General features: G+C 36.0%; 9 protein-coding genes across 11 annotated transcripts; 4 read left to right on the top strand and 5 right to left on the bottom strand.

The window, feature by feature from the left end:
• Positions 1-3,015: 3,015 nt before the first annotated feature.
• On the bottom strand, positions 3,016-5,171 carry LOC149661484 (coiled-coil domain-containing protein 174). The gene is made up of 9 exons (XM_089843003.1): positions 4,933-5,171; positions 4,767-4,871; positions 4,530-4,704; positions 4,311-4,461; positions 4,014-4,237; positions 3,839-3,933; positions 3,637-3,775; positions 3,427-3,582; positions 3,016-3,344 (listed from the first exon to the last, which is right to left on the bottom strand). Exons 1-9 carry the CDS (start codon positions 4,978-4,980, stop codon positions 3,037-3,039), a joined length of 1,401 nt encoding a protein of 466 aa, XP_089699129.1. The 5' UTR covers positions 4,981-5,171; the 3' UTR covers positions 3,016-3,036.
• A 356-nt stretch (positions 5,172-5,527) lies between these two features.
• Positions 5,528-7,325, top strand: Taf12 (TATA-box binding protein associated factor 12). The gene is made up of 5 exons (XM_089843029.1): positions 5,528-5,660; positions 6,164-6,241; positions 6,315-6,429; positions 6,508-6,596; positions 7,182-7,325. Exons 1-5 carry the CDS (start codon positions 5,583-5,585, stop codon positions 7,218-7,220), a joined length of 399 nt encoding a protein of 132 aa, XP_089699155.1. The 5' UTR covers positions 5,528-5,582; the 3' UTR covers positions 7,221-7,325.
• On the bottom strand, positions 7,316-9,646 carry Non3 (Ribosome production factor 2-like protein Non3). Its single transcript, XM_089843016.1, has 8 exons — positions 9,525-9,646; positions 9,406-9,457; positions 9,145-9,277; positions 9,022-9,059; positions 8,902-8,941; positions 8,553-8,811; positions 8,220-8,467; positions 7,316-7,690 (listed from the first exon to the last, which is right to left on the bottom strand). The coding sequence occupies exons 2-8, from the start codon at positions 9,426-9,428 to the stop codon at positions 7,367-7,369; spliced, it is 1,065 nt and encodes a 354-aa protein (XP_089699142.1). The 5' UTR covers positions 9,429-9,457; positions 9,525-9,646; the 3' UTR covers positions 7,316-7,366.
• A 1,182-nt stretch (positions 9,647-10,828) lies between these two features.
• Positions 10,829-15,577, top strand: LOC149661487 (DDB1- and CUL4-associated factor 6-like). Of its 2 annotated transcripts, none has more exons than XM_089842984.1 (15): positions 10,829-11,207; positions 11,273-11,334; positions 11,404-11,496; positions 11,696-11,773; positions 11,836-12,190; positions 12,253-12,413; positions 12,485-12,550; positions 12,619-12,838; positions 12,902-13,235; positions 13,311-13,784; positions 13,856-14,093; positions 14,181-14,337; positions 14,628-14,716; positions 14,799-14,907; positions 15,121-15,577. In XM_089842984.1, the coding sequence occupies exons 1-15, from the start codon at positions 11,111-11,113 to the stop codon at positions 15,144-15,146; spliced, it is 2,559 nt and encodes an 852-aa protein (XP_089699110.1). In that variant the 5' UTR covers positions 10,829-11,110; the 3' UTR covers positions 15,147-15,577. The 2 variants fall into 2 exon arrangements, with proteins under 2 accessions (XP_089699110.1, XP_089699109.1); XM_089842983.1 differs by having other exon boundaries at positions 15,137-15,577.
• LOC149661488 (dynein light chain Tctex-type 1-like) lies at positions 15,556-17,279 on the bottom strand. Its single transcript, XM_089843030.1, has 5 exons — positions 17,140-17,279; positions 16,946-17,045; positions 16,702-16,867; positions 16,551-16,628; positions 15,556-15,977 (listed from the first exon to the last, which is right to left on the bottom strand). The coding sequence occupies exons 2-5, from the start codon at positions 16,970-16,972 to the stop codon at positions 15,907-15,909; spliced, it is 342 nt and encodes a 113-aa protein (XP_089699156.1). The 5' UTR covers positions 16,973-17,045; positions 17,140-17,279; the 3' UTR covers positions 15,556-15,906.
• A 101-nt stretch (positions 17,280-17,380) lies between these two features.
• On the top strand, positions 17,381-20,784 carry LOC149661489 (proteasomal ATPase-associated factor 1-like). Its single transcript, XM_089843012.1, has 10 exons — positions 17,381-17,522; positions 17,581-17,734; positions 17,801-17,890; positions 18,095-18,190; positions 18,264-18,414; positions 18,493-18,705; positions 18,773-18,864; positions 18,935-19,053; positions 19,752-19,846; positions 20,578-20,784. Exons 1-10 carry the CDS (start codon positions 17,440-17,442, stop codon positions 20,742-20,744), a joined length of 1,260 nt encoding a protein of 419 aa, XP_089699138.1. The 5' UTR covers positions 17,381-17,439; the 3' UTR covers positions 20,745-20,784.
• adp (WD and tetratricopeptide repeats 1) lies at positions 20,779-28,601 on the bottom strand. The gene is made up of 13 exons (XM_089842993.1): positions 28,507-28,601; positions 28,345-28,428; positions 28,227-28,273; positions 27,342-27,662; positions 27,069-27,270; positions 26,888-26,996; positions 25,994-26,309; positions 25,204-25,371; positions 24,999-25,137; positions 24,841-24,937; positions 24,008-24,263; positions 23,722-23,914; positions 20,779-23,657 (listed from the first exon to the last, which is right to left on the bottom strand). The coding sequence occupies exons 1-13, from the start codon at positions 28,552-28,554 to the stop codon at positions 23,469-23,471; spliced, it is 2,169 nt and encodes a 722-aa protein (XP_089699119.1). The 5' UTR covers positions 28,555-28,601; the 3' UTR covers positions 20,779-23,468.
• Positions 28,602-34,787: 6,186 nt separating this feature from the next.
• LOC149661491 (5-hydroxytryptamine receptor-like) lies at positions 34,788-118,599 on the top strand. 2 transcript variants are annotated; one of them, XM_089843010.1, is made up of 5 exons: positions 34,788-35,177; positions 114,123-114,484; positions 114,969-115,809; positions 115,877-116,174; positions 116,252-118,599. In XM_089843010.1, exons 3-5 carry the CDS (start codon positions 115,054-115,056, stop codon positions 116,464-116,466), a joined length of 1,269 nt encoding a protein of 422 aa, XP_089699136.1. In that variant the 5' UTR covers positions 34,788-35,177; positions 114,123-114,484; positions 114,969-115,053; the 3' UTR covers positions 116,467-118,599. The 2 variants fall into 2 exon arrangements, with proteins under 2 accessions (XP_089699136.1, XP_089699137.1); XM_089843011.1 differs by lacking the exon at positions 34,788-35,177 and having other exon boundaries at positions 114,044-114,484.
• Positions 37,047-97,455, bottom strand: LOC149661492 (uncharacterized). Its single transcript, XM_089843785.1, has 5 exons — positions 96,859-97,455; positions 94,805-94,941; positions 64,320-64,378; positions 38,527-38,661; positions 37,047-37,129 (listed from the first exon to the last, which is right to left on the bottom strand). Exons 2-5 carry the CDS (start codon positions 94,852-94,854, stop codon positions 37,047-37,049), a joined length of 327 nt encoding a protein of 108 aa, XP_089699911.1. The 5' UTR covers positions 94,855-94,941; positions 96,859-97,455.
• Positions 118,600-144,179: the final 25,580 nt, after the last annotated feature.

Genomic DNA, 144,179 nt, shown 5'->3' on the forward strand with positions numbered 1-144,179 from the left:
TGAGAGTTTTGATTCATTTTATTATTAGGGATACTCCAGATTGGGTGAGGAGTCCAATCTGAGAGTTTTGATTCATTTTATTATTAGGGATACTCCAGATTGGGTGAGGAGTCCAATCTGAGAGTTTTGATTCATGTTATTAATAGGGATACTCCAGATTGAATGACAAGTCCAATCTGAGAGTTTAATTAATTTTATTAATAGGGATACTCCAGATTGGGTGAGGAGTCCAATCTGAGAGTTTTGATTCATGTTATTAATAGGGATACTCCAGATTGGGTGAGGAGTCCAATCTGAGAGTTTTGATTCATGTTATTAATAGGGATACTCCAGATTGGGTGATGAGTCCAATCTGAGAGTTTTGATCGGTTTTGATTCATGTTATTAATAGGGATACTCCAGATTGGGTGAGGAGTCCAATCTGAGAGTTTTGATTCATGTTATTAATAGGGATACTCCAGATTGGGTGAGGAGTCCAATCTGAGAGTTTTGATTCATGTTATTAATAGGGATACTCCAGATTGGGTGAGGAGTCCAATCTGAGAGTTTTGATTCATGTTATTAATAGGGATACTCCAGATTGGGTGAGGAGTCCAATCTGAGAGTTTAATTAATTTTGTAATCAGGGATACTCCAGATTGGGTGAGGAGTCCAATCTGAGAGTTTTGATTAATTTGGATACTCCAGATTGGGTGAAGAGTCCAATCTGAGAGTTTAATTAATTTTATAATTAGGGATACTCCAGATTGGGTGAAGAGTCCAATCTGAGAGTTTAATTAATTTTATAATTAGGGATACTCCAGATTGGGTGAGGAGTCCAATCTGAGAGTTTTGATTCATGTTATTAATAGGGATACTCCAGATTGGGTGAGGAGTCCAATCTGAGTTTTGATTCATTTTATTAATAGGGATACTCCAGATTGAATGACAAGTCCAATCTGAGAGTTTAATTAATTTTATTAATAGGGATACTCCAGATTGGGTGAGGAGTCCAATCTGAGAGTTTTGATTCATGTTATTAATAGGGATACTCCAGATTGGGTGAGGAGTCCAATCTGAGAGTTTTGATTCATTTTATTATTAGGGATACCCCATTACTCCAGATTGGGTGAGGAGTCCAATCTGAGAGTTTTGATTCATTTTATTATTAGGGATACCCCATTACTCCAGATTGGGTGAGGAATCCAATCTGAGAGTTTTGATTCATTTTATTATTAGGGATACTCCAGATTGGGTGAGGAGTCCAATTTGAGAGTTTAATTAATATTATAATCAGGGATACTCTAGGTTGGGTGAAGAGACCACTCCGAGACTTTTTGATTCATTTCATTATCAGGGATGCTCCAGATTGGGTGAGGAGGCCAATCCGAGAGTTTTTCATTTGTTTCATAATTATGGCCACTCCAGATTGGGTTGAGGATGCCAATCTGAGAGTTTTTTGTTTTTTTTTTTTTGATAAATTGCATTGTGATGAGTAAATTTTAAAGGAGAAATATTACAAGGTCTATTACTTGTTTTGGATACAAGTAACACACTAAATGACCATCAACAATAACTGAATTAATTAACAATGAAGCTTTCAATCCTTTTAAATTTCACTATTTTCAAAACTAATTATCAAGTAAATTTTTCGTTACGCAAAGAGAGCTTCCAAAATTAAATATATAATAGTTCAAATAACCTCTATTTTACTTGCTATACCTAATAGTATCTCAAGTTACTTGAATGGTATGCCTAACATTATTAACAGCTGAAGAAAGTTGTGAAAGGTCAACACACAATGGATAATAAATGTCAGTTCATTTTTGGCAAACTTGTTCTACCCAATCCGCTTTAAATTAATCTTCCCGAAAACATAAAAAGGTTGGTAAAAACTTACCCAATTCGGATAATGAAGGGCTGAATCTTACCTTACAATGGTAAGGTGAGGATGCATCATTTTTCATCCATGGATGCATGCAGCAATGCAACAACCACTTTTTCGCGAGATATTATTTGACAAAGTCTATCTTCCGCCGCCGGTGACGGGTGACCCGATCATACAAGCTCCACCACGTGATCATCGGGTTAAACTTGCGTCCATGACGTAACAAAAAAAACTCAACTAAATTTTTTTTTCACCTAAGCCTTGGCTGAATAAAAAAAGATTAATTTCAGGTTTTTGATATAAATTCACGAAATAACTCGAATTTTTTGTCTGAAAAACGTGGAACCTAATTAAAAATATCTAAAACGCCATTAGTAACATGATTTCCATTAAATATTATCGAAAATCAAAATTAAATTCAGCAAGCCTAAAATTTCACCGGCTTCACTTGAAAAGTTTGAGGAAACTTGTTCGAAGTTTCACCACGTGATCATTTGGTCCATGACGTAAAAAAAAAAGTTCAACTTCCGATTTTTTAGCTAAGCCTTGGCTGCATAAAAAAGATTAATTTCAGGTTTTTGATGAAATTTCACGAAATAACTCGAATTTTATGTCTGAAAAACGTGGAACCTAATGAAAAATATATAAATCGTCATTAGTAACATGATTACTATTAAATATTATCGAAAATCAAAATTAAATTTACTGAGCCTGAAACCGGCTTAGGCTGAAAAGTTTGAGCCTAAGGTGACTTTTTCAAAAACTGCTTTGTCATAATTCTAAATCAAAGCACTGTGGAAGGCAGGGGTGATGTGCCAGGGCTGAAAATAACCATTTAAATATGCAAATAATAAAAAAATGTCAATTTTAATATTTTATAATCTTATTATTTGTATTATTATTTCAAAATAATTAAAATTATTATAATTTTTATGTTCGTTTCAAATTGTGTTTGAAAATAATTTACATTTTAAACAGATGTTTTTGCTTTATCATTTAAAAATAAGCGCAGGAACATCGTTTTCTTACCTTAATATTTCAAATGTCCCATAAATTTTATTTTAGTGTTCAGAACAAGATTATAGCGACCTCTAGCGATAAAAATCAGAAGAAGAAACAAGCGCGAAATTCAAAAAATGAAGCATGTGTGGTTTCAATATACATTTTATTTATTCATGAAACAAACTCTCCCTAATCTTTCGCAACTGTTTAGCAACCATGTCTTCTATATTGTCACTATTGTCCTCCCCCAAATTGGAAGAACTGGCTGACTCTTCACTATTAGATTGTTTATTACGATCACAGTCAGAAAAGTTCTCTGTATTTGAGGCTGAAGTGGCACTAGAATTAGGTAGCCACTGTCCACTAGATTTAAAATTGCCATAGTTTTGTTTATTCCTTTTAGAGTAAATATCAGGAGGCGCAAATTCATTTAGCCTTTCCTCTCTCCTCCTCTCTGCATAAATTTGAGAAGATGCTGGGCAAAACAAATAGCACAAAATTATAATTTTGAAGCATATTTTTTTTTCATAGGCCTAAAATAAATAAATAAGATTTACCAGTTTTGAACTTTGGTGGTGCGATCTTTGGTATTTTAACCTGAGAAAAATCCTTTCCTTTATCCCAAGGACGTGGATGAAAGGGCCTGGGTTCAATCTCTTCCTCTTTGTTTATCATTTCATCCGGTAAAGGAATATCAGCCAATGATTGCTCCTCTGTTTTGGGGGTTAAGTTTATTAAAGCTTAATAATAACTAAGTTAAAACTTACTATCAGAATCCATTTCATCTTCTTCTTCTTCTTCCGGTTTCTCAATATTTTTCCTTTGCCTAACTTTATCAAGTCTTGCTTTTAAGAGAGCTGAACGTTTTTGTTTGGCCTTCTCTTTCAAATCTCTTTGTTTAATGGTCTAAAAAGATGATTGTTTATTAGAAACTGTTACAAATAAGACCTTTTTCCCTTCAAAATTTACTTGTTGTCTCATATTTTTCAACATTTCCATTTGTTTCTTTCTCTCATCTTCATTTTCGGAGAAGGCAAAGTATCCGACACCATGAGCACGAACCTCTAAAATAAGAATTAAACAATTAAAGGATTGAACAACTTAATAACAACTATATTGAGAATGTTATGTTATTCTGACCTACCTTTATTACGAACATTTTGGTAATGAACTGGGCCAACTGGTTGTTCAGGTTCCTTTGTTGCTTCTTCATCTTCATCTTCATTTTTATCAAATTGTTTGTTCGATGTATTTGAACTTGAAGGATTTGCTAATTTAAAAGCAGGGATTTTGTTAGAATCTTGATAGTAAGGAAGGTCTTCTCTCAAACATGTTCTCTTTTTTCCATATTTATCAATAAAATCAACCCTAATTAATAAATAAATAAATTAAAAGGTTATTGACATTCGACCTCTAATGAAAAGGTAAAATTTGCCTGTACCAATCAGCATTAGGAATTGGAGACTTGTCATTATTATAGTCCTCAATTTTCTCCACTTCTTTATCAGTTGATCCTATTTTTTGATGGATTAAACCATCAAAGACAGTTTTCTTACTGAAATCCACCATATAAAGTTCACTTTCTTCTTCATCTACAATTTCAAGTATAATTAAGTATAACTTTATTATCAACCCAGACTAATTTCCTTTTATTATATACTTAGTTGCGTTTCTCCCGTCGACATTTGTTCATATAGTTTAGCCTTTTGTTCCAACATTTCTCGGGATCGTTTCAGTTGTTTCTCCTCTTCTTCTTGTAGTTCCAAAAGTTTCTCATTTTCCAGAACTTTCTTTGAACTACCCCTAAGTGGTACCTTAAGCTTACTCGTGTCATTCTAAGGAAATAAAAAGCTGTCATTGTCTAAAAATCTAATATCTACGTAGAACAGATCATTACTTTCAATTTCAATGATTTAGTTTCGATATCATAACCATCTCTTTGAAGACTTTGCTTTTTCAATATATCTTGTTTACGAATTAGCTCAGCTTTCAAGTCAACTAACTGTGTATAATTGTAGCGTTATAATATTGTTTAGTTTGAAATATTTAGCTTCATTTCTTACAGCTGCGGTATTTAGTGTAGCTTTTCGGCTATTTTTTACATCATCCATGCTTTACTTTACTTTTTTTCAATATTTTGACCAAGGCTTAGCAATCTAAACCAACTAAAACGTACTCCCTGCTAATCAAGTGAATGCTTATAGGCCTAACAACCTAATTTAATGTCATAAATGTTAAATTATATTTAAAGAGTACCAATAATGAATTTGTTTAGTAGAAAGGTCAGACAAAGTAGACAAAGAACACCACTTTACTTTACCACCAGTGGTAAACAAACGATGTAGCATCGTCTGCTATATCAATACCACGTGATGATTCTTGACCATTAAGAAGGCCCTATTTAAGGACACAATTTGGCCTATTTGTCAGTTGTCATCATCCTCATTCCATTTGAACTTTCCGATCATTTTGCTGCTGTGTTTTATTTGTAAGTTCTTTAGGAAGTTATCCAGAGATTGCGCATTAATATTAGTCATTTAATGTGCTTTTATCTGCCTTGATTGTTGCTTGAGATATTTGGTTTCTCATCGTCGTAATTGTGGCTTCTAATTCAATTGAAATTAGCCACTCTGGTGGCATACCCAACAATGCTAGTTCAGTTGGTGGTATAACATCGAGTGGGAACTTTTCCACCACCACAACTACTGACAGCATGGCCAGTCACAACTCTAAAAATGCAGGGGCTTCTTCTCAATCAAATTCCGCATCTCCTACTGTAGAACCAATGCAGGTAAAACAGGAAGTACTATAGACTAATGGCACCCCATGTTATTTCCCCATAGAGCTTAATACAGTCAAAGCCAGAGGGCTGCCATTACCCTATAGATCAAGATTAGACTAATGGCACCCCATGTTATTTCCCCATAGAGCTTAATACAGTCGAAGGCAGAGGGCTGCCATTACCCTATAGATCAAGAATAGACTAATGGCACCCCATGTTATTTCCCCATAGAGCTTAATACAGTCGAAGGCAGAGGGCTGCCATTACCCTATAGATCAAGAATAGACTAATGGCACCCCATGTTATTTCCCCATAGAGCTTAATACAGTCGAAGGCAGAGGGCTGCCATTACCCTATAGATCAAGAATAGACTAATGGCACCCCATGTTATTTCCCCATAGAGCTTAATACAGTCGAAGGCATTGGGCTGCCATTACCCTATGCCTACCTTAGTATAAGTACCAGATGAGATGAGATCAAATAATTAGTAATATTATTATAATTTATTTTAGGTCTTGAATAAGCAGAGACTACAAGATTTGGTGAGAGAAGTGGATCAGAATGAACAACTTGACGATGATGTGGAAGAAGTGGGTCAATGACATGTGTGTTTGGGGGTTAAAGATTTACGAAGTTTAAGAACAATTCTTAAAACATCCATAGCTTCTACTTCAAATGGCAGATGATTTCATTGAAAATGTCGTCAATAGCTCTTGTCTTTTGGCCAAACATCGGAAATCAAATACATTGGAAGTGAAAGATGTTCAGCTATCACTTGGTAACTTGTTTCTTGCAAGTTTTACCCTGTTTCCTTTAAAATTAAAAAGGAATTTTTGGGTTTCTGCATTCCTTTTAGAGAGGAATTGGAATATGTGGATTCCTGGTTTTGGTTCGGATGAATTGAGACCCTATAAGAGGTCAACAGCCACAGAAGCTCACAAACAAGTGTGTATTCTATTCTTAAAGGGAGGGTGAAGTAGAAAATCAAGTGATTTTTTATCGATTCTTCTACTAATTATAAGACCAGTCTGCATAGTGAAACATTCAGGAAATACCAACTCCGAATGATTTTAAAATTCAAATTAGGCTCAGATTTTAAGGATAATTTTAAACAAGGTCCTCCGACCAATCGCGTAACGCCCTGCCTTCCATTTAACAAAATTCTCGTAGCACGTTCCGTGTCGAATAAAATTTATCACGAGATTTGATAAAATTCACGCGCGACGTGATAATCGTGGCGCGAGACATGGAACGTGCCACGAGAATTTTGTTAACAAAAAGGCAGGGCGTTACGTTATTGGTCGGAGGACCTTTTTTAAAATTATCCTTAAAATCTGAGCCTAATTTGAATTTTAAAATCATTCGCAGTTGGTATTTCCTGAATGTTTCACTATGCAGACTGGTCTTGTAATTAGTAGAAGAATCGAAAAAAAATCACTTGATTTTCTACTTCACCCTCCCTTTAAGAGGTCAATGACCTTTGCCCTCTGCAATTGCAATCTAATTCACATATTATTTTTTCCTTTATAGCGTATGGCACTTATTCGCAAAACTTTGAAGAAATATTAACAGTTATACTGCAAAATCTTTTAACTCTGCTTTGCTTTTGTTACTGTACAATTTTCTCATTTTAAATGAAATGAAATGAAATAAAATAAACAAAGCCAAAATTGACATGATTTTTATTTTTTTCTTCATCTTTGAAATTTAATAATTTATTCATTAAATCTGACCCGTTTTTTATTGGGTGTCGATTTATTAATTCCATCCATATTCTGCCTTTTCCTTGTCTTTCCAAGTTGATCTTTTAAACCCTTTTTAGCGGCAATTTTCACCTTTGATTTACCCAATGGAACATTATTACTGTTCAACCGTTTAGTAACTTTACTCCTTTGACGTTGCTCTTTCTTTTCAGCCAATGTTTTCTTTAATCCTTTCATCTTACGAGTTTGTAGGCGATTATAATCTTGCCTAACCATGTGAATTCTACCCATAGTTGATCCCAATGGGTTTCTTTTGATATTTTTGACCTTCTTAGGCTATAAAAATGGTTCCAATTAGTTTGAACTTTTATTCAGGGGCATGCGAGTACTCGTTAAGTTCGAGTATCGAGCCGAGTACTCGACTCGATAACAACACATTGAGATACTCGAGACAGATTCGAGTAGCTTTTTAACATCTTAAATACTTGGACAAATACTCGAATCCGAGGCTTACAACTATAGCAGACGATGAGTTCATGATCATTTATTTTGAAAATCACCCGTTCAATGTTTAATTGATCACTAAGAATCTTTTTGAACTAGTTAGATGTTAGATAATTGAACATCTTCGTTATTTTCAAGAAATTTACAAAATTGCTACTCGACAAGTCAATATTTGAGACTCGATAATTACTCGAAAGAACAAACAAAATTTGACCTATCTAAATACTCGATACTCGAAAGTATTTTTGAGACTCGGCTCGATACTCGATAAGAAATTAGTTTCGATACTCGGACTCGGCTCGAAACCGAAAAAACAGGACTCGCACACCACTGGTCTTATTAAACTGTAGAGGTTATTAACCTTAAGCTGTTTAGGTTGCTTTTTGGCCAGTTTAAATAAGCTATCCGAAGCCAACTTATGTCTTCTCAAAGTTAAATCCATTCTAGGTCCAATTTCCTCTAATTCAATACGCGGTAATTTACTACCAGATTTTTTCAAAGCAACTTTGTAGCTTCTGAAATGTATTTTTCCCTCAACAACGGTAAATTGTATCACGTGTTCTAAGCCTTGAAGTCTAATTGCATCGGCTTTGGCGCCTCTAAAGAAATCTAAATGAGTTAATTTATAAGTAAATTAAGTCTTATGTCTTATCATGAGTGTCTTTTTAAGTCAAATGAGAAATGAGAGTTTTACCAAGGAAAAAGTTCTTAATTCTTTGATAAATATTATCATTATCAAACTGTTCTCCGGTGAAAACAAGCATGGGTTTGGTACCACTCGCAATTTTAGGGACTTTGAAGTTAGAAATTGGTATGAAATTTTCTAATCCAAATTCCATCATGTCCAATATATGGTTGTCATATGTTCGACCCAATGTCAAATTATGTGGTCTTTTTTTGTTGTGGGATGTAAAGGCAAAGAGAGAAGATTCATTTTTTTGTGCAAAAAATTCCTATTGAATTAAAAAAATTAATTAATTAATTTTGAATCAGGTCATAATTAATTAGAGGTCAGGGGTTTTTCCCGAGTATTTATTATTTACCAGTGATGTGGCATCTTCAAATGGTAAAATATCATTCTTCCTAATGAGTAATTAATTATTAAAGTAAAAATACACATATTATATATTTAAAATGTAAGTTATTATAAATATTATCATTACTTGTTCATAAAAATGGAATTAGGTTGCTTGAGTTTATTCTATAAGAATGTAAGTTTATGTTAAATCTTTTGCACATTTTTGATGTAAAAGGTAATAGTGGAAAATCAGTAAATAACAACGTACAAGATCATTTGCAGCCTGTAAAACTTGTTGGCTGGCAGTTGAACCCCTAACAAATACAGTTTTTTTAACATCCTCTTCTAGTTTTGGTTCTTTATTTTCTAATATTCTCTTTCCTCGTCTCGTCTTAGGTTTCCTAATTAATTAAACATTAAATACATTGAATTTAAAGCCCCGTGGATGAGACCTTTGACCTTAACACGTGGATTTTAGGCCTTGGACTTTTGGGTGGTGCATGCATGACAAGGCTTAAACGGTACTTACACAACACGTTGTAACAGAGGCATTTCGATCTTTATAATAAGTTTCTTTCAATCTAAAAAGTCAACAGAATGTTACCTTATTAAAAATACATTAGAATAATAAATATATTCGTGTATTACCAGATAAATAAATTTCAAAAAAGGGCTACTCTCTCAAGCCCAGCAGCAAACTCACGTGACGTCACTCTAAAGGAACAAGTTGGTCAAGACGTAGTAACGGTAGTACATGAGTAAATTTGTCAAAACGTGAAATTCTAACTTGGACGAAGGAATTTTAATAGAAAGTGACATAATTAACAGAATTGGGCAACAAAACTTACACTTATTAGTTCCATTAATAAACTATCATTAAAATAACACGAGAATAATTACCTTAAAATTCAATAAACATTCAAAATAATAAATAGAAAGGAAGCTACATATTTCGCGCCAAAGTTTGTCTCCTTCCCTGGGATTGGTTCTACCAGAAGGTGATAATAGAAGAAGGATGACACTCTGTATCCTCTTAATACTTTAGTTATGCAACGTCATTCTTTCCAGGCTCACCCTTTTTGTTTGCTTTCCCGCTCATCAAACTATAGATGGGCATCGCACCGTGGGGTCAATTCTATAACTGTTTGGTACTAAATCCTCAGCAATCAACCCACAAACCTCATCTTGATATGGGACAAAAATTCACAAGCCATGGCAAATAATTAAAGGGAGCCATCGGAGGGTTTGCATTTCCCTCCCGCGGATTTCCGAGCCCTCTTCTAGCTACGAGGGGAGTAGTATTCCCCCATGGCCACCTAGAACCAGGCTTCTCCCACAGAAAACTGAAACAAAGTTGGACGTGCAGATTCAGCGCCACAAAAGTGCAGCGTCGAAATTTGAAACGAATAGGCAGACTGGCTAGCATACCCTCCGGTGGCTCCCTTTAAGCGTAATAGGGTGTTTCCGCGAGAGTAAAAAGGGAGAAGAAATAGGGGGCGATAACCGGTTTTCAGGGGATGTCAACATGGCGTCCTAACGTGGCCAGAGTGGGCAGCCGGCAAGGGGAGAGGAAAGGGGGTAGGTAACTTGACGTCACGCGCAAAGACCCTATAGACTAATGATGAGGGAACTATTTATCGCGTATGTGATTTGGTTTAGTAACCTTGCTCCAAAGAGAATATAAGGGAGGAGTGGAAGTTCCCCCGCTCCACAAGCGTAAATAGTTATGTCTCGCCTAAATTATACTAGCGGGAAGGCTAGCGGTACGAGGGAGTTTCCGGCTCAGTAGCGCCACCTACGATACCATTTAATGTCTCAAACGGAAATGCCTCGGTACTGCGCATTGAATATGCGCGGTAGAAAAGCGTGACAAGTTTTGCCCCTCTTTCCACTCCTCCCCTATACTCTCTTTGCTTGCTCCAAATGCTCTGATGTTGGAAAGAACGACGTCGTTACACTTACCCCGCTTTGTGCAGTACACTTCTCTCGAAGAGAAGTATTATATACTTCTGGTTCTACTTACTGCAGATTGCTGGGCTGCAGACTTTCCAGTAGTTCACAGCTGAGATCGGAGAGCGGAATGTTTACAAAATAAAATTAAATAAAATGTAAATATAGATTTTTGAGTCAAGTCCAAAAAAAATGAAAATGGTGGTGATGTAACTGACTCTAAAAGAACAAGTAGTCTGGTCTTGAGTAGTATCCATTGAAAATTAATTATTTTGAGGCGCAAGATGCGTAATTATAATAGAAGATCTATTCATGACAGTCTTATTAGAGATATACCTTATGGATTTACCACACCTTTTAAACTCTTTGACACCGCGAAAGGTAAAAGAAATATATTTAAAAACCAAGTAGTTCGACACTTACACAAAATTAATGTTGAAAATCAGATAGTCTATCATTGGTTCAGAGGCTTTGTTTGCAAAGGAAACTACCCGTTCATTCGGGTTGTGTAAGTTAATGCGTGAGACTCCTTATGTTCCCACCATCCCTGTCTTTACACGGGAATCTATATTGGCAGGTAAATTCCATTTGTTGGAATGAAAGAGGGGACTATATTCTCTCAGGATCAGATGATCAGCATTTATGTATAACTCATGGATATAATTATGAGGTTTAGATATAATTCATAAACGTCGGACGCAACGCAATTTAGTACAGGCAAAGGCAGGGCGTCGTGTGCAAACTTCCGCCTTTTGCGCACGACGCCCTGCCTTCGCCTGTACAAAATTGCGTTGCGTCCGACGTTTATGAATTCCCCCTTAAATCTATCTGAATTCTGTAGTCTAAATAAATTTTTTAATACTACAAAGATATCCACATCCCTTCAAACTGGTCACAGAGCCAACATATTCAGTGCCCGATTTTTACCAAATACTTCAGACAATCATGTAAATGAAAGATAAATGGAAAAAGCTTATTGTGAAATCTGATGGTGGACTTGTATTTTTAGGTTATTTCTTGCTCAGGGGATGGGATTATCATATTTTCAGACATTCAAAGACCAGAAACAAGTTTCTCAAACACCTTCAATTGTCATTTTGGTACAGCGTACGAGATTATGACTGTCCCAAATGACTCTCATACATTTTTATCCTGTGGGGAAGATAAAACTGTTCGTTGGTTTGATCTAAGAATAAAGAATAGTTGCTCAAAGGAGGATTGTAAGGAGGACATACTGATTAACTGCCGATGCGCGGTAACAACCCTGGCAGTAAATCCTTTAACACCTTATCAACTTGGAGTTGGTTGCGCAGACTCTTCAGTCAGAATCTTTGATAGAAGAATGTTAGGCACCAGAGCCACTGGTACTGACTTAATTCTAAGAGTTCTTTTAAAGAACCCACGAGTTATTAAAGTTGTTACGTAGGAAGTTATACTGGTAGTGGTATTCCAGCTATGGTATCCCGTTTTACTGTGCCTGAATTTGAAGGTAACGCTCACCGCATAACTTCATTGGCATACTCCCCTGATGGAGGTGAAATTCTAGTCAGCTATTCCTCAGATTACATTTACTTATTTGACGTGAAAGTATGAGGTTTACACTTCTCAATCCCTTCCTTACGTGTTCTTAACTGAAATTATGTTTTGTACGCTATAAGGATGACAGAAATTCAGTTCCCAAAGTTATTAAGGGTAACAAAGTCGCCCTAGGACAAAATTCTAGTGTAGGTCTCAATTCCTATTCATTTTAAGGTCGAGTTTTGACGTAATTTAGCTTTAAATATTTAAATAGGGTGGTTGTAAACCTTCAGAAAAGCCTTCCATGAAGCGCCTTCGCGTCAGGGGAGATTGGTCAGACACTGGTCCTAAAGCCAGACCAGAGAGTGAGTCAGCTGGCGGGAGAGAACAAAGTTCTCGTTCCTTACATACTAGTTTACTTTCTCGTATGTCCGACGTATTAACTAGAATGTTTGCTTCAAATGTAAACGCCGGAGCGTCATCTAGTCCCCAGGGTAATAGAGTTTTTTGCAGCAAGGTTCATTCCCCCACAAATTGAATGTTACACTTCCCTTCAGAGGTACAATCAGTTCAAAATGACTCTGAAAGCCCATCAAACCAAGAAGGGGAACAAGTTCCTTCGTCCAGTGCAGAAGGTGGAGTCGAGTCTAGTCTTCAACCACAAAACCCAACAATGCCTTCTGAATCTGTTACTGATGAGGCCCCCACAACTTCTGACGGATCTCCAACAGCCCCTAATAATCATAAACCTCCTGAAAATGAAACTGCGGAAGAAGAATCTCAAGAAACATCAGCGCCTCAAGAGGAATTAAGCCAAGCCAATCAGGCAGCTTCTGTTGACAGGTCATTGCAAAAAATGAAGAAAGAGTTATCAACTTGTACTAAAGAAAAGTAAACATTAATAAGTAGCTTTAGATAAGTACTACTACTTTAAATAAAATCATTTTCACCCATTTACACTTACAGGGGTGCTAGTGAGCCACTCTTCAGTTTGACCTTCAGTGGTCATGGAGTTCAAAGTGGCGTCATTTCAATTGATACTGCTGGAAGTTCAGGAACTACATTACCAAGCATACCAGCAGCTGATGACTCATCTTCTAGCTCTGACGATTCTATTTCTGACAAAAAAGTCCCAAATGAACCATCCAGTTCTTCCTCACTTCCCAAAGAAAGTTCCTCAAAGGAATCCGAATCCCAGAAAGTTGATGAAGCTCTGGTTGAAGCCTCATTTTCGGAAGCCTCCCAATCTTCAGGCGACTTTCTTGACAGAATTGATTGTAATACTCAATCGGAAGGGGCTCCTCCTTTAGATAGTTCCTTGGAATTAGAAGTACCAACAATTTCACCACCTCGGGAGGAAGATGAAAGTCTTTTATGGGAAGTAGATAACACTACTAGTGATGAAGATGAAGAAGCTGAGAGATTAACTTCTACAAGAGAGTATGTGTCATTTGGCTTCAAAGTTGAAGTTGAAAACACATCTGGAACCATCGATCTTCATTCATTTTCAGTTACAACTTGAGGGGAATAAGGAGATTAAGTACATCATCAGGAGGAACAAGTTCCTCAGATTTCTCTAGAAGTCCCAAAGACAGTTCTAACAGGAGTCTCTTTCAATCATTTAAAAAGGAACAATCTACCTCGGGTGAAAGCCCAACCAAAGAACACAGTCCATCCTCTCAAATGTCAAGTGTTCCATTACCCAGGGTCAAAAGGAAATATGTTGGGCACCGTAATGCTCGAACAATGGTAATTGGTTCCCTTCATTTTTCTATTAAATATTAAGACGAGGAGCTTGGCCATAAGCTTGTTTGCTTTTATAATTCATTATAATAGATTAAAGAAGCTACATTTTGGGGCAATCGCTTCATCATGAGTGGTTCTGATTGTGGACACATATTTATATGGGACAGAGACACGACAGAACTGGTTATGATACTGGAAGCCGATCACCATGTTGTAAATTGCCTTCAACCCCACCCATTTGACCCAAGTACATATAATGAATATTTTTAAAAAGATTCATAGCAATTAGCCTTATTCCTGATCAGCGCCACCTACCCATAGCGGCGACTTTGAGAACTACTGTAATCGGCAAGCCAACCAGATGTCGCTAAAATCTGGTGACGTCATTTTTGGTAAGACCCGAGAGTGCCCGTCAGTGACGTCACCAGATTTTAGCGACATTTGATTGGCTTTCCGATTACAGTAGTTCTCAAAGTCGCCGCTATAGGTAGGTGGCGCTGATCAGGAATAAGGCTAATTCTAACATTTATTTTACAGTTTTAGCCTCAAGTGGTATTGACTATGACGTAAAACTCTGGGCACCTTTAAAAGAAGAGCCTTTCTTTGATATACAAAGAGCTAGTGAGGTAATTAAATTAATTACTCCACAATCTTAAAGTTAATCGAAACCAGGAATGTATGGAGGAGTTAAAACTTTACCAAATCTAGATTATAAAACGAAATGAAGTCATGTTGGAAGAAACTAAAGATACAATAACCGTTCCGGCAAGTTTTATGATCAGGATGCTGGCTTCTTTAAATCACATTCGTTCATCGGGTAATGTGAATTCCTCATTTTAAAAATAATTAATAATTAATAATCTCTTGAATGTAGAGAATTAGTATTACTTAATTAACATTAAAAAGTTACCCCCCCTAGTATTATTATTATTATTAACATTATAATATTAAATCAATTTTTACGAGCAAAAATTGTAGTAGAGTAAGTTGTAAATGTTAGAAACAGTATAATCCCATTATTTTAAATTAGTTTTTAATATCTGCAGGCGGAACTAGTGTTTGGAGGCGAATTGCCAGGGAAGCACGAGGTGCAGACCAGCCTGATTCCCAATCAGAATAATTAAAAAAAAAAAAAAGGTTTAAAGATGGATGACTCGTTCCCAAAATAAATAAAAAAAAAGTTCCCAGAATAAAAAGTCTTATGTAAAGTTAAGTTTATGATCCTTTTGCTGCTAGTTTTTTGAGAATTATAAAAAGGGATTTCCTAGGCCTAGTTTATTTCCAATACATTATTTAGGGGATGAATTTACTATTAGTAATGTTTAAAAAAAAATATAAAATGATTTTTGATTAATTTTGATCTTTTGTGACAGGGAAAACAGAATTTTTCCCCTCAACTTTCTTTTTACTTATTGTTAATCATTAATTTTTGAATTAATGACATACCCCCTAACAGAAAATAAACTTTTACGGAATGGTTTCGTTTGTTTAATTGTTTTGCCTCGGATATACTTTATAGCCACTTGGAACTTTATACATAAGGTTAAAGAAATAATTAATTAATGAATGTAGTCGTACAAAGAAATTTTACTTGATAAAAAAAAAACATGATTTTTTTTTTGTTAATCTTCAAGTGAAAATAATTAAAAACCTTGAAACTATTTAATTTTAAGATTTTTTCAACCCCCTTCCCCCTACTCTTTTAGACCTATTAGAAAATACTATCAGATGTTTCAAGTTTCAACGGTAAAGGCAAAAAAGAAGGCAGTTTGTATAAATAAATAGTCATTTTTTTTAAAACTAGCTATGTTTTTTTTTACATAGCTAGTCCAAACACAGACACTATGCAGTACATAGTTTTGTTTTCCCATCGGACAGTGCAACTTCCTGTAAAAATGTTTTAGCCTGGTTGAAGTTAATAGAAAGATATGGTTAAAGAAAAGAGGCCATAGACTAATCTTTAGTTGAATTAGACAATTTGGATTTTCTGAAAGGAATTAAAACTTCATTTAACATAAATTATCTCTTATTACTAAATAATTAGCATTCAATTAGTTTTAAAAACGTGGACTACTGCGCCATCCGCCATTGCTTTAGTGTCGTCTGCTACCCAGAACCTCAAGTCTGTGAGAATTCAACCAATCCCCTAGGGGTAAGAGGTTCTGGATAGCAGACGACACTAAACCAATGGCGGATGGCGCAGTAGTCCTCGTTTTTAAGACTAATTAAATGCTAATTATTTTGTAATAAGAGATGATTAATAATTTTCCTTTTAAATTTAGAAAAAGGCTGTTCTAATGTTATGTAACCTGAACTTTTCCTTTAAAAAATTGAGAAATTAGAATTCAACTAAAGTGGCCTATTTTCTAAAGAACTTCATTAAAAAGGCTTCCCATTTTAAATGTCAATTAAATATAGGCACCATTTTCAATGAAGTTAGAGTATGAAAAGGTTCTTAACCATCACAGGAATTATCCCATAGGCACGAACTTGCTGTATGTAAACCAGCACCATTTTTTTGCATGATAACACAGGTAACTAAGAGACCAAATGAATCAATCTCACATTCAATTCTGACACAAAAATCTCACCCAAAGCCTTCTGTACTTACCTATATACTTGAACGGTTTATTAAGTTTTGTTAGACTGGCCAAAATCATTTCAACTATCAAAGATGTCCATTGATTCACTTTTGTGTGTTGGTATGCCGAACCTTTGATTGTTCCTTCAATAGACTCCTTTATAATTGGCCCAACTTGGTCCACAACAAATACCGGCTATATTTGTGGTTTTAACGTTTAGAATTAATTAATAAAAGACTTTATTATGAAATTTAATGGCATAAATTACAACACCTCTTCTGAAGTTTGGTTTTCCTCCATTTTAGTTTGCCAAGGCTTAAGAATACAGTTTCAAAAAATGTACTTGAAGTACAGTACTTCTCCTATAATAAGCCTAGAGAATTTTTTTGAACTCAATTAGACTGAGTTAATCAATAGTTTTTGCATATTTTAACATAATTTTATAACATATTTCTACAAAAATTCACCTTAATTTTTATGTAGCCATAAACAACGAAAGTCCTTAATCAAAATAAAATGGACAACACCATGGAGTAATAATTAAGGAGACACATGGCTTTTGTTTTGACACAGTCTCCTGTTACATTATTTTCCACATATTTCCTTTACTCCGCACCATGATATGAATCTTTTTTAGTCTTTGGACCACTTATACGTAAATAAATAATAACATTTGTAAATAAGCAATAACACCGAGGACTTTTTTTTAGTCCTTGGACCACTTATTCGTAAATAAATAATAATATTAAGGCCTAAACAATAACAGTATGACACCTAACTTAACTTCGGACAACTTCAGCATAAATTCTCCAAGACTTATAATTCAATGCGATTGGAATAGCGTATTAAAGTAAAATGAGATATATTAAAGCAAAATTAATGTCAAAATTAATCTAACAAAACTTAAGGGAGCCTGGTGGAAAAGTTTGGATCACTTGTCAAGAGATTGGCAAAACTGGTATACATGGTTTTCTGAACAGTCAGATAACCACGAGAGGTGAACAGCTTACTGCCAATAAGATATCCGCCTCTGACAGATTCCGAGTCATCTCGTATTCTAATGTAACCCTTACCCAACCATTAATCTAATGATTAGTGGTATTTAAATCTTAATTTTATCACCACCAGAAATGTATTAAAGTCACCCACGAAGATCCCAACTGCTCTTACACTTTTATAGCACCAGTGAAAGTTTTTAGTGACATCAATAATCACAGTGTTAGTTAATCACTAACCGTTTAAGGTGGAATTCATAAACGTCGGTCGCAACGCAATTTAGTACAGGCGAAGGCAGGGCGTCGTGTGCAAAAGGCAGAACGTTTGCGCACGACGCCCTGCCTTTTGCGTTGCGTCCGACGTTTATGAATTCCACCTTAATTAAACTCTGTGAAAAATTAAACCACTTAATTAAAATACTTGTAGATATCATCACTAAGTGTTTCAGATGGTGGTTTAGGAGTATTGGCTTGTGTTGATAATAAACTCAGAATATGGGATACCGAAAATGGATCTTTAAGAGTTAATCTCTCTCTCATTAAAACATAAATTAATTGGGGATTTCTTCATTAATGTAAAACAAATTTATCAATAGAGAGAGTTAGAAGGTCATCTATGGGACGTCTATTGCGTAAAATTCTTCCCTTCTGGGCTGGTAATACTATCGGGTGGATCGGATATGCAATTGAAAATTTTTTCAGCTGAAAATGGACAATGTCCTGTAACCCTAAAAGGACATACCGCTGGTTAGGGTCTCAAAAAAAAAAAACGAAGGATAATTGCAACTTTATGAAAAATGTTAATTAGTATTTGATGTATTATAGCAATCACTGGAATAGAAATAGTTGAAAGAGGAAGAAATGTTGTTTCAGTCTCTAAAGATGGAACAGCGCGCTTATGGGACTGTGGACAAAGTGCCTGTCTTCATGTCTATAAACCTAATGGAGATCCAACTCATGAAGCCTATCGCGTGCAATTAAATTGTTGCGCAATAGAAAATGTTGACTTTAATTTAGGAGTGCCTGAAGAACAACCTAGTATGCATTTATTTTCTGTAAATGCTAAAAAAAAATGCAATAATTATTATAATTATTTTTAAAAAAGGTGAAAGAGAAGTCTTAACGGAAGGAAAGTTGCTAATAACAGGGGATGAATTGGGAAATCTTAAAGGATTTGGTTTACAAAGCAAATTGCCTGTAATATATCATGGGAAAAAATTAATTGCTACAAAATTAAGCCTATAACATATATTCTGAATTCCCACAGCTTTTTGAGTTTAAGTGCAACTCACCAGTGAACTGTTGCATTTTCATAAATAAGGAGGAAATTATTTGTGGAATGCAAGATGGGGTTTTACTTTTACTGAAAATATTTCAATGTGAAGAGTAGGTCTAAAATTGTCCGCTTCTCTGCAATAAATACTTGCGGAGAAACCAACACACAGGGGCGAGACCGCCATTGGGGTATTGTACCTCGCGCCAACCAAGATGCAATACCAGACGGAGCCCGACTCTGCCCGAGTAGATTAGTTAGTTAACTACACGTGGAGGGAGCAGGCTAGGAAATAAGACAGGTTTACAGGTCAAAAACCAGTTTATTAATAGCTTGGACCACTTTTTTTTATTCAAAACGTGAGGGTCACTGGTCCCAATGACTAGTTGATTAATTCCTACTTTTATGAAAAATTGATATGGGGACCTCTTTAATTACTTTCATTTTAACATAAATTTCGACTCCAGGAGTCCAGTTGTGTATACAACCCTAAGCCGAGAGATTTTTTAGAAGAGAGAACGACCACAAGTCCTGGGACCAGTAGAAAAATAAATAGGGGAAGGGTCACTGGTCCCGGGACCAGTTTCATATTTAAGACATCAGGGGTCACTGGTCCGGAGGACTAGTTCAGAACTAAACCTTATTTCCAAGCCTGGGAGGGAGGCAAGACGACTCGCACAGCCTCTAACGGTGCTTTATGACGCGAGGGAAATAACCCAAGAAGGCGCTCTCTCCGCCGCCCCTGTGATGTTTGCTTCCCTTCTGGAAGGTCAATATCGCGTGATTGACAAACACTTTTTTATATTTCTAGCACTATTTGTTGCCGAGTCAATTCTCAATGGATCGATTCTAAATCCCCTGTTTTGCATTTGTTAAAATTTAACGAAGGTTTCTTTGCATCAAGAGGTAAATATGATTTTAAAATACTTAAAGCAAAGCGCGGGGGTCGATTTGGTGCCCCTTCAAGATGACTTTCCTACTGAACAGCGGGCTAATCTTGGTATAGCTACGCCTTAAAGGGAGGGTGAAGTAGAAAATCAAGTGATTTTTTATCGATTCTTCTACCAATTATAATACCAGTCTGCATAGTGAAACATTCAGGAAATACCAACTCCGAATGTTTTTAAAATTCAAATTAGGTTCAGATTTTAAGGATAATTTTAAAGAAGGTCCTCCGACCAATCGCGTAACGCCCTGCCTTTTTATTAACAAAGTTCTCGTGGCACGCTCCATGTCTCGCGCCACGATTATCACGTAGCGCGCGAATTTTATCAAATCTCGTGATAAATTTCATTCAACCTGGAACGTGCCACGAGAATTTTGTTAACAAAAAGGCAGGGCGTTACGCGATTGGTCGGAGGGGCTTATTTAAAATTATCCTTAAAATCTGAACCTAATTTGAATTTTAAAATCATGCGGAGTTGGTATTTCCTGAATGTTTCACTATGCAGACTGGTCTTATAATTAGTAGAAGAATCGATAAAAAAATCACTTCATTTTCTGCTTCACCCTCCCTTTAATACACTACCTAGGTGCGATTGGTGTATAGAACATTAGCCAGCATGTTAGGGGCGGCGCCGACGGACCCGTGTTTCGTTGTTTTTTTTTTTTTTGTCCTAATTAGAACTCGTTTTCAGGCGATGGAAGTTGCACTTATTATTGCAAAGACTCTGATACTAGAGTGGAATTATCAGGTCCGGATTGCGATCCTATTTATTGCGTGTCAAACAACTCGAAACAAATTTTTACCGCCTGTAGGGATTCCATTGTTAGAGTGTATAATATTGATTCTATTCCTTTTTGATTATTTTTGATCCGAAATAAAAAAATGAAAACAATCAGTCTTCACTGTGTTTTATTATTATTGTTTTTTGTTTTTTTTTTTGTAAAATATGTTTTAAAAGATTTTTGTACGCGAATTATAGTTCATAGTTTTACATAATGACCAAAAAAATAACCGGGGAAAATACCACGCAAAGTTACATTTTCCAAAAAAATTTGAAAATATTTCTTTGTACTGTAACTAACAGTTGTACCAACCACTTTTACCAAAATCAATTGATTTTACAGTTAAAGTAAAGAGTTTTAATTATGTACAAGCCCGCCCTAATTCCTGATTACTAAACAGTAAACAAAAGTAATTTGGATAAATAAATTTCCTGCCTGAACTATCGCAGTTAATATAAATTTCTAAACACTGGGACACTGTAATGGTAATACTCCTCGTAACGTAATTTGCTTTTCCCCTTTCGGTTTTTTTATTTCAAAACATAAAGAGTTAGTTTAGGCCTAAAGATTATTTCCAGCCTACCGGGATGAAGATTAAAGGAATTAAAAGAACAGCCTGTTTTAAATAAATATATATGGTTTTCTTATTCAAAATAATTAGCATCTAAAGGGAGGGTGAAGTAGAAAATCAAGTGATTTTTTATCGATTCTTCTACTAATTACAAGACCAGTCTGCATCGTGAAACATTCAGGAAATGCTTCTGAATGATTTTAAAATTCAAAATAGGTTCCTATTTTAAGGATAATTTTAAATAAGCCCCTCCGACCAATCGCATAACGCCTTGCCTTTTTGTTGACAAAATTCTCGCGCCACGATTATCACGTCGCGCGCGAATTTTATCAAATCTCGTGATAAATTTCATTCAACACGGAGCGTGCCACGAGAATTTTGTTAACAAAAAGGCAGGGCGTTACACGATTGGTCGGAAGTCCTTCTTTAAAATTATCCTTAAAATCTGAACCTAATTGAATTTTAAAAACATTCGGAGTTGGTATTTCCTGAATGTTTCACTTTGCAGGCTGGTCTTACAATTAGAAGAGGAATCGATAAAAAATCACTTGATTTTCTACTTCACCCTCCCTTTAATTTTAAAAACGAGGACTACTCCGCAGCCATTGGTTCAGTGACGTATGCTAGCTAAATCCCACGGGATTGGTTGAATTCTCACAGGCTGATTGAGGTAAGGGTAAGTGGTTCGATTTAGCAGACGCCACTAAAGCAATGGCGGATGGCGCAGTAGTCCCCGTTTTAAGACTAATTAAATGCTAATTATCTTGTAATAAGAGATAATTTATTTAAATTTTAATATTTTTACTTTTAAATTTAAAAAAAGGCCGTTCTTTTAAGGTATAACGTTATGTTACCTTACCTTTTCCTTTAAATTAAATTAAATTAGTATATTTACCCAAAAACAAGAAACGGTTTAAAACTAAAATAAAATCTGAATATAGGAATTTTTTTTTTTGAAACTAAAGGGCAATGTTACAGCGTTACTTGTTAAAAATATAAGTTATAAGTTACGAAATAAAAAGCAGTTATTGCTTTAATAACTAATTAAAATCAAATAAAAAAAATTACTTGCGTGTAAGTTACTTTGTAGTACCTATAATTAATATTATATTCTATTTATATTACTTCTATAATTGGGCTCAGATAAAAATAAAATAAAACTATGCATAAATAAAATCTTTCTTTTTATCTTTGTCAGTAAGCTATAATAATAAAACATCGGGTAACCAACCGGTTCTATTTAGTATTTAATTATTTATAGTGTTGCCTTTTATATATTTTCTTGGTTTGTTTGGTTTTATTTTACAAAATCTATTTGTTGTTTGTTTTCTTTCAAAATTTAAATAAATAATAAACTAATATCCGTATTTTCAACTATTTTGTTAATCTTTAAAGTTCAAAAGTTATATGAGAAAGCAATCTCATCTTTGGATAAATATACCTTTCTCTCTCGTTTTTTCTATTTTGAATTATCTTACTCTCGGAGGAGGTGCGCGATAAGGATGTGTACTAATTGGCCTTATTCCTGATCAACGCCACCGAGGCGTAGCGGCGACTTTTGGAACTATAATAATACGGTAGCCAATTACAGGTGGCGGTGGAGTCGATGGACTCTGTTATTTTCTATGTTTTGTTGATCTTTCTGAATCACGTGAATAGCCAAGGCTTAACGAGCGATATGGTTTCAAAAGTATTAAAAGTTGATTTTACCTTTCTTATTCTGTCTAATATTATGAAATAAGACTTTCGGAGTAAGTTTTCATTCGATTTTGGTCTATTTGGAGATTATTAGGTTAATAATAATTAGTTAAAACATAGTTTTTTGAAGTTGAAGCGGTAATAATCAAAACAGAAAATAGCAGATCTCCATCAGAGTCCATCGACTCCAGCGCCACCTGTAATTGGCTACCGTATTATTATAGTTCCAAAAGTCGCCGCTACGCCTCGGTGGCGTTGATCAGGAATAAGGCCAATTTCTACATTGTTTTATGAGATTTATCATTCACTCCGAAATGAAAAACCATTTTTTTTTTCGCACACCTCAAGTTAATCTCTACAAGTGAAAATTTACTTGAGCTGAGAATTTCATCAAAATTATATCTAATAATATAGTTTCTAAATTTTTCAATAGGAATAAGGATTTACAATGTTGAATAACAAGAGAGAGAGAAAAAAAGGGGAGGTCTTAATGAAAATATATTAAAAGTCTGAAAACACTGAAAAAAACAACTAGCTAGGTCGACATTGCACCACATTAGCTCTCGTCTCTGTATCTATTTCCTCACCATCTAATACTCCTGGGATTCGATAACCCATATTCATGAGCATAACTTCCAAAGGGTCTGCATTCATCCGTTTCTGATTAGCAACCGCCGCGTCTTCGCTATCTAAAACCTCTCTATCGTCTCGAGAACCATCCTTCAAAGGTTTTTTTTTAATTAGTATATACTCACTATATTTTAATATGATGCAAGCGTTTTACCTCTGGTCTTGGGCTCCATAATCGAACTACGGGATCAATTCCGCTAGTAGCCAAGAGACACGTGCTCGGATGAGGTTGTAGACAGTTAACAATCGCGTCATCGCCTCTTAAAACTCGGCATATATTTGTAGTTTCGCGGTTCCAAATAAAAAATGAGCCATCGTCGGAACCCGCTATTATGTACTGACTCGCGCTGTGTAAAGTAAATTAAATAATTCTAATTATAAAACAGTGGTAGGAGTTTTTAATTAATATTATTGTCTTCTCTTGGTATAGTGTCACGCACCTTCCAAAAAAATTGGCCTCTTTGATGTCTGTAGTCGTATTACAATGACCACAGTATCTGGTGGAGTAATCGTAAGCTAGGGCTCTCCAGGATTTTTCTTGTTCAGATAAGGGTGATTTACAACATTTAGGGGCAGACGCGTTTGAGTTGCCACCTCGGTCGGCGCCCGCGTTTCCTTCTATGCCTCCAGCGGTTGTTGAAGAGGAAGATGTTGAACTAGATCCTTGGGAATCAGATTTGTTACCATCTTCCGTGTCTGTTTCAGAAACCATAATGTAAAGCCTTAAAAGACGCGACGCGAAAACCTTAATCAGGGTTCGTACGAAATTTTTACATTGAAAATCCCTGACTTTTCCAGGTTATCCCTGACCAAATTTTCGCAATATCCCTGACAATTTTAAGGGTATTTACCAAAGCCCACTTTTCACACCTGTCTCATATTTAGCATTGCATGAAGAATGGTTTGATATGCCAAACAAAATCCCTGACATATCCCTGACTTTTTAGGAAAATGTTTTAAATCCCTGACTTATCCCTGACTTTTTCCCCTATTTTCCATATCCCTGACTTTTTAGGAAAATGTTTTAAATCCCTGACTTATCCCTGACTTTTCCCCCTATTTTCCATATCCCTGACTTTTTAGGACAATGTTTTAAATCCCTGACTTATCCCTGACTTTTTCCCCTATTTTCCATATCCCTGACTTTTTAGGAAAATGTTTTAAATCCCTGACTTATCCCTGACTTTTTCCCCTATTTTCCATATCCCTGACTTATCCAGGTTCCGTACGAACCCTGTTAATTTAATTTAATTTAATTTTAATTAATGAATACCGTGATCACTTCGCGAGAAAATAGCGGCTTTGATATCCCTATCTAAGGTTTCGTAGTTGCGACTCTTGGCCGAATCAGGAAACTTACTCTTACATAACTATTAAATAAATTAATTAAGTCAATATAGTTACACGGACACCTAACGGACACACGCGTACTTGTAAGCACTCGGAAGCCTCTTGATACCATCTTAATTCGTATAAGCAATTAGCTAATCTAAAATAAGCTTTTCCGTATTCCGGATCAAGTTTGACTGCGGAGAAACAGTCTCTAAGAGCAGCGTAAACGTCTCCATCCCTTAAATAACAAAAACTGTTGGTTCAGTTTGAAACAATGGATAATATATATTTTTTTTCATTGTACCAGGCTCTCTTCATCAGAGCAGCCGCTCTGTTTCCATAAATGACCGCGGCATCGGGACAAATGGAAAGAGCTTGGTTATAGAGATTTATAGCTAAGGTATATTGTTGTTTGCCAAAACACTCATTAGCGCTGGCTTTTATCAATTCCACCCGAGAAGGAAGTTGACCTCTAAGGTAGGAGAAGAAGTAAGGGAATATTAAGGTTAAAGGAAAAATTCGGGTAACATAACATTATACCTTAAAACCAAGCGCAGGTCCAGTGGATCCCTTACAAGTTGACTTTCCCCCTGTACTCCAGTTTTGGCTTGGCAAAGGCTAGTGGGCGGGATTTATAAGTGCACTTATAAATCCCGCCCACAAATGTCTCCTGCCTTCGCCAAGCCAAAACTGGAGTTCGTAAGGAAAGCCAACTTGTAGGGGATCCGCTGGACCCGTGCTTTCCTTTAAGGAAAAATATTAAAAAATAAATAAATCATCTCTTATTACAAAATAACTAATTAGCATTTAATTAGTCTTAAAAACGAAGACTACTGCGCCATCCGCCATTGGTTTAGTGGCGTCTGCTAAATGGAACCTAACTTGCCCTTGCCTCTCTTAGCCTGTGAGAATTCAACCAATCACATATGGGTAAGAGGTTCGGGCTAGCAGACGCCACTAAAACAATGGCGGCGCCCTAGTCTTCGTTTTTAAGACTAATTGAATGCTAATTATTTTGTAATTAGAGATCCTTTAATTTTTTAAGGTCCCTCTCTTAAGGTATAATGTTATGTTACCAGAACCTTCCTCTTTACCTATAGGACTTTGATGAGGTATTTCCCGTGACCCCATTTGTACCATTTTTATACCCATTCATGGTGTGTCCTTCTTTACAAAAACCATTCGTTGTTGAAAACCCATTAGAACTACGACTTAAACCCCCAAAATCTAAAAGTTTATGAAGCAGATCAAAAGTTTTGGGTTTCTTAGGTTTGTTGATATTAAATAGGTATATCTGTTCGCCACCCAAATTTGCCACAATCTCCGAACCATCGGGACTAAAGGCGAGATAAGTTGAGGCTAAGGTGCGGTAACGTTTCTTGTAATCACTTTGTTTGATTGGAAGATGGCCTAAACGCGTCAAAAACAATCTTAATACAAAAGTTTCGAGGCTGCGAAAGAGCTTAAAGGGAGGGTGAAGTAGAAAATCAAGTGATTTTTTATTGATTCTTCTACTAATTATAAGACCAGTCTGCATAGTCAAACATTCAGGAAATACCAACTCCGAATGATTTTAAAATTCAAATTAGGTTCAGATTTTAAGGATAATTTTAAATAAGCCCCTCCGACCAATCGCGTAACGCCCTGCCTTTTTGTTAACAAAATTCTCGTGTCACGTTCCATGTCTCGCGCCACGATTGTCACGTCGCGCGCAAATTTTATCAAATCTCGTGATAAATTTCATTCAACACGGAGTCTGCGTGCCACGATAATTTTGTTAACAAAAAGGCAGGGCGTTACGCGATTGGTCGGAGGACCTTATTTAAAATTATCCTTAAAATCTGAACCTAAATTGAATTTTAAAATCATTCGGAATTGGTATTTCCTGAATGTTTCACTATGCAGACTGCTCTTGTAATTAGTAGAAGAATCGATAAAAAATCACTTGATTTTCTACTTCACCCTCCCTTTAAAAAGTTAAAACCAACCAGCAACGAAGTAAGTTACGCAGCCAGGGGGTAGATTATCTTCTTCGGGTTCAGAAGCCAAGTAATTAAGGCGTTCCCATTGAGAACGAGGCACAAGATCATTGGAGTACTGTGCCGACGACAGAAAATTTAATACAAAAGTGCCAAGTTGACCTCCATCAAAAAATAAACGCTTTTAAACCTTTATGGAAGTTGTAGAGATCATTCTCCTATCATATAATCTGACATACGGGTCATTAGCACCCACAGCCAGAAGCTCGGGTCTTAAGGGATTGATTGCTATACATTTAGCTTCGGCATTACGCCCAATATGATTTACTAAATTTATAAGAACATTATTGCAGCCACTGGAGCAGTGATGAGGAGTACGAAGGTCGTATTGTCTTTAAATAAAGTAATATTTATTGAGAATAAACCCTATATCTATTATCTAAGCCCTAATAAATTTTCTTACAGAATAAATCCATCTTCAGCGGCACTCCAAAACATGAATGGCACATTAGGAGCTACCGCTAATCTTTTAACTCTTCCAGAGTGACAGCTACAAACCATGGTTGTTTCGTGGCTCGTCCCAGCGCCAGACGAGTTACCAATATCATGAACTCTGATTTTAAAGTCAGCTGCCCCACTTACAATAATTCTATCATTTGATTTTGGCATAAACTTGACTGAGAATATATTGCCATGATGACCACTTTGAATACTGTGTAATTTTTTGTGTTTAAAAGGATCCCAGAGTATTATTTGAATATCATCCGATCCACTAGCTAATATCCTAAAAGAAGACGTTCTTAAGTTACATCTAAACTTAGCCAAGAACATCAGTCTCACAGGGTTGCCAAGGAATTTTCAGAACCAAATTCCCTGACTTTTACAGGTTTTCCCTGACCTTTAGGGCCCATTTTTAAATTCCCTGACCTTTTGGGCCAATTTTTAAATTCCCTGACTTTTCCCTGACCTTTAGGGCCCATTTTTAAATTCCCTGACCTTTTGGGCCAATTTTTAAATTCCCTGACCTTTTGGGCCCATTTTTAAATTCCCTGAATTTTCCCTGACCTTTTGGGCCCATTTTTAAATTCCCTGAATTTTCCCTGACCTTCAGGGCCCATTTTTAAATTCCCTGACTTTTCACTGACCTTTAGGGCCCATTTAAATTCCCTGACTTTTCCCTGACCTTTAGGGCCCATTTTTAAATTCCCTGACTTTTCCCTAACCTTTAGGGCCCATTTTTAAATTCCCTGACTTTTCCCTGACCTTTTGGGCCCATTTTTAAATTCCCTGACTTTTCCAGGATTTCCAGGTACTGTGGCAACCCTGAGTCAGATTTCAGGTAACTTACGTTCCAGATTCATTCCATTCTAAACAATTAACGCAACCAGTGTGACCCTGAGTTAAATTTAAGTTAGATAGATACTGTATGTTTTAAACAAAATGGGATGGATTGGATAGAAGCTTACTGATAATTCTTTCTCCAAACCCAATCTCATAATCATACTATCATTGACATGAAGTTTACGTTGGAAAGGAACACTACACTTCTCCTAAATATTTATTCAATGATTTAAGATTTAATTACGTTAATTACTTGAACTTTCATTTAAAGTAACGTTGTCACTCACATCAACTTCCCTCTTAACCAAGGTTTGAACAATACTGGATCTATCCATACTTGATTTAACGTTAATCACTTTGCTGGCACATTAGAACAGGAAAAACTAAAATATAATAAAATAAAATGATATTAGGTCAAACTTTAGCAATTATTAAATTGTTTAAACGCGTTTCAAGGAACATTTATGTAAAAAAAGTTGTACTAATCGTGTGGTTGTTGTGGTAAGTAGAGTATGTACTATGTAGAGCCCCCAATTTGACAGGAAAACTAGGCTTAGGCCTAAGCTACATTACTTTGTCAGCGTTGTTACACAAGATCAAATATTTAACCCAGTTAAGCCTTACGTTTCCTTTATTTTCAAAACTTTTCAATCAGAGTTTTCGTAGCGTTAATTTAAACAACTGTTAATTTCACATATTTTTGACAGATTTCACGGCAACTCGAGGTCATTGACAGTATACATTTCGACAGTGTCAGCTGACGCTACATAACCACACTCACTAGACAGCGCCACACATACCGGAAGTAAAGACAACCACAAACAGAAAACAAAGGGAAGGTGAAATACAAGTAACAAGCTCCAGAGTCCAGAATATTCCTCTTAAAGGTTTCAAAACAATCTCTAGATTATGAAATTGGTCTAGATTAACGTAGAAACTGTTTAAAGCAGGAATTTTAGCTTACGAAAGTTTAAAAACTAACTCTAGATTGCGCTATTAAGATGAAATTATAAATTTATGTAGGAACTGATAAAATAAAGGGAAGATGAAATACGAGTTCTGGAATTTTCGTCTAAACTTTCGATTCCAAAAGTTTCTAAACTAACTCTAGATTTATGTAGAAACTGATAAAAAAACAGCTCCGAAATAGAAGCAAGAACCGAGTAATATGCGATTCCCTTTGTTTACTTGAAATAAATATATTGAAGGTAGTTAAAGCTATAGCTGCGCCCCGGAAAACGTTTGGTAGGCCTATATGGAAGTCCCTGAAATATTCAATGCAAGTAAATAATAACTGTTTCACTAAGCTGACTGTGCTCGAGTGACTAAACATTATTGCTTTAGAATTACAAAGTTCATGATTATAGCCTCGTAATTTTATTCTAAGACCTACGAATTCATTACGAATTTAGAATCTTAATCTTAACAATATCTATTTAACTAAATTGCAGCAATCATCGTAAATCTCTTCGCTCATTATCCAGAGAAGTGCAACTTATAGGTATGATACCTAAAGAGAGTTTGCACATCGTGGTATCTTTCCTTAGAATCTAACTCAGTCTAGTCTACAAAAAAAAGAAAAAAAAAAACCCAAGGTATCATCACCATTAAGAATCTAGTAAAAAATCGACGAGAAAGACAAAAACAAGGAGCTTAAATTCTCGATTTTTCTTTAAAATCGTATTTTCCAAACGGTTTCCTTTGAACTCTATAGTACATTACGCAAGAGGACACTATAGTCATCACCAATGAAATTGGTTTAGGGCTGAATTTCTTTTTCTAATACCTTCTAATCCTGCGTGGAAATAAACGGATCCTTTGAAGTTTTATAACCTAATTCTAAATTTGTAATAAATATAGTCGGGTAAATCTAATCCGACGTCCCACTCGAGGGACTTTGAATCCCCCTCGAGTTTCAACTAAATAGATCCCTAAACTAAACTGACTCGAAGTTGGAAATAAAAAATAACCCTATACCTTGGGCCCTATTATGGACACTTTTAGCGACGCTTCAAAGCTAATTATACGATAAAAGTATAGCCGCGAGCGAAAGGACTCCAGGGTGACCTTCAAACTATTCAAAACGGTGCCCTCGTGAAAGTGATATACTAAACTAACTAATATGGTTACACTATCGGAACACTAAGGTGAAACAGAGGTCCCTACACGTCAGTCATTTCTCACGGAGACCATATGCTGTCTATAAGAGTTATTATATAGACCCCATAAATATAAAGAGTAAAGAGAAAACGGCAGTCAAATTTCCCAAGAGACGTGTCAGAAGTGAGGACTAAAATTTAGGGTAATTAGTAGATAAAAGGGTCTCTTTTTGGACGAATATAGTCATTCGGGAATACCTTATAGTACAAAGAGAGCCGGTTTTATCAGGGTTCAGGAATATTAGAAAAAAAATTTAAAATATTTCGCGTAAAATAAAAAGGCTTTAGCTTTTACTCGCAACCTATCAGGTCTCCCTTCTACATTCGATTCAAAGAGTCGGATATATATAGTGTGAGGATGAAATGGAATATTTTAAAAAGTATTTTTAGTATTAAGGCTAGTGTTCCGATTAATACGATCACAATCATATTTTACGTTTCCTTTGAAGAGCCATTTTGTAAGGAAAACGAAATGTTACAAGTTACAAAGTTCCTACCATAACGGGAGCGCTTAGCTGAATAAGACTTTTTAGACATAACGAGATTTTGGTCTATCGCGAAACCCATTCTGGACTATATGATGCGTAAAAACTGTCGCTATGCCTATTTTATCCAATGAAAACTTTCTCCTTGACTCCAAAGTCTATATTTAACTTTATATAACGTGACTAGATAAACACCGAGTTAAATAAATAACATTAAGGAAATTTTACATAATGTCGTAAACATTTCGATATTTGTATAAACATAGTGTATACGGTAAATTCGAATACAATATGTTTGTTTACCATTTAGTAGTTTACACAAAGAGACCTATAGCTACGGTGTACTGAATGTAAATTCACCTAAATCTAGTTTATTTACAGAGAGAAATCTAGACACAGTATACTTATTGGAAATTCGCTTACAAATGGTTTTTTTTACAATGCCATACAGAGAAGTAAATACATCATAGCCATGCTGTAAATTCACTTATAATTTGTTTGTTTATTGTTCGTTGTTTACACAGAGAAGCAAATATATTACCTAACCGATGGTAAAGTAGTATTTCCCTTTTGTTTCCCTTTTTTTAGGGAGAACAAAATAAGTATAGCACGTAGTATATCGAATAGATAATACCTTATCCCTGTTCCTTACACATATCATTCTGTTATTCAAATATTGACTTATTTCCTCCCATCCTCTCAAGTATATTCTACTCCAAAGTATTCTACGATGCTTTTACACGGATACGTATTAAATCAAAGTTACCGAGAGTTTTTCTAAAGGGGAAATCTATTAGAATAAATCACCTCGAGATCCTGACAATTTCGTGTTGATAGACTTTCCCGATACGTCGCGTTATACAACCTCCCATTTCATCGAAAACCCTCGTCTACAAGTTATATTATTGACAGAATAACGAGTTGCTCGCGCTGTTCGGGTCCATCACTGCGAGGCAGGCTATTGTTTTTACAAGAAGTCTGCGAAAGGGTAAAGCGAGGATGAAGAAAAGAGAAGGCGCGATAAATCCAGATCGCTTGGAAAACTGGTCGCTAGAGGCAGGGATAGAGGTAATTGAAGCCGGAGTTAAGACTTAAAAAGAGAGATGGGGATCGAATCAATCCATCCCCTCGCAGGCGGGAGCTTGTCCACTTTGAAATCGATTGCCATCGGAAATGGTGGGAATCGATGATGCTCGATAGAGAAGAGGATGGTAGGAAGATGAAGGAAGGTGGGATGGATGGATGGAGCGTGGAGAAAGGTTTTGGGAGATTTGATTTTCTATTAAAGTCATTCCCCTTACACCCTCCTCCTTGCCCCGCTTTCTCGATTTTCCAAAGGCACGGCATCACTAGTAGAGAAGACAAAAATAATAATAGTGCCGTCGCTCCTAAAGGCATTATTTTGACAGCTAGCAGTAAGCGAATAGAACTATCAGGACCCTCCCCTTGCCTTAAACTTACATCTACGACGTTAACCCTTATTTCTACCGAGGGCATCTCAAGAAAGACAGAATATGATAATAATTGTTGAAGTGCTTGTCTATGATAGATTGTTGAAACCCATTCCTCGGGAACGTTAAGCTTATTACGTTTTGGAATGTTCAGTTTAGTTGGAACGTTATGGGCCTAAACTGGATATTAAACAGATTTCACGGATAATTCTGACCTCCACCGTGTAAGGATGTAATTTCGGGATATGAGCGTGTGACGTTTCGCCATATTGATGTCAATAAATGGTTTGATCACCTAACATATCATCGAGGAACAATATGAATTTCTACTAAGACCTCTGTAATTTCCTCGTTTGGATCGAGTGCTAGTAACGTAACAATCCCGCCACTTCTTGCAACTTTTACATTAGCACTAACTTAGAAATAAGAAGAATGAAAATGCATAGAAAAAACCCCGCGATGAATAGAATATTTCTACATCGAGAATGCACCGTTATTAATGGCTTGGACCTCGGATTTTAGATAGATATACCATAGCTTCCACTACATTATATTCTCAACGTTAAAAATTAGTGATAACAAAGCTCCCGGCTTTTTTCTTGATTAAATTGAAATTCTTCCCATCTTCCCAAAAGTATAAAAAAAAAAGAGAAAGAAAAACCACTATTCATTTTTAGCGTACAGAGAAACGTAATAAAAAAGAAACCCAATGAATATCAAATTCATAAAAACTCAATTCTTTCGTAAATCTTAAGCCGACGGTGTTTTATGTAAATATCATTCAAAACTACCATTTTCCGTAGAACCAACTGTATGTAAACATTTTCGTAAGTTATGCCATATTTACCTTCTACCTCTTTTTGAATCCTAAGTATCTAGCGCAATCATAATGAGGGCCTCGCAATCATTAATTTAGGGTTTAATTAGACCCTTAATCTGATGTACACTAGAAACCATTAGATTTGCATGAAGTAAGAAAATAAAAACGTTTAGACTGTGATTATAACTTAATTTGGCTGTAAAAAGGCCGAGAAACATTAACCCGCAATTTCTTTCGCTATACCTGCCTACAATACAACTTACCGCGCGCGCTTTTAAGCAGACTTCATCTTCAAGGGGATTAGTTTTGTAATATGTTTTTTATCACGTCGGAGCGCGGTTTTTTTATCCTAATTTGCAACGTCTGAGAGAAAATACTTTCTTTTTAAAGACCAAGGCTTATTATTTTCTATAGTTAATGATTGAATCCCGAAATAGAACCCGCGTGGGATTACATAAATGATGAAGACTCATCCCACGAGTTGGAGACACAAAAGCTGGATGATAAACGAATCGAACAATCGTTGCAATTTAGTCGAAATTTTTCAAAGACGTCATTTGTCAAAAGAATAAGTTTACCATCCCTTTAAAGGAACAGTTTTCAAATAAATATGATAACCGTATCGGTAAAGTTATTTAAAATAATCTCTATTAATATTCCCTTATTTAAATAAATATTTTACGAAATATTTAATATTAATTAACTATATCATTATTTAAAAATACATATATTTAAATATACGTTTTGTTTAAAAAAAATAATCGCAGTTTCACCCTGAAAGATAGCTTCTCCCTGAACACTAAAGTGCAGCAGGAACAACATTTCTACAGGGGCCGTAGGATTAACATGGAGCTCCGTAAGCCTAGATGTCGGCTTCCCCTTACCTACTTCTAAAGATGAGCCGCTCTGTTTCAAAAGAGAATGGGCTTTGTAGGGAACAATAAATAAACCAGTACCCTCGCAATTTTTCACCGTTTAAGAGCATAGCACGCGTAAAATTTGCATCTGGTCTTTTACCCTTAGACTTACCTCAACAAATATTTATTATCTTATTAAGCAGATACAAGAATATAAAAAAATAAGGAAGCTCTTCTTTAACGTAATGAGGAGTAGATGGAAAAAATAAATGGTTAGATGGTAAGCCTTTTGCGTAGGAGTATTACGTTCGTTCTTTACAAAGTTTTTTTACTTTATATTTTACATTCATTCCCCTTAGGTACCGTTAGTATCTCACTCTCTCTAAATCTCAACCTATACAGCCTTCCCATAGTCCGTCTAAGGCTATAGGTCCGGTTGAGGATCGAATAGCAAAAGTACTTATTACAAAAACAACGTAACTTGAGCGCATATCTTCCAGACTATTTCATCAACCTGATTTGTCCTTCTTCAAGGTACCCCCTTTAGGTTTAAGATATGGCACATCATACAGTATTTGTCGTCTCCATTGTCAGTAGGTTAGGACAAAACCTACGCGATTGTATCCCCTACCATCAATGTACCAGCATACCAGAATATGAACTTACTCAGTTGCTTCTCTAAAAAGAAACGGTTTTAAACTAACGATATTTTGATCCTGAAACTTGCCCGGAATGAGCCGGGCAAGAGGGAGCTAGAAGCAGGAAGTGTGTGATGCGAGTGGAGAAGGGATGCTTCCACTGGAACGTCCTCCGTTCCTTCTTCTCTCTATTTCTCGCGCCGCAAAAGATGAGGGTTTAGTTCTCCTCAGCCTCTACCCATCGTCGGATGCTTCTCGCGTTCGCTCGTTGGTTTCACTCCCTGGATTTGCCGTTAACTCGCATCAACCATATCTCTTCTCTACGGGTCCAAATTGTTCACGGACTATTCTTTTTACACAGAAGATAAGAGAGAACTCGTCTCTGATGGACGTCTTATCCTAACGGAATCTATTATAAACATACACACTGGACAAGATTTACAAACCCATTCGGGAATTGTGCAGAACATAAAACTGATTAAGAAAAGACGGTTCTTCAAGAAATCTGGATCGCCAGAAGTTGACAACTTTAGTGGAAAAGTTACTAAGTAAGTTATACGTTTTTTTCCTTTAAACTGAAATATTTTTAAATTAACTTCAATATTAATATTAAATAAAAAGAAACTTTCATTCGATATATTTTCCGGGAAAATTTTAGATTCTGCATTTAAAATTAAAGTGACGCGAACGCTAGTGAAATGGGGATATATCTTGTTAAGGGCGATAAAATTTTGATATTAACTGGATAGAAATAAATTATCATACCTCCAAACTTTGAGGCCTGTTTATATATACCTTATTTTGAATATTTAAACTAAGTAATAAGTTTGCGGTATTCCCTAAGGTACAGCTTTGGCAGTTCGATCAAAGTCGAAAGGGAATTAACTTACGAGAGTGTACTTAATTTAGTGTGGAATTAATAATTAGTTACGTTCAAACGAAACATACCGACTTTTAATGCCTGTTTTGAGCGTGGAAATATCTTTAACCTTAAATAAGTAACGTTAAGGAGTTACATGGGAAATATTGTGACAATAGTGAATCGATGAATGAATAATTCCGGAGAAGAGACTATGGGATGGTTTTTACTTATCATCATTCAAGGATTATTTCGTCCCCTCTCTTTTCTCTCCCTTTCATTTTTGTAATTACAACTTTGAATCAATAGCGAGGTACACGAGTGTAATAGATTGGGCTTATAGAGTTTTAAAGACTAGAACCAACTCGCCCATGCAGGAACAGAAGGAGATAGCTTCGCTTCGCCCCGGGAAATTTTTAATTAAGGAACACATCTCAAAAAGAACTAATTAGCAAAAGATCGAGCCGTAATCCCTGAAAAAGTTCTGAAATTTAAGAAGGTTAGCGCGTCAGAGATGGTACATACCACGCTCCATGAAAGACGTAAAGGGAAGGTATTTAAATTTGAGTACTACGCGATGAAGTATTGAAGTTTTTATATAATATGATACAATGCTAAAATCGAAATAACGCATGTTCACCTTCTCTTTAAAGTTCAAGAAAGGTTAAAAATCTCCCCCCTTCCTTTCCCCGATACGTTATGCAAACACAGCAAGAGATTACGCAAGTAAATTCTTCGACAAACTTCGCTTGATCCTAAACCCACCCAAGTTCCGAGTTATTAGCGAATGAAAAATAAAAGAAAAATGTTAAAAAAAAAAAAACAAAAAACAACAGGCTTGTCGAAATCCAAATTAAAATGAGATTAGACAGTGAGGGAAAGATAAAACTCATCAGCGAAGAGCGTTGAGCGAGAGAAAAAAAAATTCGAGAAGAATTTAAACGAATGAGGATTATCTGTACCTTCAAAGCGAGGAAGCTTAGTTTAGTCGTAGGTCTAATTATTAGTATAATCTTCTTAAAAACAAAAGGAGCGATTTATCCCTCCTAAGCGGTGGAAGGTAAGGAGATGCGAAATTAACCCCCAGCTTCTTTCTGAGAGAAAAATGACCCTTCTTCCTCTCCTACGTCTCTCTTAAAGAGCCCCTAATGAGTTTGAAATAAAAAACTGTGGACGCAGTTCATTGGTACAGTATAATTTTGACGTAATAGCGAAAGAGAAAGGATCACTCTCGCACCATCAGCCAGAGACGCCAATTAAATCGGTATAAAAGGTCAAAGGGTCTTAGAAGGTGATTTTTCATAATCACCGTGCATTTTGAAAAAAAATATAATTATTATTATTTTACCACCAGAAATAACTATGTACTGAAAGTAAATGTAAGTAGGGTACTATTTTTAATCCTTACGCGTGTACTTAATTAGGCTTCCGGTATTTGCGCGGGAAAGGCGAGAACTTCCTGGAAATGGGTTCAGTTTTAATAGCTTCAAAGGAGAAGGGATTCAAGGAAATAGGAATGCATTTACGTTAATTTCTACGACACCCTCAAATAGGCAACCTAGTACCGTTTATCGTTTCTGGTCTTTCCTCGCGTACACCGCGCATTTTCCATGGCATATATCCCAAAGTCGCAACAGCGTTCTGTTTCAAAGTGAATAGCCAATGAGAATCGTTAAAACGAATCATGCAGAGCGGCGCGAGGATGCGAGAACAGAGAGCGAGAGAGAGGGTAAATCTTCATAAATTACGATCCCAAGATGGAATTTCCATGCAGCTTCAAGGACAAGGAGAGGATATTAAAAACATTAGGAAAGCCGCCGTACTCACGATTAAAGGAAAGGAGATTTTCCTATACTCAGCTGCTAGCTGGCTGATATGAAGGGATCGAACATTATTTCGCTATTCTAATTAGTATAAGCGTCGTTGAACAATCTGCCATGTAAGGAACGTCGATACAAAAGCGATCGAAAACTCTTTAAGGACCTAAACCTTTCCGTCCTAAACCCTAGACCGACCTTCATCTACCCTAGAGTACACACACCCTATACTAATGAGAGAGAGAGAGAGAGAAACTTTTCCTGCCAAGTCTTATTTCGCCCAATTACGCCAAAAGATTTCATTTCGACAAAGAGAAGACATATCCCAATAAGGGTATATACAGAAGACGAGGCTTAAGGGCTAAACAAAGCTACTCGGCTTTAAAATACCCAATCCAAACCGATGGAGAATGTAATAGTCTACTATGAAGAGAAAAATAAAAATAATAATTCCAAGGAAAGCTTGATCCAAGCCATCTTCCTAAGCCTAACTACTAGGATTAATGGAAGAGGGCCTTGGCAGGACAATGAAAAAAGTAAAGAGAAAAGCGTCTCTTTGACCAGAGGGTGATTATTGGAGCGTTTAATCCCGGTTTTATCTCGCCAACAAAAGACGCGGCCATTGAAGGAGATATTATCCTTGACACCTTTTAATCAGAGGATGCCAAATGATTTTGGGGGATCTATACAGGGTGTAACGCTTTTTGAAACTATCTCGCATACCAACAATGAACTTCGAAAGCATCAAATGGACTATGGACCGTAAAGCGTGTCAGGGCAAAGAGGTCCTAGTATCTCGCTTTCAATATAATCCCGTTGATGTAGAGTATCCGCGGACCTACCTCGCCAAAGGAATATAAAAGTACACCCTATCTTTGTCGCTAAGTTATTTAGTTCAGAAAAACTATATGAATGAAAGGGTGAAGAATAGCCTCTGTGAAACTATAGCTCCAAATCAATTGCGAGATTGGTAGGGTGTATCAGAGAGAATGTAGAGAGAAGAGTAGACGAGATACCTTGACCAAGGCCTTCGCATTTCGCTCCATTTTACTGAAAATATCTATTGTATCCTCAAACTGAGAGGCATCAGGTCTCCTCTTTCTACGTTCTCTCTACAAGATAGGGTCGTATTATCTATATGGCCATAAACACCTGACACCCGCGCTGGAATATTTCGTCAAAGGATTTAGTGGATTAGGAATTACGTGGAAAACTACTTACTTGGGAAATATAAAAGGACTCTGTCTCTTATTTTCGCCATCGAACGAAGAATTTGACTCAAAGTTCTTCCCAGAAACGTGCTGAAGATATTTTTGTATCTAGGATACCAACAAAATTTGGATCCTATTGCGGCTCCTAGAGAAAGAGAGAAAGTAGATCTTAATTGAGAAAACACGAACTATTTTTACATTTACGTACAAATGCTCGAATCCTTTGCCTTTGGTGTCTATTGCGAGGGGGTAGACGCTCTGGACCTCCGTGTACACCTGAGTTCAAAAGAGTTCAGCTTTGACAGTGCATTGAGTTCAAAGCCTTCGGAACTCACAGTTCAGCATTGACAGTACATTGAGTTCAAGACATTGTACACCTGAGTTCTCAAGTGTCTACCCCTCGGCCTATTGTTACCGGAATTTTCATTACATATATTTGGTTTAGCTTTGTCTCGTTTGGATGTCGTCAATTATCAGAATAATTTTAAAAACGTTAGATTCCCAGATATTCCTAGTCCAAAAACGGAAGTAGAATATCATATACATAAATAGTATTCATTCTTATAGTAACCTTAATCGTACAAACAGAAGAACCGAAGCCGTAGTTCAACAATTACTTCAGAAAATTTATACACACAATATAAATGACTTAAAAAATAAACTCTCCCAACTTGGTAGAGTTTTTAGCTTCTCAACCAGAACAGACAACTCGTAAAATACGGTTATGGGAAAGCGAAATCATTAAGTTCCTCCGTATTTCAAGTTTCAGTCTAAAGGAACAGAGGAACACCAAAAATAAATCAAATTCCACGTAGAATTCTACTACTCTAGCCGGCTGGGAAATGTAGAGAATAATTTATTTTTTTACTATTCTGCCTATGCTGGTATTTGATGGCTACCAACAGTTTTTCCGAACTCAGTCACGATGTTTTTGTATACTCTATATCGCTGTACAACTAGAGCTATACAACCTAAAGGCCGGAATTTCTGTACCAAAATATAAAGCAGAGGTGCCTAATTCTAAGATAGCAATTCTTGCTCTCTGATCTTCGTATTCAGAGAAAGATATAGTGAAGTAAATGAACCCAAAGTTAATATCCATGATTACATAAATAAAAGAACAAAAAATTAAAGTACTCGGCAAGGATCTTGAAGCCTAAAATCGACCCACTCCCTTAGTTTCAACAATTGTTGACTTCGTGTTAATATATTTCTTAAATAGATGCGTTTATTTATATCTTTTTTGCCAGTGTCTATAGGAAAAGCCGTTTATTCCCGATGAATATTTCATTTGTTTTTTTTCTTTACGTTTCCGCCCTTTTTGGATTGCAAATTTTTTGGCCCGTTCAGCATCACGGCGCACCGTTTTTATTCTTTCTTTGATGTAGCTTTCGGCAAATTATCTCGAAATCGTGAGCTGAAATACTGTACTATTCTTCACTGAAATAAATAAAGAAAAAAGCAAACAAAACCGGGAATATGAAGAAAAGAATGCAAACTCAATTTTTGCATTTTATAAGGATTGTATAATAGGGTTTGTTACAAAAGAAGATGAGGGTAAGAAAGACTGAAAAATAGAGAAAGGAATATCTGAAAGTCGCCCGTATCTCCGTGTCATAATCATATTTTGGGGTCAAGGCTGCAGTTGTCTTAGTTTGAACTCACGAGGTCATAAAAATGGTAATCATTCGATTTCAATCTCTGACGGTCAAGAATATTTAAATCGAAATTTGGGATATTATCGGTAGGCCTAATTTTTCTGCGGTTTAAGCGTATACTTCAGGAATAACGAGACTAAGTCGGGGAGCGTTGGTGAAGCCACGACCCGTCCAGTCAAGTAAAAAACAAATTGCTCGAGATTGATTCGAAAGGCCAGAGCGCGTCGCGCCTAAAAGAAGCTCAATTTAGCAGATAGCCGGCCGGCCAAAAACAATCTATCGGCGACCCCCATCCCTTGATGGTAAATAAGGAGGAAAAAAAAGAGAGAAGGGGATTGGAGCTCCGGCCCACAGCACCAAGAGAGAGAGAGAGAGAGAGAGACCCTTGGTGGAACAAAATAGTCATTATTCCGCTCGCCCAAGCGCGAACCGCTAAGCCTTTGGAAATAAAATAACTCTCTTCCCGTCCAGGAAACACTCGTCTCGTTCTACAGCTTCACGCTACTAGCTGTTTTCCATCTAGCTGCTAAAATATCATCGGCAATATGGACACGACATATCCGATAAAAACGCGACCAACCACTTTCAAAGTCAGAGAAGAACTTCCCTCCCGGATCAAATAAGTCATCTGTGGCCTAACAAACGGCAGATTAAATACGTTTAACGTCCCAGAGATGGAAACAAATTGGTTTACGTTAAATCCTAAATGGAAGGATGTTTTTCGAATCTCAGATTACACGGTGGCTAATTTTCCAAGTTCAGCAATGCAAGTTAGACCAGGGATAGGTTTAATTTTAGAAGAAGGAATGGAGAACGGTTAGTATCTACTTCAGTCCGCGACTCATAGACCAGTATAGAGCCCCTCCCTCCAACACGTAACGAAAAATTTAATTTTTCTTATTGGCTCACTTAAACTACGTTTTCATGACGTTGCTGACGGGGACGGCGAAAAATACGTAATTCCTTTTTACCTCTGTGACTTTCTCTCGCTATGATCCGCCTCTTCTTTCATACCCCTCCGTACCGAGGAAGGGGATCCGGGACTTTGACGCGCGCCCACATTACTCTGTTCTCCATTCTTACTTCTAAAATTAAACCTATCCCTGATTAGACACAATGTTAATACTTCCTATTTCTAATTTTCAAACTTATTATAGTTAAACAAGGCCATTAGCATTGCCTATTTTTAAATTTCTGATGTTCCACTAAGAGTTTAAGACGTAAAATGTATAATTAATATTTAGTTTTCCCAGTTTTTGCTTTTTTAAGTGACCTCATTTAAGGTTTTTTCTTACCGCCCTAATTAATTTCCTAGAAGACTTCAATGCCACAATATGGTTTACTGTTTCTTTGCTTGAATTGTTAAGCGAATGTTCCCTTCTTTAGGACTTTTGTCTCTCGATTACCGTGATTCTATAGTTTGTACAAAAAAGAATAGAACAATTAAAACCTTATGAATGGTAAATTCATTCTAAGTGGATTTTAATTTAAAACGCGACCGCTCTACAAATTAAACAAGTTTCTAATGAATATTCAAGGATAGCATAAAGACGAATACTAAATCGAGATGCATGTCCCTGTGAACCAAATTAATTCATTCCTATTTGATTAAGGGTAACAAATGGAACAGTTTCAAGGCTTGTATGAATAATTTGACATTTCTAATTTAAATTACTAAAATTAAAACAAAGACCAAACGCGTGCATCCCGAATAATATAATCAAGTCCCCGTCGAAAATGTTTTCTTCGATGTACCGTTACTAAATGTTGAATTATTTTTAAAATATTCAACGTCAAAAAGTCAAATAAATAAATATAGTAATAGCAATTATATGACTTTCAAGGGACATGGTCCTTGAGATGAGAAAGACTAAAAACCCTTTCAAATTATACAGTTTTCTCCATGGAACCAGACGGGAACAATTCGCATTTACCGTGTCTATTACTCGATTTAGGCGCAAATTAGGAGAGCCGCCTATAAATATAGCGCAATTTGCTAAATTCCCAAGGCGGGAACGGAGGTGGTTAGGCGCAATTTTCAGTCGAGAACTTGCTGGAGAGCTGACCGTCTATAAACTATATGTAATTTATTTTCGACTAAATTTGCCAGACGCGTATAATATAAAGTTTGGTAGAAACTTGACCTCGCTTCGCCGTGGTCAATATTCCGCGAGAACCAACTAAACGGAAGCGACATAGTGAGGGGAAAACGGATTATTACCGCCTAGATAGCCGAAACGAAAACGTTGTTTATTGTTTACAAAGTTACAACAAATCCGAAACTAGATCGAAGACTGGATTGTACGCTCTTAAAGGCCAAGTGAAGCGTCAAACGTTTACGCGAATTCGAACCAAAAACTTCATTCATTTGTAATGCCAATATCACACACAAATTCCTGAGAATCTGAGACTAAGTATGGTAGCGTAAGTTCCTAAGATATGTTCCAAAAGTTTGTCACTGGTTAATAAGAGCTTGTATGAGAAACGTCATAGATTCTATAGTAAAGCGACGTCTGGTGAGGCACTGTCAATGGCTTAGTACAGACTAATTAGGAAGGTGGAAGTCCTGCAAAATTAACGTATATCTTTCAGTTAGAGGAGGAGCTGAGTCTCGTGCCATATTGGTGGGTTTAAAGCAGGAATGAAGCTGAGACCACCCAATATGGCTACCAGAACAAAGGTAAGACTTGGGAGGGTGTGACGTACTAATATTCCATCTGAAAGCTCTCTATAGTCAATTCTCGCTTGTCGTTCTCGAACTTGCTCGAGCTGTAAGTCTCTAGCATTACGAAGTATATGAAGTATCATACTTATGGAACATATCTTGTAAACTTATGATGGTAGGTATTCCGATTTAATTGCCTAGCGAAGTATAACAAAATATTTGGCCTCATTTTCGTCTAAGAGTAGCGGTATCGCAAGCTATTAACGAGAGGGAAACTTAACACTTTCGTAGACCTATAAAGTATAATAGATTAGGGTATAGTTGAAACGGCCTTGGGGTTTGGCTGGTCTCGATTTAGGATGTCTTTTAGTATAAAAGGGACGCGATTTAGTCGAATCGTTGGCGTGAAAGAAACCGCGAAAAGGAATTGAAAATCATCCATCAAAGATTCGGATGACAAGACTATCCTAGTCTCGTGGTTGGATTCGTTTCACACTGACAAAAATGGAATTTCAGAGAATGAAACCAATTCTCTTCTACCCATAAATAGAGAATAAAGAATTGATTTATCAAGCTCATGAATGTCTCGATTTGATATAATCGTTTCTCTTCGTTCACAATCTCTTTAAACAAACAATATAGATAACACCAACCAAAAACAGAAAAAAAGAACAAAAAAAATCTCACGACGAGCTATTTATAATTTAACATCCTATTTATTCAATCAGGAATGGTTTTTTATCTGGTTTTAAAAGTGGTATTTCTGTTTTTGTTAATTCCCTCTATGCCGCAAAATTAGTTTTTTTAGGATAAATTATACAACAAAATAAAGCAATTTCTATCGAGGCCACGGTTAGAAGAAAGTTAGCGTTAATTTTGAGAAGCTGCGAAGAAAAAAGAAGGGTTAACTTTAATTTTGGTTAGGGAATAAACTTGCTCCCGCTAAAACCACAAGGGGAAAAAAGAGTAAACCAATTTTGTTATTCGAGCTAGTTGTAGCAGTACAAGAAGATTAATTTCATTTAACAAAGTTAAAAGGCAGAGCGAAAAGTTTTTCCCCGTCTTTGGAATTAAATTTTTTTCAAATGAATTATATATATAAGCGAAATTAAAAGCTAAACCTTAATATATTTTTTTCTTAGAAGTAAGTTCAAAGATTTATTTAGAATTATATTAAGGCCTCAAAAAATTCTAATTTCTCAACTTTCCAAAGTCAAAGTGTTCGTTTTACTGAAGCATTCTAACGTAAAATTCGTAAGACTGTAATTTTGTTAGTAAACACACGTAAATTCTTAGTTATCTAATAAAGCTTTTTCAAATCAAGTCTCCCAACCTTGCCCTTAGGTCTTGGTGTATACATATGCATTCTGGCATACACTGTTAGGGTTTAGTATAATATTTCTCACTACACAATACAATCAGGGCCCAAAGCTTTACGGGTCTGCATAAAGAAGGCCCCGGCCATTTTATAGAGGCCATTGAAGATAATGTTTGAGAATAAGTGCAAGCAGAGGGCCCGATCGTAAAATGCCCTTCTTCGCTTCCTTTTATTAGCTAACCGTATTACGCGTCTACCTTCGTATACCGTACGTTGGGTTTGTTTGCCATCATCCTCAATTTTTATTATATTAAGAAGATTCTATCTACACAGGGTTCAGACAAATTTTTTTACTATTCCAGCTTATCTCTGACCATATATTGCCAATATCCCTGACCATTTTAAGGTGTTTACCCGCAGATCCCACTTCATTACACCTGGACCATATTTAGCATTGCTAGAAACATGGCTTGACATCCCAAACGAACTCCCTGACCATATTTTGCCAATATCACTGACCATTTGAAGGTGTTTACCTGCAGAGCCCACTTCATCACACCTGACCCATAATTAGCATTGCTCGAAGCATGGCTTGACATCCCAAACGAAATCCCTGACCATATTTTGCCAATATCACTGACCATTTGAAGGTGTTTACCTGCAGAGCCAACTTCATCACACCTGATCCATAATTAGCATTGCTCGAAGCATGGCTTGACATCCCAAACGAAATCCCTGACATATCCCTGACTTTTTACCCATTTTCCAAATCCCTGACTTATCCAGGTTCCGTACGAACCCTGCAGTACAGCATTTTATATTGAACAACGTGTGCTTCGATTAATTAGGGGAACGGACAGAAATCTCCCCGTTTACAATACGCAATAAGGAGTATTACGCGTAGATTAAATCTAAACATCTTATCGTCGAAAATTAATTAAAAATATCTTCCCTAATTGGGAAACCAATTTCGTTATTGGGTCCCATAAAATTGGGAATTTGGGTCCAATGCTAATGAGAGTAAAATGAATTTTAGCATAAAATCAATTGTATTCTCTTTTTGCTATATTAGAAAAATGGCGGCAAGAAATGGAGGTCAGGAAATTGTTTATTATATTAAAGAACAAAGAGAAACCAGGATTCCATTTTTTAGTCTTCCATTAATCTCTTAGGCCGTTATAATTGCTGGAATGGTAGAAAAAAGCCTCTCGAACCGAACTAATTTGAATATTCTCTATCTTTCTAAGACTTTGTGATTAGGAACCCATTAAAAAGGTATTATTTTTCTTGACTTTCACCCTTAAGGATAAAACTAAAGATATTCAAAATTAAAAGTTAAACTTTCTTCGCCTTCTTCAAAGAGTCATATCAAAGAGTCATATAACTTATATTAATTTAATTTGTTTATACAAAGGGCAGTGCTTAAATTACCCGAAACTCAAAAGACTTTACCTTTATACATAGTTAATATACATCATTCTCTTTTATTTGTGCCAAGGCTTATCGCGCGATTTTAACTGACAAATCTGGGTAAAAATAATGCGTCGTCTGCTTCAGAGCATTTCGACACAGATTTGTCAGGTACAAAAAGCGCGCGATAAGCCTTGGCAAAGAGCATCGGGAATAAAGTGGATTTTTAACGTAAATACTAACATTTTAAAACCTCCTTGAATGTATACTGATGTTAAATTTACATTTTCCCACTTAACTGAATCTTTAAATTTCGCAAGAATCCTTTCAAAAAGCGAAAAATTAAATTTTAACTCAATTTCCTAGTAATTCTATAAGGTTAAACTGGATTAATTTTAAAAGCTTATTTTCCAGACAAATTAATTATAATTCTGTAAAATATTTAAAATTTCCTAATTAAACTTCACTGAACATTACTATCCATACGGTAAACGAGAGCGAAGTCGCGCGTTAAAAGTACTTCAAAGCTATAATCACTTAACGGTTTCCAATATTGAAAATATCAAAAATTAAAAGTTTTGATAGTAAGTAATAAGGCTTCGAGCGGACCTTTATATCTTTCCCCTGTTACGATGAAGTAGATTATAGGTCTATCTTTACGTTTAACGATAGCTCTCTGTAAGAGATATTTTCCAGGAGGTTATGAAAATTATAAGATGGACTCCGATGTCGAGAATCGCAGGCAGCGAGTACGGGCCAGCGGATGCGCTGACATTGATGGAGAACGGAAAGAGTTGAAGAGGTCATTTTGAGCTTGGCCATCATTGATCACGCGGTCAACAGGCGCGCGGTGGCCCTTAGTATTTGACCAAGGCCGCCGTTTAGAGAGATTAGGAGATATTATAGAAATCCTTCCCCATCCCTTGGGATGGAGAATACTTAAAAGCCAACGCGAGAGACGTATTGGTGCGAAAATCGTAAAGGAAAAGAGTCAAAAGACCTTGACCCCCGAGGGAGGGAGACAGCCTGAACCTCCTCGGGCCAGCGAACCTCTTAAATAATCGCCTTTTGAAGACGGAAGAGCTATGGCGAATAGGAAAGAGAGAGTGAGAGAGGTGTGATGGGAGAGGCATTTATAAATACTTTGACTACTGACTGAGCAGATATAATAAGATTGGAAGAAATATCTAAGGAATTTCGTATTCCTCGAAAATTTAGGTTAGCGAAATACGCCTTATTCTGATGAGTCATTAATATCACAATTAGTATAATTAACCGGTGTACAATGGTACGAAAACTCCCCTAGATTTTTTAGTCTAAAAGGATAGTTGACCTCCCATAGCTTGCCATTCTCTCTCTCTCTCTATCCTCCCGTTCGAAGGAACTGACATTGACGGAGTGTTTTCGATCACTGCGGGTTCATTGCGTCTACAACAATTGTTCCCCATTCCCCTTTCTCTACCTACACACCCCCATACTAAATCCATTCTCTTTTGGGCCTGATCTTAAGTCTGCCTATAGCCAGTACTCATATTGTCTCTAAGCCTATCTCTAGTCTGGGGAGAAAGAGAGAGAGAGAGAGAGAGAGAGAGAGCTATCCGTAGGGGCGTCCCGGGAAGTCTTCAAACGACGCAAAAATACAATTTTGATTAATGTCCATCCGGAGAGAGAGAGAAGCGCCTAATTTGCATGGCGTTCGGTCTTTTCTCTATCATTTTTCGCCTTTTATATTCTCCTCAAAAGGCCGGCTGGTCAATACCGAAATATAAACGTATCTATTTTAAATTTTTATTTCGTTCGCCAATTATGCGACGTCTAAAAATAAACCCTATCGATAAGTCAATATTGATGTCTATCTGCGATGTTTTCATGATGAAAAAATAGGTGAATGATTCTCCTTGAATAAGTTTCAATGACCTTTTGTGGCTCGTGAATCTTGATCAAACGCCATGCTACGTTTATACCGCATCCTTAGGGGCTATTCATAAATTATTTAAAGCAAAAAACTATCCTCCCCTTTTCATATAGAAAATATCCCTACTGGCAAAGTAAAGACATAAAACTTTTAATTTTTCAAAAGCCACAAATCCTTTCAGCCATGGCTCTTTTTTACTTCAAAAGAGATTACAGAGATATTTTTGTTGTTTAAGCAGAAAAGAGTGAAGAATGTAAGACCCTAATATTAGAAATCCTTAACCATGGTATCGTGTGGTGCTCCTTAAAAGGGGATACGTTATTAAAGAATAGTGCTGGGATGGATATAAGAAGATGAGAAAGGAGAACCGAACGAAGACTGTTGTTATATTGGGGATAGGGGCCGGCCACTGATCTGCTTGGTTGAGGGTAAATCGAACGGAAACGCGACCGGGATGAACGCGATGGGGAAAAAAGAGAAGAAGATGATAGGGAGAAGGAAAACGAAACGGGTCCGAACGAATTTCTTTTCGTTTTACTTCCTTCTTCTCCTCTCTCTCTCTCCCCTCTCTCTCTCTCTCGATCGCATCATCGCATCCAAAATCCCTTTGGTCGGCTGGCTCGGGTAAGAAATGTTAGCCAGGAATAAAGAAAAAAAAGGAAAGGGTTCCGAGTTCTAAACGACGTATATCGATCCCATTCGTGATCGGCCAAAGAGTTCGAACCAGATCCGATCGAAGTAGGTAACGGTAGAAGGCCCAAACTTGACCGTATACTCGAAACTGATTAGATGCTAAGCCTAAACGATGTACGAACCTCTTCAAGACACAAACTTCTGGTCTACTTTCGCGAGAAAAGATAGGAAAGGCTATAGACCAGACCGTGCCATAGAATAAAAGAAGAAGGGAGAAGAAAAAGAAGAAAAAAAGCGATCAACTTATCGCGTTCCATGGCTTTAGCTATAGTTCTCGATACTTTCAAAGGCTATTCCATGGGTGACAACGCTGTCACGAACAGGAAACTAGTCCCTGGGTTCTTCTCAGACAATCCATTCCACTTCTCAATCCCTAGATACTCCAGCACCCCAAATGGGTTTTCCTCACAAAGCGCCAATTCCGATGTTATTAAGATCAAACAATCGAAATAAATGATGGAAAATTATTTTTTTATACATTACACTGAACAAACTAATCTCGCCTTGTTTGTATAAGTTTACCAACGAAACTAATGAATTTTAAAGTTCCCTGGAAGATATTTTCCACTAGAAACATTGGTGTAAGCGTAACAAAACATTTATACAGGCGCTATGAGAAAATGCATAGGATGTTTCAGCCCGTATGGTGGCTTTCCCTCGCATTACTCATTAGATTTTAAGAATAAATACGACGTAATTTTCTATTCTAATTCGGCATCCGAGCAGAAAACAATAACACATTAATATTTAAGTTTTATATTTCATTTCACTAAAGCCTTAGAGCAACAGTTAGGAGAAACCATAAGGTAAACCACCTTATTCAGTTTCATAAAAATTGTAATAAAGCAAACAATGCGTCAAAAGTTGTTTTCTTTAAGCGACGCTGCGAACCCATAGTGTAAGAACGAAACTCTAAAATATTCCGCTTACAAAAGATGCCGGGTCCCGCCTCCCACTGGTAGTTCTGAATAATATCAGCGAAAAAGGGCTTACAATTCAATACTGGAGAACCCAACCAGGGAAGTGTCATTACCCTACCAGCATATACGCCTTTCCTTTTGGTGGTATCTAGTAGATTCTCCTTGAAACTCTGCTCTAATTTCGGACGTTAATAAGAAATGAATGTAACTAACGCAACCATTTAATAGATACGTTTCGTCCTTCGTTTCATCTCCAAGCTTAATTTCTCCAAGGCGAGGAGAAGGTGAGCCTTTTCCTTATTCTTAGAGGAAATCTTTTGGGACGTAACCTGAGAACGCAAAGTATGAACCAACGTACCAAAACGTTTCGAATAAGAATAGCGAGCGTAACAGCGTCGAATAGGCTTACCCAATGCTCCGTTCAGACTCTCCCTTTGAATAAAGCCAAAGTAGAGACTTATACATAATCCTCATTTATATTTTACCTTTTCCCCCTTTTCAATTCTATTCCATATCAAGACGCGGATGAATTGATCCGTACAGACTCATGAATAAAGGCCGTAAAGGCGAGCTGTCGCGCTCTATACCAGAGAAAAGCCAATTTACATTTTATACCAGCTAGAACCACCGCACCACTCTTACGCATTCACCTTCTCTCCCTAGACTCCCTTCACCAAAACGTGGCTTATAATAAAAACTCGTGTAAAATAGCCTAGTTTAGTAAGAAGGCAAGAACAAGAAGAAAGAGAGAGAGAGAGAGAGAGAGAGAGAGAGAGAGAGAGAGAAATTGGAATTGACACTTCATTCCAGCGGTTTAAAATCAGGGTGGTTTGTCTATTAGAATTATCATAAGCCTTGGTTAGTATTCTTGCCAAGGGATGCATTCATCTAGAACTAGTAACCCATCTCCATAATAATAAGAAAGAAATCAATGCAAAATCCGCTGGGTCTATAGTCACTCATCGTCATCGTATATACCTGTACTAAAGGGATTACCTTTAATATTTAAAATCCCTACCCTTGACAGGGGATTACACGTAACTCGTAATCGGTACGTGTAATCTGAAAGTCATTACTCCCTCAGAAACAAAAAAAAATGGAACCATTTCTTAAGCCTATTTCAGACAAGCCAACTTTTTAACTTCACAAGATAAGTCTTGCTTGCCTCATTCTTTGGAGAGCATCGGAGTTGGTACAATGAAACAAGGCTTAATTAATCTCTTAAAGGTTTAATATTTACAGGTACCCCACAGGCATTCGGGCTCGTAGTTCATCAATAATCAACCAATGGTATATATAATTCATATCAAAAGTATTTGTTAACGTTAATAATACAGGATAGCCGCGTTATAACGAGAGGATTCGAGCTCATATTTCGAATTCCCGATGAGAATCTCTTTGATGTTGACAATCAGACAGACTAGAATGGCCAACAGCTATAGCGCAATTGGACCGCCATATATACACGAGTTTCCTTGTTAGGTTCAAGGCCTCGCTCACTGATTATGGCTCTAGTAAAGATATGTACAGGGTGTTTCTTTGGGTGCACGTCTCCATTTTTCCGTCCGGGCTACTGTTTTCGAGTTATGATTGGAGTGTTTTAGGGATGACCCCTTAATTAAATTAGAAATCGTTGTCTAAATTAGTTTCTTAATTAAATTTAAGGGTTCATTCGTAAAATACTCTGAACAATCTAAACTTGAAATCAGTGTCTCCCTTAAAGCAAAATGTCGTAAAACATTTTCAACTCAATATCGCCCTTAATTTATGGCAGACTCATCAGAAGCACCCTGTACATAGCGTAAGAGCTAGGAAATAGAGCCCGGGCATATCCGTGAAACTTGTTTACTCTAGATAGAACCACAGCTTCCTAATAAACCGGAACGAGTTTTCATATCCAAGACCAGCCATAATACAAAAAGGGAATGAGACTTCATATATCCTTTGATACTCTGGTATCTTCTAGGGACCTACTTTAACCAAAGACAAATGTAAATAACAGAATGTGAGGTACAAACGATAGCGCAGACGACACGTGATTCACGTTGCCTCTAAGCCAAGGAAGATGTATATTTACAGCCGATATTCTATGAGCAACAAAAATTAAATGTATTCTAAAAAGCCGAACTGGTTTCGTAGGAGAGAAGAAAACATAAAAATTAAAGAACAGCGCTGATTGTTCGACTCACTTCCCATTATTCATAGTTGCCATTGCTATCACTGAACCAGTGGTTTGGATACACTCGTTTCTTATATGAACTTTCATGTCGAACAAGTGCCAACCAAAACATTGAAACCTATATATATTTTTTCAATGTCGATCTTGATTTGTTAATTCAAGAAAATTGATACAATCTAAGTAGTTCAGGACAGCCAATGTTGATTAAGATGGACATTCTTAAAATTAGGCAATTCTTTATAGAGAAAATTAAGTCCTTGGTCGACTTCGATAACTGTAAAAATCTAGGGGCTTATCAATACAAAAATGTGTACATGGGTCTTTGGAAATTGAATTGAAGCGCGTATGAAGACCTCACTTCAACAAATGCTACCATTTACCACTGTAATGGTTTGTTAATGGAAAAGATGAACAGAGTTGAGAGAACAAGACCAAGCCGAGATAGTTCTCCGAGTTGGTAATAGAACTGGGGAAACCATTCACCGCGATTATCACGCGCTGGTGCATTTTTAGCCTCGTATTTGCTCTCCTTCTGGTTTAATTATCAAAGCAAGTCATCCACCCCTACAACTAATTCGTCTATTATAAAGTTCCGCGAATTATAATTACCCGCACCATATTTGATATCATCCGCGCAGCCTGCCTTTCAAATTATTATTAAACATCAGCCTACGAGGAACATTCGTTGTTAAAGGGGATCATTTCGGTAAATACGTTCTTCCCAGGATACGTTAAGTTCGCGTAGCAACGAAATGTATTTAAGTCAGCTTCGTTTGATTTAGAAAATAGACGGGCAACCTTCCAAGAAAATATTCTGATTAGAAGTAGATTAAGACAAAATAATCATATCTCTCACTCGTTTAAATAAGGTTTTCTGAAAACTTTAACATATTTATCATTTCACAACTTCAGAATCGTATTTAATGCTTTTTTCCAAGGAAACTATAACCAACCTATTTCTATGGGTCTTTTGTTCATAAATGCTCTACAGAATTCCCGCATTACTATTCGAACCACGAAGTCTCCTGATTCCTCTTTACTACCGCGCTGCAATCCCCCAAATTTATAAACCTTCTTAGAAAACTTGCTTTCGCGGTGAGCGGATTTCGACTCTTAAGCAGCTTACAAACATACGAGAAAAATAAAATAAACACTACAATAAATGCTTTCCCCTTGTAGTAAACAACGTGATATAAAGTTGGAACAATAATCTCGCGGCGTAGTGGCTTACGAGATAAAACTGTACGTTACTATTTTGGATGAGGTCATTTACAGGGTTCAAGGCCTAGTTGTCTCAATCGCGTCTTGGAGACAAAGTTATACGATAACTTCAATTAACAGTGGTTAATCAAACGAGGAAAATTAAGATGGCGACTCATTTTTCTTCGCTTTAGAAGAGAACATCTCCGTTTTCATTCGGTCCACTTCCTTTGAGTAGTTTCATTTCCCTTTTACTCCTCGCTGATACGGTCATCATCCTTACGGTGGTTACTGACGCGGTAGCTTGGCCATTGGAGAACGCAAATTCCCAAAAGGGCTATTACGGAAACCGAGCAAACTTCTCTCCATCTCAAAGAGCACCTTCCTTCGTATAAGCTTTAAAAATGAATTCTCATCGAGCCGGAAGGGATGCGGGTATCGGAGGTAGATGCTAAACTCCAAAAAGGCCAAGACCGTGAAAGAAATAAAGGTAAAAGGTCAGAGATGAGGAAATAAGGAAGTTTCGTGTCGTGTGTAGATGTATAGACTTTCTTTGGCCGCAGACTAGACAGTGGCTGTCGTTGTCAAAGAGGGAAAGAGAAAAAACTACCCGAATTTACCACCTACAGTACATAGAAATGCCAGTACAGTAAAACGTCGTAAATTTTCCAGACGAGACGGGATTGCGCGAATTAGGGCTATCCTTTTGTCATTAATATATCGGTTACCTAGATACCAATGAGGCTCATTCCTTGAAGTTGATCATCTCTACTCCTTAGAAACTAAACGAGCAGGAGAAGAATTTTAAATTTTGGAGAGGGTTTCATAAGTTACATTCTGACGTTTTCAATAAATTTGCATAAGAGATAATTAGAATTTATGGTGTTTTAGTCTAAGATTAAACATAAAACCTTCACGTTGTTTAATAGAGCCGCAAGTTTCCTAATAAATATTCATATAGATTATAGAAAAAGCCAGAAAAGACTCATTCTTTTACCAAAAAGTGTTTCAGGTTATTGTTACGACCTCTTTGATACCGAGTTGTTACAATTTTGAAACATCTGGTTAGGAAAAATAACAGAAGCGGCATGTGAGAATGTTTAAGGTACCGAAATGATGTATAAAGATGCGAGAGGAGCTTGTATCGCGTCCCTAAATTGGCGTCAACATGGCTCAAGTGTCGTGCTCTAGAGTACGTACACTTTCACTTCCCTAAAGTTCACGCTTCAACAGCGGAGTTGGAGAGAGTAAGATTCAAAGTGTCGCGTCAACTTTATCCAGGCTAAACTATACTAAAGGTCAGCACAATTTTCACTCGCATTAACAATAACGACGGAGTGATCGTGATATGAAAATTTCAAATCTTTTCACACAAAGACCTAGGCCTACATAGAGCTTTTCAAAAATCAAAACATTACATAAAATGAAAACCTCGGCCAGCTGTTCCAAGAACCAAAATTATTACAACCCCAAGCTAGACCCCAATGAAAAACTCAACACGTAAAGCCTGGTTCCCACTTGGCGAAAATAGGGCGAAACTTCAACGCGAAATGATCAGCGCGATAAAATTGAGCGAATTTTTGATATTCGCCGGCAAAAAATCGTATTCGCGGAACTGAGCGACTTGTTCTATTTTTTTAGTCGAGGCGAAAAGGGGAAACAAATTCGCCCTAAACACTGAGAACTCCAAAATCTTATAAGGGCGAAAAATACTTGCAAAGAAAAATAAGAAAGGTTCAAAAGGGTATACCTAGCGCCTTTGAAAAAGTTTAAAAGCGTTCGATCTATAGAAATACCCTTAAACTGATCGAAGTTATCAATATATCTATGCTTTATAACAACGTAGCTTTGAGGAAAAGTTCCAGATTAGATTAATTTCTATCTTCTTTAGTATTGTAGATGAAAAAATAGTTTCAATTCGAAACATTCATTATTTTATACGCTATTTCAATTAAAATAGAAGACATTCAGTAATTTGAAATTTTTCTTTACGATCAAGTGTTTTATATCTTCCGAATAACATATTTAAGAAATATTTCTTAAGCGTGAAAACAACTAGAACATATTTTCCTCGGATTTGATACTCCGAGTGCTGTTTCGCCCGTTAGGCAAATTTTTGTACAAATTTTATACACACTTAAAGTTTTCCATAATCCTGGCGGAGATAGGCCTGTATCGTTTCGTAAATAGACAAGCCGAGAATACCAGACGAAAATGAAGGAAGAATATAGCGCTCGGACAATGAAGATGGAAGCGGGAGGTATCAGCTAAAGCTTCGGAGACTAAACCATAGGCGGTCTAGCTCTTTTATTAAAAAGCGAATTAATTAGCGAAGAGAAACAAAGGAAATAAAAGTCCCCCGCGAACGTATTATACTCGGGGTTAAAGGTCGAGGAAGCCTCAGGAATTTCAATAGGAATATATTAAATCCTGTTGTGGTATAGGAAAATATCAACTGTACATGCGGCAAACGTACGAAAGAAGCATATATAACTTCCCAAACTACACAAGCTGAAACGGAAAGCAGTTTTTACATATTTCTAGACTACTTTTCGTAAGAATAAAATATTCAAAAGGATTGAAAGAAATTGTGGGTAAAATATTCAAGCGACAGAAACGAGATTCATTTTACTTCTTAAGCGTAAATGAAAACGTTGAAAAGGCGGCTGTCTTTATGTTTCGGCATTTTAGACGTTATAGAAGGTGTTATTTTGGAAAAACTATTGGCACGTTGCTTCAATTTACACGATAAGAAGATATATCATCATTAATTGAATTTAAATACTCGCAAGGCTTAGCGAAATTAAAGCCTATTCAAACGATATCATTGAGCGCGAGTTATTAATTATTGCACGTGCTTCAAAATATCTAAAAATAAACTCCGCATATTTTCTCCTCCTCAATGGACGCACCCACGCGCCTCTTCGCACCAAAATTACGCGAGTCTGTCGTGGACAAGTCATTAATTCTACTCCATCATCTGAGTGGCAACTTTCGATTACGAGATTTAGTTGAGCCTTAATGTCTGTCGCCATTCTTAAAGGCCATCCTCGCAGACCACACACCCCATTCTAGGCAAAGTCTCTTCTTCCCGTAGATGCTAAATTAAAAGCCACCCTCTATCAACATTGATCTTAAAAAGTACTAGGGGTTTAACAAGAAGTGTTCAGTGACGCGATGGCGAAACTATTTAAGCGGGATTACGTTCGGGCGCTTCGAACCTAATCTTCTTTCTTTCCTAGGCTAGATTTTCATACCAACTGAGAGAATATGCCATGACATAAGTAAAATAATTGCTGAGGAAGTTTCTAAGAAAGGATCCTAGCCTAGTCGTCGGTCTCTACAATAATCATAGCCCAATATTCATTTTAAAACTGACTTTACAAGTGTCCCATTATTGGTTCTAACCTTTACTTCAGCCTGGTTAAAGACATAAAGAGTACGAATATCCAGGCTTACATATTTGTACTGGGATGGACACGATTGCTAATTACACGAGACTTAAACTAGAATTACATTACTTATGGTTAAAGATCAGTGCAAAAGGGTAGTTTTAATTCATCCATCGAACGCGAACACCGAAGGACACTTCATCTTATACACACAGGTCCTTAGAGAGATGACAATGTTTTAATAATTATATTTTAAAAAACACCTTTTCCGCTCGAAATAACGAATGACTATGGGGTTTATCTCATCATCTGTCGCTTATATACACGTTGGAGGAAGTTAGGGCGGCTTCGAGTAAGTTAGTATAGATCTTGGGGCCGAGGTTTAAGGTTTTACAAGAGTTAAGAGTTTTGGAGCGCGCGTTAAATCTTCTCAAATATTTACGGTAGGGACTTTGGGGAAGGGTTTCAAAGCGTACTTGTAAGCCCCTTATATACCCACACTAACTTTACCTAAGCCCATAGCTCACTAGAGGACGGATTTTCTTGAGTGAGAGGCAAGATTGATTAAAAATTCTTTCCCCATTAGCGTTTCCCTATTTAACAAAAATAACAACATTCTACAGCACCTCCTCGGATTAGAATAAAAGTTGTTTACCCCAAAGTAATTAAAGGGGGTGTACAATATGCTATTTAAGGGTGGGGTCTATATTGAGCTTATCTTCCATCAAATAGAGAGCTCTACTTCGCATGCGTGAATTTCGTAGCATTGTCAGTGCTTTGGGAATGAGTATCGGGTATCGGCATTTCCGATGATGAATCTATCCGCCACCGAGTCGTCCACGCTTACAGTCACGTGATATTCCCCAATCACTACTCCAGGAAATAGTAACACTACTACGCATTGTAGATCCCTTTAAACGAGGCATTTACGAGAGTCAAAAACGGTACTAAACCTTGAGCTCAATGAGCTGATCTTCTTAAGGAATTATAGAGATAAACTAACAGACTGTCTTAACTAATCAATTAATACACTCATGATTAATATCAGTTCAACAATAGCTCAAGCACGAAGTTCAATACTGAAACCAAGGCTTAAGGAATATTAATTACTTCATAAGCACAATTCCCCTATTCAAAATAACAGAATAACTAAATTTGCAATTTATACGTTAGTCTGTTTGAAAATTTTAGGGATATAATAACTTCTAGTTAATCTACTTCTGTTGAAACTCATTTTTAAATTTCGCTGTTGACACTGACTGCATGGTTTCCAGGGTGCAAGGTTCAGCCAGACAGTTCAGCGCCCTGCTGAAATGACAGCCCGTTGGACGTGTCACCAAAAGTCACCATCACCTAAACGACCTCCGCTTTTAATTTATTAGTTTCTTTATAACGCCTCCTCATTCGCGATTAGTTTGTGAATTTTGCTTTAACGCCAATTTAATATTAAAGTCTTTCACCGCCTCCGGCCTTCCCTTCATTCACGGCGAACTCGCGAATAGATAGAATAAATTTCTCATATATATAAGATTTAATAAGGGATTACCTTTATTATTGAAGCAAACTCCGCTTGGGGTATAACTAATATATCTAAGGCGTCAAAGATTTTCCAATATTCAAGGCTCAAAAACGAGGGATCTAGGCCTAATTCCGCAGAAACTTGGGGCGGAAAAAGAGAAGAGAAAAGCCATATTTTCCGTCGGTGATAAGAGGTATTCCTATAGTTTAAGTCTCTACTAAAGACGGGAGCTAAAAACCAGACAAACCTAGTCCAATGTAAAAAGCACCTTTCCCTACATCGCTCTCAGTAAAATCTAAAGTTGAAAAATTAATGCCTTAGCTCTTGATTGGAAATTTTTGCATCCCGCGCATGCTTTCGAGACTCGATGGATGTAGAATGAAGAGTTAACAATGACATTTATCTTTCAAAGGGAGCAAAAAGAGTTTTAATGAAGAAAGGTTGTATACGTATAGATTTTGTACCAGAAGGCATTTCGAACTATACATATATATACTCTTTCAAAATGAGGCACCACTATTAATCGAGTTAGATAAACAAATGAATAAATTTGATTTCGAGTACAGGAAAGTTACATTGTTGCCTTAACCAAAATAATTCAACACGAGTTAAGGCTGAGGACCATTTTGAAGTAACATAATTAGAGACGCGTTACTAACTAGACCATATTCAAACGAGGTTGGGTTTTGGCCTCATTACTTCATAGACCTATGCCGTGATTTAGTCCATTTTTCTTTCAATAAATAACTAAGCCTAACTATAATAGAGGCGCTGTACTTGTAAATAAAAAAACCTTGTTTGAAAAGTTTGGGAAATTGAATTTCTTTCAAAGGGTATAGTACAGTACTTTACAGCATAATTGGAGCCCGAAAGATTCAACATACATCCGCTATTTATTTCTACAAATCTATAGTATAAGACTCAAAAAAATTGGGTCAGAAAAGCTTAACAGCAAGGAGAAGGAAAGAAAATAATCATAAAACTCAAAATCCGATCAAAGTTGGAGGTATAAACGCCGCCCACCTCTAGCTCTTACCCAAACGAAAATGAGTCCTTAAGTGCTCCTTAATCTTCCTTCACAAATCGATACTTTTTTCTTAAAGTTTACCACTTTTATCGCAAACCAGAAGCGCGGGAATGCCTAAGCTTCAGCTTAGAAAATGGAGTATACAGTTCGTTTCATAACGACAGTCCGATATGGGGCAAAATTACATTAACTCAAAGTTATCGAAAGCAAATCGTATAGATACACTAGAGTATTGTTAAAGTACAACTCTACAATTCTACTATACGTTGGCAATAAAGGTTCAAAGTCGTTAGATATTGTTACATTGAAAGAAATGTTTTAAAACTTTCAACTTCTTTGAAGTACTTAGAGGTTCACCAATAAAGTCTGGAATTATTTTTCAGCGACAGGGCTTCTGAATCGGGTCAAACGATTCTCAGCGATGACTTGATCGATTTGGATCTTTTTCTTCTGTCGTGAGGAAAATTGTTATTACATCTTCTATCTAATATATTTCAAGTATATCCTATATTCCAATTTAACAACGACTTGGTAAAGAGAGCTAAATACGAAGTGAATTTTTAGATTGGAACGTATGAATCGTTACATCCTTCTCTCTAAAAGGGTTTTGGGTTTGAGCCTATCAAAGAAATACGAGGTTGGTAGCCTACAGTAGACCGAACTTTTCTACCTTTTTACCAACCACGGTACACGTAAGGATCTATACTCAAGTGAAGGAGAAAAAAAAAACTCTTCAAAGTTTATTCATCAGTTAGTTTGGAAATATTTCTAAAGGAACCGGGGCGGATTTTTATTTATTTTTAGGTCTTACTTAGACAGCTGCCCTTTCCCCCCCCAAAAAAAACCATCTATAAATGGGACTAAACCTGCGGTTTTAGCGGCCGGTTGTGAAAGCACCATGTTTTCAACACACCTCTGGTAAAGTCTACAGCGTGATCGAGTATACGTAAATCTTTATAGAATTAAGATATAATATATAGTATTTGTCCATCTACAACTCGAAATTGAAAATAGTTCCAACAGAAACTATACGCGTTTGACTGGGTTATCATTTAGCTGTCCATTTCCTCTCTACAAGGGATCCGCTATTTTTCAAAATGGGATTTAGATTTAGGTAATGTGTTCTGAGGTGAAACAGAAGCTCTCTAGGTTCTGGAAAAATGGAGAGGATTTATTTTTCTCCTTATATAATTGATCGACATAATTTGTTTCACGTGCCTTCTTCTATATTTTTCCTTTCCAAGGTTTTCCTCCCATCTGGTTTCTGGAGAAAAACTACGTTATAATTTTTATAAATATCCAGAAAGAATGTACAGCGTGGGAGAGATCAACACTTATTTTATCTGGAAACGGTAATACCGTACTACCGATGGAAGAATTATGTATGCAAAATTACAGAGCAATGAAACTGTAGGGTGTAAAATTATTAATACACCACTAGTTATCAATTATCATCTGAGAAGTAGGCCCCTAGATAATTGCGATTTCCAGAAAGAAATGCATTGTTTGTTTCTCTTCTTTTCCACACTGTACGAGAATGCGTGGCTTATGGTTCAGTCACGCAATCCCAAGGGCAAAGAATAATGTCTCAATTTGCGAGAGAAAATTACTTTCTAGAAGAGGTTTTAGGATGGTTTAAAACATTAAGACCCAAGTTTTTAATTATTCAAGTCTGCTTGCATTTAGAAAAATAGACTGAATAAAATTTTCGTTTCAAGTTTATTTATTCATACGAGAATTTTAATCGTATATACCTTTGATCTTAAAAACATTAAGGCCTTTGCGGTAAACATTATTGTTTTGCCTTAAAATTTGTTAAAATATCTAGGGACTGAAATCAGTTTATAAATAATATAAACGTATTTAATTTTCTGTTTTAATAAACCTTGAAACGTGAAACCTTACTTATAGTCCACGATTCTAACAGACAAAAGACTGAGTTGAGCGCTTTTTTAATACAATCCCCAGTGTTTTACGAACAAAAATTGGAAACGAAATTCAGGGAAATCATTATCTAAAAACGTAGAGCCTAAATCCCAAGAGGAATTGACCAAAAACTGTTTTTTATCCATTGTTTTGGAAAATGTCCCTTTTAACGCTAAAGTAGTGCTCTAAGCCTTTGCTAAAAGACGTTAGCAAATATTCGCGAATAATATTTTTCAAAACAAAAGGCGCTGGAAAGTACGTCGTCAAAGTCTATTAGATATTGTAAACAAACGCCGAGAAGACGCTAGACGACGAAGAAGGGGAAATTGAATCGGTATTCGGGTCCCGAATTTTGTGTTAAATTCGAAAACTTGCCCGGAAATGAGATGCCCAAAATTTCGAGTCCAATGTCAACAAATTTCGGATCGCAACTGCCTCAACGCCCTTACCCTTTCAGAGAGAGAGAGAGAGAGAGAGAGAGAGAGAGAGAGAGAGAGAGAGAGAGAGAGAGAGAGAGAGAGAGAGAGAGAGAGAGAGAGAGAGAGAGAGAGAGAGAGAGAGAGAGAGAGAGAGAGAGAGAGAGAGAGAGAGAGAGAGAGAGAGAGAGAGAGAGAGAGAGGGAGAGAGAGAGGGAGAGAGAGAGGGAGAGAGAGAGGGAGAGAGAGGGAGGGACGCGAGTTAAAGCCCTTCCTCGCATCTTCAAAAATATAGAACCCTGGATGTTCCCTAAGGGGTCAGTCAAACTAAACCAAACTTTGAACGCTCTCCTAAAGTTCATAGAGAGGGGAGAGGGGGGGTTGGGTTTGAATTCCAAGTCCAAAAAAACAACCAAAATCGAATACAAATGTAAAGAGAACTAATTTAAATAGAAGAAATTTCTTTCCAATTTTGTCCGAGGAAGGAAAGTCAAATAAGGAAATGGTCGAAGAAAGAACAATATATATATATAAATAAATATATAAGGAAAGAAGGGTATAAAATAAAATATTCCTAAATTCCAAAGGCAAACATTATTTGCGAAAACTTAATAAAATAAATCAACCGGTTGAATGAACCAAAATCTTTTACAATTGATTCAATTTTTGTTCGATGGGTGTTTTAAAGTAGTTTTAAATAAGATTTAGAAAAGTATTCTTATGTTTCTGATAAACATAAATAAAAAGTAAATACTCGAGGTTAAAAATAAGGAGGAAAGCTCAAGAAATTTACAATTGACATGACCACTATGGCACCATATTCAGAAATTCAGTAAAAACGTTCGTACGTTGTGATAGCTCTGTACATCATTCCTTTCCAATGATACAATAACTGTGGTTTTATAAAAATACAGTGAAATGTTTGGAAAGAGGATACAAAATACCTTTTTCCGAAGGATTTCACTGTATCTCATAAAAACCAGAGTTATTTAAAATTAGCAATAAGAAGGCTTATTTTGTTTCCTCTTTTAAACGATTTTAAATACTTCGGGTTTCCGTCTGAAACAACCTTCATCTATAGGGTTATTGTAACGATTTTAAAACAAGAGGAAATTTAATTAATCAAAGTTACTATCGTAATTAAGAGTTTAATCTCTTAATTTTCATCGTGCGATTCTAAATTAAAAATAATAACCTCTTTTTTCGGTGCTAACAAAAATAACGACTTTCGATCGAGTTTCAACGACCTGCGGACTAGCTAGGGAATAAAAGAATTAGATAAGAACTTTATGGGTTTTTTTGGAGAAACGAATGTAACCAATCGCTCCAATAATATTTAAATCTGGAATGTAATTATTATTATTATATTGAAGTGGATAAATGTGATAATTTCACGAAGTACGTTCAGTTTATACGTTTGAGAAAGCGTCGCGCACCTAATAAATTATTAATTGAATTTAATTTACCAAATTAAAACCAACTTATTCATGGGAAACTGTAATACATTCACGCGTTGCAAAAATACCTCCACCTCTTTTCTGTTCAAAAGGAAGCCTCATTTTGTCGACGTTTTTTAGTTTTTCAGAAGCCAATTTTATATTAAAGTAAAAAGTATTCCGGAGCCGTTATTAAAAATCACTTCCGTTTACGATTTAGATAACAAACGGAGCTTTTTTTAACGGGAATTATTTTTTGGCCCGGAGGAAGAAAAATGGTCATGCAGTAATAATAATGATTAAAAAATATCGAGCGCAGTGAAAAATTAAAGGGTTCATTTCAAACTCGTTGCTCGAATTCTATAATCCATCAAATAAGAAGAGATAAGAGTCTGTTAAATTTATCTTTTTTAAAGGTATATGTCTACTAGGGATTCAATAGCAACCCTTTGTTTTACTAGCGAAAACGTTCAATGAAAATTGAAATTACGTCATCCTAAATTTATAAAATATTGATACCCCTTTAATACTGAGAGATTTTAATCATTGAAAATATACGTGGTGTTTCTGAAAGGTCTGCCAGAAATTACGTGGGATGCTCTTTGAGTGCATGATTTTGAGTCGAAAATTCTCTCCATGCCACTGTATTCAAGTCAAGACGAGAGTATTTACGGATGAAGCCTTAAATTTAATTAAGAAACCGAAGACAATGATTTCTAATTTAATTAAGGGGTCATCCCAAAAATACTCTAATCAAAACTCGAAAACAGTGGTCCGGATGGCAAAATGTCATTTTTTATGCTGGCCAGACTTATCAGAAAGATCCCTTGCAGTAGAAGAGTTACGATACTGCAGTGGTCATGTTTTACGAATTAGTTTTCCTTCAATATAAAGAGGATATAAAGAAGAGCGGCAACGGTCGGGACATGGCAACAGATCTATCTCTAACTGGTCAATCAATGCACTCATTTTTATAGAACCTCCTTACTCTAACTAGGACTATAGAGAGCTTTCAGATGGGATAGTAGTACGTCACACCCTCCCAAGTCTTACCGCTGTTCTGGTAGCCATATTGGGTGGTCTCAGCTTCATACCTGCTTTAAACCCGAGGGGGTAGACGCTATGGATCTCTGTGTACACCTGAGTTCAAAAGAGTTCAGCTTTGACAGTGCATTGAGTTCAAAGCCTTTGGTACTCACAGTTCAGCTTTTACAGTACATTGAGTTCAAGACATTGTACACCTGAGTTCTCAAGTGTCTACCCCCTCGTTTAAACCCACCAATATGGCAGCGTAAATTATGTCACGAGACTCAGCTCCTACTACACTTGAAAGCTCTCTATATCCAACAGGAAATCATCAGGTTGTATAAAGGATTGAGAGAGAGAAAAGGAAAAAGATAAAAATTGTTTGTGTCCTTTTCGTGAAAACTTTGTCTTGAAAGTCTTAAAAGCGCCGCGGCTATTGTCGTAAATTACATCGGTAAGGAACCAAGAGGGGGTATAATCTATATTAAATTACCATTTTCCAGTTGATTTAAGGTCGCGGTGGTCCGTTTTATACACCATCCAGATAGTATAATTTCCTCTTTTACTCTCTCCAGAATATCTAAGCGAACCTCTAAGCGATTCCGAATGAAAATTCGCCATCAGGAAAGATACGAAGAGAGAGAAAGGAAAATCTATTCGCTATTTAATATATATATATAACGCTAAAATGTGGTAAGGGCATCATCCAAACTTTCCTCCTAGTAAATAGAGTATGGAAATAACCTAGAATGCCGGTCGTATGTCTCGGTAATAAAATAAGGGCTCATTTAGGAAATAAACTATAAATCAGGGGAAGCCGTTATTATCTAGGAGTGTATCGTAAGTCGCGGACATATAGTGGCCATTTTTGGGTGGATTGTAAAAAAGTTGCTTGTTTTTGACCGTCCTATATAATTTTTGAAAACAACCTTGGGTCATCGCGTGTTGTAAGTTTGTTACAAAGTTTGAATCATAAATAATACTCTGCTAAGCCTAATATTTAGACCCTAAAACGTCACGTACCAAACTTAAATTTCAACCGGGGTGGGGTATGAATTTTCTAATTTATGTTTGAAAATAGATTAAAAACGTTTTGGGCTTACCAATGAATGATGCATGCGTTTCAGCTCCTTCATTTTTTCGTTCATGATCTTTACGATACCTGGAATTATATTTATACATAAAAATAATGCTTGAGACTTCTTTGAACTAGTCGAATTGTTGTTCTTATATAATTTTGAGTCTTTGGTACTAAAGTATAAGTGTATTTAGAAATGCAGGTACGTTTTTCACAGAAGAAAAAAAACTGTTTATGCATTTACCGAGTCAATACTCATTCCCTAAAGGTTTTGATTACTGAAACAATGTTGAATGAGATAAAAGCTTGTGTCAAATCGCGTTTATCAAAGTTCGAAGTGGAAAAAACAACAACTAGAGATGAACGGAAGTAGATTAAAAAGAAGCTATAAAATATTTTCATTATCTTTCAAATATAGTATTTTATTCAACATATCCTTCTGAAGAGATTAAAACTCACTTATTGTCTAGTGAGTATTCAACAACATGTCATTCTAACTCCAACATCAAACATCTCCGCTTGAAAAACACCCTCCATTACTTTCCATTTAATCCACTTCACTTTTCCCTCATACTTTCATCCATTGAGACGTTTATATTTTAAGAGAAAACATTTCTTTTCAAAAAACAACTAAAAGTCCGAGACAAAACACTTTTCTCTGAATTTTCTTCAGTTCAGTTCAGTTAGTGGGGGTGGAAAAACTCGCTGAAAACAACGTTAAAAAATAAAAAAAAACAAAACGATTTTGCTGTATATAAAAAAGAAAGTAGGGTTATCGGGCTGAGCCCAAGTTTTTCGTGAAGAAACATTCATTTCAGGAGAACCATTTTTCAAAAACGCGGGATTGAATTGAGCACCAATGCCCCTGAAATATATTTATCAAGAAGCGATATCTAGTTTACTAGGGAGAAGGTATAAATTCACCACATTTCCAGCTTTATCTCCAGTCCAAACGTATAGTAGGTCCGGAGTTAATCCCCGCCTCTAAATTACAACCAGCATCTCACTGGGTTTTGAAAACTCACGTCAGCGCATCGCGAATGACGAAAATTACAATCATATTTTCCGACTGAGAGATGCAGCGAAATAGCCCGGCCTCCTTTTACGTCCCCCCTTGTATTTTGAAAGGGGGACTGGGACTATGGCGCGCGAATACTTAGGCATCTTATACCTTCTCCCTAGTAAACTAGATATCACTTCTTGATATATATATATATAGAGAGCGAGAAAACGGTCCAAACTAAACAAAGGCATGCAGGCGTCCAAAAATCTAATATCAAAACCCGTCGATCGCGAGCTTCGATCCATAAAAGGCGCCACAACATCCAGAAAAGGAGGCAAGTTTCGTAATACAAAAAGTTGTCGAAAAATTACCAGAGCTTTATACTTCATTTCCTTTTTTTCTATACTTCCAAGGAAGCTAGACTTAAGATTTAGTGCCATTCTGACGTTTCCGGGGTGACTGCGAAGAAGTAAGTGAAAAAAGAATAAGAACTATCGGCATAGGTGTAGATTAAAGAGGAATCGAGACTACTAAGAATCGATGAAAGAGAACCAGAGTCTTTCGAGGGAAGAAAAAGGGAATCTAACTAAATTTAGACTTGGAGACTTGGAATAAAAGGATATGTAAAATATGTGACGTCTGTTGAAGACAATTAAACCCATTAACCTTTGAAGAAACTTTCAAAGAAGACCTATATAGGCTTAATCATAATTACGGTGAACCGCAACTCGCACGAATGTAATTATCTCTAAAGCCAGAAGTATATAATACATCTCTCCGAGAGAAGTGTACCACAAAGCGGGGTAAGTGTAACGTCACTCTTCCCAACATCGGAACATTTAGAGCAAGGTTACTAAAACGAATCACATACGCGATAAATAGTTCCCTCATCATTACTCTATTAGCGTTTAAATATTTGGCAAGACGCGCTTGAGCATTTTTGTCCCACGTCAAGACGAGGTTTGGGGGATAATTGCTGGGGATTTAGTGCCAAACAATTATAGAATTCACCTTACGGTGCGATGCCCATTTGTAGCTTGATGAGCGGGGAAAGCAAACTAAAAGGGTGAGCCTGGGAAGAATGACGTTACATAACTAAAGCATTAAGAGGATACAGAGTGTCATCCTTCTTCTATTATCCCCTTCTGCTAAAGCCTATTATTTCTGATATCAGAAATTTCCTAATTTAGTTTAGGGAATGAGTGAAATCGAATTTCATTTGAGAAAGAGGTTCAGAGAAATTTCTTAATTTAATTATAAAACTGACTTCTGTCCTTATTCAAAGAATGTCTTCTTTTTTTTTTTTCAATTATAAAGTTCACTTTAATTATACGCGGAAATCTCTCTTTGGAAACTTTATAATTTAATTAAAAATTGGCATGACTACCAGTTGAGATGCGAATAAAAAAATTACGACATTTATTCAATTTAAATTTACCCTTTTGCTGGTAATTTAAAGTGGTGCGTGATAAATTTCCGGTAATTTAATGTGGTATTTGATAAATTTCTAGTAATTTAAAGCGGTATTTGATAAATTGCTAGTGATTTAAAATGTTGTATGATAAATTGATGGTAATTTAAAGTGGTATTTGATAAATTGCTAGTGATTTAAAATGTTGTATGATAAATTGATGGTAATTTAAAGTGGTATTTGATAATTTTCTGGTAATTCAAAGTGATATTTGATAAATGTCTGGTAATTCAAAGTGATATTTGATAAATGTCTGGTAATTCAAAGTGGTATTTGATAAATTGATGGTATTTGAAAGTGATATTTGATAAATTTCTGTAATTGAAAGTGATATTTGATAAATTTCTGGTAATTCAAAGTGGTATTTGATAAATTGATGGTAATTTAAAGTGGTATTTGATAAATTGATGGTAATTAAAGTGGTATATGATAAATTTCTGGTAATTTAAAGTGGTATATGATTCATTTCTGGTAATTTAAAGTAGTATATGATAAATACCGTGAAGTTAAAAAGATATACGATAAATTACCGTGAAGTTAAAAAGTTATATGATAAATTACCGCGAAGTTAAAAAGATATATGATAAATTACCAGATCAAATCTCTACAGACAATAAAACATATCGAGTGAAAATAATTAAAATTCGAGCTTTCCCAGCTGCGCCTGAATCGACCTACTGGATCGTTTGTACCTTGGTAAAAAAAACAGTCGAATTTGATGAAGAGAATTTTCCAGTAATTAGGGAACGCGTGTTTGCGTAGGGGGAGATAGACTTGGAAAACGAATAGAGACTCTAAACGCGAGCTGGACCATCCAAACGAGGAGAAACCTCCCATAGAGATGAGTCCACCAGAGACAGAGGCGAGATGGGGAACAACTCCATTCGAGTCGACTTATAGCGTGATTCCATCCTCGCTTAAACAGCAAAGTACAGAATACCAGAGGAAGACATCGTCACGCCAAGTAGGATTAAATGGAAACTGATGAAAGAAAGTTCAAAGTTCATTCGTGTTAAATTACCTATGAGTCTCGGAGTAGAGGTGAACCCACCCACGCACGTACGTGCCCATGCAGTACAATTGAAAATAAATGTAGGGTATTAATATACGTTTTGGTTACTTTTCTGACAACCGGCCATTTAAAAGATGTCGGCCAATTTTGACCTCCCTAGAAATAAAACTCCTGGTTTACTTTTCCTTATTAAGATATTCCTTCTTTTCGGTAATACGATGTATACGTATTGACCGAAACCTTGCCAGACATAACCACGAACTGGTGTTTTAATTAATTAAGGTACTTAAGGTACCGCGTATCTATGCCTATTAGAAACAGCACCTAATTAGATGACCGAGAAAGAGAGTGGTTTCAGAAGGTGCATCTATCTATCGCTTTTAAGAGAAGGAACTGAAAGGGGATAAAAAAGAAGGAAAGTGAGAGCCTAAAAGTTTTCCAACCTTCTATACCAAAGCGAGTATATACACTTGATATCTCTAGTGACTGAGAGAGTGAAAAACTTCATGAAGAAAAAAGAGAGCTTTCACGAAAACGCTGAGGAAAAACAATACAAATTAACTTATTCCGGCTTAGAGGGAAATTAAATTAGAGGAAGGGGAAGATGAAGAGGATGGTTTTCGTGGTCCTTGATACGGATGGCCAAACCCGCGGAAGAAACTTATTTTGACTTATGTTATCTATAAGGTACAGAGTTAATTAAATGCAATACCTCTAGAATGCTAAACTATACCCACTGCATACAGGACTACCCTAAAAATACGAAAAAAAAAAAATAAATAATAAACTAGAACTTTAGGGACGAACTTTTTGTAAGTATAAATTATATAACAACTGAGAGCTGAATCCATAAATTATGGTAAATAAAGCAAAATTGGTAAGAAGAAAGTGATACGTATCTAATTACCACCTGCCCATCACTTATCTAGAACCTATCTAGGCGTATTTTGTGGGAAGAGGTAGACGAATTTTACCGAGGGCGTGCCAGATCTCGTTGCACGCCAACCAATGAAATCACAGTTAGAAATACGTCAGAATTATGACGAGTAAACGGATAGTTACTCATGCCCGGCCCACAAAACCCGCCTAGACGTATATATTGCTAGTCCAAGAAATCTGAGTTAACGCATGCACTAATGAGCTACGCGTCTTTTCCACTGGAAGATGACACGGTTTTGACTAAATTTTCAGTTTCTAAATATAGCAAAACCTAACTTATTCGACTTAACTTTCGCGTTTCCATGTATTTAAATGTAAATTAAAACTTATTAAACCTTTTGGTAGTCGAAATCAAACACTGCTAACGAAGTTTCTGTCTTATAATTATGTTTATAAAGCAATATCTAATAACACTCGAAATATCAGAATACAGAACAAAGTTAATTCTAAAATATTCGAATCCCGGGAAATAAATAGGTTCGAATTAAGCAACGCGATACTTGTTATTTGCATTTACTCGGTGTGCCCTCTTCGGTTATTATATTTCATTTGCAATAATTCAACTAGATAGCAAACGCCACTAACGAGCTACACATGTTTTCCACTGGAAGATGATAACACGGTTTTGACTATAATTTCAATTTTTAAATATAAAAAAACCAAACTTATTTGACTTAACTTTCGCGTTTCCAAGTATTCAAATGTAAATTGAAACTTATTAAACCTTTTGGTAGTCGAAATTAAACACTGCCAACGAAATGTCTGCTTCATAATTATGTTTAGAAAGCAATATCTAATAACACTCGAAATATCAGAATACAGAACAAAGTTAATTCCAAAATATTCGAATCCCGGGAGATAAATAGGTTCGAATTAAAAAACACGATACTTGTTATTCGCATTTACTTGCATGGTGTGTCCTTTCTCGGTTATTATATTTCATTTGCAATAGTTCACCGAGGTAGTCACCTTTCTTCCTAGCTCCCTTTCCCCATAAAGAAAGAGAAAACGTCACTCACGACCTACGCATCTTTACCACTGGAAGATGACACGGTTTTGACCATATTTTCAATTTTTAAATGACCAAAACTTAATTTTCAAATTTCCAAGTATTTAATTGTAAATTAAAACTTATTAAACCTTTTGGTAGTCGAAATTAAACACTGCTAACGAAATGTCTGTCTCATAATTATGTTTAGAAAGCAATATCTAATAACACTCGAAATATCAGAATACAGAACAAACTTAATTTTGAAATATTCGAATCCCGGGAGATAAATGGGTTCGAATTAAGCAACGCGATACTTGTTATTTGCATTATATTATTATATTTCATTTGCAATAGTTCAACTAGATAGTCGACTTTCTTCCCAGCTCCCTTTCCCTATAATGAGGTCTGTAGAATCTGCGCTATGAAAACGAGTAACATCGTGGAACGGAATCTACACACTCCATGGGATATGACATCGGAGCGATACATGGAATTCGCATCTAGAGTCGCTAGTCCATAAAATAAATAATCCTAGTTACTTCTGGATAGAACCTAGCCTAAGGGGAGGAAATACTGGACTCGGCTCTTGTTATCAGGCTCGTAATTAACTGTTAGGAACTGGGAAATTTACATCTCCGTTACACTGTAATAAATTCCTCGGTCGACGTTTCAAATAGCCTGACCAAAATAAGACCTGCCGGTTGCTAAGGCATTGAGTAAATAAGGACACGAGGGACACATTAGGGACGACCAGAGGAAACCCAACTTTGAAAATATTACGCTGAATTAACCGATCTTCATTCAAACGATGTTTAAATTTTAGATTTCACGGTTTCCGGGTCATATTATTATGTAAATTGGGCGTACGCGCGTGGTTTGCTTCGAAAACTTTAAGATTATACAAATATGTCAGTGAAAGATAACGTCAATTAATTTAATTTAATTTAATCTAACGAAATAATTTTGGTCTGGACTTTATTTCCATAATCTAATTAGAAAATAATTTCTAAATTATTTAAAGAATCTCTCATCCAAATGCTAGGGAATTTATTTTAAATAATTTCACTTGAATTTATTTTTTATATTTTAAATTTTAATCCTTGAAGGGAGGGTGTAAAAAATTAGAATCAGATTTCATCGATAAATTACGAGTGAAATTAACCTCGGACAATGGTCATTATTAGGGATAAAATTGTTTTTCTTCAAAAATTTCGGGGCAAAACGATAACCTCTTTTAAAATAACAAGAACTAGAGAGTTTTTTAAACTAAATATTACAGAGAAAGTTCCTTACAATAAGATGAACTAAGGGAAGTAAAGAGAACCGAATACTTGTCTGTATTTATAAGCCAGTTTTAAATTATAATAATATTTTCATTTCTTTGGTCTCAAATTTTGGAAATCACAAAGAGTCTCGTAACCTTTGAAGTTTTTCTTTTCCTCATTCAAATAACAAAGACGTTTTTTTTCTACATTATTTTTCAAATAAATCTTAAAGAATTTTTTAATTACGTTTTAATTCTCTGGAGGTTTCTGAACTTTGAGTGGTAAAAAGGACGAAGAAAAAAATTACGGTTTAAAACGGGCCAAAAAAAACCATGAGTCCCCAAACTTAGTTCTTAGTCACGTACAAGGGCAAAGATGAAAGAAAATGTCTAGAACCCGCTAGACGATTCAATCTACGCCACACGGTGACTTAAAAACATTCTCAAAAAAGCTCAAAAGGAATGAATTCACGACGAAAGATACATGATCCAAACATACCGAGGCATTTGAATAGCGTAACCCATAGCCTAACTCCACCAAGACGCATTGTTGAGTTAGAGATTGAGCTTATCATCTTGAAAGCGTCGCATAAAAAATATATAAACCAAGGCCTAGCATGATGCTATATATGGAAATTTCTCGGGCTAGCTCTTTATCGTCAGAAATCCGATGAACTTGTTCATTCCAAGACCCAAGCATTCGCTCTTCGCGTATTCCAGTTCAATATTATCAAAGATATAAAGTTTATCAAGATGGCTACGACTCCAATATCGCCGAGGGTTGTCGCGAATGTTTATGACGAATGCTAACCTAAAAGTTGTCAGAGAAATAAACTTTATCCCTGCACCCCAAAGTAGAAAAGTGCTTTCGGGGAACTCAAGGAGATCAAGCTTACTTTGGCATACACATTTTCTTATACGTGTGTATACTATATATTATATGGTGTATCGTAAGGTTATCGAAAGCTATTTGTTACTTTACATACGTTGCAGAAAAGAAGGGGATAAAGTTTGTAGATCAAGTTTATTTTTTCCTTTCAAGCCGAGTAAAGATGGATTGAGATTCTATATACATTCCTCTTCGCGTGGTCCACCTTTTTTTAAAAGTGTCCATAGATCCTAGTTCGGAGTTTGATAGAACTGTTCAGGAATTGAAAGTATACGGAAGCTTTGAAACAAATTCTTCTAAATATAAAAATAACACTTCCATATTCCAATATCGGATGTGGGTAGAACTTTTTATCATTTTTCTGTTAAGTGACCGTCTTAAGTACTTAGACATAAATTCTAGATCAATGATTCGCAAAATAACCTCTCGAGTTGTTGATAAAACCTCCAAAACCTATGGATAGATAATATGCCTTAAGTTGTTTCGATTTACTTTAGGAAAACGGATTCATCCTTTGCCATTTAAATCCAAATAGGTAAAAACCAATTCTTCAAGAAAATAGCACTTCTACATTTCAATATCGGATATGGATAGAAATTTTCATCAATTTTTAGTGATTGGCCGTCTCAAGTACCTAGACAGATCAAAAAATTCCCAAAATAACCTCTCGAGTTGTTAACAAAACGTCTAAAACCTATGGACAGATAATATACCTTAAGTTGTTTCGATTTACTTTAGGAAAACGGATTCATCCTTTGCCATTTAAATCGAAATAGGAAAAACCAATTCTTCAAGAAAATTAACACTTCTACATTTCAATATCGGATATGGATAGAAATGTTTATCATTTTTCAGTTAAGTGACCGTCTCAAGTACATAGACATAAATTCTAGATCAAAGATTTGCAAAATAACCTCTCGAGTTGTTGATAAAACATCTAAAACCTATGGACAGATAATTCTAGAGGGCCGGTAGGCCCTTCTAGATAAGATCCCACACCCTCCCGTAATGTTAAATGAAAATTCACAGATTTTCGCCGATTTTCCCATAGGAATAACATGGGGTTTTTGGTGCTCCTGTACATCGAATCATTTAAAAACTAAAGCGAAGTTACGTTTCGGAATACTTTCAAATTAACAAGTAACTATTCAAGGTGTGCCTTTTTCAAGTTTCATGAAAATTAATTAAGTCTAAGTATGTTAATTTAATTAAAAATGTAAGTACCTCAAAAAATTATTCTACAGCAGACGACGCTAATTGTTCATTACTCTACAGTAGACGACGCTAATTTGCAATTTCACCGCCTTGAAACTTTAACTTGATATTTTTCAATAAATATAACACTATATTTATTAAAAATTTCTCTGGCGGGTCTATTTTTCGTTTAATTATGTGTCTCGGTTGAAATTCTATACTTAAGATACCTTTTTAATTTATATTTTAGATGTTAGTTTCGACCAAGGCTTAAGTTGCCTTACTTAGGCCATGGATTTATAATGGAAGCTTACGCTTCATGGATATTTCACTGTAGCCTTCAGTAAGGCATAAGGATAGATGGATCAGTGTTGGAAATAAGCATTTTTTTAAAACTGGACCTGTGGCCTAGGTATTTTAATTAAAATAACTGGCCACGGTGCCACTCACTGTAAACGTACAAGGGCAGTGAACGCAATGTCATGGATAATTGTAATCGCAGAGTGGACTGTAAAAGATACGGATTTGATAGTTTAAAAATCGTGGCAGGATGTTCGTTTTGAAGTTGACTATTAAGCTCGGGTTCTAAAACGAATTGTGAGCCGTATCTTATAAGAACTAGTAGAAGTGAAAGACCATTTTTAACCTCGTCCTCTATGTGAAAAATTTCGCATTTCAGGCAAAAAATTGTTTTATAATAGATTAATACAAATGCAGACTGAAGGAACAGATATTATATAAAAAAGGACTTGGTTTGCCCAAGCCTAAAAAGCAAAACGATAAGAGTTTTTTCCAGTTGACTGAAGCGCGGATATTTTATTTTTCTATATAATTTTAAAGACAATCCGTATTGTACTACTCTTTAGAATTTAATTCAATCTCCTGATTTTACTGCTAATGGATTTATTTCCTATAAATTAATTGAAATAAAAAATTACTTATCTCAGATTTTTCAACAATTCCATTTTCGTAAAATTTTATCATGAAATATCTGAGATAAGTAATTTTTTATTTCAATTAATTTATAGGAAATAAATCCATTAGCAGTAAAATCAGGAGATTGAATTAAATTCTAAAGAGTAGTACAATACGGATTGTCTTTAAAATTATATAGAAAAATAAAATATCCGCGCTTCAGTCAACTGGAAAAAACTCTTATCGTTTTGCTTTTTAGGCTTGGGCAAACCAAGTCCTTTTTTATATAATATACCTTAAGTTGCATCAATTTACTTTAGGAAAACGTTTGATCTTTGGCATTTAAATCTAAATAGGTAAAAAAAATCACGAGCTTTCGTTGGAAAAAAAAACCGACGTGAAAATTTTAAACTTTTTAAGGGGGATTGAAAAAAGATTGGATCTTTTTCGTGTACTTTTAAAGCAAATTCGTCCTTAAAATAACTTTTTTTTCCTAGAAAGGAGCTACATAATCAATAAAAGTGTGGTTTCCATCACGGGTAGCTTATTATATATGAAAAGAAGGCAGTGATTCAAAAGAATTTTGGGGACTTTTAGCGAACGAGTCCTCGTTAAAAGACTCCACGATTTCTTTACTATGTTGAAAAGGGAACCCTCAATAACGAGATTCAAAAATATATTTCGCGAATTTTTTCTATGATCTCTTGGTGCTGTGTGTGTGATCAATATTTCGTATATTTCGTCAGATTGGTTAATATCAACTAAATAGATAAAAAATATATTTTCAATATTGGGAAGCTAATCATAACTGAAGAAAAGAGAGTTTGGCATACCATTTTTTTTGAGGAAACGTATACACTCTAATATATTAAAATTCTTCAGAAGTATAGCATAGAAATAACCTCTTTGCAAAAACGTAATACAAAAATTAAAGAAGTCAATAAGATCTATTTTTAATTAAAAATATGTATCGTTTAATTAAAAAGATCTATCTTTTAATTAAAAAGAAGCTTGTAATAAAAATGAAAACCAACTACGCAATCACTCTAAGACTATTTTTGTCAGCGTCATTGCTTATGGGTGCAGCTGGCTTCTTCATCAAATATGATGAATAAAAGCTTGTAATAATATCTCGGAAAATATAAATAAAAGTCGATAAGTATTTCTCTAATGGTGCACTGGTATAAGATTACGTATGCATGACGTACCGTTTATAGCTAAAGAAAACAGGCAGTAGCTTTGTTAAAGATTCAGCCGTATACATTAAGGCTATACTTTCGGCCATATATTTTCCCGAAGGCAAAGCCCTGGAATTAACGAACCTTATTACTCGGAGAAAAATCAAAAGAATGAACGCGAGGACTCCGAAGTTCATCCCATTTTCTTAAATCAGCGGAAGAATAACATCGAGAGAGAGTTTTCGTAAGTAAACTGGGACGAAAACGTCTGGGGTTAGACGTATACGCGAGACCCTTCCTTTGTACGGGAGAAAAGAAACGACCTTATAAGGTACGGTACGGTTTTTCTTTATACGGGAAGCTAGGAAAAAGCTAGTCGCGGTATTCCATCGGGAGGATTGAAGAGATGGAAAAGGTCAATACGAATAGGTTCGCGAACAGATGGGCGCGCTGTTTGCTATTCCCGTTGTTCGCTATACACGATGAATGTCATCCAGGGATTACCACGTCCGACGACTTTCTTCTCTTCCCGCGTCCCACCCGTCCCCGCTTCCAATTTCACCACCGACGGACGTCTTCCCTCTATATCCTACAGCTTTATTCCCAATTCTGGGATCGAGATAGAGAGAGATCCAGTAAGAAAAATACTTCTTCGTTCCCCATATAATTCTCACAATCCCCAAATGTCGTCGACGCGCTGCCTCTCACGGTGAGGCAGTCCTGAATTTATTGTATAAGGTACTAAAATTAACATTGCGTTTGGAATAAAATTGTTTACAATGTATCATGCCTGTAAATTTAAATACGAACTGGTTTTTGATAAATACGCCTAGTGATTCTTAACCTTAATTGGGTCTACCCAAATTTACTGCATGGTAAACAATCAGACTATATTTTAAAATTGTTTCCTGTGGAATTTAATTGCGGTTATGCGATGAATATTTCACAAAACACGAATGATACATTTGTTCACCCAAGATAAACTGTTTTCCTTCAATTCAATTTCAATATGGCAGGAGAAAACCGCTAGATTATAGAATAGGATGTACTTAGCCCGAGGGTTTGCCGGACTGTAAAAACCGCACAGGATAGAAAAAAGTCGAGTAGCTTAAAGTATAGGAAACAGATACGTTACAAGGGATAGGTTTCGGATATAAAGAAAGAGAGTTACGTCGTCATCTGTCAAGCCACAGTTTACTTCATCCATCAAGGTCCAGCTAGGGTGTCGCGTCGCCCCCATTGCGGCATCAACAAGAACTATGGCGCGGTTATGGTTAAAACCTCGGACTTCTCCAATGCAGAGAGAGAGAACGAGAGAGCCATTGTTACCGATGAAGGTCTCAAAGTCTCTCGATAGACCCATTAACTTCCCTACAGGCTCTATACCATTTTCTACAATCGCTCTCGCCGCGGGGCAGCTTCTTGACCGTTATTGCCATATCGATACCGCGGGAGACGTCGTGTTAAAACGTTATGGGACACCCCCAAAAAAGAGGGACATACAAAATCGATCGGGAGACCGCATACCATCCGAAGAATGGTATCAGTTTGACAAACAAAATCCTATTTTTACTGCGTTGGTTTTAGATCATTCAAAGGTTGAATTAAGCGAAGACTTCTTTCTGTTCGATATCAGAAGTACATTATTTGGAATAACTATAACGTTGCTGTACGTAGCATTTTAAAAGGGACTGCTTATAAAAGACGCCTTGACTGGGAGGGGGGCAAGTAATTCCGTAAGAAAATGACCTCGGCTTGTATTCTTGCCCCCTTCATTGGTCCTAGATTGGTATATTGTTGAACAAAAAATTCTACATTTAGAAATTAAGTTTGAAAGACTCCATATACGAAAGGGGTCGCCATGAAATATCTAAAAATATCTATGATACGAGAAAAACTTCATAGGCACAGATTAAGCTACGAATACGTGATGACGTAGTGAATGGAAAAAATCGCTGTCGGTTGATTAGAAACCTCATTCTTATATTTTCAAAGCTTTATATCCCGCGACGTAATAAAAACGTAGGTCTGAACCAACATAAAGAAAAGTTACATTCAAAGAATGTCTCAATTTCCCTTGACCTTTCAAAGTCACGCTAGAATTAAAATAGAATCTAGAGACTCGGCAGACGACACCGAAATAGGCGCCATTCTTTCTCATTTCCTGAAATTCCTGGGTATAAAGGAAAAACCTTTATATAAGATATACCTTCGCAATTTCACGAGGCAAAGAAGGAAATATATTGAAGAAACAAGAAAATAAGTTTGTATACGAGTGAATAAAGTGAAATAGAGTAACTAATAAGTTTGAGGAAACACTTTAAATGCATCTTATAGTTATTTAAACCAAATATAAGACAGAGTTTTCAATACAAGTAATACTCCGCCGACGTTTTATACCCACTGTCATTTCAAAGTGATTTCCAAAATAAAATAAAATAAAAGCGTTTTCAAATATCCGAGAATCGTTCTATTCGTCTTAATTCTTCATCTCGTATTCAAGCTTCAAAGTTTTTATTTTGAATCGAGAGGTATCTAGTTTAACTTATCGCTTTAGAGGGGGACACTATCTTCGATAACGTATCTCCAAGTGAAATTTTAGGATGAAATAAGAGAGATAAAACTCTAGATTTATTTTAGGTTTTATCTCTTAAATTGTGAGATACGGCCAGGAGAGAGAGAGAGAGAGAGAGAGAGAGAGAGAGAGAGAGAGAGAGACGGGTAAGAGTGAAAAGCAAAAATTCAAAGCGAACACCGTTTTCTACTTCTGGGGGTGAAACTCCGCTAGGCAGACAAATTACGGATTGTCAGCGATTTATAAACAGACAATTCTTACTGTTTTAAAACATTCTACCTCTAACGTTTCGCAACTATGCTGAAATGTGGTACCATCTCAATTCGAAGCGTAACGAGAGTAAAAAGGAAAAAAAAAACTGGAAAAAATTCGAACCAATAGCTTTGAAAGAATGCGCGCAAAGAGAACATAAGATCGGTTTACGTTGAATGTTATACCTTAGTAACGCTACCCTATATTGATTCCTTCCAATCTAAGATCCGTTTTATTGTCAAATTTGTCTTAGAAAGGGGATAAAAGAAACTCGGATAAAACTGACACTTTGGCGTTTCTGACGTCTGTCATCGGTTTATTTTAATCCTAGGTATTATTAAAAAATTATGACGTATGTTTCTAAACTTTTTTAGTTAAATTTTTATCTGACAGCGTTTAGTTACCTTAATATGATTAATAATAGTAATTATTTAACGAAGTAACCCTATAGTTCGAACAAGGAGTGGAAATATGGTGATTTAAAAATTAAAAAGAAAGAATAATTAAGACTTAAGAATAAGGTGGAAATTAGATTCCCGGGATATATACATGCATAAAAAACAAAGATGGGCTAATTACTTGTCATTTTTATAAGCCCCTGTTGTTTTCTTTTCCTTGAACATTGAAGCACCGCGGGTAAAACATTTCTACAGGCGCCAATAGGAAATACATGGGATGGTTTACGCCTATATTAGGGCTTTTCCTATCAGCACTTAAAGTAACTTTTGCGTTGCGATAAATGTTTTTAAATGAACTGCTAATTATTTAGGCTTGGAAGAAAGAAATTCCTTGGGGAAAACCGCTTCTTCAATGCTAAGCTTGGGGCAAACCAAACCGAAACCACTCAAAGTTTTCCACTTTGGTGAAGTAGAACAATTTCTAAAAAGTAAAATAGCTACATACAAATACACTGTAGCGCGACGCCAAATAATTAGGAGCTCGAAGCTATTTGGAAAGAGAAAATCTTGTCAGAGCCGGGAAAGGGAAATTGAATTTACGGAAAAACCAGACGCCGTTGTTGATTCGAAATCTGTTCGTGAAAGACGAGTATAACACTCGGAGCGTGTCGTCAGCTTCATACAATGTTTTCCACTTTCGGAAAACCAGTTCTTTTGGCTTACATTAGTGGGAAACATTGGCGCAATGAACTCGGGGTCGAATTCTAGTTTTACTTTTTGCTTGGAAAAAGTAAAGATTAAGGCCTAGAAAGTATCCTACGGCGAAATTAGAAGTGAAGTCTTCGAATTACAATGAAAGGAACTCGCCTATAGCTCCGATAAAATTATTGCTAATTATTTTAGCTTCAATGAAAATAATTATTAGGGAAAATCTGAAAGTCAGAGAGAGAGAGAGAGGGAGAGAGAAATATAGAGAGTTTTCAATCCTCAACCTTTGAATTAATTTGATCTCTATTTTATTAAATATCAAATCATTTAAAGGTTAATAGGTCAAACCAGAACTTAACACCTAATAAGCGCATATAATTTGCGGTAAGGCCTTTGAAGTTTTACCCCTTAAAAACAAGTCCAAAAAAATTCGGAAAGGATATTATTTCTCAGTATCGGAAGTTGTATTTAATTGCTTAATATTAAAGGTCAAAGTATTAATTGCGTAGAATAGATAAAAAACATTACATGTAGTGTACTTCGTCAAACTTCCCAGGGAAGTATATAAGTCTTTTAATTAGCGCGCTTGGTTTAATTTCCTTCCCCCCTCTCTTTTCCACCCTTTTTCAAATCTTCCAAACCCATTTTCTGGTAAGAAGAGATATAATTGCTTCGGGACCCCCAGCTTCAATTTCGGCACCCCTTAAAAAAAGTAATAGCCAAGTTAAATTCTTTTTTTTTTCTTATTAGATGAAGGTTAAATTAAAAAAGGTGAGTCCCTTTTTTCCCCTCGAATTCGCTCCCTTATAGCCTGAAAGCATAGAGAAACTAAAATACTACAGTTAGTAATAGTTAGTTAGCAACTTGTAAATGACAATAAGTACTTTGCGTATTAGTTATTTACTTTGGCAGGTGAAAAAATATATCAATAATTTTAAGGAATTATTTAGGTGTAGTTTACGATTGTGCTAACTAACTATAAAAGCTATAACTGTGTACTTGTACAACGGTATAAAACGGTAAAGCTGATAGAAAAGTAGAAAGTTGATTTTTTAAAAGGCTCAGTTCCAAACCTTGCTTTTAAAGAAATGGTATAAAATAGAATAAAAAAAACCGACTCCACACAGTTCATTTAAAAACTATCCTATAGATTCCATTAAGATAATTTCATTCAAAGATATAGTCTTGTTCGCATACGCAAAAAAAAACCACTGGTCAGACGTATAAAAATATGTCCTTGATATTGCATTCATAAATCACGTATATGCCATAGATCTAGAATTAATTCTTAATGCGCACGAACTTTCAAAATTCAAAACAGTTATGCTATACTGTACAGTTATGTTATAAAGCTCAACTTAAATTTTAAATAAATTAACTAGCGAACGTTGTAATTATGATCATTAAAAATTATGAACTGGAAAAACATCCCAAAAGTTCCTCTATTGCTTGGTGTATAGCAGCAAAACTTTGTAAAATTAACTTGTTTTCCAGGGGATTTTAACTTTGTAAAATTTAGGTGTTTTTCCCGGTTGTTTTATTTTTGCAACCAAACCTTTATGTTTTATTAGATTTTCTGTAGACTCCGCTTGTTGAAATAGATTCGTAGAAAAGGTAACAAAAAGTATCAAGTCAATAACAAAATTCCTTGGCAAACAAACATCCATAAGTTTATAAGATACATTTTCTAAGTGTGACTCTTCCTATACTTTGTAATACTATGTACTACATCTGTACAGAGAGCTATAATTCGTTTACACGCAATTTTGCAGTGCACTTCAATATATTGAATAGTCAGTTCCAAGCTTTGACAGCGTCTCAACAGGCTTGCTTTACGAGGTTCTATGACGTTTAGCCTCGAACTTATTATTAAGTATTTCTAGCTAGTTTCGCTCTTGTTTCAACAAGCTGATACGCTTATGGTATAAAGTTTCGATTTTTTTAAGAGCAGAGTAAACAACTATCTCTTTAAATCCAGTTTCTTCGAAAGTCATAAAACAAAAACATTTACTGGGAAAGCTAACGGATTAATTAAATATTAAAATTTTCAACGTTTATTAAAGTCTGGAATCCTGGATAGCTAGACTTCTAAAAACGTTGGAAATGTTTATATAAATTATAGAGTAGCTTTCGTTATAAATATTTCTCGAGCAAATATGAAAATCAGAAAAACTGGAGCTAGGAAAGGAAATAGGAGAATTCAGTAAGTGTTTAAAAATGCTGGACAGATTGATTAGAAACCTTCGTTTTCAGTGCCAGATTATTCACCAGACGCGTGTGCGTGTCTCCTGGGTCCCCGATGGTCAGCCTTAAGCTCTCAGAAGTGATATCGCAGTGGGCCCCGAACACCTAGTGCCTAGGGGCCCGCGAGGATGTTGATCTGGCACTGTTTGTTTTGATATAAAAAATAATACAAATCTAAGTCACCACTATGATGAATCTCTGTGAATTTTATTTCAAAAGCGTTTTAAAGGCGAAAAACGTGCTTGTTTTTATTGAAATTGCGACTAGAAAGTGCATGGTAAGTAAGAAAAGGGGAGCGTATCTTCGCTTAACATAAGCTGGTGCAGATATAGAAACAGAGATTTGACGATAGATAAAGTGGGATGCATTCCCAGATTGAAAAATACGTTCTAGACGCGATCTTTACCCTGAAGAGGATCTCCGAGAGATCTTTTCGTCACCGTATCGGAACCAAGCATTTATATCTCATCTCACTATACCATCTCTCATCCCCTAGAACATTATCTCTCCATGATCCTTTGAAGCTTGGCATAGCCCCCTCTCTCATAGCATGCAGACTTCTCGCTTAGGAAAGAATACGCGATCCGCAAACCTTTTTTATATTAAGCGATAATATAAAAAGAAATGGAAGAGATTTTAGAGGCGCTTCTGATCTATCTCTTTTTTACATTACATTTATATGGAACCACAGGAATGTCTTTTATCAAACCCTCCCCCATCAAAGAAAAAAAAATGAAAAATATCTACGCCTTTTGGAAATCTTCGAAACGGAAGAGTCTTTTAACAACTTGAGCCTAACTGAGATTGTTAATGTTACGTCCGTGGTCATGAAGCGTTTAAAACAGATCCCTTCTCGCCAACCCGCAAAAGAAATTGAGTCAACAGAAGTAGATTAAATATTATTCCCGAAGTTATAGAAATTATTGAACTTATTGTTTGCATCCCAGAAGGAAAAATGGACACTAATAAATTAGAGTTTAAACCCTATTCCGCTCGCATTATACCTTGCAATGGTTGAAGTAATTTAATATTTGATAAATTCAGGTTAATACACTCCTGAAAATTTTTTTCTCTCATTTTCCTCAACGACCGCAGCAAAAAATCGAAAGTTTTGATTTTTACTTTTTCTCCAGAATTTTTCTTCGTTCACTTAGCTGGGTTGAATTGATGGGAAAGGGGGAATCCATTTAAATAGATTGAACTTAATACAGCTTGCATCGCATTCATCTTGACAGTATGAACTAGCAGCAAAAAGGTGCTCAGATTTCTCCGAAAAAAATTTAAAAAAAATATCGTCTTTCGCATTTTTGGGAAATTAAACGTCAAATTTTACATTTTTGAAACTATCATATATTTTTCTTTAAAAAGAGGATAAATTGGAAGCACGTTTTTATTTCAAATTAATCGAAATTTCGGGAGAAAAATTGTATAAGTAATTAAATAAGCTCTGGTAGATGCGAGTTCATAAAACCTAATTTTATAGAGTCCTTCAAATTTTCTTAGGAGAGTTTTGCCTAAGACATTCGCTTTTTAAGTATCAAATTCGGCTGTAAGTAAATAGCCCCACGGTAGATATGTACCCTAAGATAAAGCGGAGATAAAACAACCCATTATCGCGTGGTAAACAATTTTCCTTTGAAAGAAAAGAAAAAGGCAAAGAAAGCGAGCTTTTAGTTTCGTACACCCTTTGAGGCAGAAGTAAATAAACACTAAAAAAGCCATGAATAACGCTGCAAAAGGAAGCAGGACGACAACATTTCGTAACTTCCCGATTAATCAACTACTTCTTCTTCATAGGAAGAGATCTTCCTGTCCGCGAGTGTGCAAACTTGGAAAGCGAAGCGAAAAAATAAGTGCGGGGAGCACTTAGTCTGGGGGAGTTGAAGGCGGCGGTTAAAAGCTTGATAATAGTTGGTAGAGAGAAAGAAATAAGCCCGAATCTCGAGGACTTGGCCCTAACCTCACCCTCCTTTTCATTGTCGTAAGACGCGGAAGAGAATAACGGAGATCTAAGCGAGAACGCATTAGTCTGTATCGATAATTTATGAAGAAATAAAAAGAAAAAAAATCATCCATTTATTGCGAGTGAGAAGGCTGCAAGGTTAACCCTCCGATCCTCAGTCTAGAAGAAATATGTCGGATATGTTTCCGCTCTCTGATTTCGCTTTCTTATTTTTTCATAAGCAAGTTGGGAGGAGGGGGAAAAAGAGCTCTCTCTCTCTCTCCCTCTCTCTCTCCCTCTCTCTCTCTCTCCCTCTCCCTCCCTCTCTCTCTCTCTCTCTCTCTCTCTCTCTCTCCTCTCTTTCCTATATATTGCACGTTTCACAGTGCATGTACACCGAAACCGAATTTATTTCTTCGTAGCTGATTCCACCATGCGTGTCGGATAACTTGTCCCACGCCCTAGGCTCCGGGAAAGATTTTTCTCGCTTTCATCTTTCTTCTTCCAGAAATATAACTCTCGGAGAGAGAGACAGAGAGAAAGATAAAGGACACCCGCCTACTTTTCCCAATGTCCAGTGCATAGAGAGAAGAATGTTTAGAAAGGACCTGGTTCGGTGGTTGAACTTGGAGTATTCTCGCAACTTAAATAAAAGATCCAAGATGGAATTTTTGTCTTTATTATTTGAAATCGCGTCTAAAGTAATATTTCAAAATTTGAATCTACAAAATTAAAGAAACTGTGAAGCTAACAATGTATGGGTATAAAATGCTACTTAGTATATCAACTTCTTGCAAAACTTCGCAGTAAACCTATAGATTATCCATTATTAACTTGCAGAGTATAAAAATATTGAGTTCTTTTTGGGTTTTGGCATTCCGTTTTAAGTAAGAATTTCAAATATTTTTTTTTTGCGACGACGCGTTATATCCTTTTAAGTTATCTTAATTGCTAATACCTTTTTTTAAAAAAAAATTCTTGATAACCCCCTGCACCCTCAAATAAAAAAACCAAAAATTACTAGCGGTCCCTTTCTTTGAAGATAAGGGTATCTTTAAAATAAAACGCATGAATAAATAAATAAATTAATTATTCATACTTCAGAAATCAAATCATAAATAGAAAAATTTAAAGAAAAAAATAACCCAAATAATACATGTGGGTGTATCTTAGGTTTTGTTATTTTTTTAAGGGAAGGAAATATTGTAAACAAGCTTGTTGAAACGGTTTCGTCTTGCATACAGTTATCGATTTAGGGGTACGTTCAGGAATTCCATCGCCAAGGTTTGAAAACTCTTTTATCTCTTTCGAGGCCCTCGTACGCGTTTTAATCAAATATAAATCGATATCCCACTAAAATAGGTATCACGCAATGGTTCCTGTACTCGGTAGACAAGGCTCTCTACCTACGTCTATTTTGGGTACTAAGCCGCTTTGTCTTCTGGGAAAAGGATGGAATTATCAAAGGTAGACCTTAATCAAACAGGTAGAAATTCTAGCTTTACAATCGCGATAGGCAACAATATATACTTCTCTTACATAATATCCCGATTCAGTACTATTCCATAGTTCTAACTTCAAAGCCAATTTCGTCAAGTATTATTTAAAGGGATGGACCTGCATGGCTAGAATTCTTTCTTTTTTAATCCAAAGAGTGTAGCACTGGGGAGTACCCCTATTGGACGAATCAGTCATGTGGTACTAGGCGTCCAATAGAGGTACTCCCAGTGAGTGCCTTGCGGGAAAGCCTAACGCGTAGTGTAGATTACGCGCCATTACGGAAACTTAATTGCAGGTATCTTTTTTAATATTGTAGATAAAAACATTGTTCGAATTAATATATTCATTATTTTTTAAACTCTTTTGTGTTTAAAAATTAAAACAACTCTAGCCCGGAGTATCATCCCTTTAATGCAAATCCATTTATTTATTGATACTGCATCCGTAGTGGGAATAAAAGAGGAGGAAAAAATCTTCTACAAAAAAGGCGCGTGCGTGATCTAGAAAAGGGCGGGAAATAACGATTATCGAAGAACCTATATTCTTCTTTGACAATTTTTTTATTTCCCGCCAATTTCTTTCTCCGAAGGGATGAGCTAGGAGACTTGAGCTTATTGAGATTTCAGGGAAGAGGAAGATGGAAAATTAAAAGAATAGGAAGATGAGAGGATAAAGAAGAAAGAGAGAGAGAGAGGAGAGATTCAGCCCCGAATAGAAGAAGGATTACAATTTCCCTCGCTTTAATGAAGGGCACACTTCTATCTCTCCACTCCATCCGGTCTTTTCAAAGAACCGGATCTCAACAAATTAATAATAACGCCAATAGTTCGAAAATTAACCGTAAAAATTAATATAAATATATCATACCCCTATCAATTTAGAATTTAAAAGGGCGAGCGACGTATAACAATTACACTCCAGATTCAGGCCAGGATTTCGCTGTTTACCTTATTCGTTACACCCTTCCTTTAAGGGCATGCCTCAATAATTAATTTCCTGTGTCTATTACACTGGGTTATATTTCAAGCTCGGCTAATATTTTCTTCCTTCGACAGCCAAAATAATTGGTTGAACGTGATCCTCCTAGACCAGGTTTCGAAAGAGATCACGTACCCGGCCGGTAGCTGTAAACTGAATCGACTTTGTTCTTTAATCCACGTCGTAGTTAAAGATATTTTACCTGATTAAAAAAATGGAGGTATCGCCTGTCTAAATTTGTTCATTACCTATACTGGATCACTGGATCACTGGATCTAATAAACGATTCTTAGGAAGAGTAAGTGATTTGGATCTAAGAGACAAGAGGGTTTAGGATCTCAAGTAATGGTTCCAGGAACGAGGCTGTGTGAAAATGTATTCACCTTATACTGTGCTTGAGTCGAATAACCCACTTAACTCGTCCTCTTTAGAAATACAGACGAGTCTAAATGAAGTCCAAGATGAAAGATTCGCGTATAAGGCTTTGATCTTTCTTCTAACCGCCGAAGCTCGGAAATGAATGACAAAATTAATTAAAAACTACCGGATATTAGAATAGCTTAATCCCGATAGAAAGACGACGCCCAACTAAGCGTTTATGTGTCTAGGAATTTTGAACTAACGCGGTAAGGAAGTAAAAGCATGATGAATAATAAAATTCAAAGTCACGTTTAAGACGCATAGGGACTATAGTTTATTTACTCTTGATAAAACTGATTTAGACACATGCATGCTACCAAGAAAAAAATATATATAATTTGCAACAAAAACTCGCACCAATCCCACAGGAGGAAACAATAAAAGAAATAAAATGAAAATCCCTAAGAAAGGTTCGCAAAAAGTTCCTAACGAGTATTTTTTATCTGATGGGGGAAAATAACAAAAGAGTTGGGGATTGGGTGCAATCTTCTTACTGAAGCGACTATCCTTATTTTAGCAGAAAATGTTGAAGGACAAAAAAGAAAAAAAATAAAACTTCCCTACAAAATGGACTACGGTCCAAAGATTTAAAGGACAAATTCAGGGCTTTATCAATCTGCTCTCAGAGAGTATGCCCTGATGTGGCGACCTGGATTTCACCTTATAACGCAATGGTTAGTTCATAAGATACGTTCCATAAGTTTGTCACTGGTTACAAACTGGATCTTGTTATGAAGTGACGTCGGTGAAACGTCATAGATTCTCGTAAAGCGAGTGCGACACATGGTGAGACGCTGTCAAAGGCTTAGTACAGACTAAATATGAAGATGGAAGTCCTACAAAATTCAAAACCGAGTGTAGTCAATTATCGCGTCGTTCTCGAACTAAGTCTCTAGCATTGCGAAGTATAGAAAGTGTCTTACTTATGGAACGTATCTTATAAACTTATGGTCTTACGGAACTCCCTGGGATTTTCAGCTATAGTATCAATGAAGGGAACTCAAACAAAGTCGGTATAGGCTTAAGAAAGACCTGGAGCTTCCAATAAATGACTCTTAAGTTCCAGATAAGGGTCTAGATGGGTCCCTTTGGCTTTTTTTTTGGGACGTGCGTGGGTGTGGTGTTTCCAAGTAAACTACGGAATAGAAAAGTCGGGTCGCGAGAGACGGATTGACGCGATAATCCAATCGGGTTCCTAGCAGAAACGGCTTCCGTTTTTCGACTCATTTGTCAATTAGGAAGTAAAGGTCCATCCCTTCCTCACTCTAATCTCTCCCTCTCTCTGTCTTTCTTGGGATTCTAGTTCCTTATAGATGGGTATGGATGTAACGAAACGAGGTAAGGTTTGCGGTCTAGGTATTAAAAGGAAGACACCCTCTTCCACCTTTCCCGGACATATATAGCAGAAGAATTACGATCCTCTTTCTTAATCCTCGAGTATACTTCCACCAAAAACCAGTAAAAACATCGCTAAATCCGCATTAGGACCCAAACATAAAGTTTCAACTCTCTCACTATCTTATAGTCTACAATGTATTAAGGATCTATACTTTTATGGATTTCGTGGATAAAATGGAACACAAATTCCCTTCAGGCTATAATTCGCTTTTTGGTATTAGAGAAAGGTTTTGAACTTTGTTAAAAGTTGGTCCTCCTAAACTCCATTAGATCCATTTAGTTAATAGCAATCCATTTCTTTTTTGGAAGAAATACCGTTAATTCCCCGTACTTGGCTATACAATACCAAAACTAAATATAACTGGTATTATATAAAAGTGAATTAATAATAACTAATTTTGAATGGGTATAAAAAATTATAGGGAATTTTATACTCGCGGTGCAAGAGCAAAAAGCTCTCTTACTTAGTATAAAATGTGTTATTTACTGCAATTTATAAACTGTCAAACGATATTAGTAGGTAAATCGTATAAACAAAGGTAAAATGAAAATATTTACGGTTTCATGCAGCGCGTTCTAGTTAATTCTCATCCTCCTTTAGCTTAACCCTCGAATACGTGATACAAGTCAATATTATCGATTTCCCAGCATTTCTCATATTTCAACCGCATCAATTTCGTATAAACCACGTATCTATAAAGGATTTAAATGTACGACTATTTCTCTCTCTCTCTCACTCTCTCTCTCTCTCACTTTCTCTCTCTCGCTTATATCGTCGAATAGACCCTGATGGAATTGGTGCGATCCAAATAACTCTTATCTAAAAAAAGAACGAAGGGAGCTTGATCCTCATTTTCCATTCCACGAAAGCATCGTGCACCACCCACGAATGGAAATAAATTTTGACCGATTACCAAGGCGATCCATGGCTACTCAGAAACCGCTTTGCGAAACCAAAACAGATATAAATTTTCCCCACCTCGATCGAGTCTAAATGGCCGATACGAAACCGAAGAATACGAGCTAACCCTAACTTCTCAAAGAGATTTCAAGAGGTTTTTTTCCCATATGGATGGAATTCGATAGGCCTTTACCGCGGGGACGTATAGGCTTCCTCGAGTCTATGTGATATATATTAGACTATATCGAAACGTATACGTATACGTATAGATCAATTTTAGTTCCACCATCATATATTTGGGAAAGAGAAAACATTTAAATTAAACGTCGATGTGTATTGCGGTCTTGAACAAGACGAGTTGCGCATTTTTAATCCGTTATATTCTAACAGGGATAGATTTAATTTTAGAAGTAGGAATGGAGAACAGAGTAATCTAGGCGCGCGTCAGAGTCCCGGACCCCCTTCCACGGGACGGGGGGGGGGTTTGAAAGAAGAGGCGGGCGGGTCATAGCGACAGAGGTAAAAAGGAATTACGTATTTTTCGCCGTCCCCATCAGCAATGTCATCAAAACGTAGTTTAAAACCGAGCCAATAAGATAATTTAAACTTTTCGTTACGTGTTGAAGGCTGGGCTATGAGTCGGATCGAAGTAAATACTAACCGTTCTTTATTCCTACTTCTAAAATTAACTCTATCCCTGATTCTAATTACTTTGGTGTTGCTTCAATTTTAAAACTTTCACACCATAAGCCTTGGTTGTATTTATAAGGAAAGAAAATGGAGGATTACTACAGAGCCATTTGCGAGGGCAAAAAAAATAGAGAGATTTTGCCACGGTGGAGATGATGATATGATACTTTCAACTTTTGGCCGCGAGAATATTTTTATATTTCTTTTTCTTTCGTATGTATTTTGTTGTTTTATCCCGCGGGCTAAGAAGAAGTGGTCGAAAGTACACTTCGTTTTTATCTATTCTACCCTTTAGGTTAAAAGAAAAAGGGGTATAAAAAACTTCCTCTGATGTAGCGTCAATTTTTCTTCTAGGGGCCAATCACGCAAGCTTATCGGTGTACTCTCAATACCTTACTATTACACGCTCCACATTTGACAATATTGAAACGATTACGAGTAACCCTTATCCTTAATTGGTGTAGCCTACACATTAAAGCAAGTGTGTGTTATTAGCCCCTCGTTTCCTTCCATCGCAACTTTTCCAAAGTTGTTTTTCTTTTCATCACAAATTTTTTTTGGGGTCGAATTTATTCATTTTCTCACCATCGACTTAAAACTTAAAAGAAGTAAAAAAAAACGTCACGCACTCAAGAAGTGCACCCTAAGAGCTTGTATATTTCAATCCAATCTCAGAAGCAGTAAAATTTACCATAGAAAACACAGGTTTTGAACGGGTAGATCTAATACATACAAAGATGGATAGCTATTTTTACAACACTACTTATACTAGATGTTTTCGTTCCAGTTTTTAAGATAAAACGTAAAGATATTTTTATCACCTTCTGATTAATATACTTCTCGAAGACATAACAAAAATTGTCCCAAAGCGAGCGAAGAAAATTGAGAAAGACAAGCATCGTTACGTAACATTATAGGAAAGTGTTTGATACACTGATTTTTTTCGGGAAGGTTAAACATTGAAGGAAGCTTTCCAGAGTCGCACAGGGATCATTACCGCATCCGATTTGAGTCGCGAAAAGAAAAAAAAACCGGTCAAAATTTCGCGACAAAATATATTCCAAACTAATACTGGATAAATTTGTTTTTGATCCTACACCAGAAATAACCCTAGTCTGAAAAGTATTTCTAAAGTTTAACGAGATCAACGAGACTGAGAGGAAGTGGTGAAAATGTATACAGAAAAAAAGTGTCAAAAAGTTAAAAAAAAATTCACTGAATAATTCAACATCCAGACATAAGTAAACAAATCCTTCGCTGTAAGTTTCCTAGAAATGTTTCTGGGGGCATAGTTTTTCATGCAGGCAGAATTATCCCTCTAAGTCGATAAACTATACAGAGTCGACTAGGTGACAGCCTGTATTGTGCTAGTATAGAGTCAGAATACGAAAAGGCCATACATTACGAATATGTAATTAACAAGTTGCCCATGAAACTGCAATAAAAGGGAGAAGATATGACTATTTAAAAAAATTTCTATCACAAATTAGCAGAATGCGAGACAACTGCGGCTTACGAAGAATTGAAATTTCTGCCTTAATCGCACTTGCAGTACTTTCTCTTCTCGTGAACATGAACGACTCAAAACCATAATGATCATCAATGCAAATCAAATATGAGAAGATACCTATGAACTTAGTCGAGAACTATTTAACTTACGAAGGTAGTCTCCGGAAAAAAGGCTGGAGCAGAGGACAGGACAGGAAAAAAAGTGGGGATTTTAAACTGAACCCGCGGCGAGGGGAAGTTAGGGCGACTTCCTCCCGATGACGGGCAAACATTTTTGCGATTTAGATAACATCCTGAAGGCCCCAGGACTCCCGGCAAAGTCCCAATCGTTTCCTTTCGCGCCCAATATCTACCACAGTCAATGTAGATTCCCATCCTTTCGCAGCTAGACCAAGGCTTAGCTAGGATGACCCTCCGGTTGAAAAAAAGGACGAAAAAAAAAATCCCCCAAAACTCCTAAAAACCTTCGTTCTCTTCCTGTCCCTACGGGAAAAAGGACTACTTAAACTCGGCTTTTAGAAATCGCCCCTATTTCCCTGATCTTAAAAAAAAAACTAGAGTAAAAAACGTCTTTATATATATCTCGAAGGAATAACGAACGATTTTTCAAGCTAGAAAACTAACAAGTTGGGAAAACCAAAATATTACCTCTCCGAGTCAAGAGGTCTACTACTACAAACTTATTTACCTAGATATGGAATTATTTCTGTTTTTTGAAGTAAAAATTTACGAAATATTGAAGCAGTATTCCAAGCATAGCGAATAATACAGTATAGCAGACGACATTTTACATCCAATAAGGATAAATCTTGGACACATGGAAATCAGTCAATGGGGAAAAGATCAGGAAATGAAGTCTACGCTTCAGCTGTTTACCGTATATTCTGATAGCTACATTCACAACTGGTTTGCAGTGTAAACACTATCGTCTCGTCTCACCCAAAGAAAATATACGCTCCGGGAATGGAAGCTATGTCTCGGGGTTGGGTTGACCAAGGAACTTCCGGTCTATGCAATTTCAATGTAGCCGGAAATACCTCGGTCAACCGAGCCTGCCTTTGGAGCGTACTAGGAGGGGAGAGACAAAAATTTACACTAGAGGAAGCTACACTTTCCATTCCTGGGGCTCGTATCTTCTTTGTCTCACCTCAACAATATTCTTAGTTTGCCAACGTTAAATAACACCAAAGCTAAATTGTAGCTAGACGCACTGATAGTCAATGCGCACCATAAAGAGAATGAAAGGTCTGTAGCTACTACCCGTTTACCATTAGCCCTTTTACTATTCTAATTGCCACCATGATCTTTTCTTCTATTTTAAAATCTTAACCTGATTATTTAACAGTGTATTTAACTTTCGGCTCACTCTGAACCGTTGATGTCTCTTCATTTCAGACACGAAAATCAAAGCCCAAAGTTTACTTCACCTCAGGCCTCAATTATTTACTCTTTGTTTCACTAAGCCTATTGCGGATGATACTTAATATACCCGCCGGAGTCTAGGTCTTAGTTTTCTTCATGAAATCACTCAACCAAGGATTATTGTATATACAGATGTAGTATAGCTTAAGTAATATATAAACAGCCATTTCAAATAACAATATTAAAAAAAATCTTTGGAATATCAAAATGAAACAGAGCTTTAAAGCTACAAAAGTACTAAATGCATCATAATTACGAAAAATACTTCCACATATTCACTTTATATTATGGAAAAAGGGAATATTAAGGTTCTGTATGATTTCTTAACACATCAACACAAGGCTAACTGCTAACACGACGCACTAGTGTAACAATGGACGGACACACACAGACAAAAACATAGACTGCTTTTTAACTCTTTCCGTAATAATTTTGAGTTGAGAAACAAGATTATCTTTAATATTTAAATAAATATAATTATTTTTAATTATTTTAATCTTCAATAATTAACATTAATAATAGTTAAATCGTTTAAAATAAAGTTATACCTATTATCTTCTCAAACTTTGCTAATATTGACGTTTACAGTGAAGGGTACCCCTCTTCCCGCTTTCTTCAAATTTTGGGGTATATATACGATTCGTTTCCATTATAATAGTAAGGAAAAAGCGCAATTGCGAAAACCTTCGGTGGTCGATCCCACCTTAGGGAGGCTAGACGTTTCTCGTAACCCTAGCTGATCGCCGCGTATATCCTAAAACCAAACGATGATAATGGAGTAGAAGCCCATGAGACAGATTGGTGTCTATGTGGAATAGACGGAAGACCAGTAGATGGTGGTGTTTAGAAGCCAGAATGTACAGATTGGTGTCCAAGTGGGATGGACAAAGACCAGAAGATGGTGGTGATTAGAAGCCAGTATGGACAGACTGGTGTCCAAGTGGAATGGACGAAGACCAGAAGATGGTGGTGATTAGAAGCCGGTATGTACAAACTGGTGTCCATGTGGAATGGACGAAGATCAAAAGATGATGGTGATTAGAAGCCGGTAAGTACAGACTGGTGTCCGTGTGGAATGGACAAAGACCAGAAGATGGTGGTGTGAGAACTCAAGTAGAGGAGCCATTTCCGTGACTGTGAAAGCAGTTCGGAAATGGCGAACACGTTTGCTCCGATTTGTAAACTGCGAACGCGGTCACGTGGGGTCTGACAGACAGACAGACAGACAGACAGACAGACACACACACACACAGACACGGTCAGTGCATTACCTCTCCGTGACGTCATCGTCACTCGGAGAGGTAAAAAGCGCCCCAGTATATTTTTCCTTATATACAGCGACGTGTTTCTCATAAGTCTGCCGCAGATTAAAGAGTGTTTTCTTAGTGTCAAACTAAGTGAAACGTTTCAAAGGACATGGAGTCTAAATCATTTAATTACGGAGATATTTGCTCCCAAATATTGATTGGTTGGCCCCAACAGCGTTCGGACATTTCTACCCATTTAATATTACACTTCTGCTAGATAAAGATTATATTTCAAACGTTCCTATATTGAAGTATATTCAAGGCTGAAATTTCTTACTCCGCATTAGGAGCCAATCAACGTTTGGGGGGCCCCTATCTCCGTAACTAAATGTTGTATACCTCCCAAGGATGATATTGGGAGGATGCGAAATCTGAGAGAAATAGGCGCGCTAACTGTGGAAGAGTTCAGGTCCGGTGGGACGCTAGAAATGGAGAAGGAATACTCGGAAAAATGGCGGGCCGTCTACGTGATTAATCTGAAGTAGAATTCCCGTCATTTTTCCGAGTATTCCTCCCCCATTTCTAGCGTCCCACCGTATCTGAACTGTTCTACAGTTAGCGTGCTAATTTCTCTCAGATTTCGCATCCTCCCAACATCATCCTTGGACACCCATGTTCTTTGACACGTCTTTATACTCCCTTTGACCTAAGTAACACACCCATTAGTTTATGGCAGACTTATTAGTAACACCCTGTATCTTTCCAATACGGATTGAAAAATAGGTACAGAAAAACTTAACGTTAGAGCTAGAGGTTGAAAAAGAAAAGTTTCCAATGCAATCAATAAATAACTTGTTCTATCCCAAACGCATCAGTTTAACTGGGGATATTTGCATCAAAAACGAAGGGAAAAAAACTAAGAATATATTTTGAAAATCCGATGAGGGAATCTTAAAATCAGCAAAAAAATTCAGCCTTTTCTGTTCCTTGGCTCGTTAAAAGTTTCAAAATACGCTTGATTGAGGAGCTAGGAAATTCAACGAGGGGTCTTCCATTGGAAGAAATATCAGATGTTAATTCCGCTTAAATGGTTATCTATAAGTGTTCGACACCACCGAGAGCGAGTTTCGTGTCTTTCCAACGATTCCAGAAGTTTGTAGTTTTTTATTATAAGGCTAGCTTCAAGGAAGTCCTTTGATTATTTGATATTCTTACTTTAACAACCCTTTCCAATTTATAATGTACAAATAACAGCCTGACAATATTTATCTATTCGATTAATCTTTGTGTACCCGAACTATTTCCGGGTTAAAATTGGCATTTTTACATTTATACACGTCGTATGTATTTACTCAATTTTTAGTTCCAAAAGTAAGGCTTAATTTAAAGTAAGTTACTTACTTCAATGATAATTCAAAACTCACCACTAAATACTTAAAATTAATAAAAAAATTAAAGACTTTCACTTACCCATAAATCTCCCATAATAGCAGTTGACTAGACTGAGCCCAAAAATGCATATCCTAATACGTCACGTCACGTGTCATTAGAAACCTTGAACTTCGTCACCCTCATTTTAGATATAATTTCAATTGACCAAGGCTTAGCTGAAATATAGCAAAAATATACGATTTAAAATAAAAAAAAACTATAACAAGTTGGAAAAACCAAAATATTACCTCTCCGAGTCAAGAGGTCTACTACTACAAACTTATTTACCTAGATATGGAATTATTTCACTTTTTTGAAGTAAAAATTTACGAAATATTGAAGCAGTATTCCAAACATAGCGAATGTACAGTAAAGCAGACGACATTTTACATCCAATATGGATAAATCCTGGACACATGGAGATCAGTCAATGGGGAAAAGAACAGGAAATGAAGTCAACGCTTCAGCTGTTTACCGTATATTCTGATAGCTACATTCACAACTGGTTTGCAGTGTAAACACTATCGTCTCGTCTCACCTCAACAATACTCCTAGTTTGCCAACATGAAGGTTTACGTTAAATAACACCAAAGCTAAATTGTAGCTAGACGCACTAATAGTCAATGCGCACAATAAAGAGAATAATAAGTCTGTAGCTACTACCCGTTTACCATTAGCCCTTTTACTAATTTAATTGCCATCATGATCTTTTCTTCTATTATAAAATCTTAACCTGATTATTTAAGAGTGTGTTTAACTTTCGGTTCACTCTGAACCGTTAATGTCTCTTCATTTCAGACACGAAAATCAGAGCCAAAAGTTTATTTCACCTCAGGCCCCAATTATTTACTCTTTGTTTCACTAAGCCTATTGCGGATAAGACTTGTTATACCCGCCGGATTCTAGGTTTTAGTTTTCTTCAGGAAGTCACTAAACCAAGGATTATTCTATATACAGATGTAGTATAGCTTAAGTAATATATAAACAGCCATTTCAAATAACAATATTAAAAAAAATCTTTGGAATATCAAAATGAAACAGAGCTCTAAAGCTACAAAAGTACTAAATGCATCATAATTACGAAAAATACTTCCACATTTTCACTTTATATTATGGAAAAAGGGAATATTAAGGTTTTGTATGATTTCTTAACACATCAACACAAGGCTAACTGCTAACGCGACGCACTAGTGTAACAATGGACGGACACACACAGACAAAAACATAAGCTGCTTTTTAACTCTTTCCGTATTAATTTTGAGTTGAGAAACAAGATCATCTTAAATATTAAAATAAATATAATTAATATTAAATATTTTCTTCGTCAGTTGTTTGCCTTATTGAGCGTTACATCGTTTTGATAAAGAACAATTAAACATACTTGAGAGACTTGACTAATATTGGCGTTTGAAATGAAGCATACGCCGGTTGCTTTTCCTTACTCAAATAGGTAGTATATAAGGGTGTCGAACTACACTTTAAAGCAAGAACAACCGCAATTGCGAAAACCTTTGGTGGACAACCCACCCTAGGGAGGCTAGACGTTTCTCGTAACCCTAGCTGATCGCCGCGAATGTCTTAAACCGAACGATGACGATGGAGTTAGAAGCCAATGAGACAGATTGGTGTCTATGTGGAATAGACGGAAAACCAGTAGATGGTGGTGTTTAGAAGCCAGTATGTACAGACTGGTGTCCAAGTGGAATGGACGAAGACCAGAAGATGGTGGTGATTAGAAGCCAGTGTGTACAGACTGGTGTCCATGTGGGATGGACGAAGACCAAGAGATGCTGGTGATTAGAAGCCAGCAAGTACTGGTGTCCGTGTGGGATGGACAAAGACCAGAAGATGGTGGTGTGAGAACTCAAGTAGAGGAGCCATTTCCGTGACTGTGAAATCAGTTCGGAAATGGCGAACACGTTTGCTCCGATTTGGAAATTGCGAACGCGGTCACGTGGGTGTAACAACAGACACACACACAAACACACAAACACACACACAAACACACAAACAGACACACACGATCGTTACAGAACCTCTCCGTGACATACGTCACTCGGAGAGGTAAAAATCCAAAATACAAAGCTAATTACTTTAATATTCACCTAATGACGTGTTAAATTACTAAAAATTGCTAATTATTTCGAATTATTAAACAGTTGCAACACCGACGCGTGTAAATAATTTCAACTGCCATCCACGCGGCGTCTTTCTTTATTTTGTTACTACCTCCCCCCCTCTATCTTTGAAAATAAATGAAATACATCTGCTCATTAACCCGCGCAATTTGGAGTGATTCATTTTGTTCTCGAGGGGTGGTATAGAAATTGGCCGGTCCTTATAAAATTTAATTTAAATTGCGTGTGAGTAATTATTGCTGAACGAGTATGGGCTTGAGGGATTATTTTCTCCAGAATAATAATTAACTAAATCAGAAGTAGAAAATACAGAAGTTATTGCAATTGCACACGATTGTTGTTCTCGAGCAGTGTTTGCACCTTTTAATGGGTGTATAAAGATCGAAATTCTTAGTGGATCACCTTAACTACCACATTTTGATACCATTCCACGTGACCATAAAGTACAGGCCATCCTTATCCTTTTTATTTATCCCCATGATAAGGATGATTCTATTAGATTAAACCATCAGATATACCCACTTAACCCGGTGGTGTATAGAGTATAGTTAAAAGTCTTAATCAATAAATTACATGTGCCTTGATGATCAGGGAGGGGAGGGAGACCGTATAAACCGAGATATACTATAGAAAAGAACTGCTTCTGGCGGAAGGAGCTGACCATCAGTTCTGCAATGGAGGACCGAGAAAGCGAGGCTAGTTGCGGCGTGGTCAACCAAGCGAACGACCCCAGACATTCTTTATAAATTGAGAGATGCCGAGCTATAAGCGTAGCAATGGTACAGATGCTTCGAATATAGAGGCAGTCGGAAAAATCCCGCAGCGCCTGGAGGGAAGCGGTCGGTGGGTTGAAATTACTTGACCGTATAAGTTCCTGACCTCTCGGACTTCTAGACTTCCTCAATCTTTCACCCTCTTTAATTTACTTCTCTTTATATATATATATATATATATATATATATATATATATAAAAGGTCACCGAGGCTTAGCTACATAAAATTCATCCGCAGTTGGCTTTTCTGGAAAGTTAATGGCTAAACTAAGACGAATTTACAAATAGTCCGAAGGAATTCTGGGTAAAATATCCACGCACGAATGCACGAGAAACGAGCTGCATTTTCTTAAAAGAAGAAAATTTTGCTAAGCCTAAATTCCAAACTTTTCAAATTAGGCCTAACTGAAAGAATTGCTTTCCTGGCGTATCCCGCAGCGAGAATACTAAATTTGAGAGTAGTTCTGACGTTTCAAATTAAGTGACTCTACATTCTGAACCTTGTGGAAATAGTGAATGAAGTTTTTTAAACTCTAATTACTCGAGCTCTGTTTGGCCTAGGCCCAGGTATGAGATACCGTTGATAGAGGTCGATTTTACTTTTCAAGTTTAGGCTTACGGAGTTTCTCCACTTGGCGTTTAAATTGTCAGATAACGCGATTTCCAGGTAATCGATGAAAACAAATACATTTCCACCAGCGCTTATAACATCTATTTCCCCATCTATATACCAACGCATCCCAATCCAGTGTTCTTTTCTTTGCCACCTCTGACACCACCAAGCTGCACTCTCCTCGGCTCTATAGCGAATTCCCCTGTCCGATCGAGCGAGCATCTATATCTTGGATGAGAAAAGGGTTTCCATGGAGGCTCAGACGGAAGTATCTCCGAGAAGACTGGTGACGGGCGCTTCCGGGACGCCTCTTTTAGCGCTATTTCCTCGGCTATCGGATACACGGTGACGACGCGACGCCGACGCCATCCTCCATATCACCATCGCATCCATTCGCTTAAAAGCCTTTGAGAGTTGCCGATACTGTCTTCTAGAAGAAAGGATACGTGTTGTTTCCCTAGCTATATACGTGGATCCATACAATGTGGATCGAGGCCTAACTATTACTCGAGGCAACTGCTTTATCATAGAGAGGTTGAAACATATCAATCGCGTCTATTACATTTTTAGACGAAATTAGGCATCAAAGAAGAATTTAACTTCAAAAGAGGTTTTACGTAACTTCTTAATTAAAAAGTACAACTTGGAACCATGGATAAAGGATGCTCGAGAAAAAATAGTCTCTCTACCAGTCACAGGCTATGAAATAAGACACGCCTACAAATTAAAAAAACCTCTTTATTAATTCATTGGACCACTTTTTTATTCAAACCTAATGCTTCACTGGTCCCAAAGACTACTTTATTAACTAAGTTTGGGAAATACGTGAATCCACCCATCATCAAGAAAAAAACTCTTTCCAAGCCCCTCCCACTTAGTTCAACCACATTAACCCGAAAAAAAAAATAGAAACTTGATTCCAAGTTGTTCATTTATGAAAATAAAACAATATATCTATATGACAAGTATTTTTCACGATAATTTGAAACTCTATTAATATATAGTATAATCCAACAAAAAAATTCTAAGAAGAAAAAAAATAATAAAGTATTTGTTCTTGCAAATCTAAGAAAATCCATACACAGAACGAGCAAGCATCTTATCGTTTCTTTCTTTCTACTCTTGGGATCAAGGCTTAAAGTGCCTATGTATATCATCTCATTCCTATTTTTGAGTGGGAGGACCAAAAAAAAGGAATGAAGAAAAACGATAAAAAATAAGAATTCTTCCATCCCGTCTTTCTTTTATCGAATATCCAGAGGGAGAAATATAATTTCTCAGGCTTCATTTCTGAATATATACGGATAAATGTTATATACTATAACGAAAAGGCGTGATAAATTGAATTTATCAAGGGAACTGCCTTAAAAGCCGAGGGCTAGAGAAGGGTCGAAGAGAGAGAGCTAGGGATGGAGAGAAAGGAACCATTTTATAATGAATAACGATCCGTTCCTTCCAGTGATCCTAGCTTCGCAATATTATTATTTATTTTTTTTTAATTTTTTTTTTTGGTATCAGGGAAAAAATGAATAAAAAAAACAGCTCTTCATTCAGAGTTCCAATCAATTTTGAATCTAATCAGCTACCTAACCCAAAAATATTCGGGAAAAATCTTTGAGATATCTCGTTCTAAAAATATATCTTTTAGAATCAGGTAGTAAACAGGTAAGTTTGCTCCTGCGCATTAATTTAACAGCTTACGTCATCTTTAATATCGTTGATTCATTATTTTATATGTCCTTTCGAATAGAAAGTTCTTAATTGAAAGAGCGTATAAGGCAATGAATATTTTAATTGGAACAATGATTCTATCTACAATATTAAAGAAGATACGAGCAATTACGTTTCCTTAATGGACACTACGCGTTAGGTTTCTCCGCGAAGCACTGGGAAGTACGGTACCCCTATTGGACGCCTAGTACCACCTGACCTGACGGATTCGTCCTATAGGAGCACTCCCAATGAAGCCTAACGCGTAGTGCCATCTATTACGGATTCCACTTAATTGCTCGTATCTTCTTTAATATTGTAGATAGAAACACGGTTCCAATTGATAATATTCATTATTTTACACGCTCTTTCGATTAAAAATGAAACAAATTCCATCCCAGAGTATCCCTTTAACACAGCCCAGTGTAAACTTCAATAAAAGAATACTCTAAACCTTTCCTATAATACTCGAGTTACTTTCTCCGAACGTTACACTAATTCTACTCGAATTTCGAAATGTGTCAGTTATATCCATATTATAAGAATAGGTTTCCATCCGTTTTTGAAATAGGCCTAGCTAGCTAAACTAGATTTCATACAAATAGTTTAGATTTCAATTTGTATTTCTTGATCCATTATGGTAATGTAACGAAAAATAACCCAAATAGCTAGTAATCTCTAAAAATCGTTTTTGTCTCTAGTGCACTTTTTATTTTACCTCTGAAAATTGCCCTATTCCAAGAGACATTTTTTTCAAGAGAGGGAAGAAAGACATTCAAAGAACGTAACAAAAATATATGGGAATAATGGCACGCAATCCAGGAGCCCATAAGGAGTTCTGGAGAGTAAAAAATGAGTCGTAAAATGAAATATAAACGGACCATTACGAAAATTATATTCCATTCTACTGTTTATCCTATATTGTTTTCCCTATATATTATTCGAATAGCGTCTGGAAATTGAGTCATTTTCATTTATAACATATTGTCTGTCTGTTGGTAACGCTCGATCTCTTAGCGTATAGATGGCGCGTATTTGCTATCGCAATCTATTTTCACGTGCGCCAGTAATAAAAATGTAAAAAACAAAGAGTAGGTTAATTATTGGAGTTGGTTTTGTAATAAAATATAATATATAGAAACAAAAATGAATTGATAAATAAATAAAATAAAGATTAAATGTCACAGCCTCTTAAGTAATTAAACCATTACGATAATTACGCCGGTAAATAACGTCGGGATATACATTAATAATTCGATTAATTAACGTAAACAAACCTATAAAAGCGTATACGATAAAATTTTAATGATTAAAACCAAGCTTTTGAGGAGACGTCGTCGTAACGATTTTGACACACCGAGTGATGACGTGTAAATTTACGTTTCAGGCCCAATTTATATATATATAGTAGATAGATAAAGCGTTAAAATATTCGCGGATGGACGCCTCCGTTCAAATTTGAGAGTATAGTTAGCTATAAAGCCCAGACGCCGAGTAAAGAGGGGTCAATTACTGATCGTCTAAATTAAGCTCTATAATCGAGACCAACTTGGGCCCCAAGTCAAGCTTCCAAGCGAAGATTCGGTTAAATTTAATAATTTGACCAAACTGGAATCGCGTGCGCGGCATGGCATGGCCTAGGCGAAACTTTGCTCGAATGTTGACATCATTGGCCCCGTTGGCGCTCCGACTCAAAGTGGAGAAGCTGGTTTTGATATAGAGATTGCTTCTAATTCGGCACCGAAGTAAGCTACACCAATATTGGCTTTACCTTGGCTATCCCTTTTAAACTTCTAAAGCTTCCATAATTCAGTACCGAAACGCGCTCGGGCAGACTTCAATATTGACCACTAGCGCGCGAAATTCTCGCGCGAAGAACGTATACGACTTCACGTCATGTCGAAAACAGGCGCTCGCGTCCTGCTGGTATATAAACATTGACCTCGATTTTACCAAGCGACTAAATAATTAATCAGGGACCATAGCGATATTGGAATCACTTTCTGAACTTCATAATTTTTTCCTTTACTTTCTACAAGTGTAAGATTGAGGTGCGGGGTTTCTGTGTGACTTAGAAAATGGTTAGGACCTACTCGTATTGATTCATTAGCGAACGAAAGCTAAATTAGTTTTGCAGGGACATCACTCTATAGTAGTAGGTACTCACTAAGGAACACTTTACCAATTCGCGGCCATTTTGAAAAATGGCGGGTATGTCTGCGAGAAGGGGTGACATATAAAGATCTCTCCATGCCAAATAACGTTATTTTGAAGAAAGTGTTTTTGGTCTGGGGAGGGCCATGATTAGTCAACACAAAACCAGATGCGAGGCCCTTCTCGAATTGAATGAAAGAAAAGGTAAATAAGAATTAAAAGGGGTTTTCCTCTATTAAAACGTAAAACTAGAAAATGACTTAAATACTTTTTTTGTCAGTTTGTTTAGTAGAATAAATAAAAAAATCTTTTCCAAAGTAAATAAACGGATTTCGGTCCAAAACCGAAAACCACAACATTCAAAATAGTGTCATCAATTCATTATGTAGCCATTTTCTCAACGTATGTAGGCGGATTTTGTGGGAAAAGCTAGACTAATCATTATGTATTAGGAATTTTACCTCGCTTTGCACCTTGCTCGCCTGACCTCGCGTTGCTGTTAACCAATGAAATCACGTCAGAATTATGAGGCATGAAGGATATTACTCAAACCCGGCCCACAAAACCTGCATAGAAATTAAAATGGGAAATATGTGGCCACAATAATTCCTGTCACCTTTATGCATTCCGGATTTATAAATGTAAAATAAATACAGGGTGTTTTCTAACAGTTTTACGCGAGCAATAGTCGTTAATTATAAACACCCATTATGTAAATTTTAGCAATTAAAATGGGTCTTAAAGTTTGTTTAGATTTGTTTTATATATTAATGAAGCGGATGAAATTGCGAGCGTGTAGATCACGACGCCGGTCTAGTGAGCTAAGTGGCCCTTCGCCCTTCAAAATGTCCATTATAGTAACGTATACATTGTATCCTATAGACCTACTTAAGTATTTAACTTGTAAATTGAGGCGAAACTTTCCAGGAACGAGATGACTTATAGTTTAATGAGATTCTCCGCGTGAATTTTATCTCGCAGTTGACTGATGCAGGAGGAACCGTTAACTAAATCTCCCATTTGAGTCTACTCTATATTTTATACATACAGAAATATACTAACTCAAAGATAAAGAACAAATTGGGCTGGCTATAGTTCTATAAACTATAAATAAAAGTCCAAAAAACTCTGCAGATTTCTAAGCTTTTTTGAAAAATGTTAATCGATTAAAAACTAGTAACTGAATCGATTATGGGATGTAACAACGCCTGATAAATCTACTTCTGTGAATAAATATGAAGAGAAAAAGAGTGCCAAAAAGAGATGAGAGAAATCTGACAATCGAGCTTGGTGCGTAACCCGAAGCGACTTGGTGGTAAGTTGGTCCTGGACTCCTGGTTGGTTATTTCTTATATCTAAGGAAGGGTTCTTTAAGCCTCGGTCACGCTTCTAACCAAGGATCATTACGCGAGAGCACAGTGTCGTAATTTCGACGACCCCTTTTTTCGCTCGGCTTCCTTCAAAAACCTAAGCCTAACGCCCCATCATTCCACTACTGAAAGAGCGACGTGGGTTTTATAAAAGATTTTTCTCCTTTTTGGTCATCATATCCTTAACACTCTTATATTATTATATAAATCTATACTAAAAGGAACCGTAAGAAAGAAGCCCTCATAGATACGGATCGTTATTTCAAAAAGGGTCCTTTATAGCTACAGGAAGGACCTTTCATAGATACCGTATTTCGGAAGTCACTAACAAAGGTAGAGAGGGCATATTACCAAAGTAATAAGGCATCTTTAGAGGACCGGGTTTTTTTACTACCTCATGCAGTTACTTTACCTCTCCACACACACACACAAACCAACCTGTTTTCATTTTTATAAGAGGCTAAGGACTCTGAGTGAAGTATGGAGAAATTATTAAATGCAACCATACTCTAATATTTAGGCTACTAAGCCATTGACAGCGACTCACCAGGCGTCGCTTTACGAGAGTCTATGACCTACATCACTTCATGACAAGCTCCACTTTGTAACCAGTAACAAACTTAAGGAACATATCTTATGAACTTATGATAAAAGTAAGAAGGAATTTTTTTCTGACGCTCTTCAAGAATTCGTATCACTCTCTGGGGTTCCCATCATATACTAAAGAAATCAAAATAAAATTTCTAAGACGGCCATTATGTTACAGTTAGAGGAAATGCTCTTTGATCTGTTTCTTCCATCGTCTGATTTCGAAGGCGAGTTCAACAAGGACGTTGCGTTTAACAGGGACATGAAAGTATAGGCAATACAATCCAGCGTCGAGAATGATGTTAAGAACAATAACGTTCCCGATTCGTTTCTGGTCCAAGTTTAACGCGCGAGTCCATGGTCAGTACCAACTGTCAGAATTAAGCTCTGCACGGTCATATCCTCATAGAAAACTGCTACATACAGCTTTTGAAATGAAACTTAGAAGCCCATGGGTGTTGGGGGGAGGGCAAGTGTAAGGAGGTCTTGATGGGACTTAGATCTAAAAGGCGGGTCAGCTATATGGCGATGCTTTCATAGAGAACGATTGAAGCGAAAGAAGTCGACCCTTTTACTTGTGGTGGCATCCTTTTTTATCCCCCCCTCTCTCTCTCATTGTCGTTTTTCTTTTGTTTTCTAAGAGAGAATTCTTATAGAGTCAAGAAATGAGAGTTTTTCCGCCTGGCTTTGTCAAGAGTAATTTGTATCGGACTTCCTATCTTTAGTTTTATGGCAGAGCGAGCAAAGGATATACGCTTTTCTATATAAAGCTAATCGCTTATGGCTTTTACGATACACGTCTATGGGTTAATTTCGGACGTGAAGGGAATGAAATGAGACAAAAGCTATATGTGTATGGATGGGGCATCACCGACGCTTTGAGTGTACAATGCGGAAGAGAAAACATTTTTTGTTGAAAATAGCATTATTGCAGATGGAAGTGAATAAACCGTAGTTATCTAACCAGCACCTCTTAGAAAAATTTACTTCAGTTAAATGGACTTTTGGATACGCTCGTACAAAACAATAGACATAATCATCACATACGAAAAAGGCGCAATTGTTCAAAATTAAATTGCTTAAGTTATAATCAGGGGTATATTTAATTTTAGAAGTAGGAATGGAGAACGGAACGGTTAGTATTTACTTCAGCTATTCCGACTCATAGCCCAGTATAGAGCCCCTCCCTCGAACACGAAACGAAAAGTTTAAATTATGTTATTGGCTCATTTAACTACGTTTTGATGACGTTGCTGACGGGGACGGCGAAAAATAAGTAATTCCTTTATACCTCTGTCACTATGACCCGCCTCTTCTTTCATACCCCCGTCCCGGGGAAGGGGGTCCGGGACTTTGACCATCTAACCATTTCCGGACGTTCTTTAAGGCTTAATAATTATGTCCTAGTTAATTTACCAATTAATTAACTAGTAAAATAGAAATTCATTAATCTACAAATTAGCTTACACGTTAAATGTACTGAATATATGAAATTGCGTATGATTTTTTTTATTCTAAAATACACATCATTTACTCGAGTGTGTTTGAACGTGAGTCATAGAAAAATTCCCCTTTTGCCACGTAATTAGAAACCGAGGGCCCAATTTTTTTTTCGTCAAAAAACATCTTAACAAGCGAAGAAAGCTCTATATAATTAAAGAACAAAGACTTACTGTTTGTCACAGTCACCCTTAAAAAAATTCAACCCATTAAGCCTTTTCTATCTAATTTCTACAAACAGTACACGTACCTATATGGGATGAAATATTATCTACCTCCGTAAATATTTTAATAGACACTTGGTCTAGAACATCTCCTTATTTTTTTCTAACACATTTTTTGGATAGGTCCTTCTTTCCTAAAAAAAATGTTAAGTTGACTTTAGCCTAAAAACCCCCTAGTTTGAAGAGCTTTTATCGGGGTTAAACAGAATAACTAAATTATGGAAGCCCAGAGAGATATAACATAACACAAATTTTATAAATTATCTAATGAATATTGCACAAGTTGGCATTTAAAATGAGAAAATTATTAGGGTAGTAGAGAAGAAGCGGTTACAAAATGTAAACTTAGCTGTGGAGCATAGATGACAGTACAAGTTGTGTTCCATAAGTTTGTCTCTAGATACTAAGAGCTTGTCATGAAGTGACGTATGGGTTGCAGATTCGAGGTAAAGCGACGCCTGGTGAGGCCCTGTTAAAGGCTTAGTACAGACTAAATAGGATGGACTGCAAAACCGCCAGTAGTCAATTCTCGCGTCGTTCTCGAACAAGCTCTCAGTAAGTATCTTACATTACGAAGTATAGGTATACTTATGTAACTTATGGTTGTATTCACGAATTTGGACAAAATCCCGAGTAATTACGAATACCGCTAATTAGGCCGTGTAACAGATTTCCCCTAAATATCGCATTTAAATATTCTTTTTCAACTTTAAATTAACTCATATTATTCTTTTCCTTTCGGTATATGTTATAGAATAGCGCTTTTTAAAGATTTATAGACTTGTTGGAACCCTTCCTATCTTTATATTATTATTATTATTACTGGCCATACCAAGCTGAAAAAAGGGTTTCCTTAAGTTAACGCTGGAATATTTTTTAATATTTGAGGTTGGAAAATGATAAGGAGCCTCAACTATATGTATTCATACGATCCTTCAGCAAATAAATTGCGTTGGAAACTCAAACTTTGCCAAAAAAAAAGAAGTGGGGGAAAAAATTGTAAGAAATATATTAGCCCCCTGTATGTATCTTCAATGAAAGTATACCCTCATCCACAATTCAACCTGATAACGTCGGGTTTATCTACTTCTCGGATATTTTTGCTTTTCCCATACGATTTTGGAAAGATATTATAATTTTTCAGTCAAGAAAATAAATTAAATAAATCTAGAATTTTTATTTTTTAATCATAAGATCGTATAAAAAGATGAATATCTCAATTGGAACCATGTTTATATCTACAATATTAAAAAAGATACGAGCAATTAAGTTTCCGTAATGGATGGCACTACGCGTTAGGCTTCTCCGTGAAGCAATAACTGGGAGTATTCCTATTGGACGAAACCGTCAGGTGGTACTAAGCGTCCAATAGGGATACTCACAGTGAGTGCTTCACGGGAAAGCCTAACGCGTAGTGCCATCCATTACGAAAACTTAATTGTTAGTATCTTCTTTAATATTGTAGTTAGAAACTTGGTTCCAATTTAATATATTCATTATTTTATACGCTCTTTTCGATTGAAAAATACACTATTCAAGACCTATGTATCCCTTTAAGTATAAAGCGGATATTTCGAGACAAAATTCATATTGAATTAAAGATGTTTTTGCTTTTTATGTTACATAAAAGAACTGTTCTCGTTTTAGATAGATCTAATTTTCTCTCGTTTGATGTTTATGTGAAATCTCGAATTTAATTTTAGTTCTTTCTTTATCTTATTTTATACATCGAAGATGTTTTAATCTCTTCTTATCTTTTATATATTAAGGTTCTCTTTTGATTTCCCTTAGCGAATTAAGCGAGTTTTTTTCGAAAAAGCGGAGATATCATATATTAACAAAGAAAATATAATTACAGTGAAAATAAAAACCCATAAGAAACATCTTGCCCGTGACCTAATACACCGTCTGAGAAGAAATGAAGAAATAGAGTAATTCGGGAAAACATAAGATGAAACAACGTTCACGTATCACATTTCTAACGAATAAAATTTGCTCATGAAAAGAGAAATCGAATTAGGCTAGATTTATACAGGGTGAAATCCTTTCGTCTGCAACTCGAAATAGCCCAAAGTACATCCCTATACTCATTTTTGACACACCCTTCAGATACACCCTGTATATATATACATTTCTATATGAGTTTCTTCTGCTTAACCCTTTTGGAGAAGCACTCACGGTGCAGATTCGGATTATATTGCGCTGAGGAAAATGGACAACAGATTCTCCAGCAGCAGCCTCTGGGAAGGGAATTCAACAGAAAAATGAATGATCCGAAGATCTTCTTCCCTTGTATATAGGGCCTAACGAATTGAGAGATTTCTTTTACGACGATGAAATAAGAAGATTCAGTCCCGAGATCTTTATTTATCGAAGCCCTTTAAAGGTAGTGAGTGAGTCCACTTTTCCAGTGATCTTCTGATTTTTTTTTTGTGGATAAAAAGGGAAGATGCAATTCTATATACAAAAAACGTGGTAATTCATTTATGCAGTCCCTATTGCGCTGTGTTTTGATTAAGAAAAGCGGTGCCTTTATCATTTTCGTAACTGAGGAGTTGGCTGCAGGCTGGATTTGGCGAGGGGTCGGTCACTCAGTATAATCGGTGTACACGGCTGCACTTTTGACTGTGCTAAATTGATTACACGTAATCGGTAATAGCCCTCGGGACTTGGTTATAGGTAACAAGGTTATATAGGGTAGGTGAGCAAAGAGGAAACGTTTGTAGTTTCGAGCATCCGCAAATTAATGAGAATAAATTAATTTACTAATTTCAAAGCACTGTTTCAATATCGGGATTGAACTCGTGGGTCATTTAAAACTAAATTAATTTTATCCTTCAATTTTTGTTCTAACATCAAGGGAAATTGGTTCATTTTAAAAGTAAGCCTTTGTTAAATAAAAGTAGTTTCATCTTTCGCGTCGAAACATTTTAGCACCCCTTTAAAAGCAATCCTATTAAGGCACTCAGTGTGTATAAGGAAGCTCAAGAGCACGCCGCGCTATTATAAAAACGACGCGCAATTTCATAAAAGATTTCATCTTGAGTCGTGCGAGAATGGAGACGGATGAGGATGAAGATTTTTAAGAGGAGAATTTGGTACTTTAGAGTTTTTGGAATGTCTACTTATAGCTTGTATGAACCAGTATAGTCGTTTAAAAGAATTATAATCCCGTAAAAAAGACCGAGGCTTAGTGTAAGGTATCACGAATATTTTTTTGCTTTCGTGGAATTGACGGACTTTACGCTAGATTAAACAAAAGCCTTATACGCAATTGCATCTTTTAGTACAAGTACTTAGAAAGAAAAGTCTCTTGCGTCAAACGTAACACGTGTTAGAATGTAACTATAATCTTAAACATTCGTTAAGCCTTATTTTAAATTCCAAATTTCGTACGCTTTAACAATTGTCTTGAGTCACGTAGTAAATTTTCAATCATTAATTTAAATATTTTAAGCTTGAATTAGAAAAATACCCCGAGATAAACAGATCAAAAGATCCGCTCTTGTAAAGGACCATAACACCTAAAGATTACGGGGGATTTTATTTTAGTGATTTTGAGTCGAAAGTGTTCTATGACATTTTGCCCAAGAGTCACCGTTTTCAAGTTAGGATTGGAGTATTTTACGGATGACCCCTGAAATATAAATATAATATTAATTTAATTAAGGGGTCACTCAAGTCATCGAATTTCACGAGTTTTAATATAAATTTTTGCTGGTAAGGTTTGAGGTGCTAATTTATCTCTGAAGGATAGTAACATACAGAGTTTCCTTTAACTTCGCTTTGGATAAAACCCTTTGAAATTAATTAAATGGTAATTAAATACACCACGAGTCAAACCCAAATATATGTCTTAATACGTGTATGGGTATTGAATTCAATCTTTCATAAAAATCCCGAGAGATTTAACATACTTTGTATTTAAACCCAAGATTTTTCTCTCGATCCTTATTCGGTAAGAGACTATAAAATTCCCAAGACAGGAAAACAAATTGGAAGGAAAGGCGCGGATGCTCTTAGAAATAAATCGGAAGCATTAGACACTTCATTAAGGGAGTCTTAATTAGAGAACCTCGTTAAACAGGGAAAGGGGGGACATCTTAATAGTGTGTATGTACTAGGTCCGAGAGACGATGAGGACAGGACACGCTACGACTATGGCAATAGCCCAGGTCCTTTTCAACATTAGCAATTTTATACGAGGAAATAAGTTAGGACTCGTTATCACCTGATGAAGGAGGAAGGAGGTTACTGCCTTTCGCGGTCGTGAATAACTTAAAATCATGGCCCTGCACTGCTTCATAACTGTAAACAAAAGTACATTAACAAGAAGATATAACATACAGTGTGTTTCTGAAAGGCTTGTAAGAAATTAAGGGGGTGTTATTTGGATGCACGATTTTGAGTGGAAAATGTTCTATGAAGGCATCTTGGGTAAAGAAGAGAGAAATCAGTGTATTGGATAAACAATGCTTCTGAAGTGTTTCTGATTGTAAAAATATTCACCAATCAATTTCGGATTAATATACTTCCGATGTCTCGCTATACGACGAATCAAGGCGTTGTACTTACTTGCTAAGGAGAAAGGCCGCTTTACAACAATTCATAATGGTTACATTTAACAGCGTGCCATCGTTCCCATTATGATAAGAGAAACGCAAGGGATGCTGGGAAACTTTAGATCCTTTTAAGCTACAAGCGGAATTAACTCGCCATGCTGATAGGACAATTTTCAAGTCATAAAAACTTAACTAATGATTCGAAGGGTTACTTGTAATATGAACTGGCCGGAAACAAAGGCTTAGTAATATAACAATTAAACTAGCAATATACTTATAGATCATATATATAACGTCTGCGAATTAACTGCAGAATATTACTCGCATTTTAATGAGCCATTCGCTAAAAGCAGCTTTGCACTAAAGACAGGCTAAAGGTATCTATACATTTAAGGTTAATTCAATTTCAACGAAACTATTTCAATTTTGGGCCTTTGTTATTTATAATTTACGCGAAATTAAACGTTAAAAACACTTATTAATATTAATACGCTAGTTTTAAATAGATTTTTTTTCGGCCTTATAATTTCTAGGACCTCCATCTCGTTTTAATGTGTTGTCACTAATATTTTATATAGTTTGGTTAATTATCCGGCCTCTAAAACTACTAAGGAAAAGAAAACTATACGTAACATAGGCTAGACCATAATAAATAAAATAAAACATTAGAAGAATATTTAACTATAAAAGAACCATCAGTAATACGTGGAGAGTGTAAAAGGTTTTCAGAATCATTCTATATTAATGGGGGTAATTTATTAATTCATGTCTTTAATTATATATATATGCAGAGAAAAAGAATTCCTTATAAGCGAGGAAAATGTAATAGCTTTCCACACAGAGCGGTGCAAACCTTGTTCCTGAAGTTCAAGAAAGAAAATTCCTTAAAAGTTTTAATTATTTGACCAAGAAGTTTTTCGAGGAAGTTTTCCTTCCGTTTTTCTATACATCCTTCCAGAAGGAAATTAAACAGAACTTAAATATTAAAGTGGTGCAAACGGACTGCATCAACGCACAGTAAATAGTAAACTGAAGTTTTGCAACCTTGTACGTTAGTATTAAAAATACACGTGATATGAGAAGATAATTTGCTGGGAAATGAATTGAAAAACATACTATAATTTTCATTGCTTCTATTTTATCTATTTCTGATAAAGTGAGCTAGGTCTAGGCTACCGGGAGCTCGGCATGTGTAGCTCTAATGAATAATTTATACCGGTATTTTCTTCGCTCCATTCTGGTGTTTTTCGTAAATTAGATAAAAGCGTTCTTTTATACCGTTAAAGCAACCTTTTCCCCTTAGTAGTAAAGCATCCCTCTACACCATTTTCTCCCCGCAAACAGCCGCCTCAAAGTGAAAGGGAGTGAAAGGGTATAAGTCCTAAAAATAGCCTAAAAAGAACATTTAGCTGGTATTTTATATAAAAAAGACAAACACGAAAGGTAGGTCTTGGGCTAGCTATTGACAAACTCCCTTTCTTCTGCAGTATCTACTCTCTCTCTCTCTCTCTCTCTCTCTCTCTCTCTCTCTCTCTCTCTCTCTCTCTCTCTCTCTCTCTCTATCTCACTCTCCCCTTAATGTCGTTATAGTTTTTCCCGCTTTAAATCAGTCTAGAAGTCCTACTCTCTCGTACCTACCAGACCCTTAAATCCCTCGCGAACATCACGGGTTTTTTTGTTTTGTTTTGGGTTTTTTTTTTTCGTTGAAAAAAACCCAAGGGTCAGTTTAAAGGGAGGATAGAATTAAAAGGGATTGTTCCAATAGAAGCGGGATAGATAATTTTTCACATTTCTTGTACCATTCCATCTTACCTTCGCGGGAGATTCTTAAGAGAATAGGGTGCATGGGGGGCGGAATATCTACTTTAAGGAATTGCTTCTAAGGTTTAAGACAAGGCTTTACTCTTGAGGAAAGGTCGTTAAGGCTAAGGTAAAGATAGTTCTAAGGAAGTCAAGTTGACCCTAGAGAATTGTGACTATAGCCGAGTATGGGGAACAAGGGAAGGGGGAACGTCAACCGCGATAATACACTTTCTTTCTTCCATAGCAATTTCATAATACACTCTTGAACAATAGTTGACGATACAATGCACGGAAAATGAAACAACCCTTTAATTCATCCACATATATATATAGTTTAGTAATCTATCCCATGAATGTTTAAACCTAAAGATCTAAGCTATCATTTTTATAGAAGTGCACGGGCTGCAGGGAAACGTATTACACCAAAAAGGTAATTCGATTTAGTCATTCATAGATATGCCGACGAACCTTTAGAACCTTCTGAATAATATTTAGATGAAAGAATAATTCTAATTTATTCAAAATCTCCATGAAAATTTAATTAAATCAGGACAAAGGAAGCTTTCATATCGACCGTGAAGCTATACTATTCTACCTCAATTATAGTTGCTAAAAGCAGAGTACACTTTGTGTAATTAATAAAAAACATTGTTCATGTACATGTGAATATCAGTTCAATATTCTTGATAGATTTAAAAAATTCTTACTGTCTAGCTACCTATCCTGATTTTTTTCTTCCCTCAACAGTACAGTGACGGTTGTAGATAGGCTTGTGTATGGATAAAAGTATCAACGGATTCTTTTGTTACAAGGTTTCATACCTGCACTTTTCCAACGAAGTTCCACTTCGATTGTACACATACCTATATCTCTTTCTTTTATCGGATCGAGTGTCTTTTTTCACTCTTTCGTATGACATTGGGTCGAATATTTTGAGGTCCAGCACCATCAGTATCAAATTAATACATTAATAACCCGAAATAACTAATTATACGCGTCATATAATACCAATATATACAATTACGCTTAATTACTAGCATTTAAAATGCCGAAATTACCAAGTAATTGCATTAAAATTAAGTACTTACCAGCGCAGCTAATCAAACTTTCTTGAAAAGAAGAATTTTTAATGAGAATCTGTAAAAATAAAAAAATAGAAAAATAAAATAAACCAAATTGAATAGATTAAAGAATTTTTAAGGTTTACATTTAAATATTTATCTGACTTAATATTAGTTCATTTCAAAGCAAATTCTTCTGAGAAACTTGGCTTTCAATGGTTATTTATTTTTTAAGGTTTCTATTTAATTCGGAACGGGCTTATGTAAAGTAAAGTACTTACCAGCGACTAATCCTACTTCCGCTATTTCTTGAAAAGAGGGAATTTTCAGAAGAATCTGTAAAAAATAAAATCAAAGATACAAAAGTTTAAAATAAATTTAAAACGAAGCACTTTGAAAAGATTATACATAAAATTTTTAAAGTTTGTGCTAAAATATTTGTAAGAGGCTAATCTGACTTAAATCGAGTTAATTTCGAAGCAGACACGTAAAAGATAAAGAAACTCAAGTTTAAAATTGAAGTAAAGTGCTCGAGTTTTCAACTGTTTTTGAATATTTTAGGTTTCCATTAAATTCCCAATTCTTTGGAGAATTTTCCTCCTCAATTTTACATAAATCTTTTCCGATACACGCGTTGCCAAGAACACCAAAAAGGTAAGAAGAATATCTAGGGATAGAGACACGAGAGACTTCTCCAAAAAGTCAGTTTGCTTCACTCTCTCTATGTCTCTGAAAAAAAAAAGACCTAACCCTTGGTCTTTGATTGGGATTGTCGTAACGTTAGTTTCATTGTTCGACGATTCATTCAGTCCTTAGATATAACTTTGTTTTTCTCTTTTTATATATTTTCTTTCTGTATAGTTTGACAAGCGCGTCGAAGATCCGAGATCTCTCCAAGGAGCCGAGCCTCTGCAAAGTAGGACGTTTCTCCGAAGAAATATTTTTCTATATCAGTGGTAAGAGGTGGAAGGGAAGAATAGAGCGACGGGAGGTCGTTAAAGGAACCAGAAGAGAAGGTGAAGTAAAAAAAAGAATCTCGAAGAATTAGGAGAAGATCCGCGGAAGAGGAGAAAGAGAGAGAGAGAGGAAGGCGTGAGATGGGAGGAAGAGGCGGCCGCTTGTCTCCGACAATCATCCGCGGATTACCATCGGAGCGTCACGGAGGGTTTCAACAGCGGCTGACTTCCAAATTGAAAAAGGCGTCCTCTCGAGTCTCCCTAATTGTAAGCTATTTGTCCGGCCTTATGCTTTTACAAACGAGTGTCAAACGAGAACGCCTCGCGCGACAATCTTAGACTAATTAAGTTCCATAGGGCCACACCACCTCAATTTTTCAGAGTTAGAAACGCTCCCTCCCAAAAATTAATTAAAATTATCACAATTTTTTTTAAAAAATAGAAATATTTTAACTAAGTAGTTTTCTACGAAAAGGCTATGGAAACGTTTAACATCAATACATTTGTGAGAGGGGGTGATGTTTAATGCCATAATTTGTCGCGAGAACAGCTTCTCGAAGTTTGTTTAAGGGGCTAGCCGTCATTCTCCCCGTATTACTTAAGTAGGGATTATTAAAGATTATTTTTTCATCCTCCGGAAAACTTTGGAGCTAAGCGTCGGATGACGAGCTAGCAATTCCCCCGAGACTGGCGACTTCAATGTTTTTTTAAAAGCCACGAGGCTTATTCTTTCCTTCATATCTATTTTCAGACAGGCGCGACTTTGGAATACGCGAACAACTGTCTTTTAGTGACAAGAACAACCTCTTAGAGAGACGCCAAGCGAAAAAACAACAATGTCTCTAGGAGAAGCCGACATTTTCCAACCGATCGAAGAGGATTGGACAAGCGGCTTCGCTTTTGAGCCCGTCAACCTCAGCGTTTTGGTCGAAGCGACGGGATTCAACGAGACACTAAACGAAACCTTGTTTCTCAACGAGACTGGTAACACCACGACTATCGTAAAAGATCAGGGTTTGAGCTTGGTGACGATACTCTTCACCTCCTTCATCCTGGCCATTTTAATTATCTTGACGGTGATCGGCAACGTTTTCGTCATAGCCGCCATATTAATGGAGCGCAATCTCCAGAGCGTCGGAAACTACTTGGTATTATCCCTAGCCGTTGCCGACTTGATGGTGGCTTGTCTGGTCATGCCATTGGGAGCCGTCTACGAAGTCCGTCAAGAATGGTCTTTAGGAGCCGTTCTCTGCGATATCTGGACCTCGTGCGATGTCCTATGTTGCACGGCTTCCATCCTACACTTGCTGGCCATCGCGGTCGACCGCTACTGGGCTGTAACCAACGTCGATTACATCCGGCAAAGAAACTTGAACCACATTGGCACAATGATATTCTTGGTCTGGGGAGTGGCGTTCCTTATTTCTATCGCCCCGATAGTTGGCTGGAAAGACGAAGAATATTCGCGACGAATCCAAGAAGATTTTCGTTGCTTGGTTAGCCAGGATGTCGCCTACCAAATCTTCGCTACTTGCTCATCTTTCTACGTGCCTCTGATTATCATTCTCTTATTGTATTGGAGAATTTTTCAAGTAAGTATCACTGATTCCGTTCCAAATATTGAAATTCAGTTCGGTTGATATATGGTTTGTTTCAAAGGTGGCTCGCAAACGTATTCGTCATAGACCGGGGAAAGGAACTCGCGTTGCCGCTTCCGTCAGTCGTCCCGCTATAAAGACCGCAGCGGCTGCCATGACGCTCGGGGCGGAAATGACGGTCATCACGGCGGCGGGAACGTCGTCCTCTCAACAGAGTTCCGAAGCCGCTTGCGTCACCAACGGCATGTACCAACAGGAAACGCCACTCATGGCCAAAAAAGAACCCAAAAAACCTTGCCGGGAAACCCTCGAATCCAAGAGGGAGAGAAAAGCCGCGAAAACACTGGCCATAATCACGGGTAATGACCGCGATATTTTTTCGGACATCTTTAATTCATATACGTATAATTTGGTATCTGTCTTCTCTCTATCACAGGAATTTTTGTCATTTGCTGGCTTCCCTTCTTCGTTGTGGCGCTGATGATGCCACTTTGTCCTTGGTGCGAGCCCAGCGGTTATCTCTTCAGTATTTTCCTCTGGTTGGGTTACATAAATTCCATGCTCAACCCGATCATTTACACAATCTTCAGTCCGGATTTTCGAAGCGCTTTCAAGCGAATGTTTGGTCGCAGAAGACGCGGTAAAAGATGATGGTCACCTAAAAGTGACCGCAGCCGAACGCTACCCAAAGTGACGGTCACCGCACCGACAACGGGGGCCAAAACGTCCGAGTTATCAGTCACATCCCAGAAAGTTTCCGATGAAAGTGTTTAAAACCCATACCCCATACCCTAAAATTTGATAATATCAGTGTTACCAAAGAAAAAAACTTGAACATCATGCCTAAAGAGTAAAAAAAACCATTCTTGGACAAAGATGGATGTCGAGAAATCGCGAAACGAGAGACTGTTCTCTTATACAGCCGAAAAGAAAGTCGAACGAGTTTTTAAAGTAGTTCTTGGATGGAACAAAATTTTGCTCTTACGACACTATAAGGGGTGCAGCCCCCCCAAAAAAACTGGGGTTTTTGTTTTATATATTAAACGACGTATAAAAAAGATACCCCCATCATGCCTAGCGCAAAATGTAGCGTGAAAAAATGGGCGAAAATAAGGTCGGAGGAAAGAAAAAGGCGTCTTCCGAGGAAAAGATGAAACGGGGAGAATGTCGGGAAGATGGAGAGAAGTATCTTTCCTAGCATCAAAGGAGGCAATCGCGAGGCGCGAGACAAGAAAAATATGACAAATCGGGTGCCAAAATGCGGGATAGCATAGGAAAGAGTATGTCCTCATCTCTCTTCCTTGTCCACTAGCTAGCATTTTAGTTCCTTTCATCTTCCCAGGTTGGATTCGGTATTCGAGTAAAAGGAAGTAATGAAAGAGAAGATGCGTAAAAGATAGCTGGTAAATCAACTTCTTTGAGACTGAGCTAATGGAGCGATCTTCGAGTATTTTTCGTGTTTAGGAGACATCTTCCTCGATAGGCTTACCGTCGAAGCTACTGTCTCTAACAAGCTGAATTATTATACGACGAAGTCTCTTGGAATCGTTTCTAAGGTCTCAGGTATGAAGCTATAAACCGTGACATTTACGTATACTTTAATCTTCTTAAGTTGAAGCTCTTAAAATTCACCTGATTAAATTATAATATATGAAGCAACCTTTGAAAATGATTTCCAAAAAAAAAACCCAACATAGTATGTCCTTAAGGGCTTGTTTCTGAATATAAATAGACACGTATCCAATCCCCGACGTGCGTCAAAAGAATAAGCACTTTATTTATGGGTTGATTACTTCGGGGCTCTAGTAAAATAAATATTAATATTCCAACAGGACCTATTTTAAGCCTAACATTCTCCTCGTACACAAATTCCTCAAATTTAACGTAACAAATCGGTATGAAATTAATGAGAAAAGAAACATAACTTCAAGCTAAAACTTAACACAATTAACACAACCAAAAATTAATGCATATCAATTAATTCCGTGTAAACAAAAGAAACCGTCGTTTCTTGTTTGTGTGAAAAACCGAAAACAAATAAAAAAAATTAAATAAAACAAGTTAAATTCGGAACAAGTTAAAAACTCAAATTTAACTGTACAGTTCCGACAAAGAACAAACAGACGGTAGGTGTATAAACACTTACAGTCAATAAATACCGGAGAATGGGAGACGGGTGTTTAAAAAATTTAAATAATAATGAAAAAAGTCGAGGAAAAAAACCCCAGGTCGTAATACAATGTAATCTCTTTTAACTGGTGGACGCGACCCTTCAAGCGTATTTTCTTAATAAAAGAGTGATAAATCCCCTTTCAAGGTACCGTAATAAAAGGGAAAAAGGGACATTTCCCATAGGGGTCGGACACTCGCTTTCTCATTTCTAAGCACATTTTTAAGGGTGTGTGTTCAAATGTTTTTTTTTCTCTTATCCAACCTTTCGGTATAATTTCAAATGACCGATTTCCATCCCCTACTCCCGTTAAACCATAAACCCTATAACGTAGGGGTGTAGGGACATTTTTAAAAGAAAATGACCCATAAAATAAGTCCTTGGGTTAAAATTATTTCGTCTTTACCTTAAGGCTCAAAAGATGATAAGAAAAACTCACCCTCTTGGAGGTAAACACATCCTTTCCCCACTCATACTCATCCTTTTTCAGAATAAAAAGGGGCTATCTTCATCCTCAGGGCCTTCTTTTAAATTATTTCATACTTTAGTGAGCAAGCCTTGGTTTGCCTATAGCATAAGCAGTCATGCGGACAAATTAATAGCTCATTTTCACGTCTCTATGGTAAAATGCGTGAAGCACCTAAAGAGAGTACAAGGCGATTCAAATTTCCTTTCAAAATCTTTTAAAACAAAGTAACTAACAAAATGAGGCGATTCAGCCTTTATACTCTCTTTAAGAACAAGATTAAGCTCGTTAAGGAAAAAAATCACGCTTATAAATGAATTGATAAGAAACCCTCGAGGCTAAATAGTACGACGCAACATTTTCCAATTAGCAATTAGCTAAAATTAATGAATAATTTAGCTAGCGCTTTCAATATAGGTTTGTTTAACCTAGTATATTCAAATAAGCTAAAATTAATAAATATTTAATTAGGGTTTTACTGTCTACCCCTACATTTTTTCCCAATTAGTAAAATAACTAAAATTGATGAATATATTTCAATACCTATATAATTTAAGAAAATATAAACTTTGAATGATATTTAAAAAAAAATTAAATCCGGTTTCTTAAATTTTAATGAATTAATAATTAAGCTTTTTCTACGAAGGGATATCCAAAAATAAGGATGAATTAAGATTGAATCTTTTTAGACCAATTCCAAGAAGCGATATCTAGTTTACTAGGGAGAAGGTATAAATTCGCCACATTTCTAGCTTTATCTCCAGTCCAAACCAACGTATAGGTCCGGAGTTAATCCCCGCCTCTAAATTACAACCAGCATCTCGTTGGTTCTTGAAAACTCACGTCAGCGCTACGCGAATGACGAAAATTACGTATTTTCCGACTGAGGAGAGGCGAAACGGCCCGGCCTCCTTTCTTGTATTTTGAAAGGGGGACTGGGACTATGGCGCGCGATTACATGGGCATCTTATACCTTCTCCCTAGTAAACTAGATATCGCTTCTTGACCAATCATAATCCCCCATAAAGCATTGGGGAAAGATATTACGTCTATTTTCGAGATAGGCGTGGCACTTAAAGGGGTTTAACGTCAACGTTTAGTCGCGATAGAGAATCACATTAATCCTAATAAAATAACGGGAAACCGAATATCCTTGTTTATCTCTAAAAAGCATTGCAACCCGCTGAGGGTACTTTTACCTCCACCATGAAGTACGATCTTTCTCTTATACAATAATATCGACAAATATGTTTTCTTTACGACCTCATCCTTATACATCGTTTTCCGACTTGAAAGATTGATACCATTTACAGCAGGAGGCGAGGCTACTTGGTACTGCATTTTGTCCGGCAAGTACCCTGGTCTCCTGGTGTAAATGGTATCAATTCTCCTAGTCTGAAAACTATGCATACTAAGAAAAAGATTCTCTTTTATCAAATGACAATTGATAAGAGCTCGTATATAAAATTATTCGCGACGAAAACTGACGTTACAAGAAATGTTCTTCATTTTCTAATAGGTAACGAAGCGAGATATAGTGAGAAAGAGATAAAGTAACGCCAAAATTACCTTATCTTTTACTTACAACCCTATTATCTCTTCGAAAGTGAACGACAAAGAAAAACGATGCTTTTAAATAATACAGAGTTTAAGAAATTTACCTAAAAATTGTTTGACAATTTAAAAAAAGTGAATTTCATAAATCTCTATTATCAACTACTGAAGATAACTCGATAAGAAATATTCCCTTATCAAAATTATTTCATAATATAATATGAATAAAATTCTGGTTTAAACATACTAATCAGAAGAGAAAAAACATTAATAATCCCCCTACAAAAAACAAATAAAAATTAAAAAACAAATTAGGAAACAAAAACAAATTAATATTGACTGCGCTCCGTGACCTGAACGAAGTTATTAATAAATTATATTATAATTTTAATTGATTAAAAACTATTTAGGAATTAGTTAAATTCAGATCCAAATATACTGGAAATATCCGAGAGACGCGTGTCTAGTACTGAGGGAAAGATACAATATAGGGTGAAACATCCCCGTGTATTTTCTACGAGCGCCTGTAGAACTGTTTACCACGCAGTGCAGCCGTGTTTAAGAAAAAGCTATCCTACAGGGGTAAACCCCAAAAATTGTTAGACAAATAAGATTTAAGTAGGGACGTATTTTTAAGGGGTTTAGAGGATGGGGACGTCCAAGCGCCTCAAACACTGTAAATTCATCTAATACTCGTATAATATAATGGTACAAATATAAATCCAAAAGAACGATGCGTTATTGTTCTAATTAAGGATTTAATTCGTCAAGTATCGTACCCTGTTAGCGTATGTTTTGATATTTATCGGACGCCTATACATTGGTATAATAATAATAATAATATTACCAAAAGAGATCACCCCAGTGATAAGTCATTATGAAATACTATTTTGTCTACTATAGTCTCGCACTTTTCATTATATATGGATGGAATACTCAAAATAAACATTATCTTAATTGTAGTAATATTAATTAATATTGTCTATAGTTAAACCCGTCCTCGTACACAATCCTAAAAATAAATTTCGTCACTGATAAAAAAGAAAAAACCGGAATGAGACTAAATAAATTGAAAATAAAATTAATTATAATTAAAAGTGTTTTGGCGCTCAAAAGTGAAATGTAGCTAAATATTAATTGGTATGTTATACTGTATAAAAAACTTTTATATTAACAATTAGAAGAGTATATTTAACATAGTGTTAATTGTATGATAATCTATATATATAGTAAAACAAAGAAGTGATATTTAGTTTATTAGGGAGAAGATATAAATTCGCCACATTTCCAGCTTTATCTCCAGTCCAAATTACAACCAGCATCTCATTGGTTCTTGAAAACTGACGTCAGCGCGACGCGAATGACGAAAATTACGTATTTTCCGACTGAGGAGAGGCGAAATAGGCCAGCCTCCTTTTACGTCCCCCCTTGTATTTTGAAAGGGGGACCTGGGACTATGGCGCGTGAATACTTAGGAATCTTAAAACTTCTCCCTAGTAAACTAGATATCGCTTCTTGGTAAAATAAAATAAAAACTAGAAATTTACATAAAAAATGAATCAAACTGAAGAATGGTACGTTGGAATAATTAAATGATAATTAATGACTTTGGAAAAAATTAACTGGGTTAGTCCCTCTAATATCGGACACATTTAAAAAAATCATGGTTAAATGCAAGGAAATCACGGAAGACCTTTGAAAAGTTTATGCAATGTATATTTTAAACGCTTCTGCACCTATAATAGTACAAATATAAATCCAAAAGAACGATGCGTTATTGTTCTAATTAAGGATTTAATTCGTCAAGTATCGTACCCTGTTAGCGTATGTTTTGATATTTATCGGACGCCTATACATCTGACTCCGACACTGGGATCTCTGAATCGGACAGTGGATCCTCGTAGTCGGACACTGAGATCTCTGAACCGAATAATTAGGCTTTTCAATAGGACCCTAGGGTCTCTGAATCAGACAATGGATCCTTGATTGATACACCAATAAATATCTTAATACTGGCGCTTAAAATATTTTGTTGTAAAATTTGCACTTTGTCCGTGAGGTACAGGTTTTGGACCCATTTGAACATCACTAACCTCTTTAGGCGTTAAATATTAACCAATCCCTTCTCTTATTGTTAGCCTACGTTAAATATTTCTTGTTAAAACGTGTATATAAAAGTATCTGTAAAGGTCAATGTCACAAAAACTCAAAACACAGTGACATAGTATCGGCTACTGAAGTCAAACGTAATACCAGCGTAAGACGTGCCCGATAATAGGTTTAACGAACAAAAGGGTTAAAGTAGCAATTTATAGAAAAAGGTTCGGGTTTAATTGGCTTCTATTTATATACTTCAAAACACGATTTAAAAATGGGGGAAAATTTTTTTGCGGCCCCTCAATTAGTTTTAATTAATAAAAAAATTTGGATATTTGGTTCGTTTGCGCTTTCCCACTCTGACATCGCGCCACGTCCCTATTTCAACATCCAACATACAAATTTCTACAGAGTTACTTTTTACCCCGGAAGTTTTATAAACAGATTTTGAAAAATGTGTCCGATAATAGGGGGACTAGCCCTATAGTTAATTTTCTTCGACGGGTTGAAAAAAAAATCTCGATAATTAATAAATATGATTTCGTATTAATTGCGAACTAAATTAAATAAATTGTTAATTAGTTAGTTAAATCTACAGAAACACAATTACGACGGAAAATTGAGAGCGACGCGAAGAAAACAATGTACTTACGTAACACGTCTTTGGATGGTTTAAACATGACGTAAAAATTACTGTTGTTAAAACAAAACCAATTAAAAACAACTAATTAGAAAAAAGAAAAAAAAATACACACAAATTACAGGTGCCTTGAATAATAATCTTGATGTAATAAAATAAATGGAAATGAAAACCTATGAATGAATAAAATAAACTAAATTAAAATAAAATAAAAAAACACATGTAATCTGAAACTATACTTGAATTGGAATAAATTATTATGAAGTTAATAAAAAATCGATTAATTTCACTTATTGTACCTACACAGTTGCTAATAACTATAGTTCTGGGGTATGAAATTATGCTGCACAAACCTGCCTTTAAATAAATATTATCAGGGATATATTTAATTTTAGAAGTAGGAATGGAGAACGGTTAGTATTTACTTCAGTCCGATTCATAGCCCAGTATAGAGCCCCTCCCTCCAACACGTAACGAAAAGTTTAAATTATCGTATTGGCTCACTTAAACTACGTTTTGATGACGTTGCTGAAGGGGACAAGGTAATTCTTTTTACCTCTGTCGCTATGACCCGCCTCTCCTTTCATACCCCTCCGTCCCGTCCGGGACTTTGACGCGCGCGCAGATTAGTCTGTTCTCCATTCCTACTTCTAAAATTAAATCTATCCCTGATATTATCTACAAGTTTAGAAATATTTCCAAATAAAACTAATAATTTTTGACCTTAACATACACAGGGTGGTTTGGCTATTTGAGAGTAGAGATTTCTCTAACACTAGCGCAGTTAATTGAACTATAAGATGAGTGGTTGACGTACTGTCATCTTCCCTTTAACTTACACAGGGTTGTTTGGCTATTTGAGCGTAGAGGTTTCTCTATCGCCAGCACAGTTAACTTTTAAGATAGAAATTCTACAGATAAATTGGGTTTGAATAATAGGATGAGAGGCAAAACTACTAGAATTCGGAAGTTATTGGTGGTGCTTCCTCAAAATAGCCAACCTACTCTCTAGTCCAACCTTGAAGATATCGGATATCAGAGCTATTCTTCTTAGTTATAAGGCGTCGCAGGCGACTGCTGGCTATTTTTATTTCTTGGCCCTTGTTTGTTATAATATGGATTTCTGATAAGAACGTGAAAAATGATATCCCCGCCAGACTAACAAAACTGAAAAGGAATAAACGGCCGCCATCATAGGAGAAACACAAGGCACACACATTGAAACACGAGGAGAAGCCAGCCAACCAGAGCCGCCAAAGACAAGTAACGTCATTTATCAAGGTTTAAAGATTTATATAATTTGGTTTAATTCGTATAAATATCCGATAAACATAAAACTAACTTTTTTTAATAAATGTAATATAAAAATAGAATATTTTTTACGGATATTTTCATATCCCCTCCGGGCAGCTTAGATCATCATCGTATTCTAAGGATTTTGCATTAAATATGCTAAATATTATATATTTTGCATTACAAAATTCAAGTAAACATTGGTCAATTTATACCAAGAGCCAAAAAGCTAATTTAAGCGGAAAAAAATTGTGATTTAAAATTTAAATATAGAATCAAGGCAAGGATCAAGAACAAAGTCTACACGAGATAAATAGAGGCATATATCTTATAAATATAAAACAAAAAAAAATGTCCTTGCAACATATATTACACGCAATATCATATCGTGAGCCCGAAGTTATCACACAAAGTGAGGGAGTTCTTGATAAAACTTACGTTAGTTTTATGTATTCCTACATCCACTTTGGAGTGGTAGGGAAAAACGGTTGGTTACGATAACTTCCGATTAATTTACTATTTAGTAAAAATCCCATCGTAAAAAAATAACAATGCATTAAATCGATAGTTATGAAAAGAGACAGTGCGAGTTTACAACGAAAAATATCGAGTTTTATAATAAATATCGGTCCGCCGCGGCGTCTACTTCACTGTACGTAAACATTGTGAGATTGTAAAAAGAACCATGCACGTCAAAGAAGGATTTTTGTTTTTTCAAATCCCTTTTTTCTAGCCACGCAAAAAGAGAGAAGGCATCCGCGGTTTCCTAAAACTTTTAATGTCACCGAGGAAGTTATTTATACGTACAAAGGATCATAAGTTTTGGTCGACTGGCATTGCAACCCTCAATCTATATATGGAGGAAAGAATGCCTTCTCTCTCTCTCTCTGTACTTTGACAGTTCTAACGATTATTAGCCGCGAGACTGCTCCAGAAAATCCCCGATATTGGTCTACCACCAAAAGCTTCAAGAAAGACTATATAGCGCGGATCTAGAAATATATTGCATGGAAGGATATCTATACCCGGGATTGCTAGTAGGCTTTAGATGATAAAAAGAACGCATATACTATACGAATATAGAATCGATATTCGCGGTCAAGGAATAGACAGTTTAAGCAATGACGCGCACGTCAACGTGTAGACATGAATAGTTACCAAAGCAACTGCATGTCTATTTCAGAAGTGCAAGGAAAGGTAGGTTACATCTGATTTTTAATATTTTTGAGAGTATTAAATAAATTCTTTCGAGAATTCTTCGTTAGATTGGGTTTTAAAAATAAGGGATATATATATCAAATCTGGGAAAGTCTGAAATCCATTGTTTTCTTTTTTACTTATAAAATGTGTGTTTATGAAGGCGAAACTTAAGCTTATGTTCAAGTTGACTTAGGCCCTTACGAAACGAAACTATAGAACCTCGAATTTCAAAAACAATGCAGACTTAAAACTGTTCGGAAATAATTGTATCAGTTGTTTATATGGTTAGAAAGGTCAGGGGGTTTTCAAGGTACATAATCTAATCATTTTTCTCTTAAAGAGAAAAGTCACTTCTACGTAAAAAATGTTTAAGAAAAAGACTTGGAAAAACACGCAGACCTATTGTACCAAGTTATTTGCCCAAAAAAAAATAAATAAAATACCTAAATGTAGACCATAAGGAAAAACAAACTACAGATGAAATTATCTCTACCATATTAACCTCTAAGCTCTCGTCGTTGGGAGTTAAGAAGTAAATTAATCCAAGGATATCAAGAGAGCTCGACCTTCAAGTATCAAAAAGACCGTTCTACTTCATTGGGGTAAAAAGACCGGGGCCGGTTGTACGATAATCTCGAGCTAATACACTTTTGTCTGGAATCCTCCATCGTCCGAGACTGACTTCTAGGGGATTCAGAGGAATGGGAAGAGGTTTCCTTCGAGCTTCAAGGATAAGAGATGGATAGAGAGAGAAAGGGCCGGGGAAAATTTGGTCTATTCCCAGAATCCCAGTGGGTACGTAAAAAAAGGGCCTTATTCGATCAGGGCTCGTAGCAGGGAGCACGTAGGGGCCGCTTGAAGAATGGAGTGATCGTCAGGGCTCCCACGTGTCACGCGCCAAATTCCCGACCGATTCTGGAGCTTTTCTCCCATGAGCCCGTTCAGCTTTTTTTCCCAAAGATTCGAAGTGAACGACTTGGAAAGCGCGTAAGTTTATTCGTGCTCTTCCAGTGAATACTAAATAATATTAATAAAACTGGTAGTCAGTCTAACTTATTATACCTTTCACTTTATTAAAGGATAATCCACGAACAAAAACTATATAGAGACTAAGAGAAACTTTTTCGTGGAGTACGTAGTATACCTTTCTTTAGTCGTCTTTTATTTCGCCATCGCCACGCAGTCATGAGGGCCCAAAGCGAACAGAAAGTTTTTTTTTTCTTGGTTCATTTTTTACGCCTCAAGCTCCTTTTGTGGGTCCTTTTGTTTTACTCTCTTTTTTTTGGTTATCCTACAAACGTACAGCTTAACCGCTTAAACAATTTACTTCCTAGGGGCCCTTCAAGCTTCTCTATCAACGTTTCCTGGTGTCCAAAACACTGCAGAAGCGCATAAGTTAACTTAGACGACTCTCATTGGCGTTTGAATTGGTATATTTAAAAATGCACCAGACCCAAAGTGAAACGCTGTTAAATATTTATAAAGAGTTAAAGAAAATGCTTCACGAATTTGTAGCAGGATTCATACCATTTACACAAGGAGGCCAGACTCCCTGGTGGAGTCAAAAGCCAGGGCTCCTTGTGTAAATGGTATGAACCATCCTACTCTAAAAATATGTATTCAATCGGATTTGTACAAGTGATTCAAATCAGCTTATAAGATTTCATTCTAACTACATTTTTCGAAAGGAAAACGCGCGCCCTATCTGGAACTACACATACTTCAATTGAATTTTTCCCGCCAAGTTGCCCTTCTTCCTCATGAAGAGTTTGTGAAGAAAGAAATAAAAAAGATTTCACGTCTTTTATACGTGATCGAGTTGAACAACTGCCTGTTTAAATCAAATAAAAAAGAAAATTCTATAAAAGAGCTAGCGGTTACATAATGTCACTCCATTTTACACAACCATTTTACGTCTCGTAGAAAAGCTAAGTTTATAAAAAGACTGGACTTGGACAGGGACACACTTTAAAAAGAATAACCGCGTTTAGTTCACAGGTGCTTATCTACAAAAAAAATAATTATAGCTCAATTCATTATATAATAACACGTTAATTAATTCTAATAATGCTTCAAGCTTAATTTTAATGAGTTGAATATAGTTAAAGGGAACGACTGTTTTGGACGAAGCGTGATAAGAAAGCCGCACAGCAAATATACAGTATTTTTATCAGCTAGAGGCGGTTGGTTAAACTTAACGAGAATTTCAGTCTCGTCGAGAGATCTTGTAAATACCCAGGTACTTAATTAATTTATCAATCGAGACACACGCCTCTGGACAAGTGAGACAGTTGAATTAAAGTTAGAACAAATTGGACTTTATAACGTCGTCGCATCGATCTGGGGAAATATATCCATAGACTTATTTATAAATGCACTCAAAAGGAAACCCATTTTAATGAAGATATTTTACGTATTCATTTAGAAGTTATTAAAGCTTCCTTAATTTCACCCCGTTTATATTTAACCCCCTCATTTCATTTTACGTTTATCTACTTCCGTATTCATATTGATTATTTCCGGGTTGAGACCCCAAAAAGTCTGTTTACGATTTAGTATTTTGTTTTTGTTAAAATTAAATTAGACAATAGCGGATACCGGATATTCCCCACGCGTTTTCAAATAATGAGCAGGGTTCTATCACCAAAATCTGACGAAAGACGAAACTATCACGTAATTTTTGGTCAAAAGCAATTGATAACAGCGAGGAAGAATCACGATCGCCTGGATTAAATTGTAATTAATTATACAGGCGGTGTATAGTTTCATCATTAACTTTTTTTTAATCCTACTACGTGTCTTTCGAGGATCTAGGCCTATATAGGTCCTTAATTATTTCCGGGTATAAAGTGTTTGTGCCTTAATTGCTCAAAAGCAAGACATATAATCCCTGATCTTCAATATACGGTTTAAGTGCAGAGGTGAAATAGAAAAAAAAACTTTGTTTAAGCAACAGTGGTTATAGCTTATTTCTTAACAACAATACTGCTTTGAATTTGTTTCATGAGTAGAAAAGAAGATCTTTGTTTGAGTAACTGTGGTTATAGCTAGTTTCTTAACAACAATACTGTTTTGAATTTGTTTCTTGAGTAGGAAAAAAAAACTTTGTTTAAGCAACTGTGGCTATAGCTTATTTCTTAACAACAACACTGTGTTGAATTTGTTTCTTGAGTTAGAATTTCTAAGTTCCTCTATCGAACTTTCAAGTATGTTTCTTGAGTATTATATAAACCCAAAGTTCTTACAATTTAAAGTACATGTCTCTCTTAACGAAAAGGGTTGAAGGGGTTAACAGAAAACCGAGTATGGAACTAACAATGGTCGATCGTGCCGATGTCGGTGTAACGGAGTTCCAACCCTGTCAAACTTTTGAAGGGTTCTACTTTAACTGGCTATGAACCACTTCCCCGGGTTATACTGGAAGTTTGGCGTACTTTTTCGAACTTGGTGAAGATTTTGTTATAGACCTGTGCAAAACTATGATAAGTATTAACTCAAAACACACATGTCTCCTACCATTATCTGTAAGTAGAGTCAGCCCAGGGTGAATTAACCGCAAAAATTGGGAATGAAAACGTTGACCGTGTAAGTAATAATGGAATAATGGCCATGAGAGAACGAACGGTTTATGGTATATGAGAAATCGTTAAAATAAGGAATGGTAAAAATCTGGAAACTGCATTGGGTTCGAAAAGAAGAAATTCCACAACCGTTTCGAATCCAATACCGACCCGTATAAGAATACCCACCGAAAGGCTTCGATGAGAGATGGAGAAATATCGGATCAAAATACCGTAGAGGGGCTCCGGTTAGCTCAGATACCCTTCCTCTGATATAAATAAGCTTTTATGTATTTTCGATTTCAATGTGGGATTCTTTACAGTGTTATGGGGGTTAAATCGGTGAGAGGACAGAAGAAGAGAGAGTGGAAAAGGAAGAAGAAACCGGAACGTCAAGGGCGGAAATTGCTTTTCCACGGACCGGACGCTAAAATGCCTTCTTTCCTTATAGTTGGCCGGCTAGCTTTTACTAGAAAATGGGCTTTTTTCCCCCTCTCCCCATGCATCCTCTCCTATTATATCAAAATACTCCGATTTCGATCATTCAAGAATTTATTTTATAAATATATTGGCTATTCTCGAATATCTTCACATTCTCTCAAAAACCCAACCCTAATTTTGAGTCGTTTACAATCAAAACATTTTGACCAAAGTCTTAAAATCAAAAATGTCAGTCCACAAATCTACTAGGCTAGGGCAGAAAAGGGTAAGGAGATATAATTTCAGAATACGTCAAAGATATTTCAATTTTGGGCTATTTGTTTAAGCAAATGAATGGTTTTTTAAATATTTTAAAACCACACAATCCAAAGTCTAAAACATCATCATCCTTCAATGGCCGTTCAGGCTTAGAGGTTCCAAAGCCAACTCTGTCTCTTTGGCCCCCTGGTCTGGTCTACGAACACATAATGGAGAAAATATATTAATAAAAGAAGTTACTTCAGTATATGTTTCCCTAATCATTTTAAGCCTTAATTAATTAATAATTCTTTACACTCGAGTAGGTATTGCAATTAAAAGGCGAAAAAAGAGAATTGACAGCTTGCGAGAAATATCGCAGACGGTAAGAAAAAAGAATATAAACTATGCTTATGCGAGCAAATAAAATACTTTCTTATTACAGCCAAGTAGACTGTATAGAGAAGTCCAATATTTCTAAGATATCAAATATAACGTTAGCACTCTTAAAGCACCGTGAAGGGTTAGTTTCCAATACCTTGTAAATTATTTTTTCTTAAAAAGAATAAAGATAAGCCTTCCTGGCTAATAAATTAAACAACACGTCGGCACCGCGAGCCAAAAAGGCCTGGGCCTTATTCCAATGGGTATTATAAAGAGAAAGACTCCACGCAGCAACTTTGGCCTTTTGTAGTTTAGTTCTCACTGTTCTCTCTATACCGCCGCACCGTTAATGGGCGAATCTCAAACTTGATCATTTTAATTCTCTCTCTCTCTCTGTCTGTTCCGCTCGTTTAATCGCAAGGAGAAAATTCCACTCTTAGAAGGAGTAACTCTTCCGGTAGAGAACCGGGTAAACTTCATTGGTTTAAAGATGGTTCCGCTGTATATATATTGTTAAATGAATTCGAGTGTAGCTTGGTATAGCTTGGATCTAGGGATTAGGGGCTCCGGACGCGCTCAATTCGATTGGGAGTGTATTTGTATAAAGCAAGTTAGTGAGTTCTATCAAAGAAGAGTAAAAAGGGCTGGCCGAAGCTAGGAACTAGGAAGTGTACGTCTAGGGGGCTCCAGGACTTAACCGGGTAATTTATCACGCTTTCCGACTAATCAAAGACTACTCGTACTCTCTTTTATTTTCCGCGAAACAACAAATAAGAGTGAGTGCTAGCGGAGGAGGGAAAAAGAGTCTAACAAAGGCCCAAGTGACACGAGATACACTAGATCTACAACTTCAGGCTACGTTCGCACGTGGCTTTTCGGAATTTAGTAAGCTGTATACTTAATACGTTGGAGTTTATTCATAGTGATATAACCAAGAAAATAACCTGGTCTTTTTTTATAGTAGAAATATTCTAGAATAAAATTTCTTATTTTCTACCAAAAAACTCCTCACATTCTATAAAGAAAACCTTAAATTCTACAGGAAAAAAAAAAGAAAACTCCTTTCTACAAAATAACTCCTTAAATTCTACAGAAATAAAAAGAAAACTCCTTTCTACAAAATAACTCCTTAAATTCTACAGAAATAAAAAAACTCCTTAAATTCTACAGAAATAAAAAGAAAACTCCTTTCTACAAAATAACTCCTTAAATTCTACAAAAAAACCTCCTTACACTCTACAAAAAACTTTTGACGCGTTTCAATGGCGTTAAGCTCTTGCATATTTTTTTGCGTGTATTTAATTAAGACTTCTTATTCTTATACACTATATCAACTATCACTAAAAATATCCTCCGTATTTCACAAGTATGAACGAGTTTTAGATCGGAACCATTTTAGTAAAAAGGCTTAAACAAAAGAGTCTGAATGGTTTTGCTTTGATCTTCATTCGATCTTATCTGAACAGTACAACTGGTAGAACTCGATGGAATGCATGGGCCCAGCTGTAGGACGACCGTATACAGTGTGGAAGAGATAAAACCAACATTTATTTTGTTGAAAAATAGTATTATTATCCAGAATTACTCATTTAGATGACTACTTGTGCATGCAATAAAAGACTGACATTTCTTTCATACTTCTAATTGAATATCAAGTTTCATAGATCTACACTGCAGTTTTCAGAGTTCATTCATTTGGAACAAAATGAATGATCCCTTCCACACTAAACGAGTCGTTCGTTTGATGAATGATTACTCGTGTTTTAAAAGGGGATTAATTAATTGTGTCGGAACGCGCCTTTATTTCCTATCCATCTATCCATGGAAGCTTATTCCTTTATGAACCATGATCGAGTCCAGCAGCAACAACGGGTAGCCTCAGCCTGCTGGATTGGTTTGGGTTTAGTTTCGTTTCGTTTGACTCGAAGAAGGGTGATGGCTATAATATATCGTAAGGGAACACCCCGTAACCCTTTTGACACCCTGAACACCCTTAACAAGATTGATAACGCGTTGGCGGTTCCCTCGTTTTTCTAGCTTACTTATTCCTTTAGTAACAATGTTATACTTAGAAAAATGCTACTGCTAGAGAGAGAATGTCAACCTGACGAAGATAAAGAAAAAGTCACGTTTTATTTACTATGTCAAATAGCTACTTGGCCTCAAAATCCTGATGGATCGATTTTATTTTTAAATCCGATTAAATTAGATTATGAAAAAAAAATTGTCACGCTAGTCAATTTATTATATTGCTTTTCTTTCATCTCTCATCTCATATCTTTAATAAAGAAAAAGATGGTGAAATCCATAATAAAGCCATATCAAAACAATTAAACTGTTTCTTAATTTTTTCAAAATATTATTTAGAGGTTATGAATTTTTTCAATTCATTTCTCCTCTTTCCAAAGATACTAAATACTTGGGGTTACAACAATCAGGGCTCAAGTAATTAATCTAAATGTTCATAAAAATTCTCTCTTTAGGGTTAACATTGGGTTTTGGGGCTTAAAACTGGGTTTGTTAATTAAAAAAAATGTTTAATTATAAAGGACTTAAAAATTAAACTTTAAAACAGAACTTTTGGTAATAAACGCTCAAAATGTATCGTAAATTAACTTCAGTGTTTCTCTGATCATTGTTTAAAGTTAGTGTCAGACACTTAATATTATTTTTACAACGTTAGCGATATTTTAATCACTAACAAAAACTTTATCTGTCACTTAATGCCTCCCTCCATCTCGAAAAACCCAGGCTATAAAATATGAAGACCTTAACTGTAGCCGGTTGAAAATTCAAATGAGAAACTCCATTAGGCCTAATTAATATTCATAATTGTTTCTGAAACAAATTACTTTCGAAACGATCACTATTGATAGCAGAAATAGATAAGAACTTTTTTGTTCCCAATTAAGAGAAGCCCTCTCGAAAGTATACATCTAGTTCTAGTTTCGTAATCATTCCCGCCAAAACTAGGGCTCCCGGAAGCGATGGGGGAAAAACGGAAGAGAGTCTCAGCCTAAAGCTACGTGGAATACGCGATACGTGCCAAAAATAATAGATGGAAAAGACTCCAGTATAGTCATTGGATGTGGATTTATGGTTGAGTTTGGTTCACCCACGCGTTCTTATCCCTGGTTCTTATCTAAATCGAGAGTCATTCCCGGCGCCTCTCTGTATTAAGGTGAGCCCCCTAGCTGACTGCTGGCTTCTCCGCTTCTATTATCGGGCACCCGACTAAACATTACTTCCCCGAAATGACCCTTAAACGTCCCTCATCAGGCCCAGGGCAAAGGAGAAAACCTAGAAGATACCCAATTTTTGTACAAAAGACTTTGGTAAGCGCTTTCAAAGTTAGCTCTGGATCTTCTCCGTAGTATACATTCAACGTCGGGATTATTTCTATGTTGAAATATACCTTGTGTCTGTAATCATGTACCACGTAATGGTGTAGTTGTATTTGCGCTTTAGTAACGGGTAATTGAGCGATATCCTTAAGAACAGCGAATAATTTCCTTTCTCGATCTAGAAGGATATAATGCGGAAGAAGATAGGACAATGACAAAATGATCTAGATCACCAGAAAAAAATCAAGATCAGGCCCCTTTTATCCCCATACATCGCCGAGTATTTCTTTTTTCGTTATAGTTTTAAATTGGGAATTTAGAACGCTAGTATCACCCTGTATTTCCATGTCGATTTATTACGAGAGTACAGTGGAGTCAAACGTATACCTTCCAGTTTCCCGGATATCAAAAAATAACGGGGATGTATCCTTTTACGGGTTGTAATCTCGGGGTGAAACGAACCGTAACGAATGATAATGGTTAGACTAAAGTAACCCGAGCACTTTGTCCCAATAGGCCAATTCGGGTCATTTAACCAACCGTACCAAAGTGTCCAATAATCAACTTGAACACCGAAAAACTACGGGTCAAAATAAGGTACGTCCCTTCTTTCCACCGCGGTCTCCGGTTTCTTTGATTCTTTGATCTGATTTTTATCGGGCGTGGGGGTAGATTCGGGGGTATCTTGTGGCAAGATTTGATGGGGTAGAACCCCAATTACCCAATCAGTATCGTCTGCTCCTTACATCTTTCAAAGGAGACGCCGCCGCGAGCCAAGACTATTAGGAACGAACATCTACCGCCAAGGCCCCCTTTTTATATTAAGTCTATCTATATCACTCTTCAGAGTTGCTCGCCACATAAAAGTAACTAAATTCAGCCAAGGCTTAAGTCCAGAAATAGATCAACGCAAAGTTATTCGAATTGTACTGCACGGCGGGTGAAACCTTTCTACAGGGGCATGCTAGATATTCAGCCTGTATTTGGGCTTTCCCTGAATACGTGTTGGCGATGATGCGCGAGGCTTGGAGACTTACAAACAGTAACCCACGTGACAAGAAGGAAACAATTTAACCCCTTCGATCCCTTTCTTACACTGTGGGAGTTTAGGCTAGCACAATACGTCTCATTTTCTACTCATCCCTGGTATTGTTACTCCACTTTGATATTACAAAATTATAATCTTCGGTCTAATTTACTTCAAATGTAGGCCAAATTAGGCCTAGTCAATTTGATAGTGTATATTGGTATGTTACTGTAACGGTTAACCATATTCGCGTATACCATAGCTTGCATTAAAGGCTATGTTATACGCGTAGGGATACCTGTAATATTGTAATATATGTCTCTGTGGCAATTTCGGAATGTAACGTATACGGTACACGCGTTCCATATATAACCCCATTATTAGAGATAGCGAGTGCCTCAGTGCGGTCATATACGCGCGGAGACGGTCATTTAGTCTTTGGCTCCTAGAGGAAAAAAAGGCTTAACAATAACATACCGAAACCATTAAGGCATTAAACCAACTCAATCCTCGGCATATAGAAAGTGCAAGGAAGTCTATCTGAAAGAATCGTATATCTAGACTGTAAGGAGCGATATTGGAAAGGTCAATATTTACAGGTCAAATATAGACGCCAAACAATCTGTAACCTATACGTTAAAAATATGCAAATAATATACAACAAAAGTATACAACAGAGTTGGCAATAAATCGTCAACAATAACAGACATTTGTTCATGAAAAACTGAAATTCACTTATGACTTCATTATTCATTTTCAGATCGCAAGAAAGATCTTAAACATCGAAGTTCAATAAAAAGACATCTATAAGATAACGGAAAATTGAGTATGGAACTAACAACAATCCAATGGATCTCGGCCTTTAAAAAAAACTATGTTTCCCAAGAGGAGATAAAATTGAAGAACAGAGGAAGAGAAATAAAATTCAAGCTTCGTTAGATTCATACTCGAATTACATCCGCTTTTTTTTACTTTTTCTTTTTACTTGGGTAAATTTAAAACGGAAACAACGCGTTATTGTTAAGAATTCCCACAAGATCCGCTATTTTGCTTTTTAAATCCCAAAGAATAAAACTTAAAGGGTCAAAAAACCTTTAAATAATAGTAGAATAATTCTGACATTATTAAAATAAGATATGAATATATTTTAGTCGAAGGAAAACATCTCTTTTAACAATGGCGTTTTCCCATAACGGTATAATGCTTTTTATATTTAATTTAACTTAGCATTTATCTTTTCTACTTCCTAATTTGAATTACATTATAAGGATAACCTATTTTAACCGTAGTCATCTTGTTTACTGTGTATATTCCTGATAAGTAGGCTTTTCGCGTTTCACTTCAAAATGGAAAAGGAAAACCATAGAGTCGAATTCAAAAAAAGAAAACAAACTTAAAAGAAATATATATTTTATATCGTGTCTAGAAAAAATAGAACCTTATGAGAAAGATAGTAGGCCAATTGAAGAGTGAAGCGGGACTCGCTTCAAAAATGTAGTATATTTAAGCCCAATATGGAAAAATGGAGAGAATCATATAGGAAATATCATAGATGTTTGGAAAATCAGAGTTAAAGTATTTTTGCACGATTGTAACGTCGAAATGCCATGAAAACAAACGGGATTGAAATACACACACGCACTTGACGATTTCTTAGACTATTTCAAGAAAAAATAGGAAGTCTAGGAGATGGAAGAAAAAGTTTACTAAAAGATATATCGAGTCCCTTTTGGGAACAAAAAAAAATAAATAAAATAAACTTAGAAAGCTGGGTTCATTCCCGAGGGACAAAACACGGCGTCCGTGTGTTTGTATATATATATACATGTATATATATATACATGTATATATTATATTTCATATATAAAATAAGATATACACTTTTCACAATAGACGAAAATATACAGTACACTTGGAACATATCTCCCAAAAAAGTCAATAAAGACGTATAGTTCGCATTCAAAATAAACGTACTGTATTTAAAGCTGAATACAAAATGGAATTCAAGACAGCAAATAAACCTTTTTAAGTCTAGTTCATCTTTCACTATGTTCATTCCACTCTAAATGTAAATCAAAGCTTTTCATAACAAGATGTAGGCCTAGATTAACTGTATCCCGATAAATATAAAGATGTCATATTTTTTAAACATTTAATAATGATAACATTGAGTTAATTGACTTTCATATTCGGTTTTGTGTATTGCATAAAACACAAATGATGATGTTATTATACAATGACTGAAACGAAATCGCTGAAAGTGTCCTTGCAAAAAAAATGAAGGGTTATTTACAATGAAAATTCGAGTTATATGATTCGATTTTTGGGGGTGCAAAATTATTGATCCTCTCTGTGTCGTGGTCTAAATATTTCCAAGTGGAGTTTCAAAATTATAATAATAAGAAATGAATTTATAATACATTATAGAAAGGTGTTATGGTTAAATATGAATAAAATGGAGTGAAAACACGATGTTACACAATGTGTTGCAGACAAATAGACTCCCTGTTGAAATATACCAAATTTAAATTTTTCTTTATCTTTACAATTTTCAAGTTGTAATTCGAAACAAAATCGTCGGATTAAAGATTGGCTTTTCAACCCTCAATCCGCGCGCATAAATTACAAAGCAATTAAGTTAGGGTTGTTCCTGCATCAGTCCTTCCCAAAACACCCTTTGATAGTAAATTAAGCCCCTAAAACAAATTGGGGGAAAAATTATACCATACTGGTACAAGAATGTCTGCACACGTGATGGGATTTGCTTCCTAAAAGCGAAACGACGTATCTCCCATTAGATAAGATACTAAATATACGTGGTTTCAGCCCAGTTGGATAATTCACCAAACCAAATAGAGTTTCAGAGAGAAAGAAGTTAATTCTCTGGAAGTAGGTGGTTCTGAGATAGTGCAAGGGATGACACGTATCCCTAATCCAAACTGAAGCAGAACTCGTAAAGAAATCTAGGTACACGTTTTGCATTCAATTAAATAAATTGTTCATACTATACTTCTGGGGAATTGTTTACGTAGAAATTACAACAATAAACAATAATTGTTTGTTTGTATTTAAACGATTAGTTACTTCTGAGTTGCGCGAGAAAAATGTACCTTCGCCTTAAACTTTCTACGGAGTGACCTTTCACCTCAAATATTTCACGCTATGGATGTTTTTATAGAGGTCTTCGTCAGCCAACGCTGAGAAACAGGGAATTAGCGACCTTATCACCTTTGACCCAAGGTTCCAAAAACTAAACCAAATTATAATAACTTCTGATTTATCTATTTCCGTATAGAGAATCTCTTTATTCACCCTAATTTGGTCGTAATGCTCGTTGCCAGAGTCTCAGCTGAAGTAGAAATATATCCGCTCGAACTGTTTCGAGTCGTAGTAACGCGATTTCCTGGGGTCCAAACTTTTCCTTAATTAGCTTGCCAGAAATCGTGGTTCCCCCCAATTAGGGGGAAAAAGGGGTAAGGTATAAGGGCTACGTTGTGATGTGAAGAGCCGAGTTTCAAAACCTCCTCAACGAAAGTATAAAACGAGAGAAAAGAGAAAAAAAGCTTTCTTAGAAACCCAATGATGGGCTCCAGTTTCTGTAATAATTTAATGAGAAGGTATATACCCTTATAATATCAAAACCGCGATTGTGATAATATTTTTCGTCTACTTTGGTAAAATTTAGGCGGGTTAAAAATAGACTTCCAATTAATTTTTGGGGTCGCTCTTTTAATATAATATCCAAGAGAACCCTAAAGGGTATCTTTTCGTTATTTTAAGGAACAACCAAAGGTGAGAGAGAACTCGAGAGGAAATTGTAATGTCTAGTGAAATTCTGTGTAGACTAGGTTATCTATTAAAGAAGTTTATTGGCGCATTTCACACCTCGTGAAGTATGACAAATCACGAGGACTCTTGTTGTTTTCCGTGAAATTTTGATTGATATATTTGATGGGGGGACAGAAATATCGTGAAATTTCACGTTGCGTTTCAATACACTCAATATATTAAGGAATTATCTCGTGGTTTATCATGAAGTAGGTGAATTTTTCGAAAGATATATGGAAAAACACGTGAAATTTCACGAAATATTTTAATCCTCCCAATAAATTTAAGATTGTCTCGTGGTATATCATAAAAATATGTGAATTTTATTTATAATCTCGTGAAATTTCAAGGACTGTTTTATAATAATACGAAATCTGAAGGAATCTCGAGAGAAATATGGAAAAGTTTAATGAAAATCGCGAAGTAAATGAAATTATCATTAAAAATTAGTTTAAGAATCACACGAAATTAAAAATAAAAACGATCAAGATTTTCCTAAGAGAGTAAATTCCCCCTCGAAAGAATGTGATATGTACAGTATAAGCGGCGAGTTTTAACACGTGTCAAAAGCTCGCGTCAGATGCCGCCAACACCAGATTTGCCTATCTTTAGTTTCTTACTTCAAAAAGAAGGTAAAATAAAAACAAAAAAAACTATTTTATACCAAGACAAGTAAGAAAAGGGGTTTTTCTTCTCTCTTTCTTTCTCTCACTCCCTCCCTCGTTCTACTCTCCTAAAAATATTTTCTTCTATTTTTTGGCCCTTCTTCTAACGTTCAACTTGTCAAGAGAAACGAAATTAATGAGTAAGTACGAAAAATAAAAAAAATTGGGGGGAAAAATTCAAACTGAAAAAAAAACCATAGAGAAAAGATTGAAGCGGTAGAAAAAATATTGGGCATACGAGAGTGGTTACGTATATGTGGAAAATGTTACGTAAGAGGTTACGATTACGAAAAATACGCGTACTGGGCTACGATACCAAACCAATTCGTTAACAATATCTCACTTAAAACTATTTCAAGCGACCCTTAATTGCATCTAGGAATTAAAAACGTTAGCAAAAAATTTCCTATTTTTAAAGACTAAAAATTAAAAGTCTCTCGAAAAACAATACGAGCTCTCGCATCTAAAAAAGATTAAATAGTTAAATACAAAAGGGTTTTTAATTAAAGAATGTTTTCCGTCAATGAGGCGAGGGACTGCAGAAAGAAAGAGTAACAGTTCAATTTGAACCAGACTCATCGAGGCACTGACAACCTTGCACTCAAGTTAACGCCGAGAGAGAGAGGGGTATAGTTTTATTTAGCCTCTTTAGTGAATAAAATGTATGTCTACTTCAATTCAAACTCCATTTTCCCAGGACTACTTTCATGCCTTAATCGCTGTAAATAAATACATCAACCTTAGCTTTAACTACACCTGGGAAAAAAGGAAAAAGAAAATCTTTCCAATGCTGAAAAACAACTCGAGAAAAACACACGTACCTCTGAGGGATTTTATATTTATATGAAAATGTTGTTAGTTTAATTTGATTACTTAAGAAAGATACGGAAACAAATTCAAGATTTCTTGGAAAAAGAAAAAAGAAAAGAGTGAGAAAGATATGTATGCATAATAAATTTTGCTGAAACACCTCAGAGGAAAAGCCATTTTGTCATTTTAATAATATTCAAATATTCATGTAATGATTTAAATTCAGGCTCTGTTTTAATTTTTTTAAATATTTTAAAGGTGTAAAAGTCAACAATTTAAAACACTACGCGATTCAGAATTTTAATTAGACGAGACGTTTATCGTTACGCCTATATATACGCTGTATTTAAAAGCTAATGGCGCGAGGGAAAACTTCGTAAACAACGCCTAATATTTACTCAATTAAAACTTCAAACGTTTTTACAGGTACATTCTCGCTTTTAAAGCTATTAATTCCATGAACGATATTTTTATTCGTGTTTAGACATCAATCAACGCGATTTAATGTTCTTTAAGCCTACTAATATTTCATTAGCTTAGCTGTCCTAATTCCGAAATTGATTGGAAATTAAGTAACGCCTAAAAATGAAAGGTAATACTTAACGCGATTTCGTTTATTATTTTAACCTTATAAAAATACGAAACCAAGGAGTATTGGAGGCTGGAGTGAGTGTAATAATTAAGTGTATAGACAGAAGAATAAGTAATAAAAAGGGTTAGCCTAAGGATAACTAATATAATGTGTCGTAAAATATAACAGCAAGAGTGATTAGCAGGGAATATCCGTCATATGTCGAACTTATATTTGAAAAGTAATAATTAAACAATAGATTTTAAAAAAAGAGGAATTAAAAATATCCATTTCTGTTTGAAAATGATTATTTACAAAAATAATAAAGGAGTTCAACGTCCCTTTAAAAACTATAGCAGAGCGTTACTTAATTTAAAAAATAATAACCGTGCGTCTATGAATTCTTGTAAGGTAAGATTATGATAAGGAAGGTAAGGTGATTTGGAACCGATTGTTCATTAAGGAGATTAAATAGGGAAGCTATGGGATTAGTTTAACGGAGGATTATAACGCGTTTTAAATCCCTTTTACGATGACGAGAGAAGATATAATCAATTAAGCGTATAGGTAGGTATATATGGGTAAACTGGAAACGCAAGATTAAAGTTAGCCTCATCTTCCATTCGTTAATTTCTTCGGTAAAAAGATTTAATATTTAATAACGCCTAGGCAATTAATTACCCTTAAATAAATTAACCCAAAGTTATATCACTTCACTCACTCGCCACGCGATTCAAAATATAATTTATACACGTATAATCATGATGATTTCTTTGATCATTTTATATTAATCTACTTCCATCCCTATGACCATGCAGGGTCTAACCACGAACGATACTGGAATATTTCTAAAGGTCACTTTAACGACCAGAATACAGTTTCGTTTCGGGTTACGAGGGGGAGAGGAGGGGCGGTCAAGCGAGTTTGACCGTACGAAACTTGACAACAAAGGAGTCTTAGGTTATACGATTAATTTAACGTCAAAAATTCGGAACAAAAGGTATACACTTTCTATTCAACACTTTGAAACCTCGAGTTTAAAATATATTTAAACAAAATGTTAATTAAATATTCTGCAAAAGGTGAAGATTAAAAATTAACAAAAGATATGAAATCCCTTTGATTTCAGTGCAATAAAGTCGTATCTTCAACGCGTCTATTTATGTGAAAAGTGTAGCTCTATTGGGGTTGAGTCAATGCTACTTATCAGCGATGATTGTGACTGATTTCGTAATTAACAATGTCTAATAGTTAATTTGTAAAACTTAAACATTTTGTCAGTCTCGTAGCTTAGAAGTATAAACCATTTCGTTCGAATTTTATTTTTTGAAATTTTAACGTAATCAAATTGCTAATTTCAAGCTCATTTTCAAAATGATAAACAGTAAACACAATTGATTGTGAAATAAATAGACTAGGATTATATCGCTTGAATTTAAAATAAGCGCATGCGTGCCATACAAAATTACTATTTAAATTCCAATTATTGCGTTATGGCTCTTCATATATGACTACATAGCATCGATGATTAAAATTGTTCACAAACTTTAAATGATAAAACAACAAACTACCCAGATAAACTCTTCAAAGGTTGGAAAATATACAGAATATTCAAATATCCAATTAAGATAAATAAATCTACATAGTATATTCCTTAAAATATATTATTAATAGACTTCGATAGTACCTCATTCGTGAACAATTCAATTTGGGTTTTCGATAAAAAGGGTAAATGCTAATTTAATTGAACTTTGTTATACAATTTTAAACTGCGAAAGCCAGCAAACAAAATTGGGCAACTATACACCAGTTTATGAATAAATAATGTTATCTTTCGATGTCGATAAAAGGACCTGGCTTTTGTGAAGAATTCATCATTACTTTTGGGAAATAGGTTGAAGAAAATCGAGGGGTTAGGTACTCGCAATTTTCGGTCGAAAGTAATAGACTTAAAAGCTATGGTTTAGTCAAAAATTCACAATTAGGTGTAGTTATTCCCTCGAATTTACATTTATAGATTGTTTTGCGCTAAAGAAAAATCAAAAACTGGTAGCCCTAGGTAGCTAGCTAGCTCATTCCAGTGTTATTTTGAGCAATAATTCTTAGTTGACAGGTCCTGATATGGAACGAGCTAGCTAGCTTGTATCGAGCGTTTATGTTCTTAATATTCCAATTCTCAAAATTAAAATACGACCTTCGTGGACGTGAAAATGCCTGGTGAATATCTTATTCGTCCCGGAATAATTAATAAAGTGTAAGGAAGGAACTTGTAAACTTCAAAGTATTATTAATACGATTTATGCCTAGCACTCTATTAAATGTATTCTCGCGAACGGATCACGTTTGCTAAATCTCGCACGAGGGTTATTATACTAAAGGCTTTGAGAGCTAATGTTCCGTAAGGTGTTGGAGAGAGAGTTAAGTTTCGCTATGGCTTCACTTTCATCAGCTAGAAACCGTTCTTGAATGAATTTTTTAAATATATCAAAGAATATACAACGAATTAATGAACTCCTCGAACGTACTTTGTAGAGTTTAAGGAGCTCACTCCTTGTCAGGAAAAAATAGGTAAATACTCGTGGAAATATTACCATGCTTCACGCGAAAGGTTAATTTGCACAAATATTCCATTTAGAAAAGTATTTATTATTTTACAAAATTCTTAGGCAGGGTCTGGCCTAGATTCGGGTTGGAGGCAAGTGAATTTAAAGTGGTACCAATATCGAAAAGAGGACTAACTGTTTTAGTGATCGAGAAATAAGTATAGACATTTTGACATTTAATCATTTTCAATTTCAAAGTCCTAACGACATCCTTAGTAATTGGAAAAACAGTCTTTTCCCAAAAACAATTAATTTCTCTTTAAATTTAAAAGTTTTGAAGTTATGAAACAGGATAATTTAATTGTGGGCTTAAGGCATCAGCTAAAATTCATACTCTCAAACTTTAAGTATAACTTTGAAGTTCTCATCACCTCGTTTTGTCTTAAATCTAGCTTTCAAGTAATTTAAATTAAGTCTTTATAAGATTTCGCATTTAATTAAATATATTTATGGCTTGCTAATCACGTTTTAAAGATATTTTTAGACTTATTTAAACAGCGCGCGTGCTAGGCCGAAAAGGTAATACAATCCTTTTCAATTTCAAAGTTTGGAAAAACTGTCGTTTTCCAAAACAACAAATTTCTCTTCAAATTTAAAAGTTTTGAAGTGATGAAAGAGGATGATTTAATTGTGGGCTTCAAGGCATCAGCTAAATCCATACTCTCAAACTTTAAGTATAACTTTGAAGTTCTCATCACCTCGTTTTGTCTTAAATCTAGCTTTCAAGTAATTTAAATTAAGTCTTTATAAGATTTCGCATTTAATTAAATATATTTATGGCTTGCTTATCACGTCTTAAAGATATTTTTAAACAGCGCGCGTGCTAGGCCGAAAAGGTAATATAACTCCTTTAGAGTTGAAGCAACTTAAGTCTTTGAAAAGTCTCGATTATCTAGATTTATCCGGGACTTAAAGGAAACCCTAGGTATATATCTTGTAAAATCCATTTAAATGCATTTTCAAAATACAATCCCTCCTCCAATGAACCCCAAAGTCTAATTCAAACAAACTTTAGAATTCTGGTATATATAGCAAAGTCAATTACTATACACAGCAATGAACAAAAACTTTTAATTCGTCCATGGTATAAGTTGGATTTTAAACTTTTAAAACTTTATAGGTGTTTAAGCCCCATTTACACTACGTCCTTTAGAAGCTAGATATTGCGATTGTATATGTATATATATATATATATATATATATATATATATATATATATATATATATATATATATATATATATATATATATATATATATATATATATATATATATATATATATATATATATATATATATATATATATATATATATATATATATATATATATATATATATATATATATATATATATATATATATATATATATATATATATATATATATATATATATTAAATCAATTAATGTATCCTCATTGATTTGGGAAAGATCAAAGCGAAAGCGTAACACCATTTCCGCTTTGATATATATC

The sequence above is a fragment of the Phalangium opilio genome, unplaced genomic scaffold (assembly GCF_054372755.1).
Source record: "Phalangium opilio isolate 3A_F unplaced genomic scaffold, DU_Popi_V2 ptg000070l_1, whole genome shotgun sequence".
Classification (NCBI taxonomy): domain Eukaryota; kingdom Metazoa; phylum Arthropoda; class Arachnida; order Opiliones; family Phalangiidae; genus Phalangium; species Phalangium opilio.

Excerpts from the sequence above, each read along its gene's own strand:
- LOC149661484 (XM_089843003.1), bottom strand. The coding sequence starts at position 4,980 with ATGGATGATGTAAAAAATAGCCGAAAAGCTACACTAAATACCGCAGCT. Across the intron at positions 4,462-4,529 it reads GACGGGAGAAACGCAACTAA|ATGAAGAAGAAAGTGAACTT; the intron begins GTATATAATAAA and ends TTGAAATTGTAG. Across the intron at positions 4,238-4,310 it reads CCAATTCCTAATGCTGATTG|GGTTGATTTTATTGATAAAT; the intron begins GTACAGGCAAAT and ends TTTATTAATTAG.
- Taf12 (XM_089843029.1), top strand. The coding sequence starts at position 5,583 with ATGGCCAGTCACAACTCTAAAAATGCAGGGGCTTCTTCTCAATCAAAT. Across the intron at positions 5,661-6,163 it reads CTACTGTAGAACCAATGCAG|GTCTTGAATAAGCAGAGACT; the intron begins GTAAAACAGGAA and ends AATTTATTTTAG. Across the intron at positions 6,242-6,314 it reads TTGACGATGATGTGGAAGAA|CTTCTACTTCAAATGGCAGA; the intron begins GTGGGTCAATGA and ends AAACATCCATAG.
- Non3 (XM_089843016.1), bottom strand. The coding sequence starts at position 9,428 with ATGCCTCTGTTACAACGTGTTGT. Across the intron at positions 9,060-9,144 it reads TACAGGCTGCAAATGATCTT|AATAAACTCAAGCAACCTAA; the intron begins GTACGTTGTTAT and ends ACATTCTTATAG. Across the intron at positions 8,812-8,901 it reads TTGAAGATGCCACATCACTG|GAATTTTTTGCACAAAAAAA; the intron begins GTAAATAATAAA and ends TTAATTCAATAG.
- LOC149661487 (XM_089842983.1), top strand. The coding sequence starts at position 11,111 with ATGCGTAATTATAATAGAAGATCTATTCATGACAGTCTTATTAGAGAT. Across the intron at positions 12,414-12,484 it reads TTTACTTATTTGACGTGAAA|GATGACAGAAATTCAGTTCC; the intron begins GTATGAGGTTTA and ends GTACGCTATAAG. Across the intron at positions 13,785-13,855 it reads AGATTAACTTCTACAAGAGA|TTACAACTTGAGGGGAATAA; the intron begins GTATGTGTCATT and ends ATTCATTTTCAG.
- LOC149661488 (XM_089843030.1), bottom strand. The coding sequence starts at position 16,972 with ATGGAGGAAAACCAAACTTCAGAAGAG. Across the intron at positions 16,629-16,701 it reads TAAACCGTTCAAGTATATAG|TTACCTGTGTTATCATGCAA; the intron begins GTAAGTACAGAA and ends TTGGTCTCTTAG. Across the intron at positions 15,978-16,550 it reads ATGGGATAATTCCTGTGATG|GAAGTTGCACTGTCCGATGG; the intron begins GTTAAGAACCTT and ends ACATTTTTACAG.
- LOC149661489 (XM_089843012.1), top strand. The coding sequence starts at position 17,440 with ATGACACCTAACTTAACTTCGGACAACTTCAGCATAAATTCTCCAAGA. Across the intron at positions 17,735-17,800 it reads GAGTCATCTCGTATTCTAAT|AAATGTATTAAAGTCACCCA; the intron begins GTAACCCTTACC and ends TATCACCACCAG. Across the intron at positions 17,891-18,094 it reads GTGACATCAATAATCACAGT|ATATCATCACTAAGTGTTTC; the intron begins GTTAGTTAATCA and ends AAATACTTGTAG.
- adp (XM_089842993.1), bottom strand. The coding sequence starts at position 28,554 with ATGGATAGATCCAGTATTGTTCAAACCTTGGTTAAGAGGGAAGTTGAT. Across the intron at positions 28,429-28,506 it reads TGGTTAAGAGGGAAGTTGAT|GAGAAGTGTAGTGTTCCTTT; the intron begins GTGAGTGACAAC and ends ATAAATATTTAG. Across the intron at positions 28,274-28,344 it reads GTTTGGAGAAAGAATTATCA|GGTCACACTGGTTGCGTTAA; the intron begins GTAAGCTTCTAT and ends AATTTAACTCAG.
- LOC149661492 (XM_089843785.1), bottom strand. The coding sequence starts at position 94,854 with ATGCATTTTTGGGCTCAGTCTAGTCAACTGCTATTATGGGAGATTTAT. Across the intron at positions 38,662-64,319 it reads AACGCATGCATCATTCATTG|GAGCCGCAATAGGATCCAAA; the intron begins GTAAGCCCAAAA and ends CTCTTTCTCTAG. Across the intron at positions 37,130-38,526 it reads AGTCCTTTTATATTTCCCAA|AACGCTGTTGCGACTTTGGG; the intron begins GTAAGTAGTTTT and ends ACTTTGAAACAG.
- LOC149661491 (XM_089843010.1), top strand. The coding sequence starts at position 115,054 with ATGTCTCTAGGAGAAGCCGACATTTTCCAACCGATCGAAGAGGATTGG. Across the intron at positions 115,810-115,876 it reads TGTATTGGAGAATTTTTCAA|GTGGCTCGCAAACGTATTCG; the intron begins GTAAGTATCACT and ends TTTGTTTCAAAG. Across the intron at positions 116,175-116,251 it reads AACACTGGCCATAATCACGG|GAATTTTTGTCATTTGCTGG; the intron begins GTAATGACCGCG and ends TCTCTATCACAG.